Source organism: Rhineura floridana, chromosome 16 (genome assembly GCF_030035675.1).
Source record: "Rhineura floridana isolate rRhiFlo1 chromosome 16, rRhiFlo1.hap2, whole genome shotgun sequence".
In the NCBI taxonomy this organism is placed as follows: domain Eukaryota; kingdom Metazoa; phylum Chordata; class Lepidosauria; order Squamata; family Rhineuridae; genus Rhineura; species Rhineura floridana.
Window position 1 is genome coordinate 33629391 of NC_084495.1, and position 119355 is coordinate 33748745.

The following is a 119355-nucleotide window of genomic DNA, read 5'->3' on the forward strand; positions in this document are numbered from 1 at the left end:
GGGATGTCAGTCCTGCCTTTTTTATTACTATATTTTTTTGGGGGGGGGGGACACACGCCCAAAAACATCTGTGCTGCTGTCCCTGCTGTTGTGTGAAGAGAAAGAGGAGAGACAAGGCACGTCATGTTACCTTCTGACCAAAATGTGGCGCATCTTAACTGCCGATTCACACATGAAGTTTTGAAGGTGTCCCTGCAGAATCTTTTGCATGGACATCTAGAAATGTTATTTTTCATGTGCAACACAGGCATGTCTTCAGCTGCGCACCTCTGGCAGGTGCATATGTACACATGGGCGCATGTGTGCCACTGCAAAATGTGTGAAGCAGTTCATTTGGGCACATGCAGTAGATAGAAAATACCACGTATATACGTTGCACGGAACTATGGCACTTCCTGCAATGGTGGAAGAGGCCTCAGAAAGAACTGGATTAGAGCTGGGAATGTTAAGCCTTGGTTCACACGCTGCTTCCATGCAAGAGCAAGCCTGAGGATATTTACCAGTAGGCAATTCCACAGTGGTGGGACATGTATGGACCAGTTAAAACATTTTTGTAGGGCTGCTTTTGATAAGCAGGGCTGTCCCTAAACCTCCCAGCATTTTGTTGAGATGTGGCTGAAAGGCTCCTCCTTCCTTTGATGAGCGCTCATACTTTCTATTGTCACGTCATTTCAAAATGGGGCCGTAGATTGGAATTTTTCACTTCCACTGTGCCAACAAAGTCCATCTTGTAGAAGACATTACAAGACATTATGGGCTGCGAGGAAGGAAGCTAGCTGTGACTCACATCTATCTCTCTAGTAATCTCTCATAAAAGAAATGTGGTGTGACCATCACTGGGCTTGCAAGTTTCCCCACGACAATTCACTGGGTGCAGCTAGGAGGCGGTTAAATGCTGAATGCTGATTATCTCATTGCACCACTTTTTTTTTAAAAAAAAAAGGATGAAAAACAAGATGGAGAGTGAGGGAGCTGGACTGGTGGCAGCCATGTCTCCCCTGCAGCATCCAGTTAGGTCCCAAAGACAGCTTGGATGGCAGCCTGAGTGCCAAATCATTGAATGGGGGGGCAGTGTTTATATGCATAGTTTAATCAGTATTTATGTGACGTTTCCACCACAAGTGCTGAAATGGTCAGCTCCAGCTTTTCTACCTTGCGGCCCTCCAGATGTTGATCTCCCAACTCCTATCAGGCCCAGCCAGCATGATCAGTGGTCAGGGATGATGGGAGATGAAGCCCCGTAGCATCTGGAGAGCTGCAGGCTCACCATCCATGCAGTACATGCAGCCTTTTGCCTAATGTTTGTGATCAGGAATCACTCTGCACCAGCCAATTATTTTATTTTAGGGATTGTGGGTTGTTTGTTTGGGGGGCTTTTTGTTCAAGGTGAGACAGGAGAAGTCTCAAACTCGCAATCCATTATCTACCCCACCCTCCAAGAAACTTGTAATTTTGGCAAGATCAAAACAGCTTGGAATCAAAACTTCCTTTTCGCCTCCGCTCAGCTAGCACTGGGGAGACCAAAGGGCCCAATCCACCCAGAAATAATGTTCGTTGAGATTTATAAGGCTTGGAGGAAGAAGAGAGGAAAGTTGATTTCCATGAAATCCTATTTATACAATGATGGGATGGGCCTGATCCTACAACACCAAAAAATGAAAGTGAGGGGGAAGGCAAAACAGTTTAAAACTGGGTGGTATCACTTGAGGCAGCAGATGGGGAATCTCGTGTTTAAATCCTGCTCCTTTGGAGGTCGGGGAGGACTGCTACACATAGGTAACTGAGTTTTAGGGGGAAGCAGCCTCAACATTTCACGGAGCACTCATTCTGATGTGGTACAGTCCTGCAGGAGTTTTCCCACGTGATCTCCTCTCTGCAGAGATTGGGCCTTAAGCACTACTAACCACCTCTGCATTTCATCCTGTATATTGCAGTATCTGAGTGTTGCTTGATGACTCCTCCTGCTCCAAAGCAATATAATCATTACTGCAGGATTGCATATGGTTAATGACATGGAATAAGCAAACAAAAAGTTAAATGCAGCTTTGCATCTGTGCCACGCCAGTCCAAAGAGACTTGTGTCATTATCTTGAAACTTGTCTGACTTAAATCAGCAGTGGAACATCCGAAAAATATTTTTTTGTAAATACGGGGGAAAGGTGGAGGGTGTAAAATTACATACAGGTTTTAAGATGCATTTTTCAGCTTCTTGCAAAAACCCAACAGGACTGCATTCTTAATTTTTATCACTTCAATTCCAATTTTATACGTTCTTGTTGCTTTATATAATGACAATGGAATGTGAATGTTAACTTTTATGAATGCAACTTACCCTTTTTTCATTACAAAGACAAACTTGTTTTGGTTTTTCTTTTGAAATAATCAATAAACTTTGGTATGTTCTGATTTGAGTCTGGCTAAATTTGTCATATTGAGTGAACCCGATCTTTGTGTGTAACAAATAAAGTGGGTAAGAGCACCTGGGTGTGTGTGGGTGGGATGCTGCAACCCTCCACGTTGCCCCTCCATTTGTGGTACATATGGAGCATAAGCATACCTTCCAGTTTGTAAATGGCTTCTTGTCTGACCAGGAAAAATCACTTTCTAGGAAGGGGAAGCATTACAAAAACTACTCCCCCATCTCTATCCTTAGTCTAGCCAGCAAGCTAGCAAATGTCTCTTAAGGTCTAGCAATTTCGCAGAAGTATTTGTAAGATTGTAGGCAACCCTTGTGATTCCTTTCATTCCTCTTACCTTAATTGCAGCTATAGGCATCCTCCCAAAAGCAGCTTACATGCATGAAAAATTAACATCCTAAAAACAGTGTTTTAATATAGAGAGAGGTGGCAGCAGTTGAAAATTCAGGAACAATATGGTACATTGTAATTTTGTTCTGTATGATATTTTGAAACACTGAAACTCAAAATCAATTATTGTAAGGTGACATTGGTTTTATGTTGGGAAATGTTTGTAAGAAACAAAAAATTGAAACATGTTACTTGTATAAGTATTCAACCCCTGTGCTGTGGAAGCTCCCAGTTTACACCGATGAAAGAAATGGCCGTCTTGAGGACACAGTTACCGTACCATTAGCCTCCACCCGTGAACCACTGAAGTTGCCGTCACATTGTCAGGATAAAACCCCCACTGTTGGATCATTGGCCAGGCTGTGGATCTCAAGGGAAATAAAGACCAAAGAGCATTCTACATAAGTGAGAGATAATGTAGTACAAATGCATAGATTAGGAAAAGGGTACAAACTAATATCCAAGTGTTTGGGTATCTCAGTGAGCACAGTTGGATTAGGAAGTGGAAGCTGCATCACGCCACCCAGGCACTGCCAAGAAAATGTCGTCCATCTAAACACTCAAACAAGGCTTGTGAGAGAAGCCACAGAGAGGCACTTTGAAGGAGCTACAGAGTTCAGTGGCTGGGAGTGGAGTCGTGGTGCACCAGCAACCATATCAAGAGCTCTGCATAACACTGCCCTGCATGGGAAGGTGGCAAGAAAGAAGCCGTTACTCAAAAGGACTGTCTGAAAGTACATCTGGAGTTTGCCAGAAAGCATAAGAGTGCCCCAGCTGTGATGTGGGAAAAGGTTTTGTGGTCAGATGAGACCAAGATAGACCTTTTTGGCCAAAACTCAAAGTGCTATGTGTAGCACAAACCTAACACTGCCTATGCTTCAAGACAATGAAATATGGTAGTGGCAGCAGTGGGGGTGCTTCTCAGCATCAGGGACTGGGCATCTTGTTAAAACTGAAAGAAGAATGGATGGAGCAAAATACAGAGAAGTACATAAGAACATAAGAAGAGCCTGCTGGATCAGGCCAGTGGCCCATCTAGTCCAGCATCCTGTTCTCACAGTGGCCAACCAGGTGCCTGGGGGAAGCCCGCAAGCAGGACCCGAGTGCAAGAACACTCTCCCCTCCTGAGGCTTCCGGCAACTGGTTTTCAGAAGCATGCTGCCTCTGACTAGGGTGGCACAGCACAGCCGTCACGGCTAGTAGCCATTGATAGCCCTGTCCTCCATGAATTTGTCTAATCTTCTTTTAAAGCCATCCAAGCTGGCGGCCATTACTGCATCTTGTGGGAGCAAATTCCATAGTTTAACTATGCGCTGAGTAAAGAAGTACTTCCTTTTGTCTGTCCTGAATCTTCCAACATTCAGCTTCTTTGAATGTCCACGAGTTCTAGTATTATGAGAGAGGGAGAAGAACTTTTCTCTATCCACTTTCTCAATGCCATGCATAATTTTATACACTTCTATCATGTCTCCTCTGACCCGCCTTTTCTCTAAACTAAAAAGCCCCAAATGCTGCAACCTTTCCTCGTAAGGGAGTCGCTCCATCCCCTTGATCATTCTGGTTGCCCTCTTCTGAACCTTTTCCAACTCTATAATATCCTTTTTGAGATGAGGCGACCAGAACTGTACACAGTATTCCAAATGCGGCCGCACCATAGATTTATACAACGGCATTATGATATCGGCTGTTTTACTTTCAATACCTTTCCTAATTATCGCTAGCATGGAATTTGCCTTTTTCACAGCTGCCGCACACTGGGTCGACATTTTCATCGTGCTGTCCACTACAACCCCGAGGTCTCTCTCCTGGTCGGTCACCGCCAGTTCAGACCCCATGAGTGTATATGTGAAATTAAGATTTTTTGCTCCAATATGCATAATTTTACACTTGTTTATATTGAATTGCATTTGCCATTTTTCCGCCCATTCACTCAGTTTGGAGAGATCTTTTTGGAGCTCTTCACAATCCCTTTTTGTTTTAACAACCCTGAACAATTTAGTATCATCAGCAAACTTGGCCACTTCACTGCTCACTCCTAATTCTAGGTCATTAATGAACAAGTTGAAAAGTACAGGTCCCAATACCGATCCTTGAGGGACTCCACTTTCTACAGCCCTCCATTGGGAGAACTGTCCGTTTATTCCTACTCTCTGCTTTCTGCTTCTTAACCAATTCCTTATCCACAAGAGGACCTCTCCTCTTATTCCATGACTGCTAAGCTTCCTCAGAAGTCTTTGGTGAGGTACCTTGTCAAACGCTTTTTGAAAGTCGTAAGTACACTATGTCCACTGGATCACCTCTATCTATATGCTTGTTGACACTCTCAAAGAATTTTAATAGGTTACTGAGACAGGACTTTCCCTTGCAGAAGCCATGCTGGCTCTGCTTCAGCAAGGCTTGTTCTTCTATGTGCTTAGTTAATCTAGCTTTAATAATACTTTCTACCAGTTTTCCAGGGACAGAAGTTAAGCTAACTGGCCTGTAATTTCCGGGATCCCCTCTGGATCCCTTTTTGAATATTGGCGTTACATTTGCCACTTTCCAGTCCTCAGGCACGGAGGAGGACCCGAGGGACAAGTTACATATTTTAGTTAGCAGATCAGCAATTTCACATTTGAGTTCTTTGGGAACTCTTGGGTGGATGCCATCCGGGCCCGGTGATTTGTCAGTTTTTATATTGTCCATTAAGCCTAGAACTTCCTCTCTCGTTACCACTATTTGTCTCAGTTCCTCAGAATCCCTTCCTGCAAATGTTAGTTCAGGTTCAGGGATCTGCCCTATATCTTCCACTGTGAAGACAGATGCAAAGAATTCGTTTAGCTTCTCTGCAATCTCCTTATCGTTCTTTAGTACACCTTTGACTCCCTTATCATCCAAGGGTCCAATCGCCTCCCTAGATGGTCTCCTGCTTTGAATGTATTTATAGAATTTTTTGTTGTTGGTTTTTATGTTCTTAGCAATATGCTCCTCAAATTCTTTTTTAGCATCCCTTATTGTCTTCTTGCATTTCTTTTGCCAGAGTTTGTGTTCTTTTTTATTTTCTTCATTCGGACAAGACTTCCATTTTCTGAAGGAAGACTTTTTGCCTCTAAGAGCTTCCTTGACTTTGCTCGTTAACCATGCTGGCATCTTCTTGGCCCTGGCGGTACCTTTTCTGATCCGCGGTATGCACTCCAGTTGAGCTTCTAATATAGTGTTTTTAAACAACTTCCAAGCATTTTCGAGTGATGTGACCCTCTGGACTTTGTTTTTCAGCTTTCTTTTTACCAATCCCCTCATTTTTGTGAAGTTTCCTCTTTTGAAGTCAAATGTGACCGTGTTGGATTTTCTTGGCAATTGGCCAGTTACATGTATGTTTAATTTAATAGCACTGTGGTCACTGCTCCCAATCGGTTCAACAACACTTACATCTCGCACCAGGTCCCGGTCCCCACTGAGGATTAAGTCCAGGGTTGCCGTCCCTCTGGTCGGTTCCATGACCAACTGGTCTAGGGAATAGTCATTTAGAATATCTAGAAACTTTGCTTCTTTGTCATGACTGGAACACATATGCAGCCAGTCTATGTCCGGGTAGTTGAAGTCACCCATTACTACCACATTTCCTAGTTTGGATGCTTCCTCAATTTCATATCTCATCTCAAGGTCTCCCTGAGCATTTTGATCAGGGGGACGATAGATCGTTCCCAGTATTAAGTCCCTCCTGGGGCATGGTATCACCACCCACAACGATTCTGTGGAGGAGTCTGCCTCTTTTGGGGTTTCGAGCTTGCTGGATTCAATGCCTTCTTTCACGTATAGAGCGACTCCACCACCAATACGTCCTTCCCTGTCCTTCCGATATAGTTTATATCCAGGGATAACCGTATCCCACTGGTTTTCTCCATTCCACCAGGTCTCCGTTATGCTCACTATATCAATGCTCTCCTCTAAGACCAAGCACTCCAGTTCTCCCATCTTGGTTCGGAGGCTCCTAGCATTAGCGTACAGGCACTTGTAAGCAGTGTCTCTCTTCAAGTGTCTTTGGCACTTGTGGTTTGGCCTGTGGTAATTTTGCTCTTCTGAATTTATATCCTGTGCCCCTGCTCTCACAATGCCTACTTCTAGGCCTACCCCTTTTAAAATTTCATCATTTCTTTGGTTTTTATCCCAGGGGGGAAGTTTATTCCGAACCGGACCTTTCTCAGCTCCTGTCGGGTTTCCCTCCTCAGTCAGTTTAAAAGCTGCTCTGCTACCTTTTTATTTTAAGTGTCAGCAGTCTGGTTCCATTCTGGTTCAAGTGGACCTCATCCCTTTTGTACAGGCCCGGCTTGTCCCAAAATGTTCCCCAGTGCCTAACAAATCTAAACCCTTCCACCTGACACCATCGTCTCATCCACGCATTGAGACTGCAAAGCTGGGCCTGTCTGGCTGGTCCTGCGCGTGGAACAGGTAGCATTTCAGAGAAAGCCACCTTGGAGGTCCTGGCTTTCAGCATCCTACCTAGCAACCTAAATTTTGCTTCCAGGACCTCACGGCTGCATTTCCCCATGTCGTTGGTGCCAACGTGCACCACGACCACTGACTCCTTCCCAGCACTGTCTACCAAACTATCTAAACGACGAGCGATATCCGCAACCTTCGCACCAGGCAGGCAAAACACCTTGCGGTCTACACGCCCATCACACACCCCACTGTCTATGTTCCTAATGATCGAATCACCCACTACAAGGATAGCTGCTCATCCCCCAAGGAATGGGTCCCTTCTAAGGGATCGTTTCCCTCTTCCTCAGCTGGATGCTCTCCTTCCCCGAGACCATCGTTCTCCATGATAGCAGGAGAGTTATCATCGCTGGAGTGGAACACAGCTATAACGTCCCTGAAGGCCTCCTCCACACACCTCTCTGCCTCTCTCAGCTTTTCCAGGTCTGCCACCTTGGCCTCAAGGAAATGAAGTCGTTCCCGGAGAGCCAGGAGCTCATTGCACCGAGAGCACACCCACGACTTCTGTCCAACAGGCATATAGTCGTACATGCTGCAGGCTGTGCAAAACACTGGAAAGCCCCCACACGCCTGCTGGCTTCTTACCTGCATAGGTAAAGGGGTTCTTCAAAAGGGGGTTCTTCTCTCTCCCGCCGTCCCCTCCTTAATCCCAGCCTTACTTGCTCACTCACCCTGAAGTCCCTAAGTTTCAGTCGCCCGTGTGGGGCAGGAAAGAAAGTGTCCGACTACAGAATGACGCAGCCTGGAGATCCACTCAGCTGCTCCACATTCCTTACTAGCCGGTCCCGGTCCCGAACCCGTGCCTTGATTTCCACATTTGCTGGCATCGTCCGTCCGGGAGCCCCCAAGCCCGACATGCCGGCGCGTTCTCACGAGCAGCCGCGCACGTCTCCCGCGCCAGGGCTGCCCCGCCCACTGCAAGAGAACCTGCTTCAGTCCACTAAAAAACTGAAGCTTGGGAGGAAATTCACTTTTCGGTAGGACAATGATCCCAAGCACGAGGCCAAAGCAACACAAGTGGCTCTAGAACAAAAAGGTGAATGTCCTGCTGTGGCCCAGTCAAAGTCCTGATCTCAATCCCATTGAGAATCTGTGGCACCCTTTGACAATTGCCCGCATCCAACCAACCTGAACGACCTGGAGTGAATCTGCGAAGAAGAATGGACTAAAATCCCTCCGACACTGTGCAAAGCTGGTACATACCTACCCCAAAAGACTTAACGCTGTTATTGCAGCGAAAGGTGGCTCTACCAAATAGTAATGTGTGGGAGTTGAAGCAACATGTTACCATTTTTTATGTTTCTTAACAGACATTTCCCAACATAAAACCAATGTCACCTTACAATAATTGATTTTGAGTTTCAGTGTTTCAAAATAAAATACCATACAGAACAAATGTACAATGTTGCATTTATAATTCAGTAATATGAGAGCACGGGTCATGGGGCTGATTTACTTTTGCAAGGCACTGTGTGCGTGTATATTCTGGCTTCATACAGAAGTGAGACAGCCACAGAGAAATTTGCCTAATAGACCCATTGTTTCTTCTGCTTTCCATGGAAACGGACTTACGCGAGTGCAAGATGAGGAGCAGCACCCCTTGGTGAAAGTAATGTTCCACCCCCGATCAAATGTGGGGAAAGGACCAACCCTCTATATCACTCTGATAGATTAGTGGCTTTTGGGGGGAACAGCTAGGATCAAAATCCTGCACCCGGTTTGAATAAGGGGAGGGGAGAATTTTCTCTGAAAAGAATGAGGGCAGTGTCTGCCTGTCACTGCTGCGAGACCCTGATGTTGGAAAAGAAGCCTAATTATGCAACCCACGCAGCACGCAAGAGAACAGCCTACGTGCCTTCCCCTCCCCCAGGTCTGTGATATGAAACAACAGTCTGCATGGAACTTGGACAAAGCTGCTCTATAGAGTGAATATTCCCCACCACCACCACACACCATGTGTGCATAAATATGCACATGATAACTGAGAGAATCCTCTTCCCTGACGCGAACCTGTCCCCAACCCCTGAGCGCGAACCCGGGAGGAGAGGCGGCGGAAAGCGAGGGGGTCCTGGCTACGAATCGCGCATCTCCGGCGTCACACGTCTGAATCCAACTCTTCAGCCCGGGGAAGGACCGAAAGGGCAGAGCGCGCCAGGCCCGCGGCTCCCCGAGGAGCAGCCGCGGGGCAAAACGCGCTCCGCCCATCCGATCCGGTGCGCCTGCTTCGCCGCCGCTCGGTGCGCGCCAGGTTTTGCGCCTCGCCGTCGGGGGCGAGAGAGACTCACTCTCCGGGCCGGCGAGGCCAGCCCAGCCCGAGCTAGGGCGCGCTTCATTCTCCGGAACGCCCGGCGAAGAGTTCCTCGTCGGAGGCAGAGTATGGAGGGCGCCTCCTCCTCCTCCTCCAGCCAGGAGTAGCGCCTCGAAGTCGGCATGGCCCTGGCCGGCCCTTCGCCGGAGCTGCGCCTGCCGTTGATCCGGATCTCCGAGGCGGAGATGGAGCTCTACTACCAGCTCCTGCGAGCGGCAGGCCGGGCCGAATCCTTGGCCGCCGCCGGTGAGTCGCGGGCAGCCACAGCAGCTGCAATGCAGCCGCGGGAAGCGGGGCTTGGGTGGGCGATCGCTCTCGACCTCCAGCCCTTCTCCTCCTCCCCGCTCCGATTTACACCTCTCTTTCTGCAAGGAAAAGTTACATCGGGAAGGGGAGGGTGATATCGGAGGGGCTTTGGGCTTGGATCGTGCACCGTGGATCCCCCTCTCCTAACAGGTGGACTGCACCTTCAACCTGCTAACGGCGAGAGCCCTGCCTGACTTTCGTGGCGGCGCGAGGGTTGCCAACTGCCCGCTCTTCTGCCTTCATAAGGGGGTCCACTTGCAGAAGTCAGCCGGTGCAGAGGGTCGCATGGAGATAACCCTTTTGGAGTCTACAGAGCGGGTGAAGGCAGAGGAGCTGGCAGCCCTCAAGAAACTGGCAATGCTCTGGGGACATCCCAAGGCCTTTTGTGCGAGAAGTTACAGGTGTTGAAGGGAGGGAACAATGTGAGCCTGGGAAAAGGGGTTCTTGGCCTGACCAGAAGAGGATCCTCTACGCTATGGAGCTTCAGACCCCAAATATAGGCCTCCAAGCCTCTCTCCTTGGCCCTCCCAGGCCACAACCCCTCCCCAGACTCGACACTCCCTACTGATCTGCTTTGTGTCCTCGAGAGTTTTTGGTGGCTGGCATGTGCCCTTGGCCTCTCATGATGCCTCCTGGTTGCCTGGGTGGAGGACAGAGAGAAGTCTTGGAGGGTGCCTAGAAAATAGCCCACTGTAGAAAAGCAATATTTACATCTGTTGCTCCGCCCACTTTTTCCTTTGGCCCTGCCCACCACCGATACATGGCCCCTGGAAGGTTGCCTGGAAGGGAATGTGGCCCTGGAGCTGAAAAAGGTCCCCCAGCTCTGTTTGAAGGGTAACACAGTTCCCCTCCCCCCCTCATGTTAGCATTTTAGGCATTTTAAAGCTTTGAATGAAGCCGTGTGTTCTGCTCTGGTTGTCAGCCACTTTTGCTGATGGGTCATTCTGGGGGCAGAGGGGGAGTGGGTGCCCCCTCCAAAGTGGCCCACAGCCCCGACTCTCTCAGCAGCCCTCTTTTGCTTCTGGGTTGACAGCAGACAGGCAGGTTTGGCCCAGAACCTGCTAGCTGCCAACTCCCTAATGTCATTCCAGCTTTTGCACCACAACAGTGGTGCTCCCAAAAATCCCTCAAACAGAAAAAAAGTTGCTTGTCCTTAGCAACATGCAAAAGTTCAGGGGGGAAAAGAGTTAAGGAGTTATTTAAGAGTTATTTTTAAAAAGTGCTTAGCCAGACGTGTTTCGGCAACCTGTCTTCCTCAGCTTGGGTGACTGCCATTATAATGAATATATTGTTGCTAAAAAATGCTTTTTCCCTTTTGAGACACTATTTGTATTTTCGTGTTAGATTTTATGCACTTGGCCACTGAGGAAGCCAGGTTGTCGAAACGCGTCTCGCCGAAACACCAAAGGAACACTTTTCAAAATACACATTTGTCTCATTAACTTGTGATATAAGTGCCTTTGGAATAACTATTTAAAGTTTCCTTTTATTGTTCGATATATTAAAAGTGTTGTATTCATGTATTACCTATACTTAACTCTTTTTTTCTGAACGCTCCCCCCCCCCCAAATCCCAGACAAATAGGCAATGACTTGGGACAAATAAGGAAGTCCCCATGCCTTTCTGCGAGAATGTGGCACAAGCTCTGGATCTTGACTGTGCATGTGGCAGCTGATTCATGAGTAGAGGCCGTCGCTCATGGGTAGAGCCTGTGCTTTGCACGCAGAATGCCACAGGTTCAATCTCCAGCATTTCCACATAGGGCTGGGAGCAATTCCTGAACATAGGAAGCTGCCTTGCATTGAGTCAGACCATCGGTCCATCTCGCTCAGCATTGTCCACACTGACTGGCAGCAGCTCCCCAGGATCTTGGAGATGCTTCTTCTCTCCCATCCCTACCTGGAGATTGAAGCTGGGACCTTCTGCATGCAAGCAGATGCTCTGCCACTGAGTTACAGCCCCCCCTGCCTGAAACCCTGGAGAGCTAGTGCTAGGCCATAGACCATACTGAGTCTGTGAGCACAGCAAAGCGTTTCCATGGGCCACCCCGGGAGACGCCATGGGTTGATCTGCAGATCAGTTGTGAAATCTGTTTGAGGCTGAATTTTTTTTAAAAAGCCCTCAAGCTGATCTCACCAGGTTTTACAGTAAAAAGGCGAGGGGTTTGACTAGTGTTGTGTGCGTCCTTTTCAGAAAAGAGAGGGGGAGATGCACCAGAACTGGCAGCATAGTAAGTGTGGTGGTTCATGACAGATGCACTTGGAGGTCGCTGACCCATAGGGTTGCCATAAGTCGTAATTGACTTGAAGGCACGTAACAACAGCACCCTAAGTTAGATGCACTGATGGTCTGGCTTGGTTTAAGGCAGTTTCCTATGTACTGTGTCAGGATCATAGCTCAGTGGTAGAGCATCTGCCTTGCATGCAGAAGGTCCCAGGTTCAACCCCCAGCATCACCTATCCAAAGCATGATTGCACAGCAGTAAATGCCACTGAACTCAAAAAGCATGGAAATGATCAAACCTGTCCTCCCCCCTCCGATCGCCTCCCTCTTGCCCCCTCTCCCTTCCTTTCCCCCTCCCATTCCCCCCATCCCCTTTCAATCCCTCCTTCCCCTCCCCCTCCCCTTTCAATCCCCTCCTTCCATCTCCCCCTCCTCCTCCCCCATGGTCAGTTTTACCTATCTTAAGCATGATTGCAGGGGAGTAAATCCCACTGAACTCAATAAGCATTCAAATGATCAAACCTGCCCTCCTCCTCCCTTCCCCCTCCTGCCTGTTCCCCTTCACCTCCTCTCCTCTGCCCTTCCTCCCCTCACTACTCCTCTCCTATCCCTGCCCTTCCTCCTCCTCCCCTCCCCATCCCCTGTGGTCAGGTTCACCTATTCTAAGCATGGTTGCAGGGAGTAAATGCCATTGAACTCAATAAACATGCAAATAATCAATCTATTCTCAGCAAACTTGCATAGGATCCCATTTCTTACCTCCCAGATTAAAAAGCAGAGAAATTCACTAACAGGCAAAAAAAAAAACCTTTAGGTTTAAGAATGTACCTATAGCCAACAGATATTTCTATCAAACTTTAAAAAGCAGGGAAATTGGGCCATTATAGTGAGTGCACCAGGGGAGCAGGAGACCTGACCTCTCTGAGATATTGTATTTTCCTACAAATTTGTAAAAATGCAAACACAATTTAAAGTGTTGCTGTACTTCACATCTTCATAGGAACAGAAGCAAAATAAAATATTTATTGTAGAAAACATCACTATAATTGCAAAGTAAATCAAACGTATTTAAAATGCCTATCTGAACTATATCAACTGACTTAATACTGTTGCTTCCTCCCTGCAAAAACAAGATCAGCACAGCACCTGTCTTGTTTCTGTTATTTGGGCTGACTGCAGGTGTTGCCACCACTCACCATATGCTCAGAGGCACATGTTACCAAATTCTTCCAAGCTACACAGGAAGTGGATTGGACTGTGAAAGACCAACCCAAATTGTATTTGCATTTTGACAAATTTGTAGGTAGAGAGCCTGGCTGGGAGTCCAGAGTCTGTGAGTTCAAATCCCTGCTCGTGTCTCCTGGGTGTCAAGGGCCAGCTAAAGATCAACCCCACAGGGAGTGGCTCAGGGGTGATGTGCCCTGCCACCTGTGCAGCCGTGGGCAAGCTGCATAGCCCCAAGGAGCCCAGTTGCCCCCCAGTTGGCAGTTGCAGACAAGGAAGGGGCTGGCTTGTGCAGCTGTGGCAAGCTGAGCAGGCCCTAGCCAGCTGGGGAGGACTATCCTCAGAGGGAGGCAATGGTAAACCCCCTCTATGAAATCTCTATTCAGAGGGTAGCCATAAGTCGGGGTCGACTTGAAGGCAGTCCATTACCATTTGTAGGGCAGTCCAATATCTCAGAGAGGAAGTCAGGTCTCCTGCTCCCCTAGTGCATTCACTATAGCTGCCCAATTTCCCTGCTTATTAAAGTTTGATAGAAATATCTGTTGGCTATAGGTATGTTCTATTTTTATGGAAAGCACTGCTATGAGCTTTGGATAAAATAATTTGCAGTGGGGGGGGAAGAGAAAACAGTGTAGAAGTACAATCCGTAGGGCAGGAAGACAATTTAAAAGGTTGGGTCACCAGTCATTGCATGATAAAAATAGATAAAAATAGATGCCTCACATGCTGTTTCAGAGCTTTCAGAATATAGGGCAACTGTATCACAAATGGCTTTGGATGCTTTTACAAGTGCCTGCCTCCTACGCTTCCCGGGTCTGTAGGGGAGAGAAGCCAATGGGAATGGCCAAGGTGGGCATTTTAAAATCCTACATATGTGTTGCATTGGCCACACTTGCAAGTCAACGTGCCCAATTATTTACTGTAATTTTTTTTTTTAAAGGTGACAATAGGTGTGTGATGGACAGAAGGTAGTTTTGGGGCACAAAACAAATTGATTGCATTTCATGTTTCCTGTGTGTCTGCTTTGATTGCTGGTCTGTGCCAGGGTTGTGCCACTGTGTGAACAGGATGCTGGGCTAGATGGGCCATTGGCCTGATCCAGCAGGCTCTTCTTACGTTCTTGGCATTATTTATTTATTTTAAAGCATTTGTACTCTCTGCTCTTCATCTGAAAAATGAAAATAAAAAAGACTCCCAGAGTGGCTTACACCAGTGAGTAATTAGATGGTCCCTGCCCTGCCCTCGGGCTTAACGATCTGAAGGACACAACACAAGAGGAACAAGGAAGAGGGGGGAAAGCATACATTTTTAATTATAAAATTCTTAGAAGTATTCTCTCTGGCAGGGAAGAGGAAAGTGTGCAATGGAGCATCTGCTGCTACACTGCCTGATGGACGAGGCCTGATTTCCCTTCCCTTTGCCATGATGTTCTTCCTGGGAGGCAGGAGGAGCACCTATAAGCTACTGGCAGCTGTCAGTGGGGCTCACAGCAATAGTTGCTTTTTGTTTGTATTTCTGTTCCAGGCTATGAGCTTGGAAAAGTTACTTTTTTGAACTACAACTCCCATCAGCCCAATCCACTGGCCCTGCTGGCTGGGGCCGATGGGAGTTGTAGTTCAAAAAAGTAACTTTTCCAAGCTCTGCAGTCTTATGTTTTCTGTATTGTACTTCCATGTTTTCTCAGACCTGAGTTTTGACACACTCTCTTTTTGTTAATAAAACACAACTGTAGTCCCTGCCTGCCCAGTGAGGCTTTTTAGGGCTCCTGCTCCTTTAATGAAAAGTTTCCTGTTTGCAGGTCCTGACTGTTTTAAACACTCCCACTGATGGATTAGTGATAATGAATAGGTAATGTTAATTTCTTGTCCTGTAGGGCATTGGGAGGTTTCAGTGACGTATTTCCTCTTTTACATTTTTGTTCCAATTAATTTGTTGCAAAACAGCACTATTGTGGTATGAAAGTGGAAAGAATAAAAAAAAAGGGGGGAACTGGAATCAGTGCTCCCCTGTGCTGGAACAGAAATAGAAATTGACCAGCTATTTGTCAGTAATCTCACTGCTGCGATTAACACTGAACAATTAAATGGGCTGAGCCTGCACACAGGCAGCTTTCAGTTAAGGTTGTAATTAAAAGCTCCTTTGCTGAATGGGACTTACTTTTAAGTAAACATTAGAGAAGGATCTTGGTCATGTGGAAGGACATTGCTGAAAAATACAGCACAGTATTAAGTGATGTGAGGAATACTGAAGCAACCTTTCCCAATCTATTACCTAGAGTGCAAGGGGGGCGGGGCGGTATTAGTCCCAAAATGATCCAGTCCTAATCCAGGACTACATGAGCTGGGAGTGTCACCCTCCCAATGAACTACCATTTCCAAATAATTCTGACATTCCCACATTGGCAGTCTGTATCTAGATATCTCTTGAGATCATTACTGGTGTATATTGACTGAATGCCAAGAGCCAGTGCAGTGTAGTGGTTAGAGTGTTGGACTATGACCTGGGAGGCCAGGGTTCGAATCCCCACACAGCCATGAAGCTCACTGAGTGACCTTGGGCAGTCACTGCCTCTCAGCCTCAGAGGAAGGCAGTGGTATATCCCATCTGAATACCGCTTACCATGCAAACCCTGTTCATAGGGTAGCCATAAGTCGGGATCGACTTGAAGGCAGTCCATTTCCATTTTTTCATTGACTGAATGGTGATGTCCAGGGATTTAACTTGAGGCTGCGTGCAAAGCATGTGTACCGCCACTGAGTTTTGGGTCTGGTAATACTGACAGGGCTCCAGCATGAATTCTGAGATTCCATCTCCACAGAATTTCCACATCCTTGCACAAAATGGCAACTTAAGCTCAGATGATCCGGTGTGGTCTTGGGAGGCTTTTGCAAGATTATTTTCTTCCTCTGTCTGTGTGGTGCTGTTGCCGAAACTTACTATGCACATCTTCCAATGTTTATTGTTTTTAAGCTCTTGGGAATTTAATGCTGCTTCCCTTCTGCAGCTTTGTGTATCTCAAACTGGATTCTCTCTCTTCTCCCCTCCTCCCCATCTCTGCCACCAAAGAGTATTTCGTCTGTGAACAAATTTGGCATGTATGCTCACTGATTGCTTGCAACAGCCAGCCGTGCTTGTCCCCACACTGCAAACGAGAGGATGGCAGCCTTTATCACTTTGCAGCTGTGTGTCGGGATTTGAACGGAGGACTTTTCCTGGCTTGCAGTCAGCAACTTTGCCACACCATCGCTTTGCTTCAGCTCAAAAATGCCCTTGTTAGGTCGAGCAGTCTCATCTGCTCACCACTCGTATGGCTCAGCTACCCTCAACTGAATCCTTGTATCACTTTACTTTCCGGCTGTTATCCCTTTCATCTTTTTATGCTTCTGCCTTTTCCGTTGGTGATACTGCATTGTTAGGAGCGTACTCACATATCTGCTCCATATTTACTCTGCCTTGGCATGACGAAATGGAAACATATCCTCACATGGAGAGGAAAGTAGCCCCTGGAAAGATAGTCAAGATTAAAGGGATAACTAATCTGTGTTAATGGTACAATAACTATCCAAATGTAGAAATGAGGGAGAGAAATGGATTTTCCCCTTGACAGTGACGTGCAGATTCTAATCCACTTTATCTTAGTGGGTCACAACTACTCCATACACTTAAAGCACATTTAACACACATTTAAAGCACATGGTTTCCCCCCAAAGAATCCCAGGAACTGTAGTTTACCCCTCACAGACCTGCAATTCCCAGCACGCTTAACAAACTACAGTTCCCAGAATTCTTTTGGGGAAGCCATGTGCTTTAAATGTATGGTGTGAATGCAACACTATTTGAGTGGGGGTCCTTATGTCACCAAAATGGCATCCTCCACGCATAAGAGGGAAGTATCAATGGGCGCGGGGGGAGCCCAAGTTTGGCAAAAGTGCACGGAATCTTTAGGGGGGGGAATCCAATGGGAGGAAAAGCCCCCAAACACCCCAAAGATGACAGCAGTGAATGTGCTATGCTTCATTCTCCACTTGTCCTGTGCTCTGGATGGTTATATGGATTGGGGAAGTGAATGGATTTGCAGTGAAAGCAGGCAGACCCATTCAAGGAGACAGTCCACTGAATGCACCCGAGGACACCCCAAAAACTTGGAGCCGGCCCTGGTGAGATTCTCAAGATTCACCAGTGCAAGACATAACTCTTTGACTTAAAGTGATCCCACAAATTTGTTCTGAGTACCAGAACTGAGTGGAGTTCACAGTCCTTCCACTCAAAAATCCACTCCTGGTTATCCGAAGCGTTCTTGATTTTATCGATGTAATTTAGGATGGGTGGGGGGAGTCACTTTGCTGCTGTCCTAGTTAGACAATTGGAAGTCAGGAATCCTTGCCAGCCTACTGCAAATCATTCCAGGACCCCTGGTTGATCTAAACCTGCCTTCTGCCCACCCCAAGTCCATTCCACACTCCTAAGAGAAAGATTAAAGGGGCACTTGCTTTGACATTTTTTTTTATTGCTAGCACTGATCAATGATCGATCGCAATGGTGCTAGGAACCATGGGCTACCCATTCCATATCCTAGGTTCTTGGCAACAGTACCACTCTCAGCCCTATTGCAGCAGAGGAGACCCTCTGCTGTTTAATCCATCCTGCTGATGTGAGCAACCAACATTCCTGGATTAAAGTCACAGGAGGATTCCTCTGACAATACCATAAGGCAGATACACAGAGGACCACGTGGGGCATCTTTGCTTGTCTCAAGCACTCCATCTCCCCCATTTGGATTTGGACCTGAAAGACCAAGGGGAAAGGGTGGGTGCATGGAGGGCAGGTTGTGAGTAGGAATGGACAAATCTGTCAACTTTGGTTTCTCGCAAGTTCAGTTCTTCGTATTTCCACATCTGTTTGCATTAAAAAAAGTCCTCATGAAAATTCACCAGTATTTTAGTGTGAATTATTATATTTCTATCTCACATTTCCTCCAAAGAGCTCAAGGTGGCATTTCCTCCCTCCCTTTTTATCCTCACAACAGCCCTGCAAGGTAGGTGAGGTTAAGAGACCAGACCAAGGTCACCCAGTGAGTTTCATGGCTGAGTGAGGATTTGAACCTTGGTCTTAGTCCAACATCCTAACCACTACATCACACCGGCTCTCCTAATATACATATTTTTTGTATGCAGTTTTGCCAAATATACACATTTTTGCAAAGCAATTTTCTCTAAAATAATATATTTTGTATGTTCTCTAATATATGCATTTTGATGCACACCTTACAGAAGTATATGTGGTTTTGTACATATGACTTGGCTGGAGAACTGCATTGTAAAATTGAAAGAAGGGTGAATGTTGAAGGATGGCTGTGTCTTGGTTCACATATTGTTCAGAAAAGTAGTCTGCGTTAGGTAGGTTTGCCTTTAAATGTGAACCGAATCAAATTCCTCCTCTCCCTAGTTGTCAGCAAGCGCAGCGTGTGACAAAGTACAACATCATTACGCATCATGGGGCACATCTGTTAAGACATCAACCTCCGCTTCTAATTTCCTGGAGCTTGAGCCAACTAGAGATAGTCTTAGCTCTGATCTTAAACTAGCAGTTTGGGGTTTTTTACATTATTGAATGGGAATTCATACCATGATATAAGCGTGGCCTGTAACCCCTCTGCTTTTCTGTGGCTTCTTTTCTCCCACACCACCAATGGAATCAATTTTATTCTTTTCCACCACGGAAGTAGCTAATCTTGGCTACTAATAAAAATCCAGTTTGACTTGCTGTAATTAAGAGTCTGCCTCCTTAAGGCTGAAAAGCCACTAGAGGATTAGAGGAATTGGGGAAATATAATTACAGATCTTATCTTGCAGCCCAGAGCCACTGATGCAAGAGATCTTTAGTGGCAAATGCACCCAGCTCTTTTTGGGATGGTCCTGCTGTTTTGAAACAGGGGATACTTCAAGGCACCGTGGGGTAGGAAACCACCTCAATCTGAGTAGGACCCATTGATCTATCTAGCTTAGTATTGTCCACACGGATTGGCAGTGGCTCTCCAGAGTTTCAGAGAGTAGAAAAGTTTCCAGCCAGGTCCGGAGGATGCCAGGGATTGAACCTGGGATCTTTTGCATGCAAGGCAGATGCTCTGCCAGTGAGCTACAGCCCTTCCCCTAAAAGAGGAACAGGAAGCAGCCTTGTGTTGTCCATCTAGCTTAGTCACTGAGTGGCAGCAGTTCCCCAATATCCCTCGAAAAGGATATTGGAGTGCTGGAAAAGGTTCAGAAGAAGGACAGCCAAAAGGATCAATGGGCTAGTCTTTGACTCCCATCAGACCCAGCCAAGTACGGTCAGTAGGGATGAGATGGGTTGCAGGAAGGATTCCAATGCCAGTCTAGTCATCTGCATGGAAGGGGGAGCAGCGCACCATCTTGTCCTTTGCTGCAGACAGTCAATTGTCTTGTGCCAGGAAGTATGATGAAGGTTAAGTACAGCATATTCTGTCTCGTTCCCTCCCTCCCTCCCTCCCTCCCTCCCTTCATTCATTCATTCATTCATTAGATTTGAGAGCCAGTGTGGTGTAATGGTTAAGGTGTTGGACTATGACCTGGGAGACCAGGTTTCGAATCCCCACACAGCCATGAAGCTCACGGGGTGACCTTGGTCCAGTCACTGCCTCTCAGCCTCAGAGGGAGGCAATGGTAAACCCCCTCTGAATACCGCTTACCATGAAAACCCTATCTGTAAGGTCGCCATAAGTCGCAGTCCATTGCCATTTTTTTAAATTAGATTTATATCCCGCCCTTCCTCCCAGCAGGAGCCCAGGGTGGCAAACGAAAGCACTGAAAACACTCTAAAACATTATAAAAACAGACCTTAAAATATATTACAACGAAACAGCATTAAAAACATATTAAAACAAAACATGTTTAAAAACATTTTTTTAAAAAAGCTTTAAAAACATTTTTTTAAAACTTTAAAAACATTTAAAAAAGCAATTCTAACACAGACACAGACTGGGATAAGGTCTCTACTTAAAAGGCTTGTTTGGACGCTATGGAAGCGATGAGTGGGGCCTGTGTGTCTTACTAAGTTGCATGCACAGTTGCAGACTGCAAAATGCAGGACCTCTGACCCAAGTGCAGAGAGAGTGCCTGTGGGCATGTGGAACTTTGTATGTAATAAAATAATAATAAAATTTTATTTGTGAGTCGCCTATCTGGCCGAGTTAACGGCCACTCTAGGCGACATACAGTAACACAATAAATACAACATATGAATCAAAAAACAGTCAACAATTAATCTAAAACCAGCCTACCAATTAATAACATCATAAAAACTAATCCACCCCAAAAACCCTGTAGGCCTGCCTGAATAGCCAGGTCTTCAAGGCCCGGCGGAAACCCATCAGGGAGGGGGCATGCCTCAACTCTGTTCACAGTTTACAATGAACTTATGGAAGTTGGGAGGAGAGGTGGCTATGCAGGGGACCCTACTTCCATCTCTCTGCCCGCAACAACAACATAGAGACACACACGTACATGGTTGAATACACAAGCCAATATCTGGAGGATATTCTCACCTCAGTTAATTCTTCCACTACAACCGGTATGGGGAACCTTTGGCCCTCCAGATGTTGCTGAACAACAACTCCCATCATCCCTGGCCATTGACCATGCTTGTGGGAGCTAATGGGAGTTGAAGTTCTGCAACATCCAGAGGAGCACATCCAGAGGGGCACAGGTTCCCTGCGCCTGCTGTAAAGGCTCCATGGTCCATGCACTGGGAAACTGGGATTTCTTGTGACTTCCTCGAATGTCCCCAGCCATGTTTGCAGGCATTTAATTTCTCCTTCAGACATTAGGAGCGGCCGTGTGGATGGCTTGTGGAAAGCACAGCTGCCACCTGCAGCAATCCTGCGCTCGTTTTTGTGGACTCGGATGAAAGCATCTTTTTGTGAGCATCCTAAACCACTCGTAAAACGGCCGTCAGTAAAAACACCGGGCTTTCCTTCAGCCTTTTTCTCTGGGTGTCCACAGTGGCGCCTAGGCCCTTTGACAAAGCCCTGCCCTGTTCCTTTTTATAAACCACAATTGGGATTGTGTTCGACAAAGAGCGGTTGATTGATATCGAGAAGAGTAATGAGTTTTTCAGGAGGCCAGACAGGTGTATGTTGTGCGCCGGCTGTTTGCAGATGGCGAGGGCTGTTTGGGTGGGGGAGGAAAAGAACCAACGGCCAGCACTGAACCAGCCCCCCCTTCTTAAAAGGACATCAATTAAAGCACAATCTGTGTCTCTGACTCAAAAACGTCGCCTACTCTGTAAACTTTTGCTGACCCTATTCTTATCCCAGCCGTGTTACACATCAAACCAGCGGAGGCTGGTCCGTTGGGGTTAGGATGGCACTGCCCCGCCAGCCTATGTAAGCCCTCCACCAGCCCCGACCTGCCTGCCTTCTTGCTTACAACCAGCCTAGAGGGTGGCCCTGGGTGCCGGCTTCCTTCTCAGTTTCAGTGTTGCCCTTGCAGAACTCAGCAGAGAGGAGGAGGGGGCAAAGGTAGAATGAGTTGGCTCCGCCTCTCATTGGCTCTGGTGCCACCCACTGTTGGGCTCCCTGCCTTCCGCCCCACCAGTCCCAATGGGCATCAGCCACCACTGCATAAAACCCAGACTTAAGATTCTAGCCCTCACAGATTCCCCCCACAGGTAGCTAAGGCTGCAATCCAGTACATGTCTACTCAGAAGTAAGCTCCACTGAGTTTGATGGGACTTACTCCCAGGTAGGTGTGTATTGGATTGCAGCCTAAGTTGTTTATGGCACATTGATGGTCTGACAGGAGGGGGCAAGCAAAATCACACCTGCTGGTCTTGCCCTGGCTTCCACATGCTTGTCAGAAAATGTGAACAGGGCCTACGTGTGCATACATTTCATGAGCAATTTGGAAACCTGTAAAATGCAGGGCTGCTGATCCTGCAGAGAGTGCCCATGGGTGTGTGCAACTTCGTATGTGCATCAACTCTTTCCACAGGTTCAAACAGACTTATGGAGGGTGGGAATGCAAGTGGTCCTACTCTGAAAGGCTGGATTGATTTACTTATTTATTTGAAGCATTTTTATCCTGCTCTTAAGCAAAAAAAGAAAGGGGAGGTAAGCAGAGCAGCTTACAGTGACAAAACAGCCCTGCCTTCAAGCTTGCCATCTAAAAGACATGGCACAAAAGGGGTTGAGAGGGAGGAGGAGGAAGAGGAAAAAGCAAACTTGGGCACTATTTCTTAGTTACAGAGTTCTTGTAATGAGCAACTGGAATGGGAAGATTTTAAGGAGAGGAGGAGCCACAGGTTTCTGGTCTTTACCAGAGTGGCTGGAGAGGCCCCACATTCACATCTCCCTCCCTCCGTGTCCCACAGCCTGATGGAATAGTTGCTGGAGATGACAGTTGAGGGTGGAGCCTGATGGTTTGTCCAGGAGTGAGCGCCAAGACCTATTGGCACCAGTCTCCTTTCACCATGGTCAGCCAGACCTATTCTAGGGTTATCTCAGGACCCATCTGTACTACTTCAACAACCATGGCATCCCCCACAGAATCCTGGGAACTATGGTAGACTCCTATTCCCCTTACAGAGCTATACTTCCCAAGAGCCTCAACAATCAATCCTCCTTGCCAGGGAACTTTGGAAATCGTACCACTGTGAGGGCAATAGGGGGTCTCTTAACAACTCTCGGCACCCTTAACAAGTGCCAGTTCCCAGGATTCTTTGGGGGAAGCCATGCCTGTTTAAAAGCACATTAAGTGTGTGGTGCAAGTGAGGCCTCACTTCAAATGCAGCAATGACAAAGCCAGATTGGTCCATGTGAACGCGTTCTCTCTCTGGTCAGAAAGATTTTTGGAGTGCAGGCAGATTGTGCCTTGTTAACTGTTTTCTAGGTTTTCCAGTTTTTTTTTTTAATAATGTTATAATAATGTTTGGGTTGCCTTTCATAGACATTGCAGGAGATCTTGTAGTAACTGTTAATGTTTTCCTATTTGCCTCTGTAGCTGAGGATGTAGCGTGCTGTTCCCATATTGTAGCAAAAAGAGCTTTTGTATATGAGAGTGTTGCTTGTTTGCTGTGTTCTGGGAGCCATTCATAGTAAATATCATAAATACTGATGGATCACATCAGGTAATAATGACCTTCTGCTCCTGACAGTTTTAATTGATTGATTGCATAGGAACATGTAGAAATGCTGGTCCTGAAAAATGTGTTTTGTTAGTTGTATTTAGATCACAGAGTTGGAAATAAGGATGGCATAGTAGGGTAGGAACGCACTCGCTGTCCTGCCGGTTCCAGTGCATCTCCACCTCTCTTTTCTGAAAACAGGGGCACACGACGCTAGCCAAACCCTGCTCCTTTTTACTGTAAAACCTGGTGGGAGCAGATAGAGTGCATTTCTTTTTAGTTCAGCTTCAAAGAGATTTCGCAACTGATTGGCAGATCAACCTGTTTCCCCTCCAGGCGTGGCCAATGGGAACTCTTTGCTCTGGCAGCTGGTGTGTTCATAGCCTTTGACTGGCCTTGTGGCAGTAAACCCTCTGATGCTGATTGGCATAGCATGTCCAACTGCTCTAGGAATAAAGCAGTTTGCAGTCCAACGTCTATGAAGACAGGGGAAAAGGAGGCACTTGAAGAGTATATGGGTGATGGAGATGGAGAACCGCAGAAAGGAGAAGCCAGTAGACAGTGGGACTGAAAGGTGATGGGACTGAGCTGCACGATGATTAACTCATGCATTTGATGTTGCTTTGTCTGCTAGCGTCAGCTCTTCCAACCTGTGCGAGAGACATTGTTGGTGATTTGATGAAAGAATTTGCGTTTCTTTCTGGTGAGTATGGTAGACTTTCTTTTGATCCCCATTGCAAAGATTCCCAAACAATGGTCTTTTGTGTTTTTTGGGGGGAGGAAGAAATAACATATAAATAGACAAGATTAAAATAAATTCCATCCAAAGTTGTCAGGACCAGAGGTGGCAGTGCAGTGCAAGACTGACACATAAGAACACAAGAAGAGCCTGCTGGATCGGGCCAGTGGCCCATCTAGTCCAGCATCCTATTCTCACAATAGCCGAACAGACGCTCCACAAGCAGGACCTGAGCGCAACAGCACTCTCCCCTCTAACGGTTCCCAGCAACTGGCATTGAGAGGCATACTGCCTCTGACAGTGGAGGTAGAACATATCCACCAGGGCTAGTAGCCATGGATAGCCTCCTCCTCTGCCTCCTCCATGAATGTGTCCAATCTTCTTTTAAAGCCATCCCAGCCGGTGGCCATCACTGCCTCCTGTGGGAGCAGATTCCAAATTCCACCGGCTTTCTCTTCCGCCAGGCTGGCTGTCCCCAGTAGACCCCCTGCTGAGCTAGCAGGGTCCCAACAGCTCTGCGGCTGAGCCGGGACCTGCCCAGTAATGCCAGAGCCTGCCAGCTCAGCCGAGGGTCCACCACATCCAACTCCTCCCAGCCCGGTGCAAATACTAGTTGGATTGCGCCCTAAATTCTTAATCAAGCAAAATGCAAACCCATGGCAAATAGCAATGTGAGGGCTCTGCTTGGATACTTTCACAGGTGCATGTGTTGTATGGTTTAGCTACTGGCTTAGGATTTTCACCTCTCTCTCTCTCTCTCTCTCCCCCCCCCCCTCCAATCTAGGTGGGCGAGGGAAGGACAACGGCTGGATCATAACTTTCCCTGAAAATCCCCATTTCAACCAAATGCCTGAGGAGGTTGTAACAAAAGTTCTAAACTACTTAACTTGGATCCCAAGGTACAGATCTTGCCTTGGGGTTAACACTGAGTGGGTGTGGAGCTGCCATTGCTTGTTTGTGTATTAAATTTATATCCTGTCCTTCCTCCCAGAATGTTGGGTAATCTTGACATTCTACATCAGGACCAGCTTCAAAACTGGTTGTGGGGGGAAAAGGGAAAAACAGAAGGGAGTAGAAAAAGAGGAAGACCAAACAAGAGATGGATTGACTCCATAATGGAAGCCACAGATCTGAACGTACAAGACCTGAACATGGTGATTTATAACAGATGCTATTGGAGGTCGCTGATTCATAGGGTCGCCATAAGTTGAAATCAACTTGAAGGCACGTAACAAATGTAGACAGGGGTGTAATTGTCCAGGGTGTCAGGGTGATGGTGGTCTTAGACCCCTTATCTTTTTGGGAGCCAGGGCTCAGCAGGGTCCCTATGTCTCTAGCATTGTATGAGCCAATCAGCATGAAAGGGGTGTGTGTTAGCCACTGAGAGAATCATCTAACTTGCTTCGTTGTCGTTTCCTGCTGATTAGAGTCCATCAGAGTGAGAGGAGTTCCTATTAGCTCCTACTTTGAAATCAATAAAAGCCAAGTTGTGGAAAGTAAGAACTCTGTAACTGCAGAAGAGACAGTGAATTCTGATGATAGCATCCCATTGACATCATCAAGCAGTTTGGTAGCAGCAGGAGATAAACGTGTAGACACTGAATTCCGTAATTCAAGCAATATCTCTGACAGTGTGAAAGGACAGTCAAATGGTGACAGTGCTAGATAAGCAGAAAGCAGTATTCAAACTTGGCCAGTTTATTTTATAATCTTAGAAGGGGGCATTGCTGTGATTCTCATGAAGCAACTCTACACTTCTAAATACGCCACTGCACTACTGTGTGTAGAAGACCGGGGTATCATTCTCATCTTGACAGTTAGGTGCAAGGCAATGCCTGACGGGTCCCTTCAAGCAGGATGGGGACTTTGCAGCCTCTGGATGTTGTTGGACTACAGCTCCCATCATCCCTGACCCATTGACCATGCTAGCTGGGGCTGATGGGACTTGGAGTTCAATAAGATGTGGAGGTCCCAGGTTCTCCATTCCTGCTTTAAAGGCTTGTATTCCCATTCAGACCTTAGGCCGGCTGCTGTCTCTAAGCCCAATGTACCTCACAAGGTTGTGGTGAGGATGAAGGGGTAATTGGGCCATGCATGCTATTATGGCCACTTTGGAGATGCAGCATGGGGAAAAAACTGGATAGATTACCAAAGTAAGCCACAGGCAAATATTTCAGTTTTGTTACTGTTATGTGCCTTCAAGTCAATTACGACTTAGGGCGACCCTATGAATCAGCGACCTCCAAGAGCATCTGTCAGGAACCACCCTGTTCAGATGTTGTAAGTTCAGCGCCACTGTCAAAATCTGCTGCATTTCTGCATAAATAATCACACCAGAAGGCTTAACTCAGTGTTAAGACCTTGTGCATGCAAGGTCCCAGTTTCAGTCTCTAGCACCTCCAGTTTTTAAAAAAGGATCAAGACCTCTTTCTTCCTGTGGCTTGAGATCCCGGAGAGCCACTACCAGTTAAAGAAGATAGGGCTAGATAGGCCAAAGATCAGTAAACATATAGCTTGACTGGGGGCTTAAAAAAAATACTATTCCACTTCATAACAGTGGATTGCATTTCAACAGAGAAGAAGCATCGAAGTATCTATAACAGAGGTTATATTAGCTATGAGAGGTATCCCTTCACGCCCTTGAAACAGCCTCAGTTGGGGAAAGCCAACCAATGGCCTAACAGAAGCTGAGCAAAATTCACTGAGAACTAGAAACTTGGCAAAAGGAGGGAGGTTGTTTAAAAATGAGAGTCTGTGTGTACCCACTTTAATGGTGTGCTAGTTTAAAAAAAAAAAAAAAACCTTCACACGCCCCAAACCCTGGCTGAACAAATAGCAGCATACATCTTGTTTCTTAGTTTCATTTGCAAATACGTTTGTTTTCCAACGAATAATTAAAATCAAACATTGGTTTGTTTAACCTGTGTATAAACCTTAAACACTGTGCCATCAGGAAGTAAAAAGAACTGAAGGAAGAAAGAAAAATTGTAGCTATTAAAATAAATTGTGATCACGTTGCTGATAGAACAGATCCTTCTGGCTTGAAACCTGCCCAGCAGGTTGGGCTGTATATCGAATGTAGTCATCAGGTGCTCAGATCTGTATTCCACAGGCAGAAGTGCAGTTAGGTAACTTTAGACTCTGGATTTAATGGTTTTAAGTCCCTTTAGATGGTGATGGGCATCACTTCTCTTACTGGAAGTCAATTATGACTTATGGCGACCCTGTGAATCAGTGACCTCCAAGAGCATCTGTCATGAACCACCCTGTTCAGATCTTGTAAGTTCAGGTCTGTGGCTTCCTTTATGGAATCAATCCATCTCTTGTTTGGCCTTCCTCTTTTTCTACTCCCTTCTGTTTTCCCCAGCATTATTGTCTTTTCTAGTGAATTGTGTCTTCTCATTACATGTTCAAAGTATAGAATTAACACCTTGAATTGGGCCTGGTAGCTCATTGACAGCCAGTGCAGTGCTTTCAGTGGCACCAGTGGCACATGGTCCCGTTGGGCTGCTCCACTTACTAACCTAGCAGCCACATTCTGCACTAGCTGTAGCTTCTGCACCATCTTCAAGGGCAGCCCCATAGAGAGCGCATTGCAGTAGTCCAGGTGTGTGTGTATGTCATAAGAGCATGGACTACTGAGGCCAAGCTATCCCACTCCAGGAATGGCCATATCTGGCAAAAAGCTTGCATGCGTGAATCTGATCGCAATCACACATGAATACAATTTCTTGAATGTGTGGCGATGTTGTGCATTTTCTTGTACATAATACTAATAATACATGTTAATGCAACGCACACTGGCTAGCTTCAGAAGGTGAACAATTTGTACTCTTTGTTATAGTTGTTGAACTGATAATGGGATAGATAGCCCATAACAGTTTTCCCGCTGAGCCTTGATTGGGTTCTGTGCCTAATACACCCCTGTTGCTGCAGCTTCAGATATACACTGGCCATCTACTGAGCCCCACATCCAGACATTTCTTTGAAATTGTTTGCAAGCTATACATTAGTAATTTCTCCCTATCACCTATCCAAAGCCCTTGCAGGGCTGCTAGGAGTTTAAAACCGGAGGTGGGACCACCAATGTGGTGTGTGAACTGAAGGCTGCTGTTTCAAAGGCCAAGGTTTAATTTGGCTCCCTGTACTGTTGAGCGAGTCATGCTTGGCAGGGCCACCTTATTACGGCACAACAGAGCAGCTCCTGCTATTTTTTAGAAGGTACATCCAGGGAGATAACAGTTAACCACCCACCACACCCTAGAAGGCAAGGGTGGTGATGAGTAAAATCCACTGGAGCGGCTTGTGAGGAATTTGCAAAGAGGAAATCTGCCTTTCAGGATCACAGCGGTTTACAAAAGAAGCGGATTTTACTACAGCTGGTGGGGTGCTGATTAATACCAGGAGTAATATAGAGACCCAGAATAGGAAAGGAATTTGTTTGGTCTGCTTTTTGTGGTGGACGAACCTATTCCAACACTCCCGAATGAGTGCCTACCGTTTGGAATGCAGTTCCCAGTTGGATTGCACACTTCTCTGGATTTTGCAGTATATTTGTGATGCACAAACAGTGTGCTCAAAAACTAATGCATTTTATGTAAAAGATTGGTATCAAATGTGTATTGTACTGGTGGATGCCTTAGAAAGTGTGCCTTTTCCATAAAAATGTGTTTTCTGTTTATAAAAAAAAAGAGTGCCCAAACTGAGTATAAAATGCATACAGTAGGATGGAACAGAAAGAATGGCACGCAACGGGATGGGACAGACCTGAGATGGAATGCCAGCATTGCCAAAACAGGATGGAATTAGCTGTTCAGTGCACCCTTTATAGGAATAGAGGAAGTTGCTTTATACCAGGTCATGCTGTTTTTCCATCTACCACAGTACAGTCTACTCTGATTGGCAGCAGCTCCCTGGGGTCTCAGAAAGAGGTCTTTCCAGTCACCAACTTGGTATTTTATTTATTGAGATATTTATAGACTGCACTTTCATAAAAATGCAACATACAAAATTGCAATAGGATAAATGAAACCACCAGTAAAAGCATAAATAAATACTAGTTCTTGAAAGGAAAATTCACATTGCAAAGGCCTGTCTAAATAACACAGTTTTATGTAAAAGAAGCCATGGATGATGCCTATTGAACCTCCACTGGCAGGGAGTTCCACAGGGCAGGGCCTACCAAGCTAAAGGCTCTATCCCTAGTAAAGGCAAAGCGGAACTCGGGGGTTTGGGGAACCACAAGAAGTCCACCATCATTCCTGATTGAGGTGGAGCATCAGGGATCAGATGGTCCTTAAGGTACTTTGAACCCAAGTTGTTTAGGGCTTTGTGAATTAACACAAGAACCTCAAACCTGGCGTGGTAGTAAATTAGCAACCAACACAGTTCTCTCAGCAGCAGAGTAACAGAGTGCTGATAGCCTGTTCCTGTGAGCAGTCTGACCGCTGCCTTCTGCACTAAGGGCAGCTTCTGATCTTGGCACAAGAGCAGCCACACATAAAGCTAATTATAGTAATCAAGTCTGGAGGTTACCAATGCTTGGACCACTGTGGTCAGGCTATCGCGGTCCAGAAACTGTCATATCATTTATTGTTTATTTTTTGTCACTGAACCTGGAACGTTCTGCATGCAAATCGTGCCTCATACCAGTTCAGAGTATTTTTCTATCTACTCCACCTCCCAGGCTCTCAGGCAGAGAAGGGTCCTTCCCACTAAAAGGCTATTTGGGCCTTTTAACTGGAGAGGCCAGGAACTGAACAGGGGACCTTCTCCCTTTCCTTGTACACTTCTTCTCGAGATCCAACTTTCCTCTTCACCTGGATGTATGTACATATGTATGTACATGTGTGCGTGCACACACACACACACACACACACACACACACATAGACAGCCTGCACTTTGCCAGTGGCAGAGAAGGTGAACTTCTTCCCTTTTTAGGAACAGAAGAGATGAGCAATATGTCTGCAGATCAATCAGCTGTGATCAGTTGCACATGGACCCATGTGGCACCTCGATCTTATGCTCTCTACCACCTCTGCCCTAGTTTTTTTTGGCCATCCTTGACTCCTTCATGTCTCCCCCTTTCTCTTCCCGGTTCATACCCCATCAGGAAAAGTTGTAAGGTTAGTCGTGCAGAGGGATGGATGGATGGATCTGTGGCTTTTGATTTCTGTTTCTCATTTTTTTTCAGTCTGAAGTTTGGTTCTTCACATTTCCACATCAGTTTGCACTTTTTTAAAAAGAGGTCCTCATGAAAGTATTTTAGGGCCCATTTCTCCTAATATACCCATTGTTGCAACTATTTCCCCAATTAAAATGCCTTTTTGTATGTTTTTCCCCACTTATATGCATTTTTATGCAACTTCCCCCAATATTTGCATTTTTGTCCACGTTTGTGGTAGGTTGCATTTTCGTCCACTGTTGTCCCAAAATTTGGGGAAGTGTAAATTTCAAATATTCATTCATTCATTCATTCATTCATTCATTCATTCATTCATTCATTCATTCATACATACATACATACATACATTTCTCATCCTTCCTCCCAGAAGGAGCCCAGTGTGGCAAACAAAAACACCAAAAGCACTTTAAAACATCTTAAAAGACTTTAAAACATATTAAAACATCTTAAAAACATATTTTTTTAAAAAAAAGTTAAAAACATCTTCAAAACCAATCTAGCACAGATGCACACTGTGATAAGGTCTCTACTTAAAAGGCTTGTTGAAAAAGGAAGGTCTTCAATAGGCACCGAAAAGATAACAGCCTGTCTAATACTTAAGGGGAGTGAATTCCAAAGTGTCGGTACCACAACACTAAAGGTCCTCTTCCTATGTTGTGTGGAATGGACCTCCCGATAAGATGGTATCTGCAGGAGGCCTCCCCTGCACAGTGCAGTGATCGACTGGGTATATAAGGGGTAAGATGATCTTTCAAGTATCGTGGATGCAAGCTGCATAGAGCTTTGTACTACAAAACCAGAACCTTGAACTTGGCCCAGAATGGGCTGCCAGTGTTTTTGTTTTTTGGAAGGAAGAATTTGGAAGGTTTGCTTTAAAATGAGAGCTGAACTGCATTTCTCTTCAATTCCCTAGTGTTGCAGCACTGGATTTCGGCAAGCCATTGCTAGGGGGTGTGCTCTCTTCTGTTTCTCAGTCTTTCCCTTACCTATCCCACCTCGCCCTGCCCTGCCCTTTCATTTCTGTCCTGCCACTGAAGCTCTGAGCCAAGAAAGCAAAAGAAATGTAGAATGGATTGCCTAAAAACTTGTTGGATTTGCAGCCTCACCTCCAGGCAATACTGTTTGCGAAGGGTGTGCCTCCAAGCAACCCTCTCATTAATTGTCTGATGAGTAGATTTGGAGCCTAAATTTCCCTAAATTATAGTAAACGTGAATGAGTAATGGAACGAGGCAAGGTTAGGGTGTGTGTTTTGTGTGTGATTAGTTTATACATATTTTGCTGGGAGGAGCAAGACCCATATCACAGAGGAAGGCAACATTAATGCACCAAGTATCCCCAAAAATGAGCAGTTCCAGCTGAATAGCACATGCTTCAAGTATCTCTGTTTATTGGTGATGGTCTCCATTCTCTGTCCCTGATAAACCAGCTTCTTCCTTATGTCCCTAGTTTGGTTGTTAGGGAAAATGTTTGTGGTGTCTTCTTAAAATACTGTCAGGTCAAACTCATGTGCAACTCATGGGAGTCCTTCACATTTAATCCCCCTCTCTTGGGTTTAGGGATGCAGGAGAAATTCGATTCAGTTCACATTTGAAGGTGAGTTTTTCTAATCTGCCCTTCCTGAAACAGTCTGCAAGCCTTTGAACACTTCTGTGATTTTCTGCAGCCAAGTAATATGCACAAAAATGAACGCACACACACATAGCGTAAAGCGTGTATAAAAAGGCATATGTTAAAGATAACATACAAGATGCATTATATTTAGGAGAAATTGCTTTGAAAAAAATGTGTATATTAGGCAGAATTGCATACAAAAATGTGTATATTAGAAGACTGTCACCACTGCAATGCTAATGAATTTCCATGAGAACTCTTTTTTAAACAATAAATAAATTGCAAGTTGATGTGGAAATGTGGAGAGCTAAACTTAAGATCAGCAAAATAAGAAACCGGAATGATCAGCTTTGCCCATCCTTGATTACAAATGGGCCGGGGTGCTGCAGTCAGGGCAGCTGCCTGTCACTTTGGGTCTAGGAGCCCTCAGCTTGTCCACCCTGCTGAGGCGAATCGCCAAGTGTCAGTTTTTAACCCTGTTGGGTACATTGGGAACTGATGCTTATGTACTGAAAGCCATTTTTTAAAAAAAGAAATCGCAATGGGAAGTTGCTGAGTCTAAAGAAGTCAGATTATGAATCTGGGTGTGGAGGCAAATGGCACAGCCTTGTTCCCTGCCTTTCCCCCCCCCTTATGTTCCAGCCGACGTGAATTGGACGCCAAATTTATCCTAATCCTGGACAGAAGACTGGATACGTGGACGTCAGTCAAAATGACTCTGCAAAGGATAGCAGTAAGATTTTCTGTAGCAGAAGGTTGGGGGAGAATGTTTTTTGCAGTCTGTGGGCCACATTCCTGTATGGGCAACCTTCGCAGGGAGGGCCTCGCATGCCAGAGGTGGGTGGGGCCAGAAGCAAAAGTGGGCAGGCCTAGAGTCCAAAGTGGGTGGGGCAATGGACACGCGCGCGCACACACACACGCACATGCACACAGAGGCGTCTGCCCACCCTCCATCCAGGCAAGCAGGAGGCATTATTACCTTCCAAGGATGCAGTTCAGCCAGGCAAAAGCATTAAGCGCTGAAGAGGGTATGGCCTGGCAAGAGTCCCAAGGGCTGTTTAGAGGTTACATGTTCCCACTCCTGTTCTGCGGTTTAGTGCAGTCGAGACCAAAAAGGCTGATTGACACAGAAGTAATACAGGGACAACTGACTGTGCCTCATATCAAGTCAGAATATTTGTCCATCTACTCAGATTAGCAGGGACCTTCCAGGGACTTGGGTGATCTTCCCTATCTCTTGATCCTTCTTTGAGTGGGAGATGCAGGGACAGAACTTCTCCACATTTAATTATTAGGTGTATATCCCGCCCTTCCTCCCAGTAGGAGCCCAGAGCAGCAAGCGCGTACTCTGTCACTGAGCTGTCATTCCTCCCTAAGGGAGAGTGGTAGATTGTGGTGGCGAGAGCACAGCAAAAGGCCCCATCCTCCATCCTAGGGGTCTCCTGTGAAAAGAAATGGCAAGACCTTTCTTCTTGGGGAGTTGTTGCCATTCAGGGCATGCGTTGTTGAGCCAGGTGGGCCATTAGGCTTGCTCCTTAAACGGCGGCTTAGTCTATATTGCTTAAAAATGTCCTGAAATGGGTTGTGTTGTGTTAGGGCTGGGCATGCGACATCACGAGTGCCGGGAGGATTCGATTTTTTAATTTATTTTTGGCAGGTGGGGTTTGGATGGTAGGAGAATTTAAGGGGTGCAGGTGGAAGCATAGTCGGTATGGGTGCCAAACGACTAGGATGGGGAGAACCCAGCAAGTGGCCTGCTCTTGTGCTGTTTAAATAGAGGCTGAAGCTTTTTGTGGTGTGGAGAGAGACAGGATCACCTGCTAGGTGAGTTAGATGATGATGATGATGATAAATTTGTTTATTATATATTAAATGTATATGCTGCCCTTCCTCCTAGGAGGAGCCCAGAACATTATATATGTTTAATAAATTAATAAATACATTAAATTTAAAACTTGAAAGCCCAGCTTAACAGGCAAACTCAAAGACAGGCAATATGCCCAGGAATGGATGCTGCTAAATTCAGGGTGCAGCTTCTGAGTGCAACCACTTCCTCAGATCTAAGAACAAGCGAAGAGCCTGGCTGCTGGATCAGGGCAATGGGCCATCTAATCCAGCATCCTGTTCCCACAGGGGCCACCCAGATGCCCATTATGGGAAGCCCACCAACAGGACCTGAGAGCAACAGCGCCCTCCTCACTTGTGATTCCCACCAACTGGCCTCCGACAGTGGAGGGAGAACCCAACTGTGGCTAATAGCCTGAAATACCTCGGGAAGCCTGTGATTTCTGTGCCATCTGCTCTTTTCCTCTGCGCACTTCCATGGCAGCCGGCAGCAAAAATGAAAACTAAATTGAAGCTGCAAAATGTGACACCCCCCCAATACTACTAGCCTCGTAGCTACCAGCGATCAAAGTCTTCCTCGTGGCACCAAGCATCATTTGCTACTCAGCTGAAGACAAACTTTGAGGAAAGACAGCAGGAAGGATCCTCCTGAGATCCTTACACTGCTCCCGAGGGCGAGCGCGTTGCTGCTGTGAGCAGACACAGTGCCGTCTGACAAAATTACCTGTGTCTCCGAACTTCTGCATTCCACCTTAAAAATCCATTGCTGTTCTCGGCGACCGAGTTTTTCTCTCTCTCTCTCTCCTCTCTCTCTCTCTTGCCGGCTAGCACAGCCAACAGCCATTCACCGTTTTTGGCACCTTTGCCTGCTCTGCTTTAGCCAGCCGAGGACTGGATTATCCCGCAGCCAGTTTTGAATTTGGCTGTGAAAGGATTGTGGGGACATGTGTACCCCATGCAGCTGATATGAGGGAGCAGGCTGCTGCCGTGGCCCTGGGAGAAGCAGCTGTGCAGGCAGCCGGCTACCCCGGGCGATTTTTAAGCACCTCATGAGACATGGGTCCTATTTCACCGATGCTGCATTGACATTTGGGCAAGGCAGCCAGTTCCTGCATGCTCGGGAGATGGCTGAGGCGAATCCTCCAAGAGGCAAGATGAGGGGCCGAAGGAATGCGGTAAGGACTTTGCCTGCCTGCAGTCTTCTTTTTTTTTTTCTTTGCAAAGCAGATTCCTGAGTTCAAATGTAGCCTTGATGCAGCACCGGCATGCATCCCAGCAGTGCAGTGTTCTAGGACAAACTGCTGAACGCAGCGCTTAGAAATGAGGAGAAGGGAGGGAGAGAATGCTGTTTGCACTGGACAATTTTTATTGCGTTTTCCATAATTGCCCACAGCGCCTGTCAACACTGACATAGCGAGGTTGGCATCAGATTTAAGCAGAGCTCCTTAGTCTGCCTGTTTCTCTGTCTGAAAGACACAGGAGCCTTCAGAATCCCTTTATTGCATCACACATACATATATTTTGTCCTCGGTCCTTGAAGGTTGAAAGAGAAATGGAGCAGAAATGTTTCATTCTTTTGGGAGGCTTCTGCAAGGCCTTGGGGAAAAAAATAGGCCACACTTTTTGAACTGCAAACTACTGCTAGGATGCTAGCTGTATCCACGCTCCATCTGTCCCTATTTTGTCAGGGACGGCCCTGATTTTTCCTGGAACATAGGAAGACCATTGTGACTGTGACTGTGGGAAGGAGCCCTCAGAGGAACTCCTCAGCCCATCAGGGCCTGTTACGTAAGGGCCAGAGCCTAGACTCTCAGGGGGCACCTTTCCCTGAGCCTAAAGAACCAGACGTCTCCCACCGCACATCACCAGTCCGGTTGCGCAGGGAGCGCACTAGGATGGAGGCCATGGAACGGAGGAGGCAGTGATGGCCACCACCTTGGATGGCTTTAAAAGAGGCTGCTCTGCTTCCACGGTCAGAGGCAGCATGCTTCTGAATACCAGTTGCTGGAGACGGCGGGAGGAGAGAGCGCTCTTCTGCTCAGGTCCTGCTCGTGGTCTTTCTGTAAGGCATCTGGCTGACCACTGTGAGAACAGGAGGGGCCAGTGGTCTGATCCAGTAGGAGTGCCCATCTTCAGGCCAGAGAGTTGCGTTTTAAGGCTCTTGTTTTGGGGGTGGCACCTGGAGGAGGTAGTTTGGAGGCAGAGGCTTAAAAGGCCTGAATCCGCTCCCGACTTTTGTTGGAGCCAGTTGCTCACTCGCAGCTCTCCATGGCCTGCCAACCTTTGACCCGGCCTTGTCTCCAGCCTTGCCACTTCCTCTGTGGGATCCAGCATCGGACGGCAGTAGCACGGGCTGTCAGCTTCCTTGTCCTTCGTTCAGCTTCATCCTTGCAGAACTCAGCAGGGAGGTGTGTGCGGACAAACCTGGAACCAGTTTGCTCTGCCTGTCATTGGCTCTGATGTCCCCTTACTTTCTGGGCTCCCTGCCTTCTGCCCCACCAGCCACAATGAGCACCAGCCCTCGCTGCTTCTCACTGCCCTCTTCAATGATCATGAGAACGCAAGAAAAGCCCTGCTGGACTGGAGCAGCCTCTAATCCTACATAACTGACCTCTAACAGTGGCCAACCTGATGTCTTCTGGGAAGACCACAAGCGAGGCATGAAGGCAATAGCCTTCTCCCATTGGTGTACCCATCATCTGGTATTAAAAGATAGACTGCCTCTGGACAAGTAGTTTCTGTTTAGCTGCCATACTGAATAGCTACTGATATACTTTTCCTTCCATGAAGTCTAATCCTCTCTTTTTTCTTTACTGCCATTACTTGTGTCCCTGAATTCCTTATGCCGATTGTCTCCAGCTAAATAGATCCTCCATGTTCGAAGGCAGTATAGCTCTGAGCACCAGAATGCTGGGGACAAAAATCAAGACTGGGGTGTTGCCTCCGTGACCTGCTTTTGGGCTTCCCGGAGTCATCTGACTGGACCCTGGGGAAAGGAAGATGCAGGAATAGACTGACCTTTTGGTTTATTCCTTCCATCAGGGCTGTTTGTGTGTTCAGATCCGCTGGAGGCCTGCTAAGAAAATAATTTTGTCAGCCGGTCTCAGGGGAAGCGCCAGAGAGAATTGGTTTAAGAACCAGCACTTTGTTTTAGACTCTGTCTCTGTCTCTGTCTCTCTCTCTCTCTCTCTCTCTCTCTCTCACTCTCTCTCTTTTAATGTGTAGTTTTCTGTTGAGAGTCAGTGTGGTGTAGTGGTTAGAGTGTTGGTCTATGATCTGGGAGACCAGGGTTCGAATCCCCACACAGCCATGAAGCTCAGTGGGTGACCTTGGGCCAGTCACTGCCTCTCAGCCTCAAAGGAAGGTAATGGTAAACCCCCTCTGAATACCGTTTACCATGAAAACCCTGTTCATAGGGTCGCCATAAGTCAGAATCGACTTGAAGGCAGTTCATTTCCATTTTCATTTTATGTTAATATTTATCAAGGGTTTTTTTAAACTACAATTTAAATTGCTGTTGCATTAGGCACAATTTTTGTTGTTATTTGCCTTCAAGTTGTTTACTACTTATGGCGACCCTATGAATCTTTTTTGGATATATATTCATAGGGTTTTCATAGTAAGAGGTATTCAGAGGTGGTTTACCATTGCCTTCCTCTAACCCTACAGCACCCGGTATTCCCAGGCAGTCTCCTATCCAAGTACTAACCAGGCCTGACCCTGCTTAGCTTCTGAGATCAGACGAGATTGGGTGTGTTCAGGGTAGCATGGCTGTAGAGCACATTTTTTAAATCCTGATGATGATGATGATGATGATGATAATAATAAGAGAACTGCTTGTTAATTTTCTAAAATGTGACTTTCCATCAATAGCGGAGAATTTGCTATGCAATAATGTTCTCTCTCTCCCCCCCCCCCGTGTATGTGTGTTTAACAGGCCTCATTCCCGGGAAACTTGCACCTTGTGATGGTCCTACGCCCTACCGGATTTTTCCAGCGCACTTTTACTGACATTGGATTTCGGTTTAGCCAAGAGGACTTCCTACTCAAACTACCGGTATCATTTGTACTCTGCAGCTTTACACATAGGGGATGTTCATTCCCTGTGCAGTTTTTAATTGCAATAAATGTAAATAACAATTCCATGCATGTGCACAAACACAAAACGCCCACCTATGAGTGTTTGTTGAGCATTAGAAGATGCTCCTAGAAACAGAGGTATTGTGTTAAACTCTAATATTTGAAACATTTGGCAGTTGGTTCTCTAATGCTGGGATGAGGGACCTGTGGCCTTCCAGATGTTTCTGGACTCCCAATTCTCATCACCTCCCAACAGCCCTAGCCAGCATGGCCATGGCCAGGGTTGATGGAAGCTGCAGTTCAGCAATATCTGGAGGGCCGCAGTTTCCCTAACCCAGATTTAAAGTAAAGTCTTAAAGCTGGAGCTGGTATAGCACAGTATGGAGGAGAGCCTGGCTGGAAGTCCAGAGTCTGTGAGTTCAAATCCTCGCTCATGTCTCCTGGGCGTCAAGGGCCAGCTAAAGATCATCCCCACAGGGAGTGGCTCAGGGGTTACGTGCCCTGCCACCTGTGCAGCCGTGGGCAAGCTGCATAGCCCCAAGGAGCCCAGTTGCCCCCCTGTTGGCAGTTGCGGACAAGGAAGGGGCTGGCTTGTGCAGCTGTGGCAAGCTGAGCAGTCCCTAGCCAGCTGGGGAGGACTAGCCTCAGAGGGAGGCAATGGTCAATCCCTCTGAATACTGCTTACCATGAAATCCCTATTCATAGGGAACCCATAAGTTGGGATTGACTTGAAGGCAGTCCATTACCATTCATTTTTTCTTAAAGATGGTGAATTCTGTTGAGTTTTTCCAAGTGAAAATGATCATTGGGTTCATTCTCTGCAACACATTTGTGTCCTGGATTTTGAGAATAGGCTTCAGCACCTTGGGCAGCTCCTCAAAAAATTTGGACTGAAACCTGGAGTGGATTCACTGCCCCACTGACATCAGACCCACAGACAACCTTTCTGTTCCACCAGAATTATGCAGCAATTAAGAAGTAGTCTTTTCGCAATAGTTCACCTTTGTTTTTATTGTCTGGTTTTATTGTATTTTTAATATTTTTATGGTATGGTAGTTGGGTTTTTTAAAAAACTTGTTGTAAACGCTTTGACATTTTAAAATAAATAAATAAATATCGGAGCCACCAGTCTCCACTGTCTGTTGGCGTATTAAATGGAATGGTTCCTGTATAATCAAGTATACTGGATGTCCGTTCCCTCTGTAAGGCTGAGTAATGATTCTGTCTCCCTTTTGTCTTTTTTCAGGTTGTGATGCTGAGTTCAGTCAGTGACTTATTGACGTACATTGATGAAAAACAGTTGACACCTGAATTTGGGGGCACCTTGGAGTACTGCCATAGTGAATGGGTCATCTTCAGAACAGTATGGTCTTCTTATATATGGTGCTATTTAAAAAAATAATAATTCTGGGTAATTCTGGACCATACGGTGGAAGGTTCATAAAGTTATCATCCAGGATTACAGCTCCCATCAGCCAGCCCTAGCATGGTAAACAATCAAGGATGATGGGAGTTGTAGTCCAACAACATCTGGAGTGCACTATGTTGGTTACTCTTGAACCTGGGTCTCCCAGGTCCCAGTCTGATACTCTAGCCACTACACCATCTTGGCTCTTCAAGGGCCTCCTACAGATGCCTTCTCATCAGAAGGTCCATTCCATACAATGTAGCAACTGGGCCTTTAGTGTGGTGGCACCTACCCTTTGGAACTGCCTTTACACATTGGACAGGCGCCATTGCCATTATCTTTTTGTGTCTATTGAAGGTCTTCATTTTCCAAGTATCCTTTTCAGTGAAGATTTCCATCCCAGTCTGCATCTGTATTGGACCTGAAATTTTTTATATACATGTTTTTATAGATGCTTTTTAAATAGTGAATCGCAATTCATCAGGGGAAGCAATTCGTAAATGAAACAGACAAATGTATAAATGAAACCCTCAGTGCAGCTTTTACTGAGCTTAAGTGCTAAGTGGCATGCAGAGCTGATGAACCAAAAAACTTTCTCCCCAGGCTATCGAAAGTTTTGCGCTAACAGTGAAGGAAATTGCTCAGATGTTGCAATCCTTTGGCATGGAACTGGCGGAAACAGAGTTGCCAGACGACGCCTACTCGATCGAGCGCATCCTGGCGCTGCGCACAGAGAAGTACTACCAGCTGAAGGCAAGTCATGTGCGGAACTTTGCCTGATCCTGAGACAGGCTCATCATGACCTCCAGACTGTCACTATTTTGCAGGAGGGATTCAATCTCATACCGGCAATTTAGGCTTGCATGATTAAAGTTGATTAAAACACTAGGGGCACTTGCAGACTGTTGCTGTTTTCAGGAGGAATTCAGTCACATGCCAGCAGATTCAGGTTGCACAACTATTATTGATTAGGAGGTCTTATGTAACCAACACTCTTCCCCAGAAGTTCAGACTTTTTGCAATAAGGAAAATGGTACGAAATTGCATTGGAAAGTGTGAGATAATACTTGCTTTGACACAATGTCATCTAACCTCCCTGCAGAAAAAAAATCAGATTGAATGCTCCTGAAATATTATTTTATTTCTTTATTCGATTTATATTCCACCCTTCCTCCCAGTAGGAGCCCAGGGTGGCAAACAAAAGCACTAAAAACACTCTAATACATCATAAAAATGAACTTTAAAATATGTTACAACAAAACATATTAAAAAAAATCTTTTTAAAAACATATTTTTTTTAAAAAAAAGCTTTAAAGAATCTTTTTTTAAAAAAGCTTTAAAAACATATTTAATAGCAATTCCAACACAGACACAGACTGGGATATGGTCTTCAGTAGATGCCAAAAAAATAACAGAGATGGAGCCTGTCTAATATTTAAGGGGAGGGAATTCCAACACTAAAGGTCTGCTTCCTATGTTGTGCAGAACGGACCTCCTGATAAGTTGGGATCTGCAGGAGGCCCTCATCTGCACAGCGCAGTGATCAACTGGGCATATAAGGAATAAGACAATCTTTCAGGTATCCTGATCCCAAGCTGCATAGGGCTTTGTACACAAAAACTATATCCTTGAACTTGGCCCAGCAGCTCATGGGCAGCCAGTGTTATCTAATCTCCCTGCAAACAAACCAGGATGAATGGTCAATAAATAGGTTGTCTGGAAGTGCCCTCTGTCACAAATAAATAAATGAAGAAGAAAATCCAGACTTTACAGTTAGAAAAGTGAAGGGAAACACACTAGACAGGAAGATATAACCTCTGCACAAACAAATCAGAATGCATGTTCGTTAAATAGTGGGCGTTGTATAGCCTCCCTGCAAATAATAAGTCATAGGAACATAGGAAGATGCCTTACACTGAGTCAGAACATTGCTCCATCTAGCTCCGTGTTGTCTACATTGACCGGCAGTGTCTCCTCACCAGGGTTCCAGTCAGGGTTCTCCCCCAGACCTGCCTGGAAATTCCAGAGATTGACCCCAGGTCCTTCTGCATGGAGTCAAAATGAATTGCTCAATAAAGAGTGGACATCATTTAACCTCCATGCAAGCTTTGTGCAAGCTAATGCTCAGTAAACAGGTCAGGATCTCGGGAGGGATCTGGCGCTTAATTGCTGCTTCTCTTCCCTCACTTTTGCTGCTGCGTTATGGTGTGCTACGATCCTGCAGTTGCTAAAGGCAGCCTTGTTTGATGGGTGAAGGCACAGAGAGTTCCAGTCCATTCTTCAAAGTGATTTCCCCCCCGATACCATTTATTCCTAATGTAGATCCAATTGATTAATCCTGTGATTTCAAAGGGATTAATCAAAATGTCTTTAGCCAGGTTTCTTAGCCCTAGTTTTCATTGTTTGTTCCTTATTTGCACAGCTTCATGAAGGTACATGGTGTTTACAAAGTTTCATAAGCAAGCATTATATAGGCTTCCGCTCCCTAGGAAGTTAAAATCTCTCTACATTGGAGATGGAAGAGAGCAAAGGTATCCTAGAATTGTATAGGAGGAAATTGCAGGTGTTCTAGTCCAAACCATACTCAGTGCAGGAATCTGGCAACTACAGCATCCCTGACTGATTCAATGAAGTTTGCATTTAAAGGTCACCCTACCTAATTCACACTCTCTGAAACAATATGTGAACCGAAACGCAGCTGTCCTTCAAAATTTGCACTTCTCTGAATTTTTCACAGCAGTTATCCAGCCAAATAATGTGTACAAAATGCATACACTAAAAGTGTGCATAAAATGCATATATATATATTTGAAAACAGTATATTAGGCAAAATTGCTTGTGTATATTTCTCAAAACTGCATACAAAAATGTGTTTATTTGGAGAAATTTGCACTGAAATGTGGGTGAATTTTCACGACTATTTAATTCCCTGCAGAAATATGGAGAACTGAATTTAAGACTGGAAAAAAATGAGAAAGTGAGAGAACCGAAGGTGACAGATCTGGCCATTCTTATTGCTGGCAGCTGGCCAACCAAACTGTTCTTAAATACTCTCCCGTGAAAGAGAGCCTGCCACTCTCTGAGGGAGTCTGTTCCACTGCCAAATGGCAGTTAACATTAGGAAGCTTCTCCTAACATTTAGCCAAGGTCTGCTTCCTTGCTGTTTCCACTCATTAGTACTATTCAGTGTAGCCTAGTGACTCCGATGTCAGTGGGGGAGTGAATCCACTCCGGATTTTAGTCTGAACGTTCAAGGAGCTGTCCAAGGTGCAACAGCAGTCTCCACTGGTTCTAGTTCTGCCTGCTGGAACAACAGAGAACAAGTCTCCTTTGTCTACTGCATGACAGCCCTTTCAGATATCTGAAGGCTGGAATCATGTCTCCTCTTAATTTTCTCTTCTCTGAGCTAAACATACCCAGGGAGAGGTGAGGCAGGGCAAGGGATGCAATTAGACATTGCCAATTTGGTTACAGCAGGGGCTCACTTTGTTATTACTGTTCTGTGTGAGCCACCTTGACATCTCCTTGTGTTGGAAATTGAAGGACACCCCAGCAGTCGGTGACGTATTAATCAGCAATGCTTTTGATACCTTCTATAGGAAGATATTACGGCAATTACCAAAGAGGGAAACATGCTCTTGTGTAGTTTAGAGAAGCCTGACGTGGATGAATCTGGTGAAGAGCAACCGCAGGAGAGATCTGGTGACTGGGAGACTGTCAACCGGTGAGGATCACATTGAGCATCATGGCATGGATTTAAATCTAGTGCCTGGGATCACTGGCTTGCCTGTTGAAAATGATGCACAGGGAACATGAGGATAAGGCTGTCAATGTCTGCTAGTCATGATGGCTGTGTACTGCATTCCTTGTCTATCTGGGGACACCAGAGATTGAACCTGAGACCTTCTGAACGCAAAGTAGATGCTTGACCACTGAGCTGTTGCCCTTCACCTAAAATAGGAATAGGATGGTGCCTTATGCTGTCCATCTAGCTCAGGATGGTCTACAGCACTGTTCTTCAACCTTGGGTCCCCAGATGTTCTTGGACTACGACTCCCATCATTCCCAGCTATCTGAACCCCTGGTCCAAGGGATCATGGGAGTTGTAGTCCAACAACATCTAGGAACCCAAAGTTGAAGACCACTGGTCTTGCAAGGTGTTCTTCCATTCCTGCAGGGGAACTAAGGGCCTTCAGCCATGTGCCTTGAGATAGGAGAGGGTCACTCTGCTAGTGTGCTTGCTTTTCCAGCAATAGCAGAAGTTGTGAGCAGCATGCAAGCAAGCTGCAACCTTGCATGCTTCCTCCTCCTCTTCCTCTCTGCACACATCCTTAGCTGTGTCTGGTTGGTGCTTCTGGGAAAGAATGTTCCTTACAGCTGAGTGGGGAAGCCTCCCCCCATCTTGGGTAAGGGGTGCTTGGTTTTCCTGGAAAAGGTGGTGATAACAGAAGGCCTGATCCAGTTTTTTTTTTGAGGGAGAGGGCTTGGAAACTGCCTTCTAGTAGCCCATTCCATACCTTGGTGGGTTCTGGAGTTGGGAGGCCTCAGCAGTGCTTCGAATCAGCATTGGGTTGCTGGAGTGCCCTGTTCAAATTTCCCGCAGTTCTGCATCAGGGACATTGTGGGAAATCTAAATTGTGACTGTTTAAAAAAAAAGGGGGGGTGGCCTCTTAAAAGAAATGATTTTTTTAAATGGCTGTGGGACCTCTTGGTAGAAACGCGGTTGAGGATATATAATTTTTTTGTTTCTTCTTGTGAAAAAGGTTGCTTGCACAGTTGCATGAGATGGAAACTGCTTTTGATGGATTCTGGGAGAAACATCAGCTAAAGATGGAACAGTATTTGCAGCTCTGGAAATTTGAGCAACAATTCCAAGAGGTAGGATGCGGCCCCCCTCATGTTGACCTTGCTAAGAAACTCTGTCAGCCTGTTGTAATATTCGGTCGACCCACACGGGAGCCTTAAGCTTCTAAAAAGGGCTGTTGATCCATAGGAAATATAAATCAGGTCACACCCAATGATGAGTGGAGCCAGAGCCACTGATGGGCCACATAGGAGGAGACTAAGGGCCACAGCTTCCCCTCCGCTGCTTTAAATGATGTTGTGTCCCTCTGTTTCATTTTATTTTAATTTAAATATCCTCTTCCTTTTAGCTCAGTAAAGCCATTGAATTTTTAATGGCCCAGCAAGGAGAACTGCCAGATACTGGAGATAACATCTCTCAAGTAAAACAGAGGCTATCAGACTTGGATAACGTGGACAAAACGGCACAGGTGAAGCTGCCTTCCAACTGGTGGCAATGGGAAACAGCCATCCAATTCTAGCTAGTGCTGAAAGTACCTTGGACAGCTCCTTGAAAGTTCAGACTAAAACCTGGAGCAGATTCACTGCCCCGCTGACATCGGGACCCCCTGTCTCCACTGGTTGAGGGGAACCTGTGGCCCTCCATGGGTTCCCCAGTTTGCCAGGCTACAGTTCCCATCACCATCTGACCATTGGCCATGCTGGCTGGAGCTGGTGGGAGGTGGAGTCCAGCAGCATCTGGAGGGATGAAGAAAGCCCAGCCCATGGGCATGAGTTATGATAATAGAATCATAGAATAGTAGAGTTGGAAGGGGCCTATAAGGCCATCAAGTCCAACCCCCTGCTCAATGCAGTTATAAAGCTTGGTTCAGTTTGTGGCAAGGGCTCTGAAGTGGGGTGGGAGTGAGGCAAGGAGTCTAGGAACGAGGTGAGGTTGGAAGACAGCAGGTCAGGAGTGTAGGTGTCACCAGGGAGATCGTAGTCATAATATAATGCAGAGCAACAATTGCTCTAGTTGTGAAATCTCCCAACATTGTGTCTAATTGTGTGTAATTCTGGGTTGAAATTGGTCCTCCAGTTTCTCCAAAAATTTCTTCTCCTCCAAAACAGGCTGCCATTTTCCTCCAACGTTCTCAGGGCACTTCAGTATTTTTTGAGAATTTTTGTGGAGGGCGGTGTGTGTGTGTGTGTGTGTTAAGCTTGCCTTATTGCTATGGGGTGGCCATGAGTGGTGTGGTCACTTTTCTCTCCAGCACTCTGCAACCTCCCCAGCAGGTGGAGCCAGAGGCAAAAGTGAGCGGAGCAATGGATGTCAATGTTAGCTTTGTACAGTAGGCTTGTGTCCTCATGCATGCACACACACGCACATACACACCTTTTTCTATGCCCCATCCTAACAAGCAAGAGGCATCATCAGAATTCACGGACACGATCCAGACAGCCAAAAGTGCTCCAGGAGGGAGTGAAGCAGGACCAGTGAGGTTATGTGTCCCTAGAGAGGGGGTGTGTGTGTCATGTGGCCTAGAAGTTTAACTCCTTCCCCCCACTTTTTTTTTTTTTGGCTCTTATATAAAAGGAATTGACTGGGAAGGCGCAAGTCATGATCCTTCATGGGCACCAGCTGGCAGCCAACCACCATTACGCCCTCAACTTGATCTGCCAGCAGTGTAATGAGCTGCGGCACCATTCAGACGTCCTGCTGGAGGAAATCAAAAGAAAGCACAGCTGGCTCCAGCAAACCTTGGATCTCCTCACCTCCCTGCAGCAGGTAACGCCCAGAAATGGACTTCCTGACCTAGTGGATGAGCGTGCATCGCTTTCAGATTCCAACTTGGTATGGCTAAGGAGAAAGGTGCATATGCCGTGATTTCTGCAGGAGTGCAGAATGCGCTACTAGGCACACAATCCCAGCTTCATTTTTATTGTTGTAAAAGAGCCAAGTTTCTAGCCTTTATGATCTGATGGCAAGTGTGTGAGCAACACCTGCTCAAAATCTCAGAAGCCAGAGAGTTGGCTGAATAACATTTCTGGGGCTTTAATGTACTGCATACCTTCTTGCTTCGCCACTGAATAAATAATGTAGAACAAGAAAAAAAATGCAATGGCATCATCCAGGGTTGCAAAACTGAGTTATTAGTGCAGGATTTTTCATTGCCTGATTAGGCCTAAAAGGCCTCCCCATTTAACTTCTTGTAAAATGTCATTGTGACATCAGGTGATTGACAGGTGTCCATCACCACTCATCCTGCAAGAGGTGGAGGAAATAAGAATCTGACCCATTGACCAGATCTAGTTCCCCACCTCTGATGTAGGTGGTTTGATCATATCACACAAATTTTTCTTCAGTTGCAGTAGTTCATTTCCAGGCTCAGTTGTTGGTAGCCTTTAAACCCCGAGTTGGGTGGGTCCTGAAAGCACATGTGTCAGGTGTTAAAGGCCAAAGTAAAGAGGTGCATCTTCAGCACCTGGATTCAGGTTACATACCAATGATGGAGCAGAAGGAAAGGGTGAGGCACTTCTGGGGTTACTGGGGCTGGCAGGCAGAGGAAATCGGAGGCCATACCTTCCCCTTGCGTCTTCCCCTGCCCTCCAAGCGTGTCATCAGTAACAGATTGTGGTGGTCGGCCTGTTGCTACCTGCAGACTGCCAGCTGACCATCATCCTAGGCAAGCCAAATCAGTTCATGGACCCGTGTTGTTTTTCCATCAGGCGCTGGAGTGCTGTGATGAAGGTGCGTATCTTCTGGCCAACCAGCCAATGGATAAAAGCCAGTCTCGGGAAGGTGCCCAGAAAGCTCTTCAAGACATAGAGAAGTTCCTTGAGGGCTCTTCGCCGCATTTATATGCCGATCCGCAAGCCCTGTACTCTGACTTCGAGCTCATTTTAACGCCTGAACTCAAGGTAGGCCAACGGAAGAGGAACCGAAGAGAGGGTGCGAAGTGAAAGATGTATCTTTATTTGTGCCTGCCTCTGTGTGCTACTTTAAAAGGGAGGCAGCTTTCCTCTGATGCACAAGGGTGGACAAAAATGGCAGCGGTCCAGTTCTGCAATGCAATTCACAAAGCTTTCATAAGAAGACGACTTAGTCAGTTTATTGGCCTTTCTTGCTCAGTATTGTCGGCACTGACTGGCAGCAGCTCTCCATGGTTTCAGGCAGGGATATCTTGCCTCAAACTGCCCTCAGCTTCACAGGAACTGGGCACGATAAAATGGCAATGACATAGCAAAGCCAATTCTGCCAGTTTCACTTATGGGAATATCCTTTTTGGGATCCACAGGCTCGGATACAGACGGTCCAGATCAAGCTTGAGAACGTGCGGAGCATGTTTGAGAACAGACAGGCTTGCTTCAAAAAGCTAGCAGACAAGCAAGCACGCCCAGTGCAGTTGGTGGCCCCGCGGCCAGAAAACCCACCCCGGTCAAAATCTCCGCTGTTTTCTCCAAAACATGGTAACCTGCTTTTTAATGTTATGTCATCCAGAAATGTTTGTTGGGAGCCCTGGGGAAGTTGGAATGAGAATGCGTTCAAGAACTTCATTGGCTTGTGTGTGAGAGCAGGGGGTGAAGCCAGCTGTGGAGGGAACCTGTTGGCTAGCACCCATGATGTCACCAACACATCTTTTCTTCTCCAATCTCCAGAGCTGTTTTGCAAGGGTTTTGTTTTTTTAAAAAAATACCCTGAACCTTTTTTCAGAGTTTACCAAAGCTGATTATTATTTGTGTCTCTTGTGATCTGCACTTAATGCAATCTGGAGGGTGTCCTTTTTGCAATCTGCATTATTCATTTGTATTGCATCTGTGTGTGACTGTTTATATATCTGCTTGTTCTTCACTTAATGGCAAACTATAAGCATGCAGTGTGATTACCGGAGAGGAAGATCTGTTTGAAGATTTTAAACGTCTTCTAAAGCAGACCTACCTTACTCTGGATCCACTAACCCTGTCACGGGACATCTCCCCAGCAGGAAGTTTTGGTTTGTCTGGTGTTTGACAGACCCTGTAAGAATGTTCACACATTACATTCAATGAGTGCACAAACTATGTACAGAAATAATTGACCTGTATACTCATACAGTAATTCACATGTAACATTCAACAAGGGTCCAGTCTGTATACACAATAGTTGAGTTGTACAAACCAACAAGTGCACACTCTTTCATACAAACACTTGTACACAGCTTGTACCTGTGTTTAGTGTAATGTGAGAACAAGGCTTCTGATTTCTGCAATCCCAGACAGTCAGCAAAAATGATATGTTTATTGCACCTCTTGAGAACTGTCATTTGTACTTAGCAGACCATTGGTTGTCCAGCCCAGTCTAAGGCCATGTCATTTTCATATTCATTATATACTAATTTAAGTTTTGTCCCAGTTAACATCTTTGGGGTATCTTACAGAGCAGCTGCCTGTCATTGTAAGAGCTTGGAGGTAGCAGGGCAAATACAGAGGAAACCTTTTTTTTGAAAAATAAAATAAAAATGCTGTTTGCTCCAGTAATTCAGAATTCTGTTGAATGCCCCCACCCCAATGATCCTAATTACTACATCATTTGTTGGTGTGCAAAAGACATTATACAGATTAAATTTCATTTTTCCTGAGAATATTTTTTGGCCGTTGCTGCTATTACTAATTGTTTGGAAGGAGCTGAGGTCAAGATTTGGCCAAGGCCATTTGGTAAGGCAATATCTGAACCCAGATCCACATTGGAGTCTCTGCTCTAGATTACCTATGAGTATATGACATTACTTTATATGGAGTCAGGCTGCTGGTCCATCTAGACCAGTACTGTCCACTCTTGTGGACAATGACCCGCCAGGATCTCCCAGCTTCCTCGAGAGCCTTTGTTTTATACTGAGGATGCTGGGAATTGAACATGTGACCTTCTGCATGCAAAGGATGACCTCTGCCATTGAGAGCTGTGGCCCCTACCCATGAGAGAAGCTGCTGGTTTGAATGGCTGGCTGATCTGACCCATGAGTTCTGTTCTGCAGCCCCCACCCCCAGCAATCTCTCCAGCAATTCACTCTCCTCCCCTCCATATTTGGGAGCTTGTTTCTTTCTGATAATGTTGTCCATCATCAATGAGACCTTGTGGAAGTAGTAATTTTGTCACCGTTTTATTCTTGCAACAGCACAGTTTGACGATGAGGCACCTTCTCTTCATATCTGTTTGCATTCCTCTGCGTCAGTTTTCCTCCCTCCAATCTTTGCCCATTACTTCATTAAAGGTGCTTCTTCTCTCTGATATTCAACACTATCTATATATATACAAAGCTTAGATGCCGTCCCTTTTTTAAATTATTTATTTATTTATTTATTTGTTTTATTTATATCCCGCCCTTCCTCCCAGAAGGATTCCACGGCCATACGTCAACTCTTCTCCAGAAAACAGATCTCTGTTGCTTTTTCTTTGACAGGCCTAATTCTGGATTTTGTAGAACTGTGTATATTCAAGGCCTTGGGAAGTAGTAGAGCTATAAGTTCATAAAGTAGTAGATAGTAGAGTTGGAAGGAGTCTATAAGGCCACAAAGGAGACCTGAACCTTTTCAATGTGTTTCCCCAACTACCACCTTCATTTTATACTGAATTTCTTTCTGCATAAAAGTGACATTGCCATCACAGCTAAAATTAGTAACCCTGGGACTATTCCGTGAAGGCTGCTGGCTTTGTAAAAACCCTACTCCAGGGATGGAGAACCTCCACCCCATGGGCCACATTAGCCCTGCCAGGCCAGCCGATTTGGTCTCTGCAGCCTCTTTTAGCTGGCCATGCACATCTGTCATTATGTGATCTTTGTCCCAAGTATCTCATCATGCAGCTCATTAGGACTGGTAGGGCGGAAGACAATGAGGCCAACAGTAGGTGGAGCCAGAGCCAATGATAGGCAGAGCCAACTAATTCTGCTTTTGCTCCCATTGTTGAGTTCTACAAAGGAAGAAGAGGCTGGCAGCGACACCCCCTAGACTGGTTGTAAGTGAGGAGATAGGCAGGGTGAGGATGGACTTATCATGGTAGGGCAGTGCCTCACTTTCCATAATGGACCAGCCTCCACTTCATATCATCTTCCATGCAAGGAGCCCCAGGAGCCTTAAGATCTATGAGTGAGGCCCTGCCCCAGATTCCTTCCTTTAGGGAGGTGAAGAGCAGGGCCTTGTCTGTGGTGACTGGAGTTATCAAATACTTTTGACTGGAAAGTCTTCCATAAGGTTTCTCCTCCTGCCTCGTTTTGCAGGTTGGTGATAAAAAGGGCTTCACACATGGGTTGAAAAAACATGTGGAGGGCGTTGCATGGTCTAGCTCCACCCACTATCAGGCTCCCCTGATGTTTGTGCATTCATCAGACACTGGAAGGAGTTCTACCATTCCTATAAAGATCCTTCTGACATCCATTGAACACACAAACATTGGGGGCTCATGGTGTGTGAACAACCCCAAGACTTTCATTGCCTCAGGCTGTTAGGAATAACTGAATGTTTTTACTATTTTATGTAGTTTTCAATGTCCCCAAGTTTGAAATACTGTTTTTTTTAATTGTATTTAGTTGTGATTGGTCTTGTTAACACTTCTGTTGAAAAGTGGACTATCACATTGAGAGCCTGCCTCTGAATTTCCCTTCCTTTTTAAGGTTTAGTGGGTGTTGACCAAAGAGAAGGTCTTCTCAGTGGTAGCACCTTGCTTATAGAATGCCCACTCCAGAGAGGTCCATCCTTCATGTCCTTTTGATACCTGTAGTACACATCTTTGCTCAGGCCTCCCAGCATTCCATCGAGCTGGTGTCAACTTCTGTGGCTTGTGTTGATTCTCTTTGTTTTGAATTAGCTTTACTTGTCCCTGTTGCTTTGTGTTTGTTAATTGTTTTTGACTGATTGATTGTTACAAGTCCTGGGTGGTTTTAAACTGGAGTAGAAATGTTTTAAATAAATAATACAGTATTTTAAATCAGTAAAGGCTAGCCCCATACCAGGATGGTGGTTGGGTGATGTAGAAGATGGCTACAAAGGTTTGCATCATGAATTTCAATTACCTAGAAAACATAATCAAAACTGGAAGTATCACAGTATTTATCTGTTGGGCCCCTTCCGCACCATGCATTTAAAGCAGTATCATACCACTTTAAAACAGTCATGGTTTCCCCTAAAGAATTGTGGGAATTGTACTTTGTTACAGGTGCTGATAGTTTTTAGGAGACCCCTATTCTCCTCACAGAGCTACCCTCTTCCTATAGAACTCTATAGATTGTAGCTCAGTGAGGGGAACAGGGGTCTCCTGACGACTTTCAGCACCCTTAACAAACTACAGTTCCCACAATTCTTTGGGGAATGTATAGAGCAGATGGGGTCGTATTTATTAAAAGATGATTACCCACCATTCATCAATTGCAGGCCTTTGGACCAAAAAGCAGTATTTTAATGAATTGTAATAAGAATAATTAGATCTCAGAGTTATGTACAAAATAAAACCAAAAGTGGCCAATGTATCCAACTGAGTTATGCTTGAAGTAAGGCCGCTGAAATTAATGGACCAAAGTTAGTCATGCCTGTGGATTCTAATGGGTCTTCTTTGAGTGATACAACCCAACACAACTTTAAGAGGCAGTAAAATAAAAGAATGGGTAAGATCTTTCCTAGTATGTTTTCAGAGCTATATTATGAATTATTATTTTTTAATCTCAGGTTTTGTTTGTTTCATATACTGTGTTATTACCTGATGGGATAATTCTTTTGTTTCCCAAATGCCATTTATTTTTATTCATATCTTTTGTTATGATTAATGCATTTTTACCTTTAACAGTTTTTTTTTCTCCTTTGGAATGTTTTGTCGGTTTTTAGAAACACACAAAAACCAACATATATTTTGTCTCTAGCATTACCTAACTGAATATGCCTATCTTTTAAGCAGGTGGTGTAATGTGATTGAATATCTTTTTTTTTTGCAGAATATAATCTGTAATTGGCAGACTATAATATGATTTTTTTTTATGTCCAAGGTGTAGATTTTAATTCCAGTTTGAAATTTTCATTTGATATCTCACTGCCTGGGAAGAAGACTTCGAGGAAATCTCAGAGCTCCCGTAAGGTGGGTAAATAAAGATTATTATATACAGGTGAGGCATGGAACAAAATGTGTCAGTGTGGAGTGATTCTGTTCAGGGTTGCTGCCAGCCAGCCAGCCATGCCCTCTTCCAGGGTACTCCATTCCAGTTTCCTCCAACCCCAATCTCTCTCCCTTGGACAGATGCTCATCATTTTGTGGTGAATGAGCCTGAGCAATGCTTGTGGTGCTTTTTTGTGGAGGTCCCCCCACTTAAGTATTATTTTGGTGCCTCTGCAGACTTTGAGGGTTCGTCAAGCCATTGATTCCTCCCTTCTATGCACAGTTGGTGCTGTTCTGGTTACATAAAGATCCATACTGGAAGAATGAAGATTGTATCCAATGCTAGTTCTACTCAGAGTAGATTCATAGAAATTAATGGACATGACTCATTTAGGTCCATTAATTTCAATGGTTCTGCTCTGAGAAGGACTTAGTTGAATACAACCCTGAGTTTGCTAATGGTATACAGGATTTCCATCAAATTCCTCCTTAACCCACATCTCTCAATGCAGCCTTGGTGATAGCTCCTTAGTCTCTCCTATGCCACTGCAACCGAGCCTAAGGAAATGAAACTGGAGTATACATCCGGATGTAATGCCCCGACCAAGTTAGAATTTACTGCTACACAAACTAGCTTGGATGAGTATGCCTCCTCACCTTCTTCCTCTAGTATCACTTGGAGATTAATTTAAACTAACCATAGTTTGTTATTGGACCCAAACTGGAGAATTGCAGGTAATGTAAACTATGGTTTATTTAAACATGTGAGGATCAAACATGAGGTTTGATCTTGGGTTGTTTCAATGAACCAGAATTTAAACTAACCACAGTTAGAGAGGGCTGCTTCAGAGGGTGGTTAGTTTAAACCAGGAAGCAGATGCTTCCAATCTCCTCCTTGAGGCTGGGCTGTTCATGCCACCACCTACCAGGCACATTGAGGGCACTGAAGAAATTACCTTAAATATAGTAGACTTCCAGTTGCTGCTTTGGAGAGGATTTTTTTTATGCTTCTTTCTAACATGTATAATTTCTCTCCAGATTGAAGTAATGCATGATTATCAAGAGAAAAGGAATTCCTTGCAGTTCTGTATTTCAGAAAGTGAAGACAGTTTAGACATATTGAAAAGGTACGGTTTTATGTACCACCTTTTCTGCTGCGTGTGTTTTTGATTTGGAAAGGAAAAGCTGATCTGCATTCTGCAAACAAACCCTGATTTATGACCGGGAAAGTTCCCTGTTCCTTTCTCTCAAGGCATTTGAAGGACGACACTGGCTTTGCAGTAACTGTTAGGCTTCATCTTAACCAGAATATGTTCCTCTTTAGTGGAAAACAAAAACCCTTGGCATTACTCTCACCCTTTCAAGCACATCTTTGTAACATGTGGACTAGAACGTTTATGGGTTCCTCACCCCCATGAATTCTGAGGTGCTTGTAAAGTTGGATTCTGCAGCCACTATTGCATATTGCTGGTTTTCTATCTCTCTGCGAAATTGCTGCGCATTTCCAGCCTTGACTTTTCTTTCTTCATTTTAGCCACGTGATAAATGAGCTCATAGAAACAGAGAGAGTGTACGTGGAGGAGCTGTTCACCATTTTGATGGTGAGTGTGCCATCCCTGCATCTTTCCATCACCCTTAGATGGATCTAGGATGCCCATTTTCCATCTGTGCCTGATTTATCAGCCTTTGGTTTCTATCATGAAAAGAAAGGCAGGGTATAAATGTAATAAATAAATAAAACAGACTTTTAAAACAAAACATCTTTAAAAACATCTTTTTAAAAATGCTTTTAAAACATCTTTAAAAAGCAGTTACAACACAGACACAGACTGGGATAAGATCTGTACTTAAAAGGCTTGTTGAAAAAGGAAGGTCTTCAATAGGCACCGAAAAGATAACAGTTGGCGTCTGACTAATGTTCAAGGGGAGGGAATTCCACAGGGTAGGTACTGCCACACTAAAGGTCCACTTCCTATGTTGTGCAGAGTGGACCTCTTGATAAGATGGTATCTGCAGGAGGCCTTCGCCTGCAGAGTGCAGTGATCGACTGGGTATGTAAGGGGTAGTCCTTTAGTCCTCTTCTAAAGCCATCAAATTTGGTGGCCCTCACTGTCTCTTGGGGGAGTGAATTCCATAGTTTAACTAAGCTTATAGATTCTGTTTGATAGCCAGGAGTTTTTGACAGGTAAACAAATCTCCTGATCTCACCGGCCAGTAGGAAAGCGTCGTTGACTGCATTCCCCTTCTGAATGAGCTGCTCAGTGTTGTGTTTTTATTGTTACAACTCTGGATACATGCATGCTAAACACACACACCTCTGGGAATTGTGCATGGCCACAAATCATACTTTGGGCTTAAAACCAAGAGCTGGCCCACACATTAACATTTGCTGCAGGGATGCTACAAAAAGTGGCCTTGCAAAGGCAAACAACCATATGCGTGCCTAATATTCAATTTGGGTTGTGCCGTTGGCAGGGTTACAGAGCTGAGATGGATAATCCCACAATGGCCTTCCTCTTGCCACCCCCATTGCAAAACCGCAAAGATGTTCTTTTTGGGAACATGCCCGAGATTTACAACTTCCACAACAAGTAAGGTGCCATCAACATCTGGATTATTTGTCTTTCCCTCTCTCCGTCCTTGGAAAGTGAGTTCTGGAAGGAAATGTTACCCACTCTTCTGTCCCGTGCTCCTTTTTTTGCTTTCAGGATTTTCCTGCACCATCTGGAAAGCTGCCTTGAAGCCCCGGAGAGAGTTGGATACTGCTTCTTGGAAAGGGTTAGTAGGCATGTGGCTGGAGCTGTGATCATAACCCAGTGGTGGCCATTGACTCCATGTCAGTAGGGCAGTGGAATTCACCCCGGGTTTTAGTTATCACTTTCAAGGAGCTGTCTCAGATGCTGAAAGCACCTGGGACAGCTCTTTGAAAGTGTGGGCTAAAACTCAGAGTGGATTCACTGCCCACCGTCACCCCAGCCACCAGGCTCCACTGCCGGCCTTCCTCCCAAAGGGAGCCCAGGGCGGTAAACTGCTTGGATGGGGAATCTCAGGCTGAGGTTGAGGTTATCTTTCTGGCCTTTGGAATTCTTCCCAGGACACAACCCTCACTGGGTAGTGGGGGGGGTGGCCTGGGGAGAATTCCAAGGGTTAGATACAGAGACATGGAGGGCCACCTTTGGCCTCTGGGCCTGAGGTTCACCACCCCAGTATACTGACTAGCAGCCGCTCTCCAGATTTTCAGACAAGAGCCTTTCCCAGCCCTACCTGGAGATGCCAAGAGTTGACCCTGAGGTCTTCTGCATGCAAAGCAGACACTCTGCCACTGAGCTACGGCCCTTTCCCTTGAATTAGACAGCTATATGTTCTGCAGCTGTCTGATTCAGCTTACCACAGCTGGTATACTTAGAAATGAGAGGTTAAGTGTATATCTGTGTTCTTTTTCCTCCAGCGGGAAGATTTTCAGATGTATGAGAAATACTGTCAGAATAAACCGCGGTCCGAATCTCTGTGGAGGCAGTGTGCAGAAAGCCTCTTCTTCCAGGTATTTGTTATGTTGTTACGGCAATAAGTGAAAAGTACCCTTTAAACCTGTTTTATCATTTTTGTTTTATTTTGTTATCAGCAGCTTGGTTAGAGGGGTGTTGCTCCACTGCCACCAGAAGCATATCCTGAATTGGAGTGCGCCTTCACCGAAATGTGGCACATCTGTCTTGATACTTTTAGCTGTGCATCATTTTCATGATTGTTACTGATACCGAACCACCTGGGAATACCAGGTGCCATAGGCTTAGAGGAAGGCAATAGTAAACAGCCTCTGAATACCTCTTACCATGAAAACCCTATGAATATATCCAAAAAAAGATTCATAGGGTTGCCATAAGTCATAATCGACTTGAAGACATATAACAACTGATACCAAGCCACATTGGTTGGGCGCAGAAGAATGCAGGCAGCCTATCAATAAGATCTGGACATACTGATTTAAGGAATCATGAACTGAAAATGGAAATGGACTGCCTTCAAGTCGATCCCGACTTATGGTGACCCTTTGAATAGAAATTTCATGGTAAGCAGTATTCAGAGGGGGTTTCCCGTTGCCTCCCTCTGAGGCTAGTCCTCCCCAGCTGGCTAGGGCCTGCTCAGCTTGCCACAGCTGCACAAGCCAGCTCCTTCCTTGTCTGCAACTGCCAGCTGGGGGGGGGGGCAACTGGGCTCCTTGGGACTATGCAGCTTGCCCATGGCTGCACAGGTGGCAGGGCATGTCACCCCTGAGCCACTCACTGTGGGGCTGATATTTAGCTGGCCCTTGACATCCAGGAGACACGAGTGGGGATTTGAACTCACAGACTGTGGACTCCCAGTCAGGCTGTCCTCCCCACTGTGCTATACCAGCACACACACACACATACATATACTGTCTAGCCCTTTATCATTAGAACATAGGGAGAGCCTGCTGGATCAAGCCGGTGGCCCATCTACTCCAGCACCCTGTTTTCACACTGGATAACAAGGTGCCCTAATGGGAAGCCTGCAAGCTGGACCCGAGCGTGATCATCTAATGTGCCTGGTAGCTGTTCTGGCTCTGAGGAAGGAGCGTTCCCCATCATCTCCTAGCTCAGAGATGGGGAACCTGTGACCCTCCAGACATCCTCCTATGTTCCCTAACCGTTGGCCATGCTGGCTGCTGGGCCTGATGGGAGTTGCGAGTCCAGCAACATCTGGAAGACCACAGATTCCCTATCCCCATGCTAGCTGATAATTTTAACTGGAGATGCTAGAGACTGAAGCTGGGACTGTCTGCACGCAAAGCATTGTAGCTAACCAGCAATCTTGTTTTGTTGTCCATTCATGCCTGTGTTGAGTTTGACTGGCTGAATTTTAGGTCATCACTTCCTGCTGTAAATTTCCATGTTCAGAGTTGGAAAGGACCTCCAAGATCATCTTGTCCAGGGATAGCCAACATGGTGCCTTCCAGATGTTGCTGGGCTCCAACTCCCATAATCTAAGCCATTGGCCATGCTGGCTGGGCCTGGTGGAAATTGATATCCAAGAACATCTAGAGGGCACCATATTGGCTACCCCTGATGTATTTATTACTGAGCAGCCCAGTTCCCTACCCATGCAGGAAATCTGCTATTACAGCAACTCTGATAGGAGGCCATCTAACCTCTGCTTAAAAACCAGGGAGAATCTGCCACCTTCCCAGGCAGTCTGTTCCACCACCAAGAAATTCTTCTCTGTGTTTAGTCAGACTCTCCTTTCTTGTCATTTGAACCACTTGTTTCAGGTGCTCTCTGTGGGAGCAGAGAACAACAAATTTGTTCCATCATGTTCTGAATTAAATATTGCAAAAAAAAATAATTACAAAAGAAATAAAATATTTCCAGTTGTGTCCAACTACATTATGCTGAGAGTAGACTCAGTGAAATCAAAAGACCTAAGTTAGTCATGTCCACTGATAACAATGGGTTTGCTCTGAGGAGGACTACTGGATATAAGCCTTCATCTATATGGCTTGTATTCAACTAAGTCCTACTCAGAGTAGACCCATTGAAATTAATAAACTTAAGTGAGTAATGCATATTAACGTCAATAGGTTTACTCTGAGTAAGACTAACATTGAATACCAACATATATATCCTGTATATATAAAAAGCTGAAATATGGAATATAAATATGTCATATTATGTATTCATTTACAAAAAAAGTCTTATAGTTTAAAGAGTTTTGTAAACCGTTATTAGATGTACTTTATTATATTTTAAGCAGAATGTCAGATTATATGAGTGAAACTAATACATAAGGTTGGACTGCCTTGTTTATTCATAAAAAATAATCTGCATACTCTGCAGTTTCATAAGAAATATCAGAGTGATCTTAGAATTCCAATAATCAACAAATGTGTTATTTAACTGAATTTAATGTTTTTTAAGATGGACACGGTGCTTCCTGTTTTGCCTCTCTGCTGTGTTGCAGGAATGCCAAAGAAAACTAGACCACAAACTTGGACTAGATTCCTATTTGCTCAAACCTGTGCAACGATTGACCAAGTACCAACTGCTTCTGAAGGTATACACACTATTGTTCATAGGAGTCCATAATCAGCATCCACATCACTTGAATTCATGAGTTCACGCATGATTGTTGATAGTTGAATGTCCAAGAGGACCCTGATGAAAAAGAAACTTGCCACATTTGTAGTGATGTGCTGTAAGGACCTATGAAAATTCTGCCTGGAGTTAGATTTGTGGCCGCCTGTTCACACATGCAAATCATTGCTTCACATTGAGGTGGTTGTTGCTTATGTGCCTTCAAGTCGACTTCAACTTATGGCGACCCTGTGAATCAGTGACCTCCAATAGCATCTGTTATAAACCACCCTGTTCAGATCTTGTAAGTTCAGGTCTGTGGCTTCCTTTATGGAATCAATCCATCTCTTGTTTGGCCTTCCTCTTTTTCTACTCCCTTCTGTTTTTCCCAGCATTATTGTCTTTTCTAGTGAATCCTGTCTTCTCATGATGTGTCCAAAGTATCATAACCTCAGTTTCATCATTTTAGCTTCTAGTGATAGTTTTGGTTTTCAGAGCTTGGAAACGTTACTTTTTTGAACTACAACTCCCATCAGCCCAATCCAGTGGCCATGCTGGCTGGGGCAGATGGGAGTTGTGGTTCAGAAAAGTAACTTTTCCAAGCTCTGGGTTTAATTTGTCTTTTTCACAGTCCATGGAATGTGCAAAACTCTCCTCCAACACCACATTTCAAATGAGTTGATTTTTCTCTTATCCGCTTTTTTCACTTCCAACATTCACATCCATACATAGAGATTGGGAATACCATGGTCTGAATGATCCTAACTTCAGTGTTCAGTGATACATCTTTGCATTTGAGGGCCTTTTCTAGTTCTCTCATAGCTGCCCTCCCCAGTCCTAGCTGCCTTCTACTTTCTTGACTATTGTCTCCCTTTTGGTTACATGTATAGTGTATGCTTAATAAGTCAGAAGGCCAAAGTATGAGGAAAATAGCCATTATACAAATTTATGGTGCGACTGCACTTGGAATACTATGAACAGTTCGGGTTGCCTCACCTTAAAAAGGATATTGTAGAGCTGGAAAGGGTTCAGGAAAGGGCAACCAAAATGATCAAGCAGATGGAGGAATTGGCCTGTGAGGGAAGGTTGCAATATTGTGGGCTTTTAAAAAAAAATTAGAGAAAAGGTAAGTAGGGGAGGGCTGTGATACAGGTGTATAAACTTATGCACAGAGTGGAGAAAGTAGATAGGGAGAATTTCCCCCCACTCTCACACTTGGACCCTCCACTGAAACGGAACGTTGAAAGATTCAGGGCAGACAAAAGTCCTTCACACAGTGCACAGTTAAATTATGGAATTCACTCCCACAAGAGGGAGCAATAGCCACCATCTTGGATGCCATAAAAGAGGATTAGACAAATTCATGGAGGCTCTCTACAGTGACTGTCCACTATTGATAGCTACTAACCATAATGGCTGTGTTCTATCTCCACTGTCAGCGACCATAGGTCTCTGAGTGCCAGTGGCTGGGAATCCCAAGTGGGGAGAGCCCTGTTGCCCTCAGGTCCTGCTTGCAGATGTTCCATTGGGGCATCTGGTTGGCCACTGTGAGAATAGGATGCTGGACTCGATGGGCCTTTGGTCTGATCCAGCAGGGGCTCTTCCTTTGTTCCTACGGTCTCATTGCAGTCGAGAGGTTGAATACATTTCTCTGTGAACAGGCCTTGGCTGTAGATTCATTCGTTAGATTTATTACAGTCAATTGACCAGCCAGTTGGCTGTAGATTAAATCTTTACTTTAAAAATCTCTTGATTTCCAGGAGCTGCTGAAATACAGCACGAGTTGTGATGGTGTCCAGGAGCTCCAAGAGGCCTTGGTTGCTATGCTGGATTTGCTGAAGTCGGTCAACGACTCCATGCACCAGATTTCGATAACCGGCTACGATGTAAGTAGCCTTTTCTTGGGTTGGAGGTGTCCATGGATAATGCCGTACATGGGAATGGGCTGGCAGGGCAGGACAGTGGGGCAGAAGGCCAGGGCCCCACTCAGCAGAAGAAGTAGAAGGGCCTTGAAATGCAGCAGGGCTGGCTTAGCACATTTTGGAATAAGTGAAGTGATGCGCGTTCCCATCTGAAGAGTTTTATTTATACATATATTTGTATACCGCTATTCATTAAAAAAATCAAAGCAATCAGTTACAATTATTATTAATAATAATTAAAAGATAATAACATTGTGATCATTATTGTGTACATTCCAATCCCCAAGCAGTGCAAGACTTTTAGGGATTCTTGCACTTACCAAGGTTCTGGTTTCCTTAGAGTGAAGGTCAGCGAAGACAGTGGTGTCTTTAGGATATTTATTTATTTATTATTTGATTTATATCCCACCCTTCCTCTCAGCAGGATTCCAGGATGGCAAACAAACGCACTAAAAACACTTTAAAACATCATAAAAACAGACTTTAAAATACATTAAAACAAACATGTAAAATCAGAAATCGGTGACTATTGCAGGACGCTATCTTCTCAACTGCCCACCTAACCCTAACAGTTACCATCAAAACAGCACCCCCTTCCCAGTCAGACCATGAAATCCAGAGTCTAGGAACATAAGGCTGTGTGTGGGGGGGGAATTCATTGGGACAAGTTGAAATGGAAATGGACTGCCTTCAAGTCGATTCTGACTTATGGTGACCCTGTGAGCTGTAAGCGGTATTTAGAGGTGGTTTACCATTGCCTCCCTCTGAGGCTGAGAGGCAGTGACTGGCCCAAGGTCACCCGGTGAGCTTCATGGCTATGTGGGGATTCGAATCTTGGTCTCCCAGGTCGTAGTCCAACACTCTAACCACTACACCACACTGGCTGTCTGGGACAAGTTAGTCATGCCTTAACTTAGTTTTCATTGAAATCAACAGGATTTTTAAGTTCAGCTAACTGGATTCAACCCACTGAGTGTTGAAGTCTTGCTCATTTCTTCATGGGCAAGACACTCTGCCTCTGTTTGTCTGTCTGTCTCTCACACGTGCACACACACACACACCCCTTCACGGTTGAAGGCAGTATGCTTCTGAACACCAGTTGCTAGAAACCTCAGGAGAGCAGAGTTCTGTTGTATATGGTTGGACACTGTGAGAACAGGATGGACTATAGCCATGTTCACACTGTACATTTATTCCACTATTATTCCACTAAAGTCATAGCTTCCCCCCAAAATCCTGGGAAGTGTAGTTTGTGAAGGATACTGAGAGTTATTAGGACACCCCTATTCTCCTCACAGAGCTTCAATTCCCAGAGTGGTTTAATAGTCAGTCCCTCTTCCCAGAGAACTCTGGAAATTGTAGCTCTGTGAGGAGGATAGGGTGTCTCCTAATAACTCGCAACACCTTTCACAAATTATAGTTCCCAGGATTCTTTGGGGGAAGCCATGGCTGTCTAAAATGGAATCGTAGTGGAATAAATGTATGGTGTGAATGTGGCCTAGATGGGCCATTGGCCTGATCCAGCATAGCTTTTCTTATGTTCCTATGTTCACACACACACTGTCACTATTCTCTTTAATATATATACTTGGATCAAATTCATCCTTCTGATTAGTAGTATTAATAAAATTAATAGAGTTTTTAGTATTACTGCCATTGTAGTTGCTATTAATGCTGTTATTGTTAGATTGCATTTTATTCTGTTATATTTTACAGGGTATTTCATGCAACCCTGTGTAATATTGCATCACATTTTATTGTACTGTTCTTAACTGTTGTTGCTGATTTGATGTCTTTGCTTTTTACTTTGTAAGTCACCCTTTTGTTGTTGAAAGTAAACCAAACCACAGACAAACCTGATTGCTATTGCCAGGGTGACATCAGTGAGCTTGGCAAAGTGCTGATGCAAGGATCCTTCAGCGTGTGGATGGGACACCGGAAAGGACCCACAAAAATGAAGGACTTGGCCAGGTTCAAGCCCATGCAAAGGCACCTCTTTCTGTATGAGAAAGCACTAGTATTCTGCAAGAAGAGAGAAGACCATGGCGATGGCTATGACAAAAGCTCCTCGTACAGTTTTAAGCACTTTCTGAAAGTAAGCAGAAACCGTACCATACAAGGAGAGTCTCCTGTCTACATTTTCCATTTAATTTGTAATCAGAGGGTAAACTGCAAAAGAGCTTTAGCCATTTTTGATGCACATAGCATGAGTGTAATTTACATATATGTTCATATTTCATATTAAAAGTGTGCATGTTCATGATGTCAGTTTAATAGCAGTATGGAACCCTGATCCACAATGATTTTCAGGGTCACTCTGAGAAGACAGTGGAAATATGGCAAATGTGTATCACCTACTGTTTGCATATTGCTAACCTTTCTCCCCTTTCATGACTAGAGTCTTGCTTTTTTAAAAAAAATAATGTGCATGCTAAATCTACACAGCAATGCACATTTATTATTATTATTGTTGTTATTATTATTATTACTATTACTATTACCCACTCTTCACCCAGGGGTCCCAGGGTGGGTTACAACAGCTTTAAACTACATCATTAAAACACACATGGTCATATATTTACCCTACTTAAGAGTCTGAAATCTAGCATCTGTGTTAAAATGGTAACAAAAAAAATAGTTGATTTTAAAATGGTTTTATTTCCTCCCAGTTAGTTTCCAGTTTCTTCAAAGTGCTGGCATTCACCTAATTATTGCCTTGCATAACATACTTTACATACTTTAATGGTAACTGTGTTTCAAATTGTTTTTAAAATTCTTTTCTTTTTCTTGTTAAATGGTTTTGTTGATATCTTTGCCTCCCTGGGCTCCTTCGAGAGGAAGAGTGGGATATACATGATTATGGCGACGATGCAGCCGCTCAGGATGCCTTGAGGACTAGCTGCTCCCATATTAACTAACTTGCATATTGAGACCTATTTGACAATGGCATCAAAATTGTAGAACTCCTTCCTTGGGGACGTTTGCTCTGACAGCACTTGAGCAACAAGCAAAGGCTGTGATTTTTCCAGAGAACCTTTCTGGGATCCTCTCTATTTGAAGGGGAATCTCCCTGCGTGTAGAAACCTACCATGTCAGGAAGCATGCTATGGCTTATAAATCTAGATGTCAAGTTTTTAATCTTCAGAGAGATCTCAAATATGGAAGAGCATTGAATCTGACAGTTCCACCACCTGCAATCTAAAGTAAAACCTTTTTAGGACATTTTCCCACCAGACAACTGTTTGTCTAGTCTGGGCTTCATTTTTTTTTTTTTTTTGCAAAATTGTTTGATAAATTTGGCTTTAAATGCAGACTGGATCAAATTTCTCCCCCATCCCTAGTTCTGAGCTTATTTCAACTAAACTGTTAAGTAAAAGACAAAAGCTGCTTTCTAGCAAGAGAGGGGGGCAAACCTTAACAAAGATAAATGTTATGGTTTGCTGGCTTTCTTCTTTGGCATCCAGTGTGTGGAGGGGATATGTTTCCTTTTAAAGGCACCCTGCTGATGGTACACTTTGTTTGCCCAGCAGTGCTTGGAAACCAATTTTGCAGAAGCAAAACTTAATTGGCAAATGACTTCTTGTTTTCCTGAGGCTATCTTCCATAGCTGGCAATAGCCGTGCCAAAAATGCAAAATGTGAGTGAGACAGAGAGGAACAGAAGGTTTATCCAGGTGGCTTCATTTGTTTAATGTCTCAAGAGAAAACCCCAGCATTGGTGTATGCCCATGGAGGAAACAAGAGTGTTTTATTAAGTAGGAACAACAGGAACTGTAAACTGAACATCTATTTATAAATGGCTTATTCATATTTCTAAGGGGACTTGTTTGCTGAGGTTCTCACCCCCTCCACCTGAGTCCCCGGGAGCACATTACAGGTTTTAGATATAATAAGCTAGCCGCTAAAAGGAAGTTCATAATGCTGGCCACATGTTAGAGAGATGATGCTAAGTGGCTATTCTTTCAAGAATAGAGGTTGGGGAGAGATTTGGTTCAGTTTGTGTTTTTAAAGATGAAGCTACCTAGTTTGCACTTTCTGAAACACTGTGCACGCTGAAACACAGACGTCCCTAGAAATGAACACTTCTCTGCAGCACAGTTGTACAGCCAAGTATTGTGTACGAGAGTGCATATGCTAGGGTAAAGAGTGCATTTCAGTGCATATATTACTGGAAATGCCATACAAAAATGCATTATAGTGGAGAAAAATTGCTGTGCAAAACATGTGCGCATCAGGCAAAAGTCCCCACAAGTATGTGTATATTGCGAGGACTTCTCCAAAAAAGGAAATGTTGAGAACTGAACAAAAGACTGCAAAAGTGAGAAACTGGGAGAAACCAAAATGGACTCCCTCTACCAAAGCGCCTTCCCGGATGGGGTGGAAATCGTATGCTAACTTCCTGGCAGATGGTTTGCTGTTGCAGGGAGAAGGGCAAGCCAGCAAGGAAGTTGGTGCGGTGCAGTCGCACGGGCAAGTGTCAGATTGGCCGTGCTGGTGTGCTTGCCCTGTGCTGACCTCCCTGCTGCTTTATCTCTCACTCCCTGTAAGCAGCAATGACCCACCAGCCGGGAGGGGAGCATGGTGGCTCTGCCCTCCCCAGCAAGCCACTTTTGTATATTACACCCAAGATGATGTTGCTGCTGCCCCTGGCTGTGTCTGTTGCTACTCTGTTGTTACGCAAGAAATGGGCAGAGCCCTCAAAAAGGGCCCAGAACACCCAGGTGCTGCTGCTAACGTGACAGAGGCTCCGTTTCAAATATTTGTCTGTTTTTGTATTCATACCCCACCTTTCCTTCAAGGAGCTCCAGGTGGCACTCATGGTTCTCCCTCTTCCGATGTGATCTGCACAGCAATCTTGCAGAGTAGGTCAGGCTGAGAGAAGGTGGCTGGCCCAAGGTCACCCAGTGAGCTTCATGGGGATTTGAACCCTGGTCTCCCAGGCTCTGGTCCAACACTCTAACCGCTACACCACACTGGCTCTCTGCAGAAGAGATGCATTTCCCCCCACAACTGAGCACTGCATGAGAGCCTGCAGAGAAAGAGATCTGTAATGCAGCCCTGTTTAACACTTACTGTAAAACGTTGTGCGACCACGCTTTGCATCACTGAATCACTGTATTTTTTTCCTTTTTTCTTTTTTTAGATGAGTGCTGTTGGAATCACTGAAAATGTGAAAGGAGACCATCGGAAGTTTGAGATCTGGTACAGTGGCCGGGAGGAAGTCTATGTTGTTCAGGTTGCTTTACTTTTATAATGCCTAAGAATGTAATAGATATTTTTCCTTTTTCAATTAGACCAATGGCTCCACAGGGAAAAGCATTTTCTTCTCAAACAATGCCCTGGCAGAGTACAGTATCCCATCTATGTCAGAAGCGCCCTCCTGGATTATGTCATTGGCATCTGGTTGGCCACTGTGAGAATAGGATGCTGGACTTGATGGGCCTTTGGCCTGATCCAGCAGACCTCTTCTGATGTTCTTATGGTATACTGCCTCTAACCTTGGAGGCTTCACTTGGCTTGTCAGAAGCTAATCTCCTTAGTTAATTTCTCTAATCATGAAAAAAAACCACCCTAATCTAGCTAGTCATTTCCAAATCTTGTGGTAGTGAATGGTATTATTGATTGAAAACATGAAAGCTGGGTGTTTTTTTTACTTTTTCTATTTTGCCAAGAAAATTGTGCCTTTAACACAGATAAATGGATCAGTTGTTGTGGTACACTGGCTTTCCTTTTTTTTTTTGGCATTCAGCAAAAATGCTTTCTTCAGAAGCAGGCAGCTGTTTGTGCGGTTGCCTGGCAGTGCCTGGAAACTGTCCTGGCAGAAACACTGTTTCGCTGAAAATGGCTGAGTGCTTGTCAAAGTCATCGCCCATCGTTACTGGTCGCTGTGCCAAAAAAGAAAAGCAGAGGCAGGAACAGAAAGGTTATACAGACGGCCCTCATTGCTACAGCCCATGATTTCAGCTGAGACTCTTTGGCCTCTCCTTTGATCCACCTTCGGGGAGGGGCCATTTCCCAGTAGCAGAACATCTGGTTTGCATGCAGAGGGTCCCAGATTCAATTGCTGGCAGCTCCAGATGGGGATGGGAAAGATTCCCTGTCTAAAACTCTACCAAGCTGCTGCCAGTCAGTGTGAACAATACTGAGCTAGATGGACCAGTGGTCTGACTCACAATGAGCAAAAGGAGAATAAAATATACAAAACAGCAAACGTTGCAGAATAAGTTGAGCAAGTTTTGAGGAGTGATGCATAGTTGGTGGGTTTGCATAATTTATAGAGGTCGCAGACTCTAGCTTTCTCTTGGTGCAGAATGTGGTTTGCCCATATCACTAAAGGGCTGCCTTTCCCCATATGAATCTGCCTGGACCCTGAGATTGTCACCTGTGTGTGTCGCCTCCCATGGAAATGTAGAGGGTGTCAATGAACAAATGGGATCTTTTCTGTAGTAAACACCCACCCACACCCTGTCTGTGGGATACTCTCCTCTAAGAAGCCTGCCTGACTCCAACTTCTGCATTGTTTCTGTGCCACGCATAGATGTTTGAGCACCACCAATTATTCATTTTTTTCTTTACTCTGGCTATATATTTTAGGTCCATCTGCACCTAAACTATTAGGAGACCTTTGCTCCCCTCACAGAGCTACAATTCCCAGAGTTCCCTGGAAAAAGGGTTGATTGTTAAACTGCTCTGGGAATTGTAGTTCTGTAAGGGGAATAGGGGGTCTCCTAACAACTCTCAGCACCCGTAACAAACTACAGTTCCCAGGATTCTTTGGGGAAAGCCATGACTGTTTAAAGTAGTATGATACTGCTTTAAATGGATAATGCAGATGGGGCAATAACATGGTTATGTGTTTTTATTACTGTATTTTAATATTGGTGTAAAACACTTTGGACTTTTTTATGTGGAAAGCAATTCATAAATTGAATAAACCTAAACCTGGTGAATGTTGGCAATCTCTACATTGGACTGTTCATAGTATTCTGGGTTTGTCAACACCTGTCGCTTTTCATGCACCTTCCACTGGATGAATCTGATATCTCTTAACCACTGGTAGCAGAGAGGTGATTTTTCTTTATCCAGAAGGGGCCATTTGACTTCAAAACAGTTCTTGCTTCTTCTCTCAGGCACAAACGGTCGATCTAAAGATGGCATGGTTAAATGAAATAAGAAAGATTCTGTTCAAGCAGCAAGAAATCATCAAAGGTATGTTGGAAGCTTGCAAGCTTAGCTTCAACTGCTGGTTTTCCCTGTTGTGAATGGGTCCCAGTGGGCGGTGGGCGAATCTGTCAGTTTCTGTTCCTCGTTTGCTACATAAAGCCAAGAGTCCATCTACTCCAACATTTTGAGTCCAGAGCTAGACATCTGAAATTATTTATTTATTTATTAAATTTATATCCCGCCCTTCCTCCCAGAAGGAGCCCAGGGCCTAGTTTCCCCATCACTTAGTTTTTACGAGCAGAAGACTGACGCAAGATAAGAAGCTGATCCAATTTTGCATCATATTCACAGTTGAGAAGCAGCCACCCCCTTCATGTGTGGACCAGATCCAACTCTCTCCTCCACTGAGTGATGGGTAAGTTGGCAGAGCCTGAGACAAAACAGCTAATTTTCCTCCCCTCCACACAACCCCACTGTTGGTACAGTTGGTTTGCAATGTTAAAATGAGGCAACAGTGTATATGATGGTCCTAAGACTGTGTGTTGGGAGTGGAGAACCTTTTATGGCCCAAGGGCTATATTCGTCGTAGGGGGGGCCACATGCCAGTAGTGCATGTGCCCCCCTCACTCTTGCATGTATGCACACAGAGAAGCACACAGCCCCCCCCCAGCTGATTTGTGCAGATCCACTGGTAGGGATTATCATCCCTTGTCCACTCATCAAATGATCAGTCTGAGGACTTTGGGGGGCGGTTTGCACCCCATCAAGATGCTGGGTTCTGCCCACTCCACCACGGTGTCTACTTATTTTTGTTTGTTTATTTTTTTCTATCTATTTATCTGTTGTTTCAATTTGTATGCTGCTTTTCCGTATAAGTATGCTCAAAGAGGCTCACAACGGAACCACAAAAAAATGCAAATCAGTACACATCATAACGAGCAATCAAATGCTAAATTATTTCAAAACATAACACGGCAGTCCAAAAAAGAGCTCAGTTTGGTCATATCAGTTTGACAACATTTTAATCTTAAAGTCTTCATAAAACAAACCATCAGTCGTTCAAACGTATAAGTTAATGACAAATGCAATAAGCATGCCAATGTCAACAATAATTTGCATGGCAGTAGTATACCAGACGGTAAAAAAAGCAACGTGTATGAAAATGTTCATAGAAGCTACAAATTTAAAGTGCATGCAGTTCCTAGCAGCTTAAGCATATATTATAAAACACATAGCAGTTAATAAATCTATGCTATAAAGTGCATAAAGAATTTATAGAGGCTAAACATTTTCATAGCAGCTTGATTGTATAAAGTGCTGGGGAAAAATCCCCTCTCTTTTTTTAGTGGGATCTTGGAGGGACCAGGAAGAAATGGCTTGGAGGGGGCACTTCAGGCCCCAAAAGGGGGGGGTTAACCACCCCTGCTGTACGTGCCTAATAAATGATACCAAAACAAACATTGGTATTGCTGGTCTTCTCCTCAGCTTAGTAGGTCTTGCCTCAGTTTCCCTAAACGGGCTTTATGTATTTTCAGAAAACAACCAAGAGCCTCCATCAGCTCAGAAGAAAATGATTCCGAGCGCACCAGCCCTGTGGCCTTGGAGAGCGTGGCTTCCTCGCCGCAGAACAAACCAAGCAGGCGTATGTGTAGCTTGATTCCATCTTCTTTGCTTTTTTGCCCGTGCGTGCAGTTTCCCATGTGCTGCCTGTGTAACTCTCATGTCTCCTGCAAATGTATCCTGGGATATCATCCTGCTCCCTCAGGCCAGGTTTAACTATGCTTCCACTGGTTGCACCCCTGCATGTGGTCAAGAGCAAGAGAGTGACTGCTCCAGACACCTGCCCCACTTCTCGTTGCATCCGCTGTCCGTGGCAGGCATACAGAAAAAGCCTGGGGATTCGGTGGGAAGGGCCATAGCATAGCAGCAGAGCATCTGCTTTGCATGCAGAAGATCCCAGGTTCATCTCCTGGCATTGTCAGGTAGTGCTGGGAGAAATCCCTCTCTGAAACCCTGGAGAGCAGCTGCCAGTCAGTGCAGACTATACTGAGCTAAATGGACCAATGGTCTGACTCAGTATAAGGCAACCTCCTATGATGCAATGTATTTTCACAGAGCCCATTGGGGCATTACACCCCTATGTGAACAGCTGGTGGGATCAGAGGCGAGGCTCTGTGCTAGGTTGCCAGGGAACAGAAACGTACCCTCATTCCTACATCCCACCTGGGTAGGGCAGCAACTGGAGAAAGCATAATCCAATCCAGACTCATTTTATTTCTCTGTCTGATGCAGGGTTGCTTCACTTGGCTCGATGGCTCCCACGCTGTGCAGATCTGCTGGAGCAGCCTGCTTTGCAGCGAGAGAATTGCTGGCCAACCTAGTGCCTCCCAGATGTTGCCGAACTCCGACTCCCTTCAGTCCTGTCGGCATGGCCAATTGCCAAGGATGATGGGAGTTGCAGTCCAGCCACATCTGGAGGGCCACATGGTCTTCACCCTTGTTTTCATAGCACCATTTAACAAGCATCCTAAAAGCAGTGATTGTTCTGTGTCCTTTCCTCCATGCAGCTTGGCCAGGGATGTCTCATTCTTTGGAAATCTGTGAAGGGCTTGACGACTGGTCCAGCAATAACTACTTCTTGACGTATTCTGACACTGAAGAGGAAGATGGGAATCAGCTGGTTCGTTGATTTAATTATTTCATTCCCCCTATGAATCACTTTCAATAAAGTATCCCAACGTGATTGAACAATAGAAACGTTGCATATTTATTTATTTATTATTTGATTTCTATCCTGCCCTTCCTCCCAGCAGGAGCCCAGGGCAGCAAACAAAAGCACTAAAAACACTTTGAAACATCATAAAAACAGACTTTAAAATACATTAAAACAAAACAACTTTAAAAACATTTTTTTAAAAGCTTTGAAGACATTTTTTTAAAAAAAGGTTAAAAATGTATTGGTTTTTTTTCAAAAAAAAGGTTTAAAAGCATATTAAAAAGCAGTTCCAACACAGAAGCAAACTGGGATAAGATCTCAACTTAAAAGTCTTGTTGAAAGAGGAAGGTTTTCAGTAGGCACCAAAAAGATAGCAGAGATGGCGCCTGTCTAATATTAAAGGGGAGGGAGTTCCACAGGGTAGGTGCCGCTACACTAAAAGTCTGCTTCCTATGTTGTGCAGAACGGATCTCCTGATAAGATGGGATCTGCAGGAGGCCCTCACCTGCAGAGCGCAGTGATCGACTGGGTATATAAGGGATCAGATGGTCTTTCTTTCTATCTGTCTGCCTGTCTCATAAAACGAGCCGCATTCAACTATGTTCTGCTCAGAGTAGACTGACTGACATTAACAGGCCTGGGTTAGGCTCCATTTGCACTATGCATTTCAAGCAGTATCGTACAACTTGAAACAGTCATGGCTTCCTCCAAAGCATCCTGGGGTTGTCGTTTGTGAAGGATGCTGAGAGTTATGAAAAGACCCCTATTCCCCTCACAGAGAGACAATTTCCAGAGGGTTTAACAATCAACCCATCTTCCCAAGGAACTCTGGGAATTGTTGCTCAGTGAGGGGAATTGGGGTCTCTTAAAACCTCTCAGCACCCTGAACAAACTGCAGTTCCCAGGATGCTTTGGGGGAAGCCATGACTGTTTCAAGTGGTGTGATACTCCTTTACATGTATAGGGCAGATGGGGCCTTGCCCTGATTAGACCTGGAGAGGGGGCGTGTGTGTTTTTCTTTGTGTTTTTTCTTTTTTGGCCAGCGGGGAGGTTGGCATCTTAGGGAGGCTGGCATCACTCTTTGCAAACCATTGGCCCAAGTCATCTCTTTATTCTTGACGTCTCAGTCCCCAGGAAAATATAAAGCCTTGGCAGATTGCAAGACGAGAGATTCTGAGGACTTGCTGGTGAAAAACGGGGACATGATCCAACTGTTGCACGAAGATGGAGAGGGGCAGTGGTAAGCACTCCAGATCTCCCTTTTTGACATAGCAAAAACCATTAAGACAGGTGCCGACGGTGATGGCATCCTGGCATCTGCTACAAACTTTCTCTATCTCTTTCACCAGCCTGAGTGCTACAATTCCCAGAATGGCTGAACAATCAATCCCTCTTCCTAGGTAACTCTGGCAGCTGTAGCTCTGTGAAGGGAATAGGGGATCTCCTAACCACTCAGCACCCTTAACGAACAACATTTCCCAAGATTCTTTGGGGGAAGCCATGACTGTTTAAAGTGGTGTGATACGGCTTTAAATGCATTGTGCAGATGGGGCCATATTTTTGATAATATAATATATGTATATATGCTTCTGCTGGTTTTGAACACTTTCTACGCTAGTCATTGACCGTAATAAAGAAAGAATTGATTTACGTATATATGCATTGGGGTTTTACCTAGATATTTTAAGTATTTTCTAAGTCAAATAAAAATATATTTTTAAGAAGATACACCGATCAGTATTTTTATCACTATTTTTCATATACATAATATTATTTTATTCTTTTAAAAGGTTGGTCAAAAACCTCAACCGAAGAAAAGAAGGATGGGTGCCTGTGAACAGCTTGCAAATAATCCTCGGGGACTGTCGGTTTCGGAATGCTCGAGTTGCAGGTATCCTGGGATGATGAGAACCTCTCTCTTTCTCTCTCTGAACAGTTTTGTAACTGGAACTTGCAGAAGGTTGGGGGCGTTGGCTGCTTGGCATGCTTGCTTGGAGCAATCCTGGCTTTTGCTGTAGTTTTTTAAAATGAAGTTAAGATATGCAGGGGTGAAGAATCAATAATCTAAATTGCTCCAAACAGCCATAACATGATACAATCTCCCCTCCACCGCCTTTTAATTTGCTTATTGTTATTTTTTAAATTTCCTTTGCAAATAAGAAACTGCCCAATAATAACAAAAATGTGCTAAAGGCAGGTGACTTAACATCTAAGCCAGGCAAAGCATATCATCACTTGTGACTTGCCATTGAGCAATGGATGTGTCTGTACTTACTTCCTAGTTCATGGGAGGTTCCTTCAGACCCTCTAGTGGTTTTGTAACCTTTGGCAGAAACTTTTTTTTCCACTGCAAATTATGAGGACTTGAGGCTTGCTTGCTTGCTTGCTCAAAATGAAAAGTTAGATGTTCAGCTGAGATTCTGTGTGAATGACCTGATTCTGCATAAAAAGCCTGCATTCAGCTATCCTTCATGCAGTCATGGCCATAAGTATCCCCATACTCTGTTAATTGCAGGTGGTATCATTCTTTCTGAACAGAAAAAACAACAACATTGATCCAGTGCTAATGGTAATAGCAAGGGACAGGTGATGGATGGAGACAGAAGCCTGTGGGATTTAAAGAGTGACTGGGAGTCCCATTCAATAGAGAGGCATATGTGAAATTCTCAACCACTTGCTCAAAATCTTTGTTTGTTTCTAAGTTTCTAATGAGACCCTTTTCATTTGTTCCCAGTTGTTTTCTTCATATGGCCCAGAGTTGGGAACATACTGGTTGTTTTGCACTGGTAGAGGATAAAGTACAAATAAGAACCAGGAGAAAATGGCCGCATTCAGATATAAAGCTGAATCATGGTTTAGCACTATGAGAACAAGTCTCATCAAGCTTAATGCTCACAAACTTCCCTCACACCTCTGGCATGGCCATGATGAGGAAATATGAAGTCTTCACTTCTGTTTTAAATTAACCACAGTTTAGTGGGTCATACAAACTGTAAACTGTGATTAATCTTAACCATGGTTAGTTGAAATGAGCCACCTTCACAAATCGTACTTTGAAGCTGACTTGTTTCAACTAACCATATCTAAGATGAATTAGAGTTTGTCTGCATTTGGATGGCATGGCAAACTTTGGTTCATCTAAAATGGAAGAGCAAGTTTGCAACTTCTCCTTGTTGTTGGCCCGGGGAGGTGGGGTGGGGGGAGAAGAGAGAATCCCAAAACTCACCACAGCTCATTCTTGGAATACTAAACTTTGGTTTAGTGTTGCATCCAAACCAGCCCACCAGTATGCCACTTAAGACTCCTCTACCTGAGATTTTCCTGTATCCAATACAGACAACTCTGTATAGCTGATTGGTATAGGTCTTCTTGTAAAGGGACTTCATGATCTCATGTAGGAGGTCTCAGGTTGAATCCCTGACATCTCCAATTTAAACGATCAGGTAGCATTTGATATGAAAGACTTCTACTTGAGAGCCTGGGCAGCCAGTCAGAGTAGACAATACTGGCTAGATATATTGTACATATAGGTGGCATTCACACATCACAGTAAGCCATAATGCACAAGCAAATCACACCAGTTTTACTCTTCCCTGCTGGTGTGGAGAGGAAACAAACTATGATCCCTCGTTAGCTTTACATTTGAACCAAGGATCATAGTTTCATTTGCTCATACACATCAAGCTGATAAGCTAAGAACAAACCTTAGTTTATCAACACGGTTTGCACAAACCACAATCTCCAGTTTGAATACAACACTAAGCGGGAGAGAGTGAAGTGGACACGATAGGCTCATACACAGTAAGCCAGCCTGGTGTTAGAGTGCTGGGCTAGACCAGGGTTCAAATCTCCACTTAGCCATGAAGCTCATTGGTGGGTTACCTCTAGCCACTTGCTGTCTCTTAGCCTAACCTACTTTACAGGGTTGTTGTGAGGATAAAATGGGGAGAGGGACAACAATTTATTTATTTATTTATTTATTTATTTCGTTTCATTTTTAGACCGCCCATAGCTAATAGCTCTCTGGGCGGTGTACAAACAGGATTAAAATACAATAGTATAATAAAATCAATAACACATAACAGCAAGTTAACTAACAACGTTAAACATGAAAACATTAAACATTAAACATTAAAATGCCTGGGAGTATAGCCAGGTCTTAACCTGGCGCCTAAAAGAAAGTACCGTAGGCACCAGGCGTATCTCCTCAGGTAAGCTGTTCCAGAGTTCGGGGGCCACCACAGAAAAGGCCCTAGATCTAACAACAATCCTCCGGGCTTCCTGATGAGTTGGTACCCGGAGGAGGGCCTTAGATACTGAACGAAGTGGACGGGTAGGTTCATAGCGGGAGAGGCGTTCCACAAGGTATTGCGGTCCCACACCGTATAAGGCTTTATAGGTCAAAACCAGCACCTTGAATCTAGCTCGGAAACAGATGGGTAGCCAGTGCAGGCGGGCCAGGATAGGTGTTATATGTGCAGACCGATGGGTCCTCGTCAACAGCCTGGCTGCCGCATTTTGCACTAGCTGGAGTTTCCGAACAGTCTTCAAGGGCAGCCCTACGTAGAGCGCATTACAGTAGTCCAATCTAGAAGTTACCAGAGCGTGAACAACTGAGGCGAGATCGTCACTGTCCAGATAGGGGCGTAGTTGGGCTACTAGACGAAGATGGTAAAACGCATTCCGTGCCACCGAGGCCACCTGAGCCTTAAGCGACAAGGAAGGGTCAAAAAGGACCCCCAAACTACGAACCTGTTCCTTCAAGGGGAGTGTAACCCCATCTAGAACAGGATGAACATCCACCATCTGGGCAGGTAAAGGGCTCACCAACAGTGCCTCGGTCTTGTCTGGATTGAGTTTCAGTTTATTAGCTCTCATCCAGTCCATTATCGCGGTCAAGCAACGGTTCAGCACATCAACAGCCTCACCTGAAGAAGGTATATGCCACCTGAAACTCCTTGGAGGGAAGGTGGGATATAATCTAATAAATAATTACATATAAATATATATGTAAAAAATAATGGCTTACTCTGATGGGTAAAATGTAGCTGGTGTAAATCAGTCCCCTGTGTTGTCTGTTTTATGTTCCATCCTCTAAAATAATATTCAAGCCGCAAGCAGCACTTTAATAAGAGACCCCTCTTTAACACTGCTCCACTCAAAAGATTGATTTACAATAAATTTGTGCACATTGCATTAATTCCATAACATCATTGTGGGCGCGCTCTACGGAAATATTCTGAATGAATTCCTCCTTCTATCCTTTTATGCCAACGATTGCACAGTTTGCCTAGAATCACCAAACAACAACAACAGTAATAAAAGTTGAGCGAACACTTGATGGGCTGCAATGCATAAATACTATGCTGTAACCTTCACAGGTTTTTTGGAAAGAAAAGCCCAGAATTTGAGGTACCTAAGGAAGTATGACCCTGTTAGATGGCATCCTAGGGAGAAGACTGGGTCTATTCCCTCTGGGAACCGGCAGCACGTAATGGGCCATCATAGCATTACAATACGTATTGTCAGCTTATTAAAACTCTCTGAAAATAGTTTTGTTTCCTGGAATGGACTTGGGCAAAACCACTATGTGTAACCTCTCCAGGGAGCTGTGAACAAAATGGGCTTATCATTTGATTGGTGATAGTGGCTTGGAATCTAGTTTTCTCTTAACTTGTCACAAGCACGCTTGATAACATTCTGCAATCGATGGGGCTGGGTTGGGCAGGGAGGACTAATAGCCAAAAGTCAATCAATCAAATTACAAAGCTGTTTAAATGCACTGGATTTCACCTTTTATGCACTTTTAAGTTCCATGCTTGTGTGCAGCAGCCTCAGTTTTTACACCAAAGGTACTGGTTTCATTTGTGTTTGTGTGCTGGCTTTTGGAACAGAAGGCAGTCCTCTCCCTGCCAGCGTGTTCCTCTCCCCAAGTGTCCTACACTGACTTATGTGTCCAATAATGGAGGAGAGATAAGCTGTGTGGCCATGAGAGCCCATGTATCCTGAGAGTGCACTCCTACTAACCTTAACGTTGCTCTTTGTTGCTTTATAGATGCCGCCTTGTATAAGACGAGAAAATTAAGCTCCCCCTGAATGTAAAGGGAGAACTAGTCTTATGTCATGTTTGAATGCTGCGGTGGCAGTTTGAAGTGGTTGTTCAAGAGAGAGGACATAACCGTGGTTGGAGATCCATCTCACTATCTGTCATCCATCTGCATTCGATGCTTATTACAGCTTCACCAACATTCTTTGTGGCCATCAACAGAAATCATAAGTTGCCATCTCTCATTTTTTTCTCCCTTCCACTAATGGAAAATAGGCTGCCATTTTGTTTTGACATGAACCGGACTTTCCCTGTCCTCTCCGTGACATCCACTGAACTTCATTTAAGAACAAATTTGGTGGTTTCTGTGGCCTTCTTTAAGATGCCTAATGCTTCCCCTTGCAGGCACAAAAAGCTCTACTATATTTCTCAGCCAGCCACTGTGGTTGACTACACTTGCCTGTGTTCAGTTGCGTCTAGGCCAAAGAGTCGTAATAAGCTATGTTCAGTTGATATTGTTTCTGGAACAGGTGTGAATGTATCCCAACAACATCAATATATGACCATCTTTTGGGCTGGATGTTGCAATAATGTTGAGGAGTGAAGTCTCCTTTTGCACTAAGGGTCTGATCTCAGTGCCCAGGATATCCATAGGCTGTGGTTCAAGACCATGTACATTAACAACCTGGGATTGTGAAAACTCACTTTGAGTTCCCCAGGGTTCCCAGGTAATCTAATAAGTGTCCAAGTTTACACTGTAATTTTTTGGGGGGGGAACAGACGTGCCATAACTGAGTTTGATGTCCACATTTGCACTAAAAAGTAACTTTGTCCTTTGTGCTAAGGCTGTACTCTACAGCAAATTTATTAAGAATACTGTAATGTTGGGATGGGGAGAGTGTGTCCCCCCTCTCTTTTTAAAAAAATGAAGTTTACATAATTTATTTCCTGTTGTGTTTCTTCATTTTTCTCTCTCTTTTCTGTCCCGATGTCTATACAGGTAGCTCTATGTATAATGTGTGCAGTTCTCATTTATGAATGCCATCAATAAACACAGGGTAGGTGTTGTGATCATGCTACTCACAACAGCCCAAGACAGAGAATCTGTTGCAGGCATGCAAAAGACAACGAATAAAGTCTTGGTAAGCTGCTGCTGTTAATTTTTCTCTCTCTTATGCAACACAGCAGGGAAAAGGAGGACCTTTTTTAGAAAAAAAGAAAAAAAAGATTGACATATTTTAACTTGTACGGGCACAGGACTTTGCAGTGACAGCACACATTTCAGTAGCCGTGTGTGGGGGGGGGGAGGGGCTACTTTTTCTCTGCTCCTATGGTCCATTTTCATATTCATCTATAATGCTATTAATTCCTGTCCAATATATCAGTTCAACACTGTCTGTTTAGCAGTTTCACCACTCAACAAGGAAGTGATACCATAGACACAACACATGAATGAAGGGATCCTAGAAAGTGTGATACCCTTGCATGAATTCCAAATGGAATATTCATGTATCTATAAAACCCCATCTAAAGTAACATATTAGTTAGAAGATTAAAAAGGGATTACTATTTTTTCCCTTTATTTTGTACTGTAGTTTCTACTACAGAAGGGCCAGTCTTGCCGTGGAGATCACATTTTTAAACTTCACACCTAAATACTTAATCTTGGCAACCACAAAACACATAATAAACCTTGGCCTTTTAATCTTGTCTTCCTAGTTCTGAATTGTACATGCCTTTATTTATGAAGCTGGCTAGTTCTGCAATTCTGAATGTACAGTCTTAGGCTGCAATCCTATACCCACTTACCTGGGAGTAAGCTCCAACTGAGCTTTAGAATTGCACTCTTAAGACTTTTAAAAACCTTGGACAAATCTTTGATGACATCTTTAAAAGTAAACAGGTCTGTAAAATGTATATGGTACTCCAAAATACACCACAGGGGTTTCTGCCCTGCCTTGAAATTTAAATTATACTGTAAATGTACCTGTAAAAATGTGTTAAATCTATATTTAAAAAGAATTATAAACATTGCTAAATAAAGAAATATATATATATATGTATGTATATATGAGAACTTTTTTATTTTGTTTGGAATTTTACACCGTGCAAATTGAGAACAACAAAGGGTTTTTTAATGTTCCATTTTATTTGCAGTTTCACATAAATCATACGCTGAGTATTGATTGCATTTTAATGCAGCTGTGGTGCTAATTTTTCTTTTATAATCCTCACAACAATCCTGTAAGGCCGATACTTAAACAACACAGGTAAGAAGCTGAAGGTGATATGATTTGTTTGAAAGCCTCACAGCTACAATACTTAATATTGGTCTCAGCGATCCAAGCCAGGCACTCTGTCCATTGGTCTGTACTACCTCTCATTTTCTTTACCTTTCCAGGTAGCAATTCTTTTGTAAACTCTTTTCTAAAAGCTATCTAAAGGACATTCACGCAAGCCCCCTCCTGCATTGAAAGCACATGCAGGGGGGTTTGCTTACCAGCTATCTCACCCCGTTATTGAAAGGATTGAAAGGTGTGCCAGCCAGCCATCCTCTGAAGCTGGATAGAAGGATCCTATGCAACAACATTGATATGCATGTGGAGTTCCTTCAGGGAGTGGAGACAGCTGATTTGATCCCTGCACATGTACTTTGAATACATTAACTCCCGATTCCTATTTTGTAATGTGAAACTATTTCCAAAAAAATATGCATACCCTCCTCCTCACAATCATGTGCTTCTTGGGGAAGGAACAGACTGTGCCTCGACTATGGAGGGGAGAATCTGTCAACATCTGTTCCTCATTTTTCAAGTCGTAAGATCAGTTTTCCACATTTTCAAGTTGGCTTGTGAATTTTTTTTAAGTCCTCATGAGAATTCATCGACGTTTTAGTGCAAATTGCTCCTAATATACAGGGAGCAATTTTTGCCTAATGTCACATTTTTGCAAAGCAATTTTCCCTAATATAATGTATTTCTGTATGTTGCTTCCACTAATATATGCATTTTTATGAGCCCTTTACCCTAGCATATGCATTTTTATACAAATGACTTGGCTGAAGAACTGCTTTATAAAATTCACAGAAATGCAAATTTTGAAGGATAGCTGTGTTTTGGTTTGTGAGTTGTTTTGGAAAGTGCAAATTAGGTTTGCCTTTAAATGCAAACTGAATTGAATTTCTCCCACCATCACCACCTCTAGATTAATTTACAACAATCCGCGTCGTGTTTCTTATCCACTTCGTGTATTTTGAAACTCGGGTGTAGACCCCATATTTCCCCTTTTGGGCACACTGCTCCCCCCAGCTGGTTATCCCAGTTAGGAACCAGGTGTCTTCAATGTCTGTGGCGTAAGGGCCTCCGCTGTCTCCTTGGCAGGTATCCTTTGCATCATTTGGGTCGCCAGCACAGAACATGTTTGCCAAGATGGTGAACCTGGTGCTCCTCAAACAGGTTGGCCGGTCAACGTACCGGATTTTCAGAACCTGGAGAATGCTAGCCTCTCTCCCCTGGAACGTCAGCTTTCCCCAGCCGCTCACGCTGCCCAAGCCGTTTCTGAGAAGGCTGTTTGTGAACTCTTTGTCCGCGATGCAGATAGGAGTGACATAATGGTTGAGTTCCAGGGGGGAATCCAGTTCAAGAAGGGCAATGTCATTGTGGTACTTGTTGGTTGCATTGTATGTGGGGTGAGGGATCACCCTTGCCACCCGACGGTATTGTTCTGTGCCGTCCTTAGTGTCCACATTATGCTCACCTGATAAAAGAGGCAATGTATCCTTATTATCCTTATTATTGTTGTTGTTGTTGTTATTATTATATAATTAATAATAAAAGGATAATATGGATAATAAGGATAATAGTGTCCTTCTCAGGACCATGCTCAGGCCACAGCCACACCATACATTTACATTATGTATTATTTATTATTTATTGCAAGTATTAGTTGCTTGTTACCCAAAGGTCTCCTAGTGACTTACAACATGTTAAAAACAAAAGTAAATATATGTATACCATAAAAACAAAATAATAAAACCACCCTCATACAGCCACAGACAGCTTTGGCAGCACACTAATACAAACAACATTATTTTAGCCTATCAAATGCCTGGGAAAAATTATCAGTCTTTACCTGGCGCTGAAAAGATATTAATGAAGGCGCCGGGTGGACCTCATTGGGGAGCACATTCCACAGATAGGGAGCTGCTACTGAAAAGGCCCTTTACCTTGTCACCACTCTCCGAGTCTCCCTCAAAGGGGGGACCCGGAGAAGGGCCTCAGAAGAAGATTGAAGAGTTTGGGATAGGTTCACCATACCACCACTTTAAGTGTAGTTTGTGAAGGGTGCTGAGAGTTGTTAGGAGATCCGTATAATTTATGGGTGTAACAAGACACAAGATAACCTATTTACATGAATTGGAACTTTGTAAATGCTTACATGCTCAGTCTAATTATAGCATGGAATTCTGTTGTTTGCCTTCAACCTGACCAATTAGGTTTTTTTCTTCTTCAATGTTTTTTTTTCCTTGTATATTATACCGGTTATAAATAAACAGAATTATAATTTTAAAAATAAAAATAATTTAATAGGAGAAAACCCCATTTACAGTCATAAAAGAACATACCCATATTATGGTCCCATCTGTACTGTGATATCACTTTCCCTGTCATGGCTTCCTTCAAAGAATCCTGGGGTGCATAGCTTCTGAAGGGTGCAGAGAGTTGTTAGAAGACCCCTATTCCCCTTACACAGCTACAGTTCCTAGAGTTCCCTGTTGACTGTTCTGTCGCTTACCTGCCACAACAGTGTGGGGCACGAACTCAAGGCAATGTGCGGCAGTGATGATCCATCTTTCATTGACAATCGAGCCTCCACAGAATCCTTTCTGCTCGGGGCTGAGCAAATAAACCTGTGAGTAGAGAAAAAACTACCAGATCATAGGCCATTTGTAGAACCAAGCTGGAGAGCAGTCCAATGTTGGGTGAGACTCATTTTCAAAGGAAAGGTGAAGATCTTCAGTGCCTCAGTGGAAAAGCATGTCTGGTGTCTAAATTACTATGAATGTGCAATTCCCATAGGCTTTTAGTTGGGCAGACACTGGGAGAAACAGGACACCATTGGTCTGATCCAGAAAGACTCTGGAAATTTGACATACTGAAGTGAATGTTGACCAACCTGAATACGCTGTGTGAGTCCCAAAATGCAGAGATATACAAAAGGGGAACTATATCTAGAGGTCCATATCTATCTATATATATTAGGGATAATGTGAGTTGAGCAGCAGATGTGCATAACAATTGGCCACTGTGCACATGCACCATGCCTCATGAAGAATGTGCACATAAGCTGTCCAGGAATAAGAGATTGTGCACATCTCCTGGTGAATATGCATGCTTTCCAACAGGCCTTAGGGAATGTGCATATCTCAACAGGATTCTGTACATTTGTTGAAGTTAATGGACACAACAAACTCAGGTTCATTCATTCCAGTAGGTCTATTCTGAGTAGGCCTTGGGGAATGTGTGTATCTGAACTGCATTTTTGTACATTCCCTGGATAATACACTCATTCTGCAATCAATATCTATTCTCGCCAAGAAAAATGCCTTTTGTTTTTGTCTCTAGTTCAGAGGTAGACAACCCATTATGTGATGACATCCACAGGATTTGTCTGGAATTGTCATTGTTCCCATACAAATACCAATGCTAATTGCAGTTTGGACACTGTCACATTGTAAACAAAGAACCTTGTGTCACCTCCTGAAAGACTACTAAATCTTACTGTGGTCTTGAACTACCAACTGGAAGAGGTACAAGGTATATGGCTGTATTTATTATTATTATTATTATTATTATTATTATTATTAAATTACCACCAACACCACAATTTGGGTTTATTGCTCACCATTCACCCAAAAGTTCCAGGGTGGGTCACAACAGTTTTAAAATACATCTTTAAAAACAGTTTAAACAAACTGAAATCACAACATCAGAAAAAAATAGGGTGGGTCCTAAAAATATCCATCTGGGACATCAAAGGCCAGGGTAAAGAGGTGTGTCATCAGCATTCACCAAAAGCTGTAAAATGAAGTTGCCAGACACACCTCTGTGAGGAGGGAGTTCCACAATGTAGGGGCCACCATAGAGAATCTCCTCTCCTGGGCCACCCCCAAGCTTATGAGGGTGGTGGAACTACCAAAAGGTCCCTCTCAACACTCAAGAGAGTGTGTAGGGAAGGAGGCGGTCTTTCAGATATTTGGGGCCTAGGTCATTTAGGGCTTGAAACACTAATGTGATCACCTTAAAATGGGCCCAGAAATGAACTGGCAACCAATACCATTTACTTAGTAACTTTTCCCTGATTTCAGCATGGTATTGAGTGGGAAATAAGTTAGTTTCAGAAAGAGAGAGAGGTTTATAAGTAAGAGCTGGGTCCATCTCCCCATCCCCACCTTAGTTAAAGATCAGCATTCACTTGGTGCTCTCCAGATGTTGGACTACAATTCCCGTCAGCCCCAGCTAGCATGGGCAATGGTCAGGGATGATGGGAACTGTAGTTCAACCATATCTGGAGGAATGGAGGTTCTCCTTCCCTGCTCTAGAGCAGCCTTCTCCAACCTGAAGCCCTCCAGATGTTGTTGAATGCACATCAGCTCCCCAGTAAGCATGGCCAGTAGTCAGGGTTGATAGGAGTTGTAGTCTAGCAACATCTGGAGAGTCCCCGGTTGGCTACGCCTGTACCAGAAGGATCAGTTCTCTTGTAATTTGCCTGGTGGGGAGCAGGCAACTGCAAGGCCAGTCACCAGATGGTAAAACAATCTACCTGCCAAGGAACTTCCCCTTTCCTGCTGTCCATGCCACCAACCACTCGAGTAATGATTGCTGTCTTGGAAATAATCTGAGTGGCATTGTCTCCCGACTCTTCTTCAAGGTCATCAGTAGTGTTGGTGGACAACCAGTTGTCAAACGTGTTGTGTGAACGGGTGTGTTTCTTCACTGCCTCTGGAGCTGTGATTTTTCCACACGGAAAGGGCACTACAGGGAAAGACAAACACAAGACAACACCCGTGCATCTGACCAAGGGGGCTGTGGCCCATGAAAACATGTAGAGAAATGCACCTCTTGATTTCCTGATTTTGGCACTGTATTGAGTAGGCAAGGAGTGGCTAATATTATGTGCACACTAGTTTCTTAAAAAGCAGCCAGACCATTTTGTCTGGGTGCTGTTTGAAACAGTGTAAAATGCTATATACTTATGTTCTTTCTGTAGGTCATAATAACTACAATTAGTACCTAAAAGGAGCCCATTGTTGTGCAGCACAAATTTTCCAACAGTGATCACTGAAGAAGACCTGATATAAGTCAAAACACTTATGGTCTTTTGCTAAATTGACCTTTTATCACATTTTTGTATTAAGAAATTATTGTGATGTTAGTATGTCTAGATATATATGTACACAAAAGATTATGGATGTTATGCAAACCTTCCATCTTCACATATGATGACATGTGATGAAGATAGTTGCTTTAATTATGTTTTAATTATGTTTATGGTGACAACTATTACATTTATATACTCCTAACACTTGAGTCAGCATACTACTTTGCCCAGTTTTTTATTTCAGTATTGTATAGGTTGAGTTTTGATCCTTTGGTGATATATTTTGATCGCTCGGTTGACCAACCAGTTTTGAAGTCGGTGTAAAGCTGGCTTGAAGGCAAAATGCATCCGATCTCAAAAATCTTAGCATTTGGAGTAAAAAGGGGTGGAGTTTAACTGACGTAATCTGTGCCCCGATTTACAAAACAGAGGTGCAGATGCACCAAAACCAGTATAACTGTGTGGCCATAGCCTAAGATTTCTGGTTAATTTGCAGTAGCTTGAGGTAAAGGTTTCCGACTCTGGAGAGCTGCCTTCCCCAACTTGATACCCTCAGTGGCTGGATTTTGGAGCTGAGGTGTATGGTAGCCATTGAATGGAAGCCAGGAGCTGCAGTTCAGAGCTGGAAACTAGGTCCAAGTCCAATCCCCAACACATACAGGTAGGGCTGAAGAAAAACCCCTGCCTGAATCCTCAGGGAGCCACTGCTTTCAGTGGATCAGTGGTTTGACTCAGTAAAAGGTATCCCTATTGGGAGATTAACAAAAGCATCTCCAGGGTGCAATGTTGCAACCTTAGCAGAAGGCAGGACTGCCGTAGCCTGCAGAATGCATATCCATTTGTTTCTCTTGGCCTGCCATAGTCTCTGGTCCAGCTGCTTTCACAGGTTTCTGTAGCATTTCAAGAACAGCTGTGGGATGAAACACAGCCACAGGCCACCAGTGCTAATGAAATAGATGAGTGTATTTTCTGGCATGATGGCGGCAGGTACTTACTAGACAGCAACTCGTTCCATCAGATCTTAAACATGCCCCTTTTATTTCACTGGAACCCATGAAAATACCAGCAGTGGAAGTCTGAAATACTAATTTGTAAATTGAGTGGGAATTTACAACTCAAAACTTTTAACAGAACTATAACAACAACAACAACGAGAAAAAGAGATTTACCTGTCGGTTCACAACTCCTCCGGTCCTCCTTAAGCTTATATCCAGGAACACAGGAACAGATTGCTATCCCTTCTGGGCTGTTCCTACAAAGCTGTTTGCAACCCCCATTTTTTGTGGAGCAAGTAGCATCTGTTAGGATTGGGGTAAGGGGAATCAAATTTCATTATATATGAAGATGTCTAAAACATAAGAGCAGAAGAGACTTGCGGAGTTCAGGGCGAGGACATGGGGACAATGAAGTAGTCCTATCATTAATCAAAGTTTAGGGCTGGTTCACACAGGAATGCTTATCATAGCATGCCTTCAGCATTTATGTTTATATACATATGTGCACACAAACAGAGAGCCCCCTTCACTGTGCAAAACTTCCACTGTGGCCAAAACAGTAGGAAATAACACAATGGACTATTATAAAATCAAAATATGTTAAGTTCAATCAATAAAATAACGATCTGCTATAGCAATGGCATAAGCAATAAAACTGCTTTAAAACCAGCTTTGTGATATGTTTAGAAGACCTGATCTGGGGCCAGACGAGACTCCTTGCTTTGCACCAGCAAGGTGCCACCACTGAGCAGGCCCTCCCTCTATTCCTTACTTTCACCGCAGAAGGTCCTCTGAAGATGACCTTAGTGACTCTAGGCAGGACCCAGTGGGAGTAGTCGATCCTTCAGGGGCCCTGACCCCAAACCATGCAGAAAGCACCAGCACTTTGAACTATGCCCACACACATGTGTCAGGACTTGAGCCACTGAAACTGTGTAAGCCCAAGCAACCTTTGTTTCCATCAATTGCACCAGTTAGTAACCAGTTTTGACTTAACCGCAGTTTCAAAGAAGCAGTAGTGCAGTGGCAAGTTCAGAAGTGCAGGGTCCTTTCATGATAGCCACAGCTGTGCCCCTCCCTCTTTTTTTTGCTGATGAGCTGAGAATGAGATTCTTGTTAATGCCTTCTACAACAACAGATGTGCCTAGGAGCCAATAAGCACAAAAGAGGAGAGTGTTAGCTACTGAAAAGAGTCTTCTCGGTGGCTCACTCACCTCCTTTCACTCTGATTGGCTCCAATCAGCAGGAAAGGGCAAGGAAGCATGTGAGATGACTCTTCTCAGTGACTCACACACTCCCCTTTCATGCTGATTGGCTCATAGGATGTTGGAGACATAGGGACCCTGCTGGGACCCTGCTCCCAAAAAGGTAAGGGGTCTAAGACCCCCTGAGATGCTGGATGACTACACCCCTGCAAAGAAGGCATCAAAAGCAGCCCCAAACAACCTTCTGTAGACGCTATTGTAGCTCAAAGACATATTCCACCCAGGCAAAAGCACTCAAAGAGGGTGCAGAGCAAGGCACGTGAGAGTACTGGCCTAAGCAAAGTCCCGAGGGCTGGGCAAAGAGACTTGGAGGGGGATGCATTGGGCTCCCAAGCCTTGATGTTCCCCACCTCCAGGTCTAAAGAGATCAGGTGAGATACATATGAGCCAGCCTTTGGTGCCTATTACTGTGGTTCTGCACTGACACTTTTGCTGCTGTGATGTCAGTGTCACAGCTTTTGGGTTTCTTCTGTGGTCAGTGTCCTGTATACCTTTTCAGCCTAAGGCATGCTACCCAACTCGGCTATGGTTGGTTACTCTTGATTTATGGTATTCAGCAACTGATGCCCTCTTAACATACCTAATTCACAATTCCTTCCTTCATACCCGGCTGGGCACCAACATAGATAGTTACTGATATCATCTTGACACCGTCCTCCGTTCACACAAGGGTTTGGCTCACATTGGTCTCCATCTTGGAAAAGAAGATTTAATCGTAACTTGCATTGTCCAAGAGTTACATTTATTGTTTGCACATCACTATCCGTGGAATGTAGATTATAAGCAAAAAAGAAAAGGGGGGGGGAAGGCATGTCTCTGCCTCAAGGCACTTGCACTGTAAAGCTCAACTGAGATAAGGAACATATTGATTGAATTATAAATGGATGGATGTACCGCCAACTATAAGATGTACAGTGATATATTCAATAAAACAGAAAACACCATAAAAACAGTACAACATGATCATTAACATGGCCAGCTAATCAAGAACATGTAAACAACTGAAGCCTGTCGGCATTGAAAGGTCTTCAAGAGATGTCTGACAGTCAATAGTGAGGGTGCCTCAATAATCCCTGCTGGGAGACTGTTCCACAGTATGGGGCCAGTAACATGAAATGCCTGAGTTCCACTTGAAGCTAGTCAGGCCTCTGTAACATGGGGGACCTCTAACAGCGCCCCTCTGGATGATCTCAGAGATTGAGCTGGGATATAAAGGCTCAGCCAGTTCCTAAGGCAGCCTTTCCCAACCAGTGGGCCACCAGATGTTGTTGGACCACAATTCCCATCTTTCCTGACCATTGGCAATGCTGGCTGAGGCTGATGGGAGTTGTGGTCCAACAACATCTGGTGGCCCACTAGTTGGGAAAGGCTGTCCTAAGGTATCCTGGACCCAAGTCGTTCAGGGCTTTGTATATTAATACAAGAGCCTTGAACCTGGCCGGGTATGCTCTGGGCAGCCAGTGCAGATGTTTTAGCAGAGATGTTACACATTGTCAGCCATTTACCCTCACAGCAGTCTAGCCACTGCATTCTGCACTAGTTGGAGCCTCTGGATCAGGCCCAAGGGCAGCTCCACAAAGAGCACATTGCAGTAATTCAATCTCGAGGTTGCCACTGCACGGACTACAGTGTTCGGGTTATCTCAATCCAGATATGGTCGTAGCTTTATGAAATTGCTTTATACCAGGTTAGATCATTGGTCTGTTTAGCTTAGTGCTGTCTACACAGGCTGGCAGTTGCTCTCCAGGCTTTCAAATGGGAGACTTTTCCAGCTCTACATTTGAGGGACTGAACCAGGGAAAGATGAGAAATGAAAATTCCCCCAGTTTTGTTCCATTAAAATGTAAATGCACTGCCTTCAACTCGATTCCAACTTATGGCGACCCTATGAAGAGGGTTTTCATGAGGCTGAGAGGCAGTGACTGGTTCAAGGTCACCCAGTGAGCTTCATGGCTAGGTGGGGATTCGAACCCTGGTCTCCCAGGTCGTAGCCCAACACCTTAACCACTACACCACACTGGCTCTCCTTTGTTCCCTTACCATTCCAATAATCTGGGCTCTCTTGGGTTCTCCTCTGTCTGAATTCCAGCACACAGTCTGCATTCCAAAATGTTAGTGACAGATTTTGTGCATGCAGCAGTATCTATAAAGCAAAGCCCTTTATTTTTATACATAACAGCCCAAAACGTTGGCCAGCTTAGGAGTCAATCATCTTCCGTGTAATAGCCTTTCCATAATTAGAGCTGGAATTTAACTATTTCATTTGGAATATCTAGTACTGTAATGTAATTGGAGTGAGGTTTTTGGGTTTTTTAAAAAACAAATCACTTACCAAGGTATACCTTCCAGAATTCCATCTGCAAGAAAAATGGTAAAACTGAATTCAAATGTAAATGAAAGCTAGAAATCAATTAACATGTATAAAGCATTTATGTTCTGTGTGTATGGAGATTTGTGGGTACAGTTCATGGATAATGGCAATTCAGTGCCATTATCCTGCAGCTCCAGACCCTCCGTGGCGCAGAGTGGTAAGCGGCGGTAACGCGGCCGAAGCTCTGCTCACAGCCAGAGTTCGATTCCAACGGAAGGAGGAAGTCGAATCTCCATTAAAAGGGGTTGAGGTCCACTCAGCCTTCCATCCATCTGTGGTCGGTAAAATGAGTACCCGGCATATGCTGGGGGGTAAAGAAAGGCCGGGGAAGGAACTGGCAATCCCACCCCATATATACAGTCGTAAATGTCGCAAGACGTCATCCTAAGAGTCGGAAACGACTCGCACTACAAGTGCGGGGGCACCTTTACCTTTTTATCCTGCAGCTCAGTACTTAACAATCTCCTCCTATTCATCTGTATTCAGAAATAATTGGCAGTGCATTCACAGAAAACCCAAAGATGATGCTTTTGTGATAGAGGGCAGCTTCAGTGTTCATTTCAAAAGGAAACCAAGGTTCTAGTCCTTATTGGTGCAAACTACATGCTTGAAAGTGTTAATCGCCTACTAAAACTGTAGAAGCTAAAGATTTCCAGTGGTTGATGTGGAGCTTCAACACAACGCTCAGCCCCCTCTTTGCACTCCCCAGTGTCCAGAAAAATGAGAATTATGCAAAACAGTAAAAATTGCAGAATGCATTATGCAAAATAAAAGAAATCACGACCATACATTGACTTAGTTGTCAGGCCACACAGTTTTTCTTACCGCAGCACAGAATGTCAATGTGTATGTTAAGTCAATGGAATTTACCTAGGGTTGTAGCACTAGTTTGGTTTGATAAAGCTGGGTTTGACATAGGAAGCTGCTTTATACTGAGTCAGATCCATCTCGCTTGGTATTGTCTACACTGACTGGTAGGGGCTCTTCAGGATTTCAGGCAGGGTTCTCTCAGGGTTCTGCTTCCTGGAGATGCCAGGACTTGAACCTGGGACCTTCTGAATGCAAGGCAAATGCTGTATCACTGAGCTTCCTCAAGTATGCCAAGGACACATTCCTGTACATACTTCCCTAGGAATAAGCCACTTTAGATTGCCCCAGATTGTCTCCAAAGACATTTTTTCTGAGAACATTTTTCCTTTTCTCACATACATACACCCCTAGGGAAATAAGCCCACTTTGAAGAACTTTCTCTGAATATTCTCCTCCTTCCCCCATCCTTTTGGTGGTGTCTGCTAATTCTCACCTCCAAGAAACTATGGGAGAAATTTGGCAAAATAGTCCCTCTGCCAATTTCTCTGTCTGCAGAATTTCAAGCGGCCATTTGCAAACAGCTCTAGATTGCATAGCGGGTTCTTTTTCCAGAAAAAACCAAGTGGTAAAGTTCTAGATTTTTTAAATTGTTTTTATATTGTTTTAAATTTTAAAATTGTGTTTTAAATTGTTTTTAAAATATATGTTTTAAATTGTACATTTGTTTTAATGTTTTTGATTGCTGTAAACCGCCCAGAGAGCTTCGGCTATGGGGCGGTATACAAGTGCAATAAATAAATAAATAGATCTCACATTCTAGTAACTGGAGCTCACCGTTTTCTCATCGTTTTCAAAGACTTCTCTTGCTTCCTCATAGCTGCATGTTTCTTCGATGCATTCACGCTCCAGGTTTCCTCGGACCATTTCTTCCAGGCGTCCAGTATTGTACCGTTTATGTCGGTGCAAAATGGCGCTGGCTTCTTCCTGGTTTATAAAAACTTCAAAATGCAAAGAAGTGGCAGGTCAGAATCGGGAAGAGCAAAGGGGAACTGGATTTACTCATTCATACAAGTAATTCTATACTGGCATATCATAAAATATCAGGGCAGTGTACAACAATAAAATATCATTAGAAAACAATACAGATAACCTTTAAAGTGACTGGCTAATCCCTCTCCACCCTCACCCTCAATATATATATATATATATTACACTTGTATACCGTCCCATAGCCGAAGCCCTCTGGGTGGTTTACAGTAACTAAAAACAAATACAATTTAAAATACATCTTTTAAAAAACAATTTATATAAAATGTATAACAATTTATATAAAATTATATAAAACCTGCAAAGGCCTGTTGCCTTCCAGATCTTCTGCTGGAAGAGTGTTCCACATCATGGGACCAGCGACGCTAAATGCCTGACTTCTGGTTGAGGCCGCTTGGGCCTCTGTAACACGGGGGACAACTAACTGCGCTCCTCTGGATGATCTCAGGGATCGGGCTGGGATATCAAGGCTCAGGCAGTTGCTAAGGTATCCTGGACCCAAATTGTCCAGGGCTTTGTATATCAATACAAGAGCCTTGAACCTGGCCCGGTACAACCTGGGCAGCCAGTTTTAGCAGAGGTGTCACATGCTGTCAGCCATCTGTCCCCATCAGCAGTCTAGCCAACTGCATTCTGCACCAGCAGGGGCTTCTGGACCAAACCCAAGGGCAGCCCCACAAGGAGTGCATTAATATCTAATAGCCATCCAAGGCCTCTTCTGGGGCTGCTTTTGGAAGCCATGGGCATTTGGATACTCTTCTTGAGATTGAAATGGTACAGTGACTGGCAAAAAGAGAACACAAGCTCTCCGTTCCAATCTCACCATAGCCAGAAACTCACCTGGGTGGATTTAGGGAAGCCATGATTCCCTCAGTCTCAACCCAGACATATATTGCTATCAAATATAAGGGTAATACTAGTCTATCTTACAAGGCTGTTGTAGGATGAACGAGGCCAAGTCTAGGGCCTTCTCAGTGGTGGCCCCCGAACTATGGAACAGGCTCCCCGAGGAAGTACGCCTGGCGCCGACTCTGCTCTCCTTCCAGCGCCAGGTCAAAACCTTCCTATTCTCTGAAGCATTTTAAGTTACACTGATTTACTTTTTAAAATGTTTATTGTATTGGATTGTTGATTGTATTTTAGTATTATTTTGTTATTCATTGTATTTTTATGCTATTTTATGTTCACCGCCCAGAGAGCTATTGCTAGTCGGGCGGTATATAAATTTAATAAATAATAATAATAAAATAATAAATAATAATATACAGTACATGCGACAAAAGAGGTGGAAGACTGGCCTACACCAGTTGAGACTGCAGACTAGAGATACCAGTTTGCATTACACTAGGAGCAATTGCTTGCAAAAATGTTTGCATTAGTCAAGGCTGCATACAAAAAATGTGTTTAGTAAGAGAAATTCTCACTAAAATGCTGGCAAATTTTCATGAAGTTTTTTTTTTAATTGCAAATTGCTGCAGAAATGTGGAGAATTGAATTTAAGATTGAAAAAATGAGAAACAGAGAAATGAAATTGACAGATCCTTCCATCTTTAGTAGCTGGACTGGGTTGTGAAAGTCATTGGCTGGGGTGGAAGTTTAGGGAGACTGGCCTGGAGGGCTGTTTGAAGACTGGTGACAGCATGTCTGAGTCTTTAGAATCTATCAGCAAGTACCTATAAAATCTCACAATAAGTGACAGAATACCTTTTTGTAAATAATAAACCTACAACGTAGGTTGAGATTTATACTGTCTCTGAGTGGTAATGTCATCTCATACCTAAAGCCTTCCATACACACTACTAGGAGGGTTTAAAAAGTATCCTGTGTGAATTGGTGGCAGTGAAGAGTTAAAGAAGCCTGAGGTTACATGAAGTGAGGCTAGGAACCGGGGGCATCCCTGACAGTGGCTAACAACCATCTCAAAACAGACAGTACGGATATCATTAAACAGTGCAAACAACTTAAATTTCTCTCCAAATGAAAATGACTCCTAACAGTACAGCGGATGTTAAATCGTATCTGTTCAAATGTGCACCTCGCGTTTGTATTTCTTAAGCTCACTCTCTACATTTTGGACAGGGGGCCATCCTAGAAAAAACCACCATCATCACCAGTCCTTTAAATTAACGTAAGCTGGGTCAACACATTTTATTCCCCTAGCAGCTACATTAAAAAAAAAATCTATATGTAAAAAAAAAGCAGTGAAAGGTTTCATGTTCCTTGTAAATGATTGATTCCTTATCAGGTCACTGAATCCTGCTCTCACTTCAGGTGACTTGCTAGCTTTAAAATGAACCAACCTGCACATTTCGCGTAGAGACACCATCCCAGGAGACAAATGACGACCGCAAAGAAGCTGTTTGCCATTTTCTTAAAAGCAGCGCAGCGGCTTTGCCAATGAATTGTGAACTGGGAGCTTCTGGGTCCAAAGTGCAAGTACATATTTGTTTTGTTTTGGGCTCAACTCTGAGGTCATCTTTAAATTGAAGGTCCCTGAATGGACATTTCCAGGAGTTGCTAAAATGGCTGCCCCCATGTTAAAATAAACGCCAGCTTGGGTATGGTCCTTACAAAATCTCACAGTAGAATTCTTAGTGTCTCTGAAAAGCAGGGGTGGGGAGTCAAACAAAGGGTCGCATTCCCTCCTGGGCAACTTTCTGAGGGCCACATGCCAGTGATGAGAGGGGCCAGAGGCAAAAGTGGACAAAGCAATGAATGCAAATTTTACTTTTGCACAGTAGGCTCCTTTCTACACACAGTCACATACCCTTGTCATGCAGAGGAGGGCCAGGATCACTTCTCAATCATCCCACAGTGCAGGACACGGAATAATAGGCTCCAAGTTACAGGAAGTCAGATTTCAGCTGAACATCAGGAAAGACGTCCTGTTAGAGTGGTACGACAATGTAATCAATGCCCTAGGGAGGCCTTCAAGAGGCAGCTGGACAGCCACCTATTGGGTATGCTTCGAGTTGGATTCGTGCATTGAGCAGGGGGTTGGACTTCATGGCCTTATAAAAAAAAGGTAAAGGTAAAGGTGTCCCCACACTTGTAGTGCGAGTCGTTTCCGACTCTTAGGGTGACGTCTTGTGACGTTTACTAGGCAGACCGTATATATGGGGTGGGATTGCCAGTTCCTTACCCGGCCTTTCTTTACCCCCCAGCATATGCTAGGTACTCATTTTACCAACCATGGATGGATGGAAGGCTGAGTGGACCTCGACCCCTTTTACCAGAGATTTGACTTCCCCTTCCTTTGGAATCGAACTCCGGCCATGAGCAGAGCTTTCAGCTGCATTACCGCTGCTTACCACTCTGCACCACGGAGGGTTTTAATGGCCTTATAGGCCCCTTCAAACTCTATTACTGTATGATTCTATGATCCTTTTGGTCCGGATGATGCATCATGATGCTATAACATTAAGAAGGAGTGGGGTGTCATTTTGCACTCTGGGTCTAATCCAGCACCCATGATCCTTGTAAGCCATGGTTTAACACCTTATTTACTGACCAGCAGTGCTTGTAAAAACCCACTTTTCCCTGAAAGCAGCCTGGTGTCCTCCAGGTGTTGCTGGACTACAACTCCCATAACCCCCAACTACTGACCATGCTGGTTGGAGTCTGTGGGAGTTGTAGTCCAACAATGTCTGGAGGGCACAAAATCGACAAAGACCGCCTGAAAGAGTGGCACATTTATCTTCTACTCTCAGCCTTGCCCAGGACCGTTTGGTCTCATTTGGGACAGAACTACTTTAGAAACCAGGCTTTGTTTTCTCAAAGAATGGGGGCAGCAGCCATTTTTTTCTCCTTCACTCCAAAATCCCGAATGTGTAGCCTGGGCTCCTACTGGAAGGAAGGGTGGGATATAAACCTAATAAATCAATAATCTCAGCACCTTCGAAGGAATTAGCTGGCAACCGCCACCTTAGATTCCATCTGTAAGCAGGCCTCATGACTTTTACATCCAGACTAATTATTCTCCTTTTTTGTTTATTGCAATTCCTCGTCCAACCACCTTGTAACTTACGTAACATCTCATCTAAGGAACAGCTCCAGAGAAATCAAAACCTTGCTATGTTTTTTTTGTGAACTTTTGGGTCAGACTCAATAAAGATATTATCTACAGTTGACTTTGAGGTGCCCCCTGCCCAGACCAACTTGGCTACCCTTTTTTTTAAAGTTTGCAATGTACATTTTGAGGGGCATGCATGCTGTCACTGAGCTCAGCAACTGCATTTGCACTAACTAGTAACGTTCTTGTTTGCAGCAAGATTGCACTCTTCCGTATTTTTACCAGTGGAGGCTGGTGACTGGTGGGAGTGGTAAGGTAGAAGTTAGGGAAAGCAACAGCAGATGAATCCAAAGCCAATAGTATGACAGAGTCACCCACTTATAGGTTGTAAATCAGAATTTAGGGAGGTGGGGGCGGGCCAGGATCGGTGGGGCAGTGCCCCTTTCACCCTGATGGATGAACCTCCAGTGATCTTTATTGAGAATGATTTATTGAGAATGAAGACACAGGTTCGCAGTTTGGGTGTGCTCCTGGACTCAGCGTTAAATTTGGAGTCCCAGATTTCTGCAGTGGCCAGGAGTAATTTTGCACAATTAAGATTAGTGCGCCAACTGCGCCCGTTCCTTGAGCTGTCTGATCTGGCCACGGTGACACACGCCTTACTTACATCCCGTTTAGATTACTGTAATCGCTCTACGTGGGGCTGCCTCTGAAGACTGTTCGGAAACTTCAGTTGGTACAACGTGCTGCAGCCAGAATATTAACTGGGGCTGGTTACAGGGACCATACTACCCCCCTGTTAAAAAAGCTCCACTGGTTGCCAGTCTGTTTCCGGACACAATTCAAAGTGCTGGTGATGACCTATAAAGCCCTATACAGCTTAGGTCCAGGCTATTTATCAGACCGTATCACCCTGTATGAGCCTGCCCGGGCCCTGAGATCCTCAGGAGAGGCCCTTCTCTCAATACCCACATCTTCTCAAGTACGACTAGTGGGGACGCGTGAGAGGGCCTTCTCGGTGGCTGCCCCTAGGCTTTGGAATTCCCTTCCTAGGGAGGTAAGAATGACCCCCTCTTTGCAGTCCTTCCGCCGACAAGCAAAGAACTTCCTATTCCAACAAGTCTTTGGAATTGAAGGCTAAGGATAGGGCATGAAGGGTACTGCATCGCTAATGTCTATTATATCATTTTTAAACTAGTTTGAACTCTTTTAGCTATATGTGTGTATGGTTTTAATATTGGAAATAGTTTAATCTTATTTTAATGTAGACTTTGTATGTTTTTAATTATATGTATTTTTTATCTGGAAGCCGCCACGAGTTCCAGTTTTGGAAAAATGGCGGGGTATAAATAAAGATAATAATAATTATTATTATTATTATTGTTGGGATAAGGTAGTAAGCCCCCCACTCTGTGAAGTTGACATAACTTATTTCTGTTTTGTGCACAAATATAATCTATGATGGCAATAAACCATGTTACCAGACCCAAGACCAATTTTTTCCCAAAAAATCCTCTTGAAAATTCGTCAGCATTTTAGTGCAAATTTCTGAAGGCAGCTTTGACTAACGTACTGTACACATCTTTGCAAGCAATTTTTCATCATATAATGCATTTTTTGCATTTTATTTTCACTCCTATAGTCATTTTTATGCACACTTTCCCCTGACTTACACATTTGCGTAAACTTTGCAAAATTTGAGTAAATGGGCATTTTGAAGTATGACTGTGTTTTAGTTCTTATTGTTTTGGAAAGTAGAGATTTGATAGATTCAGCTTGAAATGCAAACTGAACAGAATTTTTCCTCCATCCGGACTTTCATGCATGCAAAAGATTACAGATTTGGTTTCCCTTTCGGGTTGCTCCTTGTGGTATGATGAAGGTCAGGGCAGCCCCCCTCTTGCCCATGATTTGTAAACTAATTTGCTCCTAGGTGAGAGTTTGGAGCAACTGAGGAAGAAAGATGCGAGCTAACTTGGCTTCCAAGTGAAAAGTGGAATGCCAGGGAACCATGTCTGTGGTGAGCATAGGAATGCAACTCACAAATGTATTCCCAGTGCGATTGGTGAGTATTTGGTGGCTTTGCTATTTTAGATTGTTCTGTGATGTACTGTATATTTATTTATATTAATATTCTGTTCACCACCTTTGGGCCCCTAAAGCGATATAGAAATAAGCCATAACATAATAAGCTAGGTTGGTTTTTTTTTTATTGTGGGATCTTTTAAAATGCTCTGTCTTGATTGGCGAGCCACAGGTCCCCAAGCACATGACAAAACGTGTCATAGGACACATGCATGTATTGTAGGGGGTGATCTTGTAGCAGACACTGATTGTAATACAGGCCTGCCATCTGATTGCAGGGTACATTTCACATGCTAAGCCTTTTCTGACACTACTCTGATGTATCAGTTATGTCACCCAACAAGAAAATGATACCTTAAATCCATTACAGTTTGAATGAAGGGATTATATCAGGTGTCAAATATTTGGCTTCCAACTGCTTTAAAAGATATTCATGTCTACACTAAATTCCACCAAACGCATTCCTCCCTCTCTCCCTCCCTCCCTCTCTCACACATACTTTAATTTTCAAAGAGGTTAGGGTTCTTGTTACTGAAGAGACAGTTCTGCTGTGACCTCACAACTAAATACTGTGTTTTAGAAACCACAACCAGCCTTGGCCTTTTAATCTTGTCATCCTAGTTCTAAATAGTATATATTTTTATTTATGAAGCTGAGTAGTTCTGCAAGTCTGAATGTACAGTCTTAGGTTGCAACCCTATGCCCACTTACCTAGCTGGGAGTAAGCTCCAACTGAACTTTGGGACTGCACTTTTAGACTTTTAAAAACTTTTCATAAATGACATCTTAAAAGGTAGACAGGTTTACCACTCAAGCTGTAAAATGTGTATGATACTCCAAAATACACCAGAAGAGTTTCATCTCACCTAGAAATTTAAATTATACTGTTAAGGTTATTTGTACCAAAAAAAAAAGTGTTCAGTCTATATTTAAAATAATTATACACACACAAGATGAATTTTTCATTCTCTGTTGAGAGTTTTGTAATGTTTGAATTCACAACTGTCATGGGCCCTGCGGAGTGTTCCTGGAGTGTTCTGGAAGGGGAACAGAACTGGGACCCAGAAGAGGGACTCAATGGGTTGCAACAGTAAGAGGCAGAAAACTGGAGTAGGCTTTTGCTCTTTAAACAGCGACAGCACCACCCCTTCAGTCCTAGTCCCTCCTAAAGAACCGATGCTGCTAGGCAGTGAGCCATTTCCTGTTCCTCCCCTTCACCTCCCCTCATCGCCTCTGCCACTGTCCCTGATAGAGAAGGGGGAATCGGAGGCTAGACCAGAAGCCGTGTCCAAGGAAGCCTTGTCTGACCTGCCTGTGCCCCCATCACCAAGGATGCACCGGCTGACCCACAGATAGGCGCAATTAACACCCACTCATCACTCAGTTCATAGGAACGTCTGCTTCTTAGCCCAATCTCGTTCAGGGACACTTTTCTTATACAAATAGAAAAAGCCTGCCCTAAACCTTTTTAAGGAGTCAGGACACTGCAACAATGTCTTAGCTTGAGTAGTCATGTTTTTGTACTGCTGTGTAGGAACAAAGAATCCTGTGTAATCTGCAAACTGATTTATGAAACACTTGAAGCTGAAATTCCACATTAAACATAGTGGAGAAAAACACACCTGAATCTGAATCCAGTGGGGTTAGCCAGGACAACAGTGTTTTTTTTCCCCATACTGTTAATTTATTTGTGGGTTTATTACACTTCATTACAATACACATAAGAAATGCACTGAGTGCTGATTGCATTTTAATGTATTTGCCGTGCTAAGTTTCCAGAGTACTTTACAATGCTATACAGACATACCCCGCTTTAACATACACAATTGGACCGGAGCGTGTATGTAAAGTGAAAATGTACTTAAAGTGAAGCAATTATCTATGCATGTACTGCACCGCAATTGCCACTAGATGGCAGCGGCGTCATGCCATTAAGTGTCCGTAATTGCGAAGCGCGCGTACGTTAAGCGGGATATGGAGGCGTATGGAGCATGCACGTTATAGCGAGGCGACGTTAAGTGAAGCGACATTAAGCGGGGTATGCCTGTACTTTCTGTTGCGTGTGTGCGTGTATAGATCATACAAGGATGGAATCCAAGAGCCGTTTAGAACGGGAATAAGATAGGCCAGGCAAGTTTCTTGTAAGAGTCTTTACTAGGCAAAGACATTAGACACAGTTCTCTCTTCACAGAAGCCTTCCCCCACACTCTGAGACACAGCAAGATGTCCCTTATCTACTTCCCAGCCAGCTTCTGACCTTGGCAAAACTGGCCCTCTGTTCTTTCAGCTTAACCCTTCTGCTTCAGGTTTCACTCTCTCTGCTAAAAACCCTGTCTGTGAGTCTCACAGCATGCTTCACTGACCAACACTTTCTGCTCACAACAACCCTGTGAGGTAGGTACTTTTAGAAGCAAGCTGAAGCCGATGTGGCTTGCTGAGGGCCTCACAGCAAAGATACTGAATATTGGCCTCACCAAGCCAAGCCATCCAAGCCCTCTACCCATTGGTCTCTACTACGTTTAATTCCCCTTACTCTTCTAAATAGCAATTCCTATGTGAACAGTTTTCAATTATGTGTTGTGTTTTGTTTAATTTTATGAATCTATTTCAGAACAGACATTGCAGTTATTATATTCCCTCTCCCTTACACCACCATCAGATGGCCCCTGGGCAATTTATAGGAATTGCACGCATCTTCCCTGTGGCTTAATTATGATACGTAACAGCGCTTTCTATCCACTTGATGTAGTTTGAAAGTTTGGTCTGGAAGCTAAGGGTCAAGTCCACATCACACTGCTCCCCACAGCTGGTTACCGCTGTCAGGAACGAGGTGCCTTTCATGTCTATGGCATAGGGGCCACCACTGTCTCCCTGGTGTGTTTCCATAGCTGTGTCCAGGGGGGCAGCACAGAACATGTTTGGCAAGATGCTGGATCTATTATTCATGAGACAAGTGGCCTGGTCAACCTGGTGCACCTTCAGAACCTGGAGGATGTTTGCTCTTCTTCTCTGGCTCCCCAGCCTCCACCATCCACTCACTGTGCCGGATCCACGCTTCAGAAGACTGTTTGTGAATTCTTTGCCCGCGAGGCAAATCGGTGTGATGTAATGGCTGAGTTTCAGTGGTGAATCCAGCTCGAGAAGGGCAATGTCGTTGTGGTACCTGTTGCTAGAGTTGTATGTAGGGTAGGGGATTGCCTTTACAACCTGACGGAGTTGTTCAGTCCCATCAAAACCTTCCGTATTAAAGTCACCTGAGAAAAAGAGCCATTGGAGGTGTTTTTTTAAAAAAATTCTGGACATACTATCATCTGCCAACATTGAATGTGCCAGGATGTGCCAGACCCTAGGTCTAGCCAGTCCAGTGCTGAACCCGAAGCATCAGCAGCAAAAAAGGCATTTGATATTAAAAGGAAATCATGGCTGGATAAGCATCATCTAACATGGTTGGTGGGGTGGCTGCCTACCTATCAGGGATGCTGTATAGTGGATTTTGTGCATTGGCAGGGGAGGGTTAGACTAGATGGCTGAGGTACCTTCCAACTGTGTGATTCTGTACAGCTGGGGAAAAAGATACAGGAAAGGGCAATTGAGGTGATTATGGGATTGGAGCACCTTCCTTATGAGGAAAGCCTAAAGTAGCCTTCCTTAACCTGGTGCCCACCAGATACTGTTGGGATTCTCTAGCCAGCATAGCCAATGGTCAGGGATGACAGTAGTCCAAAGCATCTGGAGGTCAGCAGCTTGGGCAAGGCTGGGCTAAAGCAATTTGGATTTTTAAATTGAAAGAAAAGAGCATGGTTGGTAAAATTCTGCCTCCTGGAAGCATCTTATTGACCAAAGTAGGAAGCTGGATGCTGGATAGGGATTGAAAGTTCAAAAGCACTCATTTGACCTAACAGGCCAGGATTAATTCAAGTTTGTTCTTTGTTTGTTAGCTGCTATTTTTAACAATCTGTTTTCCCCCTTCCAAAAATATTGATATTAATATCAACATTTTCAACAGAAATATTGATAATTTAAAAGGAAATATTGATATTTTGAAAGGAAATCTCAATAAATGAAAGGAAATGTTGATAAAATTATTCTTAACATCAATATTTTAAAGGCAGGTTTGTTTCTTTGTTTTAAAAAAACAAAATCAAAATGGGCATTTGCTGTGGCCCAGAGACTAATATGAACCCTCTCACCATCCCTGCTGGATGAAACTTCTGTGAAATTTAAAAGGAAGCCACATTCCTGAACCTGATGCATCTTGACGCTGTGTGTGACTATCTAGTAGAAAGGCAAAGCACTTTGTATGTACTTAAGGGCATGGTCTTTTCTTCCAGAAGTCTAGGAGCAAACTAAGAATAGGATTGCTCAAAGTCTCTGAGAAACTTGGATCTAGCTCTCTGATTCTACCATCCCTCCTGACTTGCTCTGGCAAGCATCTTGAGATTCTAGGCAAAAAATGCAGCAAGCAGTAACTCCGGCTGCACATCAAAGTTGTCCCATTGCTTACCAGCCACAACAGTGTGAGGCCCATGCTCAAGACAGTGTGCTGCGGTGACTACCCACTTTTCACTGATGATCGTGCCTCCACACCACCCTTTCCGCTCATAGCTGAGCATATAAACCTGCGAGCAGAGAAAACTGTATGAGATCATGAGCAGCCCATATAAGTACATGTGCAATGATAGCCTAGAAGTAGTTTTGACGGCGGCTGCCCCTAGAGGGCAGCAAAGGCTGAATAGTACATCGTTGCATTGGAAAATGTATATATGAAAAATATAAGACTGCCAAAACAAAAGCCTTTAAAAACCAAAGAGAAATACAACAGCAGACACTGTGCATTTATGTAGATCTCAAGTGCCTTTACTTAAATCTATTGGGAATGAAAATCAGGAAACCTGAGCCAAAATGTTTTAGGATCCAATCCTATACAGGCTTTCCTGGGGAAAAAGCCACCAGAACATCCAAGAACCAAGAACCTATTTAATTCAGCACCCTATTTCCCACCTTAGCCAAGCAGGTAAGAACATAAGAGCCTGCTGGATCAGGCCAGCAGCCCACCTAGTCCAGCATCCTATCTTCACAGTGGCCAATTAGATGCCCATGGGAAGCCTGCCAACAGCACCTGAGTGCAAGAGCAACTCTCCCCTCCTGTGGTTTCCAGCAACTTCTATTCAGGTGCATACAGCCTCTGCCAGTGGCCAAGGTAGATGTGTCTGGGAAGCTCACCAGCAGTTCTCTCTCAAATAAATAAAAACCTAGCAGTTAGTTGGGGATAGATGGGGGAACCTCTGGTCCAAAGCTGAGATGCGGCCCTCCAGACCTCTCTATCTGGCCCTTGGAACCTCTCCCAGGCCACACACCTCACGGCCCTTTCCCCCACTCTTTTTGAGTGTGTTTGCTTGTTTGGAATGTGTGTCTGTGAGCTCTGATCATGCCTCTTGCCTGCCTAGGCAGAGAGGGATGTGTGCAAGTGTGTGTAGCAACTAGCCAACTGTACAAAAGTATGCATCGCTCTCCCCACTTTTACCACTGGTATGTGGCCCCCAGAAGGTTGCCCTGAAGGGAACACAACCCCGACGCTGAAAAAACATTCCCCACCTTTTTACTAGAAGGAATGGTCCTCATGCAAATTGTCTGATGTGGACCAGTGAGTTACCGGTTTGGCAAAACAGCTAATTCAGTGGTAGTACCTGCCATGGAACTTCCCCTTTCTTGCTGTCTGTGTTATTGACAGGGACAAGCCCTTGGTTTGGGGTTGGTCCCATGGGAACAACCCAAGGCCTATCGTTAGACGCTTCTCTGCCAGCACTGGCGTGTTCGCTGTTCACTGCCTCCGGAGCTGCAATCCTTCCGCACGGAAAGGGCACTGTGGAGAAAACACAAAATCACTTGTGCCCTGGGAAGTAGACTCTGGCCCACAACCAGGCATAACAGGCAAGTTAGTCTATCCTTGATGCCAGGTTGCTCCGGAAAGTTTATTTCCGTGCTGCTTTCCCCTGGTAAACCATGAACGTAAGAAGCTGCTTTTTGCCAAGTCGGACATTGGCTCATCTAGCTCGGTATTGTCCATGCTGATGGGCCGTGGCTCTCCAGGATTTAAGACAAGGAACATTCCCAACCCTACTGGGATATGACGACTGGGACCTTTTGCATGCAAAGTATTCTACCACTTCCCCGTCTGTTCATTGGGTTCGGCACTGTCTACACTGACCGGCAGTGGCTCTGCAGGGGACATTTCCAGGCCTACTGAGATATGCCGGGGACTGCACCTGGGGCTTTCTGAATGCAAGGCTGATGCTCTGCCGTGGAGTTATGACCCAAAGCAGCTCAGAATAACGTCAGAACAGAATCCAGCAAGTGAGGAGGAAATCCATAAGAACACATTTCACTTGGAACTTATCAGCAAGATTTGAAATAAGTGTAGATTCTGCATTACAAAAGGCCCATCAAAATGTCTCATGTTACACTATTTGGTACACCACTAAGACTGAACAATCCACTAACACTTCACACTAAAGGGTATCAATAAAAACAACATGACAAAAATCTAAATTAATAGCATCAGCCCCTGATTTAAAAAACATTTTTTTCCCTGTCTTGTCATTCGCTCTGATTTTTTCAGGCTTCCTTAGTGCTTCATGAATAGCTGGGAAAAAACCAAAGCCCTCCAGCCCCACCCCAATGCAACAGACTTGTGTACATTTTAGTATGACAATGGCAAATGGCTATTGGCTAGCACCCACTCCAACCAGATTTGCATGTTTGGCAATCAAATCCCCAAAGACTCACCTGGAAGGGAAGCCCCCTTTTATTTCAGTGGAATCCCACATCAGGTCTGGAGTCTTTATCTGCTAAGAGAGTGGGAGACTCACAGCTCAAACTTTCATAAACAGCACTCAAATCATTTACCTGTCGGCTCACAACTCTTCTGGTCATCCTTCAGTCTGTACCCAGGAGCACAGGAACAGATTGCCGTCCCTGTCAGGCCATTCTCACATATCTGCTTGCAGCCTCCATTGTTTGTCGAGCAAGTGTGGTCTGATGGGGAGTTGAAATTAAATTATATTTCAGGCAAAACTCTCCAAAATATACATTTGCAGCATGAAATGGGGCAATGAAGAAGCCCTGGCATCAGTAAAATTTCACACAGGTATGTTTATCCCATAATGACTGCAGCAGCAAGGGGAAATATTATATATCAGTGATGGTGTAACAGTTAGAGTGTTGGACTTGGAATTAGGAGACCATGGTTCAAATCCCCACTCAGCCATGTAACTGACTGGGTGAGCTTGAGCCACTCACTGTCTCTCAGGCCAATCTACCTCACAGGGCTGTTGTGAGGACAAAATGGGGAGGAGAACCATGTATGCCACCTTGAACTCCCTGAAGAAAAGGTGAGATATACAAATGTAACAAATAAGTCTGTGGTACCTTAAAGACCAACACATTTATTGTGGGATATTTTATTTTATTTAGTTATTCATAGGAACATAAGGAGCAGCCTTAAACTGGTCTATCTAGCTCAGTATTGTTTACACTGACTGGCAGCAGCTCTCCAGGGCTTCAGGCAGGGAACCTTCTCAGTCCTACCTGGAGATGCCGGGGATTGAACCTTGGACCTTCTGCATGGAAAGCAAATCCTTTACCACTGAGCTATGGCCCTTCCCAAACACTCCATTTATAGTCTGCCTTTCTTCCCAGGAGCTCAAGGCAGCCCACATGGTTCTCTTCCTTGATGTAATCCTCACAACAAGGAGGCAGAACTCGCCAATGCGGTGCCCTCCAGATGTTGCGAACTCCAGCTCCCATCAGCATCAGCCAGAATGGTGAATGGTCAAGTTTGATGGGATTTGGAATCCAGCACATTTGGAGGGTTCATGAGGTCTGGGGACCCCAATGTCAGTTTTCACAATCTTGGGTTGTCAATCAATCAGGTCTTAAACCACAGCTTACAGGTATCATAGGTTTTGGATAAAACCATCAGGACACCCCACTCCTCCTTAGCATTATTGCATCATCCAGCCCCAAAAATGGCCTTACGCTGATGTCATTGGCATAGATCCACGTACCCATTCCAGGAAGGAACCCCCCCCACCTCAACTCAAAACTCAGCTCTGAAACCCTCCAGACCAGAGCTACCTGCTACCTGCCCTGTGAGGCAGCATAGTCTTGAGAGGTTAGTTACTGGCCCCAAAATCACCCAATGAGCTTCATGGCTCTGTAGGGATTTGAAGTTGTGTCCTCCTTGTCTTAGTCCCATGCTAATTAAGTCAATATTGTTTTACTGATTTATTTTATTGCAGGTGTGGGGAACCTTTGGCCCTCCAGATGGTGTTGAACTACAATTCCTGTCATCCTTGGACAGTCCCGGAAGGACCTATTGGTTCAGGGAGCTGGTCGCTCAGATCACATTGCTTGTGTCATCTACACTGGGTACCAGTTTGCTTCAGTTCAAAGTGTTAGTCTTGACCTTCAAAGGCGTGGGGTACTTGTGCCAGACTGAGGGCCACATTCCCTTCTGAGCAACCTTCCAGGCACCACACACCAGTGGTGGGCAGAGCAAAATGGAGTGGAGTGATGCATGTACATTTTACCTTTGTATACACACATCCTTCTCTATTTTCCATTCAGGCAAGCAATAGGCATGATCCAAGTTCAAGGCAGGCAGAAACATTAAAGGAGGGCGTGAAGCAGGGCCAGGGAGGGGTGTGGCTTAGGGAGAGGAGGTGTGGTCTGGGGATAGCCCCAAGGGCTAGGTAGAAAGATGTGCACACAGCCTGGCTTTGAGGTTCCCCACCCCTCATGTAAATAGTCTGGAAATGAAATGGGTTACAAATTGCCGCCTCCTCTATGAGGCTCCATTCCACCATTGAGGCCCCTGCCTCAGGTTCCTCCTCTGCTGGGCAGGTGCCCACGACAGGGCCTTATCAATTGTGGTACCCCAAATATGAAACAGCCACCCAAGAGAAGTCCACCTTGCTGCATTGCCGTTACTTTTTAATTGCTACAGCTTCTCTTTTCTGAAAAAAAAGCCCTTCACTTGTTTTGCTTGAGATTTTTGTTGTAATACCCACTTGATCGATGGTTCTGAGTAATTGGGCATCTATTCCCTGTTAACATACCTAACTCACAGTTCTTTCCTTCATAACCAGGTGGGCACAGGCATCGGTAGCTACTGATTTGATCTTCACACCGGCCTCCATTCATACAGGGATTTGACTTGCAATCATCACAATCTTGGAAATAAATATTGCATTGTAATTGTAACTAGGAATATCCGTGAGCGATGTTGTTATTTATATATGACTCTCAATGTATTTTCCCACATAAGCAAAAAAAAAAAAAAAAATTAAAACGAAGGGCAGCGAAACAGGAGGAACTTGCCCTAGGGAGGAGCTGTACCTCAAGGTCATAGCTCAGTGGCAGAGCATTGCCTTGCATGCAGAGGGCTCCAGGTTCAATCCCTGCTAGCTCCAGATAGGGCTAGGAATGCCCTTTACCTGGAACCCCAGGGAGCTGCTCACTACCAGTCAGTGCAGACAATGCTGAGCTAGATAGACCAATGGTCTTACACAGTCTAAGGCAGCTTCCTATCTTCCTATGAAACATCTGCCCGCTGCTTAATACCAGCCATAGTTTAATGCCACATCTAAGAAGGACAACTGTGGCTAGCTTAAATGATGGTTTGTTATTTAAAACAAGCCAGGATTAAACCGTGGTTTGTGATCTGGCTGATTTTAACAAACCAGAGTTTGAACTAACCAGAATGTCTGGTTTGGATGCAAGGAGAAGCTCTGGTCAGCCTAAACCAGGGAGTGGATGCTTCAGATCTCCTTCTGGCAGTGCGCTGGAGGACAAGAGAGGGGGTCATGAGAGCGCAAGGTTTGCCAGCCTGGCTGGTCCTGTCCTGAACTATGCTGGCTGGGGTTGATGGGAGTGGTAGTCCAAAACATCTGGAGAGGGGCACCAGGGTGCTGAATGCTGCTGGAGGACGAAGGCAGCCAAAGTGAGGTAAAAGATATCACTTACCAGTGTATTTCTTCCAAAACTTGATCTACAAGAAAATAATAACAATGCTGACTTCAAATGAGAATGCAAGTAGAGAAACAATGCATATGTATATAAGCCATTTATATTACATTAGTACTGAGATCCAGATACAGCACTAATTTGTACAAGCAATTCAGCACCTTTATCCCATAGCTCCACTGGCAGTCAGATCTGAAACATGTCTAGGCAGAAATAATCAGGGCAGTATGCTCACTGGAAATCCACAGAAGAATGTGCACTTTTTGTTACAGAATACAGTTTCTACTTTCATTTAAAAAGTAAATCAAGGTTCTAGTCCTTATTGGTGCACATATATACTTAAACATGTGAGGAGTTATGTCTCCTGAAACTGTAGAAGCCATAGGAGCAGCTAAGCAAGTTCTGAAGTGACTTTAGTGTCCAACATAACTCTTTGTCCCTCCCCATGAGATTTTAAGCACACAATAATAAAACGTCAGGATACCTGATGCAAAATAACAATCACACACATTTGCTTTGCATATTGAGGTCACATAATCAAGCTTCTCTTATGTGCCTTCACCATAAGGTTCACGGGTTAGTATGACAGCAATAAATTATACAATTAAAAACAAGCAGAAGCAGCAAAATGGTTCACATACAATTATAAAAACAAGCAAACCAATTCCAAGCAAAAACAACACAGTACAGATTTTTAAAAAGAACATATGAAGTGGGTCTCACAAAAATATCTTAACTGTCAAAGGCAAGAGTAAAGAGGTGCATCTTCAGCATAAGATGGAAGCTGTATAATGAAGATGCTAGATGCACGTCTGTGGGGTGGGAGTGCCACAGTTGAGGGGCTGCTACAGAAAAATCCTCTCGTGGGCTGCTGCCCCTACCCCCAAACTTCTGAGGGTGGTGGGACTACCAAGAGTCCTTCCTCTGCCGATCTCAACACCTGAGAGGGTCTGTAAGAGGGAAGGAGGTGGTCTTTATGGTATATGGGACCTAAGTCGATTAGTGCTTTGACACCTTGGATTGAGTCTGGAAACAAAACGGAATCCAGTTTGCGTGCATGTGAATGTTTTAAAGCAGAGACATGCAGCCCTGGGAATACGTAATGGGATTTGCTTAGATCCAAATTCCCCCCAACCCACCCACTGATTAATGGAAGCACCCGATGACCTGAGTTTGAGATCTCACATTCTAGCAATTACCGTTTCCTCGTCGTTTTCAAAGACTTCTCTTGCTTCCTCGTAAACACAGACTTCCTCCATGCACTCACGCTCAAGGTTCCCTTCCCACACTTCTTCTAACAGCCCGGTATTGTGCCTTCTATAGCGGGGCAAAACAGCACTCGCCTTGTCCTGGTTAATAAAAACTTCAACATAAAAAGAAGTGAGAGGTCCGTTGAGAAGGCAACTTCATGGCATGAGTGGGGAGAAGGTGGGGGGATGGGTGGGGGATCCCTACCCCCTCCCTTGCATCACTGTTGCCACTCCCAGCCCTAACAGGAGATGCCAGGGATTGAACCTGGGAGCTTCTACATGCATCGGATGTGCTCAACCACTGAGCCATGGACCTTCCCTTCTAGTCCTCATGGTTCTGAATAAAGGACCAGAGTGGTTTAATGTTCAGTACCTGTTCCCTGGGAAATCTGGGAAATGTATCTGTGCGGGGGGAATTGGGGTCTCCTAGCAACTCTCAGCACCCTTTACAAATGACACTTCCCATGATTCATTGGGGGAAGCCATGGCTGTTCAAAGTGGAATAATAGTGGGATAAATGCATGGTGTGAATGTGGCCTTAAATAATAACATCAAGGACTGGAAAGTTAAAATCTGCCATAACATAAAACACACAATGCTCAAAAAGGAGTTAAGGTGCAAATATGAAACACAAAATGAAATATAAACATTTAATATGCATATATTGTTAAATCAACATAAAATCACTGCTAAAATACTGTATGTGTATTGAATCAATGCCCATATAAGGTAAAATACAAAAAGCAGAATATAAAAACCATAAACTTCTGCAACTATAAAAATTCAATGCTGCTGCAAGATAAGATACAAAGACAAAGTTCAGCCAAATGTATTTAGAAAAAGAGTCTTCTTCAGTGGCCTTCTGACTTATTAAGCATACACTATACATGTAACCAAAAGGGAGACAATAGTGAAGAAATTAGAAGAAGGCTAGGACTGAGGAGGGCAGCTATGAGAGAACTAGAAAAGGCCCTCAAATGCAAAGATGTATCACTGAACACTAAAGTCAGGATCATTCAGACCATGGTATTCCTGATCTCCATGTATGAGTGTGAAAGTTGGACAGTGGAAAAAGCGGATAAGCCGCCACCCTTGCTCACAGAAATAAGCTCTTTGCTCCTCTCCTCGCTTCAGACTGGTTGGAAGGGTCGGTGTCCAATCCTGGCACCCAAGGACATATGGGCTTGTTTTAGCGGATGTGTTCAGTAAGAACATAAGCAAAGCCTGCTGGATCAGGCCAAAGGCCCACCTAGTCCAGCATCCTGGGTGCCCAATGGCCAACCAAATGCCTACGGGAGAAGCCTGCAAGCAGGACCTGAACTCTCCCTGCATGCGTTTCCCAACAACTGGCATTCAGAAGCATGCTGCCTCTCACTGCGGAGACAGAGCATAGCTATTGTGGCTAGTAGGCATTGCTAGCCTTCTCCTCCACGACTTTGTCCAATCCTTTGCAATTCATCCAAGTTGGTGGCCCTCACTGCCTCTTGGGGGAGTGAATTCCATAGCTTAACCATGCGCTGTGTGAAGAAGTCCCTTCTTTTGTCTCTTCTGAGTGTGGGAGAAGCTGAGCCAGTGCAAACTGAGGCAGAAGAGCACACCGTCTCTTCTGTTCTCTGGATTTTTGAAGAAATAATTACTGAGAACTTTCATGGGCACCACAGGAGGTACTGGCGGGCATACCAGCGCCCGTGGGCACCGCATTGGCTACTCCCGCTCTACTAATGTAAACTTAGCAGCTAAGCACAGTGCACTGTGGGGCACTGAATAAATGAGAAGCTGCATAACAGCAGATGTATCACCTAAAATTTCCATTAAATCATGTTTCTCACTTGTCCAGAACAGAACTCACTGTGCAAAATGCTGACAGTACAACAGCATCCCGAATGCAATCATTGGAATTCAAAAAAAAAAATATTGCTTGACTGTGTTTCTTTTTGAAAACAGTAACATTTATATATATGTAATGTGACTGCGGTATGGATGCCAGGAAGCTAGCCCTTTCATGCTGCCCTTTTACACCCAGCTCCCTCCCATTGACTTCAGAGAAGCTATGAGAAATGGTGCCTCCATTGGGGCTATGATGCCCCATTCCACAGCAGGGCAGAAGCTGGGACCAGAAAGATGAAGAAGAGAAAATGATGACAAGGAAATGTCTCTTTCCTGCTTTCGGTGAGCTATGTTCTGTAAAACCACAACGCTTTTCTCTCCCATTCTCTCTCTTTTTCGCCACAGCGCATGACTGAAGGGTTAGCTGTCAACTTTCTCCCCCTCTTCTTTCAAAGATTCCCCTGTATGACAGCAAGGGTATTTTGGGATGCAATGCAATGAATAGGAAGGGCTTTCAGGATCTCTCTTGTTGCAAATTGGCAGGTCTTCTTTACTACCCTTTGTTTACAGCCGACTCAAGGAGAGCAGTGCTCAAGCTACTGACATATTCAGATAAGGCAAACATTTTACTTTCTGTTTATTATAGCTGTAGGGAGTGGGAGGAGGGAGGGGAGTCTGTGTGTAGATGCAGGGTGATGATGGGAATAGCAGGCCTCATTCGCATGTTGCGTTGAGTCATAGTAGTCTTCCAGGGACTCAGGGTGGTCTTAGACCCCTTACTTTTTCAGGAGCAGGGTCCCAGCAGGGTCCCTATGTCTCCAGCATTCTGTGAGCCAATGAGTATGAAAGGAGAGTGCGTTAGCCAATAAGAAGAGTCTTCTAACACGCTGCCTTGTCCTTTCCTGCTGATATGGAGCCAATCAAAGGAGGTGAGTGAGCCACTGAGAAGACTCTTTTCAGCAGCTAACACTCTGCATTAACAAGGAACTCATTCTCAACCCAGCAGGGAAAAGGAGAGGAGAGGACGTGGCTGTGACTATCATGAAGCGACCTTGCACTTCTGAATTTGTCACAACACTACTGGTCATAGTTAATGGCTTACCACATGGGTGGGAAACCTAAGACCTGGGGCCCCACAAAACAGGGATGGGATCCATTGGCCAGTGCTGTTTCAAAAGCATTCCATCTACCTAACAGGCTGGCATCGATTCAAGCTTGTTCTGTATCCACCAGCCGCTGCTTTTACAGATCCGTGGGTGGTGGTTGTTGTTGCTCGGAAAAAAATATCAATATTAATATCATAATTTAAAATAAAATATCGATACTTTGAAGGAAATATTGATACTTCCTTTAAAATATATCACTATTGTGAAGGAAATATCGATAATATTCTTACAATCAATGTTTTAGAGGTGGATTTTTTTTTAAAGTCCATTTTTGTAAATAGCCGCAGAAATTCACTTCATTAAAATCCGATCTTCAGTGATTGAAAATAAACGAATTAATGGAAAATTCCAAATCTGAACTGGGCGGAATTCTAACACATCCTTGCATGTGGCCCTCCAACCCTCTCTATGTGGCTCTCAGAACTCTGCCCAGGCCATACGCCCCTCTCCCTAGGCCACACCCCCTCGCTGCCCTGCTATTCCCAGAGTGATTTAACAATCAATCCCTCTTTCCAGGGAACTCTGGGAACTGTAGCCTGTGAGTGGAACAGGGGGCTTCTAGCAATTCTCAGGACCTTTTGCAAACTACAGCTTCCAGGGTTCTTTCTGGAGAGGCATGGCCATTAAAGGTATAATAATGCTTTCTATGTATGCTGCAAATGGGGCCTCAGATGGACCAATGGATCTGAGATCATGTAGAAAGACAGCGTTCTGCATTCCTAAAAGGAGTGTGTGCAGGCGTGCGTGTGTATCTGTGTGGAGAAAATATATTACACAGCTGGGGCCACCCCTGTGGCTCAAAACCAGAAGTGTTTGCTGTTATTCAGACTTAACCCACTGGGGTTGAAAAGTGCCAAGGGAATGGTCCTGTGGTACAGCAAATCAATAATATAAACTCCCTGCGCTTTCTGAGCCAAGAATAAACACCAGCTGCGTGGGATAGAGGAGGATGCCTCTTTCTGTCAAGCAAGGGGCACCCTTTGGCACAGGTTAAGTGATTATAGGTCAATGAAGGCTAGATCAGGATTGACTTTGATCGCTGATTCCTTAAAAAAAAAAATCCTTCCCATTGTTATGAGATTAGCGCTGAGCCTTCTGTCAAGTTTGACGTGTCCGTATTTGGAAACAATAATCCTGAGCTACATTTGGATAAGGCGAGAAGGATGGAAATGGATTTTTATCGAACAGATAAAAATAGGGATATGTTGGCAGCACCTGAATATTCATACCAAGGATTATGGTTTCTCTTCCACCCCATCCCCAGAGCCCTCTCCTTCCATTACCAACTGCTGAAGTCGCTCCCCAACGCCTCCATATTGTATTCCTTTATTGTCTCGTAGCTGGACCTGCACTATCTTAGAAGCCATGAATGTTCCCTGTTCCCCCACCTCCACCTCCTCTGGTTAAAGAAATGCTATGAAAATGTGGAATGGCCACTTCCAGATAGGGATGGGGGAGAAATTCAATTCAGTTTGCATTTCAAGGCAAATTTACCCAGAGCATATTTTGAGCAGTGGAAGCTGGTGGCTTCATGTCAGTCGGGCAGTGGAATCCGCTCTGGATTTTAGCCTGAATTTTCAAGGAGCTGTCCTTGAGCTGTTTCAAGGAGCTGGGACCTTCTGGATCAGCTCCTTGAAAGTTCAGACTAAAACCTGGAGCGGGTTCCACTGCACCACTGACATGGAGCCACCGTGCTGCCACTGTTTTTAACAGTGTGTGTGTGGCAGCCTGCAAAGGAGAGGAGGGGAAGGGGGCGTTCCATTGTCTTGGAGGGTATAAAAATGTAGACATCAGTGCCATGTGGCAGAGCCCCATCAAACATCATGGGAAACTGACTTCCTGTACGTTTGCTTACTTTTTGCTGCAAGCCTGTGTCCTCAATTTCTTCAGGACCCCCGGCCCAGTGGACCCCAAAATTCCTTGTCAGTTTAAGAGGTAAGGAGCTCTATTTTTATTAGGATGGCTGGCTGGTAGAGTTGGATTAAGATGTGACATGCTTTTACTGCTGCTGTTATTGCTGGCATATTATATATATGTTTTCAGTTTGTTTTTATATGTTGTCAGCTGCTGTTGGAAGATATATTTTGAACAGGAGCACCGTAGCTCATAGGTAGAGTATCTGCCTTGTGTGCAGAAGGTCCTAAATTCAGTCCCTGGTGTGCCCAAGGAGGGCTAGGAAATTCTCCTGCCTGAAACCCAGGAGAGCTGCTGCCGGTCAGTGTCGACAGCACTGAGCTAGACAGATCATTGGTCTGCATCAGTATAAGGCAGATTCCTATGTTCCTATGATGTCTGAAAACACCGAGTGATGTCCAACAGAAGTCACATCCTGAGTAGATGCACCAAATGGGTCTACTCTGAGTACGACTTAGGTTGGAATCACCGGTTGAAAATGCACTCCTCCACAACCATTTGAAGCAGAGCAGTCAGAAGAGGACTCTTCCCTGTGATTTTGGTGCTTAACAAACCTTGTGAAATCATTGTACAATTCCATCTTGGGAAGTGCCACTATTCACACGTGAGTCAGGGGGAGGGGAATATGTACATAATTCTAGGTAAGACTGGAGGATTTGGCTAATAGCCAATAGCCAAATGGCTAATAGCCACAATGGCTGTGTTCTACCTCCACTGCCAGTATGCCCCTGAATGTCAGTGGCTGGGAATCCCAAGTGGGGAGAGTGCCGTTCTTGCACTCAGGTCCTGCTTATGGGCTTCCCATTGGGGCATCTGGTTGACCACTGTGAGAACAGGAAGCTTGACTAGATGGGCCACTGGCCTGATCCAGCAACTGGGCTCTTCTGATGTTCTTATGCTTTAGTGTGCAGTCTCCTTTAAAAGAAATAATAAAACATCAGTGGATGCCCTCAGAAAAATTAGGGTGAGTATTTATTGAACATTGTCCCATTGTAGTTTTAAAAGAGTTATGAGTATGCTGCACCTCGTCTGGCTTAGAGTGCTTTAAAAAAAATCAAAAGATATACAGAACATTGTTTTTATGTATGGTGTGTAGCAGCAGACTTCATCTTGTTACCCAGATGATTTATTAGTTCCTAAAACAGGAGAATTTAAATTGCTCTGCCTTACTCACATCGTTTGATTTTGGACAACCACTGAGTCTTTTAAATATTCTGTTATAACACAGGCTTGAAGTGTCGTAATGAAAAATAGGTAATAATGAGATGAACGGCGTACTTGTGCTGCAATCTTATTAACTACAACCCCCTTCCCCAAGCCACTTTTTTTTTCATTTCTGAGCAAAAGGAGGAATTTCAGAATAGTTGTAAGATTGTTTTTAGTCTGGGTAGTTTCTGCCCAGGGGTGGGGCGGGGAGTGATGTGGAAGCATGCAATGTTCTTGCCTTTTAAACTTTTCAGGAAGATTGGATGGTCAACATAAACTGTGCCCTGTGTGTGCATGTCTTCATTCCTTACCCTCAAACCTCTGTCTAATCTGCAAAGGGTAGATTTCATAAGTGTGAGGGGAGGGCATAGCTTAGTGGTAAAGCTCATGTTTTGCATGCAAGAACTCCCAGGTCCAAACCTCCTCGTCTCTAAGTAGAGAGGAGGGAGAAATTTGGTTCAGTTTGCATCAAAGACACACTTTCCAACTCAATATGCCAACTGAAACACAGCCATCCTTCAAAATTCGCACGTATCCAAATTTTGCAATGCAGTTTGTCAACCAAGTAATGTTTACAACACTACAAATATTAGAAGGAAATGTGTATAAAAATGAATATATTGGTGAATATAATATGAAATGTATTATATTAGGAGAAATTGCTTACAATAAAGTGGACATTAGTCAAAACTGCATGCAAAATTGTATTTATCAGGAGAAATGTTTCACTAAAATGCTCTGCCCTAGCGCATGGGCCACTTCTGCTAAGGAGGTGTGAGCTAATGCATTCCCTCTGCATGGAAGCAAAACCACCCTTACAACACACCTACAATGCCTGGGAGCCTCTCCGTGAAAATTAGTTTGCTGCTCAATCATAAAACATACTGGATATGCCAAGTAATTAATCTGTACAGCAAAGTTGAGTAGAACTTGGGCAAAAGAGCAATTAGTTTCCCTCGGATCCAATCCATTATCACAATTGCTGAAGGATGTGCTGATCCTCTAGTTTGGGCAGGCAGGCAGGCAGGCACAAATCCCCTCTTTGATCTGTGCGATGGGGGTGTTGATTTGGTCCGAATGCCCTGACAGGTAATTAACTGGATCAAAGATGAAACAGCACTAATCCCAGTGTCTGCAAAGGAAAGGGAGGGCAGGACATCTGAAGATGCAGGATTTGTAATAAGATACAAGATTTGTAATAGGGATCTGCAAGTATTAAAGCATGGGCGCTGGGAACATGACTAAGCTTCAGATCTTCAAAAAGATAGGACTTATCCAAGCAGGACATAGCTTGAAGGAGGACCTGGGCAAGGACCCTCCATCTCACATACCAGCTTCTTCCATCTCCTCAACCACCTTCAGAAGGTTCAGTCCCAAGGCAATGTCCACCGCATACTGGAGGAGCCAACAGCTACGTAAGAAGGCAGTGACCCCTTAAAGCAGCCATCCCCATCCTATGGCACACCAGATGTTGTTGGACTCCAGCTGCCATCAACCCCAGCCAAGATGACCAATGGTCAGGGATCATGGGAGCTGTAGTCCAATCACACCTGGAGGGCACCAGATTAGAGAAGGGAACAGACAGTTCCTTGCTGAAGCAACATCTCCCTTCCAGCCAGTGATCTGTTCAGGATTTTGGCCTCACTTCACATTAATGTGACCCTGTCACAGCTGTTGTGCTCATAGGTACCACAACTATAGCCCCCATTGGAGTTTGGAGTTCAGCTAGGACAGGACACAAGAATATCCTTTGCAACTCTGGTGCAACTTTCAGAAGAGGTTAGGCTCTGAAGATGATGTGGGATACCATTGGCCATGCTGACTGCTGGGGCTGCTGGCCGTTGGAGTGCAACAACATCTGGAGGAGCACAGGTCTCCCCTTCACCACCAGCCCAGTTTTAAAGTGGCATGTAAAAATATTGGAATGAATAATAAAATGGGGCAATTCTTTGCCTTGCATCAAGAGTGAGGCAGTTTCTGGGGTGGGCTTTCTCCCATCTGCACAGGAGTTTTACCTGCAGTCCTGAAAGAACAGCTCACAATTATGTATGTCGAGAACAGAAGTGTGATGCTGAAAACTCATCAGGAGAAGCACCAGTTCCTGAGGCTGCCACATAACTGCTTGAACAAATCACAGCCTGGCACAGGCCGTTGCGTCCTCTGTGTTGTTCCATTGAATGATGCTGTGGACCCCAAGATGCACTCCATGAGGAGCTGCCTTTTTGCATCTTAAATGAAGTTCTAGCATTCTAGTGCAAGATTGTTTTTCTGAGCTGGCAGGCAAAGGCCTCTGCAGAAGTCAGCCAGCCATCGGAATACAGCTTGATAAAATATCAGCCTTTTATTTCCCCCACAACTAGCAGCATTTTGAGGGGAGGAAAAGAATAGGCAGGCAGAGAGAGAGAGAGAGGCAAAAGGAGGAAGGTCCATAGCTCTTTGACAGAGCATTTGCTTGCAGTAGGTCCCACATTCAATCCCTGGCATCTCCTGGTAGTTTCCCTGCCTGAAACCCTGCAGACCCACTGCCAGTCAGTGTTGACAATACTGAGCTAGATGAACCAATAGCCTGACTCAGTATAAGGCACCACCCCATATTCCTAAAATATTAGGGGAAAAGGAATGGCAGGGCCAGTCTTACCATGACATTTGGGTGGTAGGTTCTTGAATGGGTGGATTCTTGAAAATCCTACGTGGGGTGTCCAAGGACCTCAGTGACCTCTGTGGTCCACCCAGGTTCTGGGTTGCTGTTCTCTCCCCTGGTGTCTCTGTCTCCCTGCCACTCTCTTGACAGGGCCTTGGATAAGGGTGGGGAGTAGGTTTACTTTCACGGGCACCACAGGAGGATCTGGAGCTTGTGGGTGCCATCTTGGTGACTCCTGCCCTGGTACAATATCTTCAATATCTGATGGGCTGTCATGCAGAAGATGGAGAAGATTTGTTTTCTGTTGCTCCAGAGGGAAGAGCTAGAGTTAATAGCAATGAAGCAGATTTTGGCTAAATGTTAGGAGAAACTTCCTAGCAGTAAGAGCTGGTCACCTGTGGAACAGACTGCATCAGGAGATGGTTGTCTCTCATTTGCTGGATGCATTTAAGCAGAGGAGACTGAAGAGCTACCTGGCAGGGATGCCCTTGTTGCATCCAGCGTGGCAGATCCTGCACTGAGCATAGGAAGTTGGAGTAAATGACCTCCGAGTTTCCTTCCAACTGTGAAAGACTGTGGGATATGTTCAAAAGGTTGTATGAAGTATCAAAGGTTTTGAGAAACCATCTTTGCACCCTTCCACTGGGTGCAGCTTGACTGGCATGCACCTCATGGACATTTTGATCACAGGAGTTTTCTCTGCCCTTCTAAGCAGAGATGTCAGCACCAAGAGCCTCACTGGAAACATAATGAAGTGGAGAGCTGCTACTCACTTTAATGTCTTTCTTTGCATGAATCCCTAATTTGCATAACATTCCCATTATGTTGGCAGACATAACCCAAACGCCAAAGAGGCTGTTTGCACTCAGATCCAGAACCTTATTTTCCGCAGTGGCCAGCAGGGATCTGGCCTTTAAAATAGCTGCCTGTACAGTGTACAGCATGTCATAGATCCTCATCCCTGCAATTGTCACGACTCCATCAGTTAACGGTTATCTGGGGCCTTTTGAGTGTTCAAAGTGTTCCAGCTACATTATCTTAGTAATGCAACAATCTTGAGGACAGGTTAGTATTATCAACCTCTTTTTCTCTCTCTTCAGACTCCAGCAGATGTTGTGCTTTGGGATGATGGATAGAAAGAAACCGTTTGTTAACTGGGATATTTTATCTGCAGGGAATAAGACCTGCCATATTGTTTGTTTTCCCCTTCTCCACTCCCAGGGCTGGCCATACCATTAGGCAGCGCAAGGCACCCATCTCAGGCAGTAGAAACTGGAGGCAGCCCCCCTGCCAGCCATTCCACCTGAGCCCACCCCCTTCTGGCCATTTCCCTCTGCTGGAGGAGGACACAGCTGATGTGATCTGCCCCACTATCCTGCTACCTTCAGATGCAATGGAGAATGCTGTCCCATTGCCCTGCTGAAGTAAGAATCAAGCAGCCAATCAGCTTCTATATGTAGAATGGAGGCAGGGGGGATACCAACCATCCTTTGCCTTTGTGAAGCGTGCCCTTAAAAGATGACAGCTTTCGTTTCACACTGTTTATGGTAGTGGCTGGGATTAGATTGAATATGGTAAGTAGTTTGTGAAGGGAGGGGGAATGAGTGAGATGGAACATTGGTGGATGCTGTGTGTGATTGGTTGAGAGAATGGGAGAATGGTTGATACCTGAGAAAATTTGAATTAGACAGGGCTGAGTTTATGAGATAGATAGGAACTGGGTCTTGGGTAGGGATGGAAAGATCTGTCCATTTCAGTTCTCTCCATCTCTCATTTTTTTCCAATCTTAAATTCAGTTTTCCGCATTTCTGCAGCTGCGTGTGATTTTTTTAAAAAAGTATCATGAAAGTTCTCCAGCATTTTAATGCGATTTTCTCCTAATAAACACATTTTGTATACACTTTTGACCAACGTACACATTTTTGCAAGCCATTTCTCATTATCTGATGCATTTTTGTATGCTATCTTCACTCATATATTTATTTTTCAGCACACTTTCCCCCTAACACATGCATTTTTGTAAGCGTCATTTGGTTGGCAAAATGCACTGCAAAATTTGAGTAAGTGTGAATTTCGAAGGATGGCTGTGCAATATTGCTTCAGAAAGTGTCAGTTGGATAGATTTGTCTTTAAATGTGAACTGAATTGAAGATCTTGTCTGTCTGTATTCTTGGGTAGTGAGGGTTTGAAGGGAAGCTTGGTAGGGGGAGGAGAGGCAGGGTGGAGAACTACCTCACAAAATTTGTGTAAGTGTGTATCCCAAAGGATGGCTGTGTTTCAGGTCTCATCTTGTTCCAAAAACCCTTTTGCTTACCATTGTATTTTCAGTATAAATAAAGAAAATTTGGGGGTTGGGACAGCTTTGTCACTGCAAAGGACCATTGGATTAATCTACCAAAAAAAAAAAAAGTAGCAGAATCATATGTATCCATAACTTATAACTGAAATAGAATCTGCTGCGCCCTGCTTCTTACTAATAAACCTGTTTTAGAACAGATAATATATGTTTGGCTGAGTGATGTGAGACCTCTAGTTCAACTCAGCCATTTGGCATTCCATTTGTAAGTCTCTGCCATGTTGTCTGTAACACTGTTAAAGCTGAGATCTGAACAACACACCTTCAGGGCACCATTCTATGTTTTGAAGCTCAACACCAGCTTATTGTCAGTATAAAATGCAGTGTGGCATCTGCCTTGGAGACTGAGGTGTTGGCATCAAAGTTGGGGCATAAATTTAGGTCAACATTCTGCACTTCAGGAGATGTTTTCAAGCAGGAGTAAGCAAGACCTTTTAAACACTGTGACTTACTAGTATATGAAATAGGGTTGCCAGGCTCACAGCCTGAGAATGATTCTGTATCTTTAAGAGAAGAGAAAATTCAGCCAAGTGCAGGTTTTCTTGCACCACTGTAGTGGGAAAAACCACAAGGTGGAATTCTCCCTTCCCCCTGCACAACTTTTAAAGTTACAGAAAACCTCTCGCCAGGCCTGGCTTAGCATGTCTGCCCTGGAGACTTAAAAGAGATGGCCAGTCAGTTCTGCAGATCGGTGCCACATTTCTGGAGGGATGTAGACAAATTGGAACAGGGTCAGAGGTGGGCAGCAATGATGTTCATGGATAAGGAAAGGTCCTATGAAGAAAGATGGTCAGTGGTACAGTCATGTGATATGGA

At 44.5% G+C, this 119355-nt stretch overlaps 3 protein-coding genes and 1 non-coding gene across 5 annotated transcripts; 1 reads left to right on the forward strand and 3 right to left on the reverse strand.

Annotated features, from left to right (window-relative positions):
• Positions 1-9508: 9508 nt before the first annotated feature.
• MCF2 (MCF.2 cell line derived transforming sequence) lies at positions 9509-78212 on the forward strand. 2 transcript variants are annotated; one of them, XM_061598662.1, is made up of 30 exons: positions 9509-9840; positions 24119-24187; positions 25008-25122; positions 32664-32754; positions 37804-37923; positions 39193-39309; positions 39958-40107; positions 42954-43078; positions 44118-44232; positions 44508-44627; positions 45734-45925; positions 46867-47058; positions 47436-47607; positions 52146-52234; positions 53291-53379; positions 53787-53853; positions 54728-54843; positions 54961-55030; positions 55701-55793; positions 58229-58321; positions 60102-60227; positions 62137-62358; positions 65406-65498; positions 67393-67471; positions 67778-67841; positions 68962-69068; positions 69994-70106; positions 71270-71382; positions 71933-72033; positions 76198-78212. In XM_061598662.1, the coding sequence occupies exons 1-30, from the start codon at positions 9717-9719 to the stop codon at positions 76236-76238; spliced, it is 3378 nt and encodes a 1125-aa protein (XP_061454646.1). In that variant the 5' UTR covers positions 9509-9716; the 3' UTR covers positions 76239-78212. The 2 variants fall into 2 exon arrangements, with proteins under 2 accessions (XP_061454646.1, XP_061454645.1); XM_061598661.1 differs by lacking the exons at positions 9509-9840; positions 24119-24187; positions 25008-25122; positions 32664-32754 and adding exons at positions 34747-35041; positions 49290-49385.
• On the reverse strand, positions 37527-37645 carry LOC133371581 (5S ribosomal RNA). Its single transcript, XR_009759352.1, has one exon. It is a non-coding gene; the product is annotated as a 5S ribosomal RNA (ribosomal RNA).
• Positions 78213-78274: 62 nt separating the features above from the next.
• On the reverse strand, positions 78275-92465 carry LOC133371104 (coagulation factor IX-like). The gene is made up of 8 exons (XM_061598098.1): positions 92357-92465; positions 89844-90007; positions 88161-88185; positions 86409-86522; positions 84738-84866; positions 83011-83222; positions 80983-81097; positions 78275-79944 (listed from the first exon to the last, which is right to left on the reverse strand). The coding sequence occupies exons 1-8, from the start codon at positions 92421-92423 to the stop codon at positions 79394-79396; spliced, it is 1377 nt and encodes a 458-aa protein (XP_061454082.1). The 5' UTR covers positions 92424-92465; the 3' UTR covers positions 78275-79393.
• Positions 92466-98288: 5823 nt separating this feature from the next.
• LOC133371521 (coagulation factor IX-like) lies at positions 98289-111737 on the reverse strand. Its single transcript, XM_061599060.1, has 8 exons — positions 111706-111737; positions 107379-107583; positions 106180-106204; positions 105273-105386; positions 103060-103188; positions 101841-102016; positions 100658-100772; positions 98289-99407 (listed from the first exon to the last, which is right to left on the reverse strand). The coding sequence occupies exons 1-8, from the start codon at positions 111735-111737 to the stop codon at positions 98860-98862; spliced, it is 1344 nt and encodes a 447-aa protein (XP_061455044.1). The 3' UTR covers positions 98289-98859.
• Positions 111738-119355: the final 7618 nt, after the last annotated feature.

Bases quoted from the DNA above. Each gene is read 5' to 3' on its own strand.
- LOC133371104 (XM_061598098.1), bottom strand. From the start codon at position 92,423: ATGGCAAACAGCTTCTTTGCGGTCGTCATTTGTCTCCTGGGATGGTGT. The intron at 86,523-88,160 runs GTAAGTGATTTG...TTCTTTTCCAAG, and splicing joins ATTCTGGAAGGTATACCTTG to ATGGAGACCAATGTGAGCCA. The intron at 79,945-80,982 runs GTAAGCGACAGA...CTCTTTTATCAG, and splicing joins GCCCCACACTGTTGTGGCAG to GTGAGCATAATGTGGACACT.
- LOC133371521 (XM_061599060.1), bottom strand. From the start codon at position 111,737: ATGGAGGCGTTGGGGAGCGACTTCAGCAGTTG. The intron at 103,189-105,272 runs GTATGTTAACAG...ACTCCCCATCAG, and splicing joins AGGAAAGAACTGTGAGTTAG to ACCACACTTGCTCGACAAAC. The intron at 99,408-100,657 runs GTAAGCAATGGG...TCTTTTTCTCAG, and splicing joins GCCTCACACTGTTGTGGCTG to GTGACTTTAATACGGAAGGT.
- MCF2 (XM_061598662.1), top strand. From the start codon at position 9,717: ATGGCCCTGGCCGGCCCTTCGCCGGAGCTGCGCCTGCCGTTGATCCGG. The intron at 47,608-52,145 runs GTAACCTGCTTT...TTTATGTCCAAG, and splicing joins GCTGTTTTCTCCAAAACATG to GTGTAGATTTTAATTCCAGT. The intron at 67,472-67,777 runs GTATGTTGGAAG...TCATATTCACAG, and splicing joins GCAGCAAGAAATCATCAAAG to TTGAGAAGCAGCCACCCCCT.